Source organism: Amborella trichopoda, chromosome 10, assembly GCF_054954075.1.
Source record: "Amborella trichopoda isolate Santa Cruz 75 chromosome 10, AtrichopodaSantaCruz75HAP2 v2.0, whole genome shotgun sequence".
Lineage (NCBI taxonomy): Eukaryota > Viridiplantae > Streptophyta > Magnoliopsida > Amborellales > Amborellaceae > Amborella > Amborella trichopoda.
This window is the reverse complement of record NC_142345.1, coordinates 47,053-151,719: the sequence shown is the minus strand read 5'-3', so window position 1 is coordinate 151,719 and position 104,667 is coordinate 47,053. Positions and strand designations below refer to the sequence as shown.

The window sequence follows — 104,667 nt, the reverse complement described above, 5'->3', positions numbered from 1 at the left end:
TTTTAGATTTGTTTGGTTTAAAAAAAACAGGTTTCAATTAGCTTAATGGGTTAAAAGAATAAAATATACAATTTTTATGCGTCAAGATATCTTTTAAAACTTCGGGTCTATTGTGAAATGAAATTTAAAAATAAAGGGTATGGAAATATTTTTCTTAAAATTAATTGTTCATAAAAAAATTAAATAATAATAATATATATATATATACATACATACAACAGTAATGAGATTATGAGACTCTCCCACATCCAAGTGAGTAGGACATCAAAGGATCATCATTAAATTTTGACACAGATCTTTAAAAAAGTTATGACATGAGTGTGGGATTTTGGTGAATGGGTTTATTGATAGCTTTTCTAAAGATTTGTGTCAAAATTTAATGGTGATCTTTTGAGGTCTTACTCACATGGGTATGAGAGGGTTTCATAGTATCATTATATATATATATATATATATATATATATATATATATATATATATATATATATATATATATATATATAGGAAAAATTTATATAGAGCCGAGGTTCTAAACAATCGAATTTAAGCTTATTTCAAAAATTTAATAAAAAGAGGTTGTTTGATGCCCAAATATCCTCAAATTGATCATCTCGACAACAAGATGCATAGACATGAGAAATAAATATATTTGAAGCTATGAAAATAGTGAATTTTGTAATGTATTTTTTGGGCAGTCAATTTTCAAGATTTTCAAGTTTTTTTAGATATGTCGATCTTCACTATTTTTGAAGCATTAAACTTTATAAATAAAGATCAAAATATATTTTAAGGCTATCACCAAGAATTCATGCAATGAAATCACATTTCTCGAAACTATTTGAAGGTAAGCTCTAATTTGATTGTTTAGAGCTTAGGTTTTATACAAATCACGCTCATATATATATATATATATATATATATATATATATATATATATATATATATATATATATATATATATATATATATAAAAGGTATCAGCCTATCCTGTAGAAGAAAAGTGTACCTCAAAACTCTAAAAGTGGTGTCGAACATCTGATATTGAAATATCCATCTAATGATGAACTTATTTTAAAGGTGAGGCTATAGGAAGCGGAGGGAGACAAGAAAGAAAGGTTAGAATCAGCTCTTTCGTACCTCAAAATTAAAACGTGGTTTGTAGTGGAAAAAAAAAATAAAAACTAAACAAAAGAATTTTTGATGTTGAAATGTGATAAGATTGGTCAACTCGGCTTCGAGATATATGGATATGGAAACAAAAAATGATTTTAAATCCTAAAAACAGTACATCTTGAAACACACCATCTAGACCGTTTATTTTCTAAGTGTTTATCTTGACCTTGTAATTTATACTATTTTGGAGCTTTAATTTCATAGGGATGAAAATAGATTTAAAAACCCAAAGTTAAGGGTTGCGAGCACTTGACGCCTCCATCGTGTGCAATGCGTGGGGTTCCTGTCGTAGACACCTAAGAAGGCTCTTGACCTTTACGATTCTAGAAGTGGGGGAGCTCAATGGGTCGAGTCCAGTGTTCGCAAAATCGAATCGGAATGGTTAATCTGGACAGGGGGTTGAGAGTGGTTTGAACCGAAACCAGACTAATCGGGGCGGTTAACTGGATTAATCGGTCTAAGAAAAACTTAGATTAAGTGTACAATAGCTTATTACATATATTTATTTTACAATCAAAACAACATATATTTATTTTACAATAAAAATAGTATTGACACTATGAGACCTTCCCATACTCATGTGAGTAGGACCACAAATGATCAATATTAAATTTTGACACAGATATCTAAAAAAATTATCACAAGGGTGTGAGACTTGGGTGAATAGGTTTATTGATACCAAACACAACCCGCTGGATCCATTTTTTGGACCCATATCCAAACCTGGGTCAGGTTGCCACTTGTACCTTTAGATTATTGAAGGTCTCATCGGAATTTTCATTAGAATATCTATCCTCGGTGAAGTACCCAGCCTCCTTGACTATGTCGTTGGTGATGGCCCGAAGGCCTTTTGAAGGTTTGTCTTTGCTTCGAGAATTCCCACAAGCTTCTTTGGGAAGAAGAAGAAGAAGAGGAAGCCACGAGAGTTGAGAAAGGCTGCTTAAAGGCCATTCTACGGATGCCCGTCCTGGAATGAAGTTGCCCAATCAAGGAGTCAATTGGGATTAACATTGCATAACCCGTCCTCAACACGATGCTAAACTGCGTAATCCCGTCCTCTGCATGATGTTAACACGTCTATCGCTACATGACGTTATACTGCTTAGAGGGCTCCAAGTTGCATGACCTTAAACTGCGGACCAAGTCACTTTTCAAAATCTCCCACTCTTCAAAATTCTCCTTTTTGAATTCTTAATTTTAAATTTCAAATTCTTAATTTCCAATTTCTTAATTGACACAGGAAGGAAATGTGAGAAATTAAATCCACCATTTTCATAAACCTTAAGCAAGTAAAATCCATAATAATGGAGAAAGACCATAGTCTCTCTTCTTTTATAAGCCTATTAAACTATAAAATTAACTTGAGATCTAAGCAAACATTAAAGACTCTAAAATACCCCTAAACAATATTTAAATTCTAAAAATATTCTTGTGAAAAATAACATATAAACAATGCTTGTAAATAGTGGTATGAACAGTAGGCATGGATAATAACATAAATAGTACCCATGAGCAATAAATAAAAAATAAAAAATATTAAAAAATATAATCCATAGAAAACTGAAAAACCCTAAAAATAAATCCTAAAACTAAAATTAAAATATACATCTCTCAAGCACCACTATCCTTAAACTAAATTTTTTGGAAATCATGTAAGAGATTCCAAACTCAATTTTTTGGCCTTTAGAGGCTTTCTCAACATTTATTCTTATTCCATTACTCTTTGAATTCAGGGCCACAATTTACAAATTCTAAGTCGACCATACTTCCACGGCTCTACTCTGATTTCAATGCCCTAAATCTCCAAGTGTCCCACCTCTTTGATATCCTTAAGGTCTTCATCATTTTCTTCATCAAAGATCGGTTCACCGATAGGTTTTTCTTTATTATAGATAGGATATCCTGCAGTTTTTCTTGATCATGAAGATCTTATTCTTCATCTGAGCATGTGTTAAAGAATGGAGATTATTTCAATCTAAAACTAGCTGATTTTAGATACAACTTGCATCAAAATCAATAATATCATCCTTCATATAAAAACCTTAGTGATGTCCCCCATATAGATCTTAATGAAACTCAAGCTTATGTTCATACAATTTATTCAATGTTCAAATATTAAAAGAATGTGATTCTTAACGTGTTTTTTCCCTTTCTATGGAATGCCAATAATTTGTCATGTACGCTTCTTGTTATTCATAGTTCTCTCACATAGGGTCCTTAAGGTTTTGCAATGGTATCATGGAAGACTCTCTTGTGTGTATTTGTACCTCCGTTGAATATGTTATGCTTGAATATGAGTTTATAACACTTGTCATAGCATAGACCTATGATGCATAAATGTAAATATAGTGGGCAAAGATACTGGATGCATAGATTGACTCAGCTTTTGAAAAAATTTAAAGACACAAATGTGGGTATGGGTGTCCTATCTGGCGTGTTGAAACCATAGGACATGCTACGATATGGGCATGATAAACATAATCAATTTAGTATGCTAAAACATATACAGATCAAACTTAGAAAAGGATTTGTTGTAGCCTTACATTCGAAGTTTAGAATAAATAAACTTACGTTCAAAGTTTAAGATATTGAATGTTAAAAAATAAAAATAACATAAAAATTGACATTGGGGTTTATGGGCTGGGGATTTAGGTAGGACCTAAGAAGACATTAGATAAGCTTTAGAAAAAGAAAAAAAAAGAACATATAAAAGAACATTCTAAGAATACGCCTAAACAATAACACACAAACATTACCTGTGAAAAGTAACATGAACAATATATGTGAACTAAAAAAATAAAACATTAAAAACCCTAAAATCTCTGGAAAACTTAGAAACCCGACAATAAATCATCAAACTAAAATTAGGATATACATATATTGAAACTAAATAAAAATAAAAATTAATATAAGTTGTGTGCAAAAAGGACATGTGGGGAATTAAATGCACCATCTTCCTGAACCTTAAATAAAGAATTGACAATAATGGAGAAAAAACATGGTTGTAAATCAAGCCAAGAGAAGAATAACTTTTTTCTTCATAAAATAAAATTCATTCCAAATAACATTAGTCTTCTAAAATGTGTCATCCTACTTTTTATAAGCCTATGAAACCCTAAATTAATGTGATATCAAGTAAACATTTAAGGCTCTAAAATCCCTATAAATAATACTAAAAGCCTGTGAATAGTGACACATGAATAATACCCATGAACAATACCAATGAATCGTACCCATGAACAATAATAAATAAATAAATAAATAAATAAATAAATAAATAAATAAATAAATAAATAAATAAATAAACCTAGAATTGCTAGAAAACTTAAAAACCCTAAAAATTAATCTTAAAACTAAAATTAAAATATACATCTTTTAAAATTAAATAAAAATTTAAAATAAGAATAATTTTGTCCTCCATCATTCTTCTCTGATTGGAGAAAACACGTCATCTAGTTTTAAAGCGCGTTAAGTTCCATTTAATACCAAAACCACCTTTTTCAACCTTCTTTTTCTTTATTGGCTCAAAGATTATTCGTGGTAAGAAGAAATCCTTTAAGGAAAGGATCTTCATATATGTATTGAGGAATCAATGTAAATTTATCAAGTACGAGTATACTTGAACTGTCATTGAAAATCATGCAAGACACTCCAAGCTCAATTTTTTAGTTCTTAGAAGTGTTTTAGACATTTATTTCATTACTCTTGAAATTCAGGGCTACAATTTGCAGATTCTGAGTCACCCATGCTTCCACTGCACTACTTTGATTTCCAATGCCCTAAATCTTCTAAATGTTCCACATCTTTGATACCCTTAAGATCTTCATCATTTTCTTCATCAAAGATCCGTTCACCTACAAATTTGTTTTTCTTTATTATAAATAGGATATCCTGTAAGATTTTGTTTTTCATCTAAGTGTTCATCAAAGATTGGAGGTGAATACCAATTTGCAACTTGGTGATTTTGGATACAACATGCATCAAAATCAATATTATCATCATTCAAATAAAAAACCCTAGAGTGATGTTCTCCACATAGAGATCTTCTATCACTTTTCTCCTCGCTTGACTCTTCACATAGAGCACGAAGGTGAAAAGGTATTCAAGTTCTTCAAAATTATGCTCCCCTTGATGCCATCACACATCAAATCCATCTATTTAATTTGACACATGATCATTTCGCTCCCACTATGAGTCAGATCTGGTTAGTGCCCTTATCCACAAAAACCCTCACGATTTGGATATGTTCTTATAAATTCTTCTTTGTTTAGGGCACGTTATTGCTCGCCCCGCTTGTGCAACGATAGCTTTGAAACCTCTCCATCATTTTGTTGATTTTCTTGCACAATTGGATTAGATCGGCATCTCTACTGCTAAGACCTCCATGACCAGCCATCATAATCTCTAATTGTCATCAAACCATGCTCTAATACCACTTGATGTAGGAAAGAAATGTGGGAAAATAAATCCACCATTTTTTTGAACCTTAAACAAGTAAACTCAACGATAATGGAGGAAGAACATGATTGTAAACTAAGACAAGAGAAGAATAACTCTCTTCTTTCATAAAAAAAAATTCATTCCAAATAACATAAGCCTCTCAAAATGTGCCATCCAACCTTTTATAAGTCTCTGAAATCCTAAAACTAACTTGAGATCCAACTATATACTTAGGACACTAAAGTACCCCTAACCATACTAAAAGTCCAGAAAGATGAACAACACCCATGAAGAGTAATATGAACAATACTGTGAACATTAAATAAAAATATTAGAAAACCATGGAATCCCTAGAAACTTAAAAATATTAAAAATACACCCCAAAACTAAAATATATATCTCTTGAATTTAAACAAAAATTTAAAATTAAAATAAATTTGTTTTGCATCATTAATACTACCTGTTAATGTTAGCTTCCTAATTCTCACTTCTTAATTTTCAAACTTCAAATGTAGGTATAATCCTAATTTTGTTGTTTAAAAATTTCACAATGATTCAAATCACATCCGAGACATTAGAAATAAAGGCTAAATAAAATTTATTTTATTTTTTATATTTTATTTTATAGGGATTTTAAAGGAAGGAAGTGTCTGGACGTGTTTATTTGTTTATTTTCTATGTTGGGGTTAATTTTGCGGGATATCTATGTGGAGGTTGCAAAGGGATTTTATTTCATGTCTAAGGCAAATTTAAGGGGTTTTGGTTACTTCAGGATTGGTGTAGGTGGCTATCATAGTTTTTAGGATTTCATTGTTGTCTATTGGTGAGGAATTGTTAGCTGAGTTAGAGAATAATGGGTAGAGAGGTGAGTATGTGAGATCCATAAAAGTATGGGATTTTGTTCCTTTGAAAGTAAGAAATTTGGGTTTAGAATGTTGTGGGAAGATATTCATGGGAGTTTGAGAGAGAAATCTTAGAAATGTTGATGTAGGGAGAGAGAAAATAGGAGATAGGTGCATGTGATTTAGAGAGGAGGGGGGATATTTCCATAAAATTTTACAATGTGCATTGAAAGAGATATATCTTTTAGTTTTTTAATTTTAATTTTAATTTTTTAATTTATATTTCTTTGTTTGTATTAAAAAGAAGTGGGACATCCTACTGAGGGGAGACTTGGATTTTTTTTTTGTAGACAATTTTTTTATGAAAGAAGAAATGAATTTCTTCTTCCCCTTGGCTTGATTTACAACCACTTATTCCTCAATTTTTGCTAAGGTATTGCTTATTTTAAGATCACAAGAAGGTCAGATTTAATTTTCCAGATTCCTTTAGCATCATATAATTTTAAAAACTTTAATTTATTTGGTTCAAAATATACTACTGTGCCAATGTTTATTTTTATTTTTCTTTCATGTATTTGAAAGTTTCTCTTCTTCCACTTCGGTACATAATCGGCAGGTGCAGCTGGTGGTCCATAGAGGAGTCAATTTCATCAAGAAACTAACTTGTAGATTGGACCATAATTTGACAAGAACTACTCATTATCTTGAGATACTCTTGAAAGTTTAAGGTGAAATTAGGGCGGATCTTGTAGATAGTCCGTGATGGATTTCGTTGTATACATGCCTATATATGGCACCCTCCTTATATTTTAGAAGGAAAATGACCTTCGAATGGTCTTTATTGATCTAGAGAAAACTTATGGTGGAGTACCTCTAGATTTAATTTGGTGGGTATTGGAAAAGAAAATAATCTTCAGATATTATATCAACTTAGAGAGAGATATATATAGAGGAGCGCTTACTAGTATGAGAAAAATTAATGGAGAGATGAGTGTGTTTTCAGTAAGAATAAGTCTACATCAGGGGTGATTGTTGAAACCATACCTCTTTTTCTTAGTTACAAACTAGGCACCTACAAGTTGAGATACCGTTGTTTATGTTGTTCACGAACGATATAGTTTTGATTGATGAGGCCTGAAGCAATGTCAACACAAAATTGGAGGGATGCTCGAGAATCTAAATGTTTTAAAATTGGTTGGACTAAGAATATATGGAATATAAGTTTAGTAACAATGGGAGTACAGATGAGGATGTAGTTAAGGTTGACAAGCAAGAAACACAAAAAAGAGTACACTTTGAATAATACAAGAAAATGGAGAGATTGCGGAAGATGTTGTGCATAGAATTAGAGCTGGGTGAGAAAGTAGAGATGTGCAACATGAGTTTTATGTGATTGCCTCATATTAATGAAGCAGAAGGGAAAGTTCTATATGATAGATGTGAGACTAGCTTTGCTATATAACGTAATACATTAAAAAAAACATAAGTGTGGCCCCAATAACGTCACTTGTTAGGATGTGCGAGTTGATTCAAGTGGAAGTCTAACAAAGGGCAAGGGGTAGGCCCAAAAAGACATGGTTGGAAGTAGTGAGAAAATATATAGGGATTTATAATCTTATTGAGGGTATGATCTATGATAGACCATAATGACATACTATGATTCGTGGAGCAGACCCCAAATAGTTGGAAAAAGGCTCTGATGATGATGATGTTATTGGTGACGATGATGAATGACACCTCTAAATTTTGCCAAGAGATATATTTTGCTGTCAGATACCATAAGATGGCTTCAAAATCTATTTCATCCCTAGAAATGAAATTTGAATAGCTAAAAATGGTAAAGATCGAGTATATGTATAAACACCTGGAAATCTTGAAAATAGATTGTCCACGTAACTTGTTACAAGATGCATTATTTTTAGGACTTGAAATTCTTTTTTTGTCTATACTCATACATCTCAAAGTCAAAATGATCAATTGAAAGGTTTTCCAACATCTTATTAGGCTCTTCTAAGGATTTTTGAGGCGTGTCTTACTTCAATAGTATGAGGTTGACACTTTATATAAAATTTTTGTTAATTAATGCGTGAAAAAAATTTTATATGACGTGATAATCTTGTACTATAGAAGTAATGTACACATAAAAAATCTACTTGAAAAGGTTGTTTTGACATTGAAAGTCTATAGTCTTGACCTCGAGATATATCAATATGAAAGAAAAAGAATTTCAAATACTAAAAGTAATGCATCTTGTAACACATTATATAGACTATCTATTTTCAAAATTTTAAGGTATTTAGAGATCAGCTAGATCTACACCATTTTTGGAGTTTTAAATTTCATAATTAGGAGTAAAAATAGATGTTTAGGCCATTGTAATGGTTTTCGATACCAAAACATGTTTTAGCAAAATGGAGAAGTGCGCCTTAGTTTGATTTTTTAAGATTGACAACTTATACGAACCACACTATTAATACAGAAAACAATACATAGCCAATGAATAATGAAATAGAACCCGGCAAAGTTAACATGAGCAGCATATCCAACCAAATACATTCCTACTATTTTTAAACCGTTAATTCTCATCCCATTCATTCATTATACTTACTTTTTATGAGCAGAATTGAATGGCCGTGACCCCACACGTTCTAATTTCTTTTGGCCTCTTCAAAATATAAGAGATTCTCTATTATCATCTGTAGGATATGTTCTGGGGGTTAGTTGTTGCATCCCTTTAATTGGGAGATGCACCCATAGTGGCCAATTGACCAGTGCAGTGTACTTGGTTAGTAAGTGTTGCTTGCTAGCTTTAGTTAAATGCAGTGAACTTAATAATAAGGGTTGGTTGCATGCTTCAGTTAAAGATAACCACAAACCTTCCAAATAAAGCTGCTTCAAACCTATCCAAAATCTTCTTTGGACATTTTTCCCTGATTTTTGCCGTCTCTCTCTCTTTCGCTCCTCCATGAAGTAGAATGGCCAGAGAACCTGCTATTTTTAACCCATTTATGGGCAAAAATTTGGAAGCAGGAAAGCTCACAGTACATTGCTACTTTCTCTCATGGAGTCACTTAATTTTCATGCCTTATATGCTTCTAGTTTTTATATAGTATACAAGCTAGAGAGAGAGAGAGATGGGTGGTTTTAGGGTTAGGGTTAGGGCCAGTAAACAAGCAAGGTGCAGTTACTAATGAAAGTGGTGCAAACACGTAGCGCCGTACAACTAAGGCACGGATAAAAATGGCACCATGGTCAGTCAACTCATATGACAGTCGGAGTAGTGGTCAACGTGGTTTTAGGGTTAGGGTTTATGGGATAGATAAATAAAGAAAAAGGCACTCACACCACGCTATGGTGGTCAGCGTGGTTTTAGGGTTAGTGTTTATGGGATAGATAAATAAAGAAGAAGGCACTCACACCACACTACAGTGGTCAACGCGGTTTTAGGATTAGGGTTTATGTGATAGATAAACAAAGAAAAAGAAACTCACACCAGAGTCGTCAACGTGTTTTGAGGATTAGGGTTTATGGTCCGATAAAAAGAAGAAGAAGACACACACCACGTACGTGGTTTTAGGGTTAGGGTTTATGGTTTAGATAAAAAAAAGAGAAAGACGCGTCCAATTTAATAAAAATATTTTTCTTTCTCCTCTTAGCTTGTTTCAGAAGGAGAGGTTTAGGGTTTAGCATTAGAAATGCACAGAGGAGAAACTGTTAAGCAACAAAAATAAGTCATTTTTTCTCTCTCTTAACTTGGGTGACATTTTGGCAGAGATCTTTGGCTTTCCAAACAAATTCTTGCAATTTTAATTAATTAAAGATAATGACATTGGGCACAAGAGGGTAGACAGAGAAAGAGAGAATTTGGTGATAGAGAGAGAGAATGAGGGGCTTAAGGATGATTCGTATATTCGGGGCACTGCTTCCATTTGGCACAAGAGAGATAAAGTAAGTTTGTGGAGAGAGAAAGAGAAATGAAGGAGAGAGAGTGATGGAGGAGAGAAAGAGAAATGAAGGGGAGAGACAGTGATGGAAGAGAGAGAAAGTGAAATGAAGGAGAGAGGGTGATGGAAGGGAAATGAAGGAGAGAGAGAGTGATGGAAGGGAAATGAAGGAGAGAGAAAGATGGAGGAGAGAAAGAGAAGCGAAGGAAAAGACAGTGATGGAAGAAAGAGAAAGTGAAATGAAGGAGAGAGAGTGATGAAGGGAAATGAAGGAGAGAGAAAGTGATGGAAGGGAGGGAAAGGGAAATGAAGGCGAGAGAAAGGGAAATGAAGGAGAGAGAGTGATGGAAGAGAGAGAAAGTGACATGAAGGAGAGCGAGAGTGATGGAAGAGAGAGGCATAGTGTAGAGCAAAAGAGATAAAGAGAAATGAAGGAGAGAGAAAGTGAGGGAAGAGAGAGAAAGGCAAGCGGGTGACCCAAATTTAAGAGGAGCGTGGTAGAGAGTGGGGCCACCTTCCGCCCATTTAGGAAGAGATAAACTGTGGGCTCCAAGGAGGGCAGTTTAGTCCACATTAAAAATGAGGCCCTATAAAACCCCTGCTTTCTTCCATGTTTTTCAACAACCCTCACTCCCTTTCTGGATTTGAAGATATCTCTCCACCCATAACGGTCTCTCTCTCTGGTTTTGAATCAACCGTTAGATCTCTCTCTGCATGTGGATATACGGCGGTTTTATCTCTTCCTCCTCTCTCTCTCTCTACATCTAGAGAGAGAGAGGGGGGGTAATCTCTCTCTACATGTAGATACTGGTCGCTAATCTATTTTCATGCATATAGATACGAGTCTCTGTAACTGTCTGCCTCGAAAAACAGAAAAATCTTATAGCTTTCTTTATCCATTGAAGTTGTTAGATTTTGTATTCATTTTCATGAGCCTTTTGTGATAAAAAAATAAAATAAATCTATTGTACTTTGTATCATATATATACATCTGAGCCTTTTCTTCTCCCAAAGGAGATCTCTTCAAGCAATTGCATTTTGAGTTCATACAGATAGTTCGAAATATTTTACTCACATGTGACTTTTTCTTTGAGAAAAAAAAAGAAAGAAAGAAGAAGGAAGCTTTTAATCTCATTTTGAGGCCATATTGTTATTGTGGAAATCATTTACTTCAAGCTTTCATAGAAAGCACACTTTCTTCTTAATATCTAGATCTTAGTTTCTTCTTTTTCAATATTTAGCTTTTTAGCGTTTTCTTCTCCTGTTTCAGTCTTCAAAAATTACTTTTCTAGCCATTTTTCCAGCATTTTCTCACTTTATTTATGTGAAAGCTCAAATACACTAACTTCTCACATGGTGTAAATACATATTAAACAAACCGCTTGTATGTTTATCCTCTTCTTTAAAGAGAAAGGAAAATAACGTTTCAATAGATGATCTATTCATCATCTTCTTTGATTACTCAAGAAATCCATTTTTTTTTTTATTATTATTGAAAGTTTGTATATTATGAAGTAGATATTGAATCTTGTGACCCGCAGACTTTATCATTCATCATTTTCTCTCTCTCTCTCTCTCTCTTTCTTTATTTCCATTTTTATTTTTTTATTTTTTTCTAGTTTTGTTTAGGATGGGTTTTTCATTTAGGAGGCCTAAATATCTCAGATTGGTTCATCTTCTTTATTTGAGAAATATTATTGTTCAGAAGGTGTAAATTAATTTAAATCAACTTACTTGATTCTATGTCTTTTGTTTGACACTTTTATGTATTATTGCTGATTAACATTTATATAAAAATATAAAAAATACTGAAACTGATTGTAATCTATGTAACACAGATGCCACTCATTAGAGCAAATGGCAGCTTTCCCCATCTGTACGTACCAGTGCGAAGACTTCCAATTGGCATTCGATTCAGCCCAACAGATGAAGAATTGATCACTCACTATTTAGCCAGAAAACATTCAGGACAGCCGCTCCCAACGAATTTGATATTAGAAGATGATCTCTACAGCCTTGATCCTTGGGAACTGCCAGGTATGAATCTTTCAGTAGTACTTGATTATCAACATGGTGTCATAGAGACTTATTTTTTATCTTTATTTTCTGTTTGTACTTGTAATGCAAGAGGAGGTGTGTATATAGCTAGCCTGTAGCCCTAATGTGGAGTGGATGCCTTCCTTTCTTTCTATTCTTTTTTCCCCAATGGCTTGGGAAAATATATTTGAAATATTGTTCGTTGTAATACAGCAAGTACGGATGAATTCATGTATCTGTGTGTACAATCACATGCTATAGGGTCACATACATGTTTGAGAATCATCTGCGTAAACATGCAAAACACACACATGCAATAAGCACTTTGAGCTATGAGTTTTTCTTTCTGTTAGTTAAGAAAAACTTCAAAGCCCAGCAATAACTAAAGCAATCCCAATTACACTGCACAAGGAGAAAATCCCAAATGAGAATTCATACCCTGAATATTAATGGGTTGAATGAAATTCATATTGGGAACTTCATTGAAATATTCAACATAGTTGCAAGGGAAAATTACAAAAATCCCCACAAATAGACACTTTTTAGACAACCTACCCCAACGAAATTTTTTAGTAACATTTACCCCAAATTGATCCTAGCATATAACCCCAAGTTCAAAAATTCAAATTTTTTTTGATGAAAATGCCCAAAGTGCTGGATCGTCCTCATTTTGTGCTGGACCATATGCCCAAAGTGTCGATCTGCTCCTATTTTGTGTCAGACTGCATGTTTTTCAAAAGCCCAATGTGTCGGACCGACCCCATTTTGTGCCGGACCACATGCCCAAAGTGCCAGACCGCCCCCATTTTGAGAAAATTGGCGAGAACGACAAGGTCAGCATAGCCCATGTTATTTTCCTGTTAGTGGCATTTCTGTTTATGTATATAAAATAGGATAGAAGTGGCAAAGCAAGCTTGAGTGTGGGAACCCGAATGGTTGCACTTGAACAATCTGGATACCTAGTAGTAAGATGTCTAGCCACACACATCTAGACGTGGAAGCTGTTCTTAGTTATTGTAACAATTGAGAGAGAAACCAATAATGGCAAGTGCATTTCTGTTAAGAAAAATCGGCAAGTCGTCACTGGTTAGGACCATGATGATTCCCATAAACCTAATTGTGTGCATTAGTATGGCTCTGCTAATAGCAAGGTCGAGAATTTCATGATTTTCTTCGTGATAGCCAATTGTGTAAAGCCCAACCAAGTAAGTTTTTGGTAGTTGTGTAAATTTATCAGAGAAACCCAAATTATAGAAAGATGGAATGATTAAAAAAAACGTTACCCTAAAACATAAAAAATACAAACATGCGCCAAAAGACAAGAAATTGCAGGATCCCAGGGGCCAAAATGTGATAAACCTAATAAAATCCGGGAAAAAATAATGATGTTTTGAGTTTTGACAGCCACATGAGGCCACCCTCCATGTATGGAAGATCAGAAGAAGTGAAATCCCCCCCAAATTGGAAATCACCGAAAAAATTGGCCAACGATCCGTGACCTGATATCCTTAATCCTCAAAATCTAAGGTCTTGATTGACTCTTTTGTTAATAATGGACAGAGATGGTACGTTCCAATCATGTAAGAAAGTGTAATTCTTACAAGTTATTCCTCATGTGTTACAAGCATTTATTTACTGACAGAATTAAGGTGTTCTATTTTTGGTGAATATACAAAATTTTACTGAAATGCTTGTGTGGAAGTACAAATTGAACTTCATGATGTCCATGAAGGACTAACTTCTAGAAAGAAAACGTGAACATAGGATGAATCTCGAGATCAGCCCCATCCAAGAAGCATACTTTCCAATGGTAACGTCTGTACAATCTCATATTTAGCTAGAGATTCAGAGAGAACATGAACAAGACAACGATGAGTTAGTTTCCCTTACAGAAGATTTGTGAGGCAGAAATAGTAATCCCAATTAAAAACTATCAATCAGATTCAATCCAGGCCCAGCAATGGGCAAGATACATGAGACTCATCGATGATACAGTCGACGAGCTCCATTGAATCCCAAATTCATGTACAACCTTCAACAGTGGCAAGTAACAAAGCCTGCAATTCTACCCCAAGCTCTAACCTATCAAAAAGTTGCTAGCTCATTATTCTCACAATGGAATGTCATGTGCCTTTATTTGTTCTCGTTCCATTAATGAGAAAACTTCATAGGACTCGACTGGTATGCATAACTTTAAATCTTGTTAATTGTAGTTTATGTTGTACCAGTTAGGAACATGTATTAGTTCTTTCTTGAGAACTAATGGGTGTGTCTTATTGAGCTCCCATAGGCCCCAATCATTTTAATGTTGTATTTAGCTAAATAAATTTGACCTGATCCCAAAAAAGAATCTAGATTTGTTCATTGGAAACAGTCTTACCCATGAAACCCCTCTTCTTCAGTGAATCATGGTATCTATCTTCTGGATCATGAAATCTCTTTCTGATCTCATTGACGCCTATTGAGCAGTGCGTCATCTAACCTAGTAGAATTTGCATCACACAAGCGCCGGTTACATGTGAATGTCTTACTCTTGATGTCGCCCTAGTTTTGTTCATATTTGGCATAAATTTTGAAAAACTAAAAAAAAATAGAAAAAAATGAAAGATTCTGGTAGTTCACAGAATTGTAAGCTTACATAGCCAACCTACTCAGCTCACATCATGAATAGTGTTGGGATGCTGGTGGAAAAATAAACTTCACTGAAGTGGTGGGAGGTTCATTCTCCACATATATACCAAGAATAATCATTACCTCCTTGCTTCTAGATCTCCCTATTACCATATTGAGAATAGTGACCAGTTATGTTGCTCGAAAACCTGAAAGTCCAATTTGGTTTCTCGGATTTCATTTGCACGAAACAGGAGAATATGGGGAAAATAAAGACATTAAGAAGGCTATAGTGGAGGAACAAGCTTGCAATCTCCTAGAAGGGTCCTCTACCCAACTTTTGGTGACTTCAAGAGTCCTCTATCTAGGCCTATTTATTTATATAAAAATTACATCAAAGATGGACTTGTCAAGTTCAATTGATTTCAGTGCTCTACTTCACTCTACCTGTCTCTAGTGCTCATGAAATCCTGAGGCTTGTCTAGTCTAGTTATGGAACTTTTCCATGTATTTGAAAAGAAGAACTATAGGTTGGGTAGGCCAAATCCAAAAAGGACTATATGTGCGGTGATCAAAGAAAAAGTCTTTGTTGCCAAGTGGGGCAACTACAGTGACACAAATACCGTTTCTTAATGACAACTGATCACTTGGTGGTATACGGTTTAATTCCTTGCTTTCATGAACTAGGGAGGATCAAAATCTATTTTCTTACCAGCAAGTGGAAATTTCCTTTGTCAATGAAACTGGAGTGGAAACTCCCAGGGTCTAGTTTCTTAACAGCAAGCATACGGAAATTCCCATGGTCAACTTTAACTTGGTTAACTTCAGTAGAGATGGTATTTGGATGGATTGATATAAAGGCCTCTACCTACCATTTCTTGTTTGTAAACTATCTTGTTTGGAAGGATGCATATATGGGAATCTCTCTCTCAAAGCATATATGGAAATTTGAAAAATAGATGTGGGCTGCAACTGTGATCTTTGTCAGTCATAATGGCCACTTGAAAATATTGAAGAACTTCTCTTTCCACATCGCTTCATAGATTAGGCCACAAACACCATACAAACCTGATACTGAATTTGCATGTGCCTTCGACTGTAGGTAAGGAATTTTAGGATGGAAACCCTCTTGAGTCTGGACTCAATTAAATTCTTGTTGAACTAGCATAAAGCACAAAAGCCAATCTAGTGGTGATTAGTGAAATATGACTAGAGAGGAACAATTGTAGTGGCCCTATCTACATTGTTTGGTGAAATGATAAACTAGAAGATCTTTGTAAAGCTTGTTTTTTCTCATCTTTTACCCACAAGAATCACACTGGCAACATGAAGTAGATGGATTTTTATGCCATGTTACCCAGAGAAAGGTTTATGATTATGTGTATCGCATGGTTTAGGGTTCAATAATATATCATTGGTGGCTCCCCTTCCCTTTGGGATCTCTAAGCATGAGGTATAACCAGGGTAAGGAAAGGTAATTGACGGCCATGGCAACTAGATCACTGATTTGTTTCTCCATATTGATACTACTATGACACATAAATGTCTTTGAGGAAATGATCACTGTACTTAGAGCTAACGTACATTATGCAGCATATTTTGTGAATTTGTCTAACAAATGAAATGGGATTAATTTAACAGAAAATAGATTTCAAAATGAACATAGCTGCCCCTCTCTCTCAACACAATGGAATGGATGCCATTGTCTGGCATTTATCCAATCATTGTTTAATATGGAATCATGCAACAGTGTTGAAAAATGTATTACATGAGTACTTTGGTTCGGAATTTGGCCTCCCTAGGAATATCCCATCATCCCAATGGTTATATTAATTGATGCTTAAAACATTGTGAGGTGCAACATTTCTTTGCCCTATTCCACCTAGCATAGTAATTCTTAGAATCTTACCTCTCTACTAATTTTTATCAAGATTTTGGAAATGATTGAAATACCGTTTCCAATGGAGAAGACCGGTGGTTATTACATATATTGTCCCAAATTAACTGCTGATATTTGAAAATAACAGCCATTTTGACCATAAGAACCTTTCCTCAACTATTTGGAGTCGGCTATCAGGATTCATGAAAAGTTTCGGTAAAATTTTACTACTATCCACCTCCTTTACCTAGGCTTGGGACAAGTTAAGGGAAAGTTTAAGGTCCGCACCCTTCTTAGACCATGTGTAAATGTGTAAATGTACTTATTAAATTGCACATTTGAACATTACATACTATATATATATATATATATATATATATATATATATATATATATATATATATTGTGCTAATGTACTTATGAAATTGAATTCGATCAACATGCCTCTTAAAGAACTTGGACAATCTTGTTCTTAGAATGTGTGTGCACACCATGCATGTCTGTCTCTCTACTTAGGAGTTGTACACATGCATGCATGCATATATGTCTTTTGATGGGGTGATGGGGATAGACTAGTTAAAATTAGAAGTTTTGGTTTGATGAATAGGGTAAAAGTTATTGTTGGGGATCAATACCCAATTTAAAACATCAAAACTCAACCCTTTGAATGTGTGTGCACACCATGCATGTCTGTCTCTCTACTTTGGAGTTGTACGCATGCATGCATGTATTATGTCTTTTGATGGGGTGATGGGGATAGACTAGTTAAAATTAGATGTTTTGGTTTGATGTATAGGGTAAATGTTATTGTTGGGGACGAATACCCAATTTAAAACATCAAAACTTAAACATTTTTATTATACAACTTCAGTTTTGGCATTAAATTTCAAAATTATCTTTTGATAACATATAATTAATTCAGTTTTTATAAATCCTCCAAAAGGAAAAATTACAATACAATAATTAAACAAAAGAAAAGCAAATTTTGTTTTCAATTTTAATTTCTTAACATGGTTTCCTTATTTGCCAATAATCCTTTTGTTTTTTTTCGTTGACAGATGTAAACCCGAGTTTATACAAAGAAAATGAATGGTATTTTTTTGCAATTACAAGAAGGTTGCCAAATGAGTGTTTAACAGCAACAGGGCACTGGACCTACATATCACAGGAGAAAGAGATCTTTGATAGAAGGGGTACATATCTTGGTTCGAGATTCACAATGTTATTCGTCGTGGACAATGCGATAAGGGAGAGATTCACTGAGTGGCGGTTAGATGAATATCATTTACCATATGAGACCAAAGAGGTGGGAGAGGACGTGACGCAAACTTTGCCACCCCCTATGGTGAGAATGATCTCTCTCTCTCTCTCTGTCGTTCTCTCCCTATCATCTCTGTGAACTTCTAATGTTATCTATGAACTTTAATTAGTCTCTCTTTCTCTCTCACCTGCTGTTGGTGGATTAGTTGGTGGTCTGTAGGATTTACAAAGATGAGGATGCTTGCACTCATTCAGATAACGAATCAGAAGTACCCTTAGCAGATTCAGATGGAGAGGATTCAGATCCAGGCACAGACTCTGAGGTTGATGATTAGGCTGCATAGCAGTTGTGGTTTCAATAAATGATTAGAAAGAAACTTTTTTAGTTCGTTACCGTTGTCTAATATGAAGCACATGTGCTTCATATTGCCGCACAAACATTTTTAATCTCATCTCTCTCCTCTCCTGGTATGAATGTCGGTTTTATATCAGCCAGCAGTACAATAAGTAACTGTTACGATACTTCAATTTGATCTTGGTGATGCTTTTGCTCACATGATGCTTTTGAATTGGTTATCATATTTAGATTTGTTGCACTATTAGAGGAATTTGATTTCTTTTAGAGCGTGGGGCTAGCATTGTCCCACAATACCAAAATGTACATGTGTTCCTTGGGGCAAATAATCATGTTTTGGGTTTTTTTTTTTTTTGGGTAATTCAGTGAGGTATACAGGCCCCTACCCCATTTTTAAATGGTTACGTTTTCGAAGCTGTCAGTGGGATGAGCAGGATGTGATATAGGGCGTGCTACTACAAAGATCCCAGCCCCTTTGACATTGAGAAATTTCTTGGCAAGAAATAGTTTCTTTTCAAAACTGATCCCTAAAGACGAATAAAAATGATTTAGGAGCTTTGGGGTTAGGCAAATCCCCCTAAAATTTATTGTCTAAGCATACAAAGAGATCTTTTACCCTAATTTTATCGTGGATAGTTTGATTTGTTATACTGGCTTCCATTTAAATTGAATTATTGCAAAATTTAGAGAGCACATTCTATGGAAATCTTCCTCATATGAACAACATGATGAGGACGGTCTCTCTCATATATCAACCAGTTTTAAAATTGATGGATTTGGTTAACTTGCTCAGTCTGGTGTAGCTCTGATAAGGATAATGGATGGTTGATATCAACTTTCCCATTTTAAAGATTCAGAAATTATTAATATGAAATGGATAAAATGAGGATATGTGTTTATAATGAGTAGGATAAATTGCAGAAAGGTTTGCCTCTCCTTCGGCAATAGATCTTCTAAATATGCAAATTTCCTCAGGATATTGTTATTGAGCAGACACCTTTATTGTGCATTTGCAGTGAACAAGTTGTTTATTTATTTATCTAATAAACCGCTAATTTTAACCAATTAAGAACACTAATATTTCAATACTTAAAGTATCCTAACATTTCATGAAATGTTTGGGGAAATATGTAATAGAATTGAACAGTTGGATAGGTCATTTTGATCAGCATATAATTTCTATCCATGGATACATAGGAGTCATGAAGGTTGGGATCGATATCTCATACTTCACTTTAGAAGAGGAGAATTGGAGATCATGGTTTTTGTAATTGGGCATGCTCAAAATGGAGGGCATGGAAGTAGTAGGGCACGCTTGAACTCTTCTATCTTGCAATTGGTATCAAAATTTGAAGTTAGGGTTTCGAGTTTAATAGATTAAGAAAAACACAGTTCTTGCAATCAGTCTGAAATACAAATTTCATAAACCCTTAATAGCCACAAATTTGCATTAAATGAAATGCATGACAATTTTTTCATTTTAATTGGAGCTTTGTTTGATTTTTTTTTTTTTAAATCAAACAAAGTATTTTCTTCTAAACAAATATTTTTCTATTAAACAAAAATTTATAAGGAATTCTGGAAAAACTTATTGTTGAACCATTGGATCTAGCCAATTTGGTCACCAACCAAGTCTGGTTTCAGAAAAGTGGTTTGTAAACTATGACACACATCAGAACCAAAACTACCGTAAAGCAAAAAGCACAGTCCAACCGGTTAAAGTTACTAAGAGCTTTCCTCTATGAAGAAAATGAGAGTTCGTATTATTCTTATTAAATAATAATGGGATATGGCCATGAACTTACATGATTTCACCAAAAGCACAAGTTAGAGAGAGATAGATAGCAAGTTAGAGAGAGAGAGATAGATAGATGGTGTTTTACATTTATGCTAATATCTCTCTATATATGTAGAATCATATGCTTCTGTTTATGACAATTAGCAGGAGCTATTAAGTAATTCTTATTATAAACAGAAATGGTGTGATCGTTATACATGGAATGCTTTTTTCCTCGTATCCTCCACGTAAAACATTATTATGTGAAGTTGTTTGTATTTTTAGTTTGAGGTTGAGAGCTCAAGAATGTAGTGAAGATGAAGAATAAGTAATCCATGATTGGGAAGAGAGAGCGAGTGTACCATATGCACTGCTTATGATTAATAATCTCAAATCCCCTTCTTATCCTCTCTCCCTCTCTCACCCTATCCTGTCCAAATGCATTTTCTTCCTTATTTAGCGTAGAAGTAGGGCAGCCAAATGTGTCGGGTGGCCCGGCACTAAAAAATGAGGGCCAGGGCCAGAAATTGAGGTTTGAAGGCCCAGTTCCAAGCACTTTTTTTTTTTTTTGCTCCTTTTGTTGTTGGCCCAACGACAAGCTAGGGTCGGGCTTACTATATGGCCTATTTGGCCCCCGGCTTGGGCTGACAATATGGGGACCAGGACCACGGCAAGCCCAGGCTTGGGCTGGCTATCTGGGGACCAGGACCACGGCAAGGCCAGCCCAGCCCAGCCCAGCCCAGCCCAACCCAACCCATTGCCAACCCTAATCATGGATAATAAAGGATAATGGCCCCACCTTTCCGAAAGTTAAGTTGTAAAAAAGAGTTTCCCTAAATTTAGAGATATGTACAAACCCTAAATTAGGTGCGGTGCCCTAAACACTAAACGACACCTACGCTAAACCCGAGTCAACAAATACAATACAAATTTCAAAAGCACCCTTTAGTATAGTAGAGTAGAGTGGGGGGGGGAGAACGAATGCAGCCCCCATTTGGCGTAAGAGAGATAAAGAAGAGAGAGAGAGAGATCTTAATTTAGAAAGGAGAGGAGCGTGGTAAGGTAGGGACCACCTTCTGCCCATTTGGGGGGAGAGAGAGAATATGGCAGTGGGCTCTTGGGGGGCATGAGAAGAAGGGGGTATTGTATTTTTCTTCATTAAAAAATGGGTGCCCATGTTATTCAACATCATCTCTCTATTTCTCCCCCAACGCACAACGCACGCTCTCTCCCTCTCTCTCTTCTCTTTCCTCTCCCACTCTGTTATCACTCACTCACTCACTCACTCTTTCTCTCCCTCTTCTCTCTCTCTCCCTCCCTTTTCTACCTCACTCCTCTCTCTTCTCTCCCAGTAGATACATGTACCTTTCCTTTTTAAAAATAGCAACATTCACATTTATCTCTTACTTCATTCTCGCGTCCAGGCCACACGTCTTAAAAATTTCTATATGCCTTTCATTTTTTTCACCAGCGTCATGAACCTTTCCTTCTCAAAGAAACCAGATTTCTTCTTCTGAACCTTTTGTTTTCTCCTTTCAATGTTGGGAGCTGCTCCTTCTTCTTCTTATTTTTGAATCTTCGAAACTTATTTTCGTGGCTTTTCATTGATAAAGAGCCATTGGGTTCTCTATAGTTTTGCTTCTCTTTATCAGCTGAAGCCTCAAATACTGTAACAGCCCTCTGAACCTATCTCTCCTTCACCATTTAGTCTCCTTTTATTACTTTCCTGTTTTTCCCTCAAATTCTTCATTTTCTTCATTTCAACATTTTAAAAATCCATTTCCATCTGTTATTTAGATAGATACAAAGCCAAGTAATCTAAACACTTATCATTATTTACCTTCCGCTGTATCTCTTCTTTCTTTTTTTCCTTTTTGGCCTGGGGCTTGGGGTTTGATTTTGTACATAAGACATACAGATCTCTCCATGCATTCTTCTTCTTTATTTAATAAAAGAGTCTAGCCTTCAAAATTGCTATCAATTGTTCTTGTACTAGATCTAGCAATTTTAGTTTCATAGTCATTGTTACTACTTATTCACCCAAAAAAAATAAAAAATAAATACATGACTGATCTTCTTCTGTTTGACATTTTTTATGCATTACTGGTGATGTTTATGTTTACAAAAAGTATCCAAAAGACTCAAGTTTTGCACCTATATGATTTAGATGGCATCAAATGGGACCGCAAATGGCGCAGGCATTCCCCGACCGCCTCCAGGCCCCCCCCAACCATTCATGCTGCATGTAAGATTTCCGATGGGTGTTCGATTTTGCCCTTCAGATGAAGAATTGATGTACTATCTTGCATGGAGACATTTGGGGGTGCCCCTTCCAACAAATTTCATACTAGAAGAAGATCTCTACCACCTTGATCCCTGGGAACTGCCAGGTATGAATCTTATAGTAGTATATTATCATGAATATGAAGACGGAATGCATCCATGGTTTTTAATTTTTTCTTTTACTTAGACATGCAAAAGAATTGTGTATTGTGCATTGAAATCAAATGTATATGTTGTTCTTTTCCTTTTTCAGATATGCCAGCCAGTTTCTGTAATGTAGAAGGCAGGTTGTTGCTTATTCTTTTGCTTTTGGTTGTTATGAAGGACATTTTCCAAAGCTGAGACATTTTTCTTCTACTCTGGTGAAAAAGATAAAGAGTCATTCTCTTCTTCCTGTATGGATAGAAGCATGTCTGGATGCATTTAGCAATCTTCCTATGTTTATGCTCCCTTGCAGATGTACAGATTATAGGCAGCTACTGTACACACATGCACTGTATGTAATAGGCTTTCAGCTCACACCCACTCCATTATTTTAATTTCTTGTTAGCTATCTTATGAGCCAAGAGGGTTCAATACCTCTCCATTTCATTTTTCCATTAGGGACCATTGATTCTACATATACTACACAACAAGATAGGCGATCATGCAATCCCTGAGCATGGATGGGGAACCAAAATGGGTAGAATTTAACCGGTAGGTGCAAAGGAAATAGAAGGCCTACAACACTCTTATATTGTTTAATATCTGGTAGATAGTCCACCCTACACTAAAATATTTGTTCATAGCTAGTGTTACCAGTAATGGGACATCATTGTTGGCAGGGCAGTTGTAGCAAGCACATTATTACAACACAAGTATGCATGCTTGTACCAAGCAACACAGGCAAGCAATTAGTTGGGCCAATGATCAGTCAAAACAACCCAATATATTATTGTGGCTTTTTAGAAATGAGATTAAGAAATTTTTTTTTTTTTTTTTGATGATTTACATGATGATATATGGCTATGATAAGCCCTAGCTACTATGTGGCCATTTCTAAGAAGGTTGATGACCTTAAAATTTCCCTTAACCCGTCCCAACCCCAGGTAAAGGAGGTGAGTTGTGCTAGGTAGGCAGCTAACATCAAATTTTGCCAAATTTTTTCATAAATCCTGAATCTATATTAATTGCTTATGCTAGGGCATTCCCCATAAGTGATGCACTGTATCGGATGGTCTCATTGAGAGTATTGCCCTTGATAGAGTGGAATGACAAACCAATATTCGTATAGCTAACCCCAAATGGTCAAGAAAAGACTCTGATAATGATAATAATTACACCAACTACGTTTTTGGTAGTTATATAAATTCACTAATCGAAACCCAATATATACAAAGGTAACATACATCGAGAGGCATCAAATGGAGGATATAAGTCCACAAAACTGATAAACCTAATCAAAATAGAAAGATGTTTCATTGGCCCATGTGAAGCAAAGCTTCATATCAGGAAAATTAGAAGATTTGGAATTCCCACAAGATTGGGGAACATTGCTAAATTCCGCAATCATTGGTAGCCTGATTTCCTTGTGTCATCAACTCTTCTAGCTCCAATAATGAGAACACTCCAATAGGATTCCACCAGTAGGCATTACCTTTGAATTGGTTCCTGACTTTGCTGCTTTGGATATACAAGTTAGGGACTTGTGGAGTGCTCGACCAACTGCTACTGGGCATCTTTTGGATCTCTATTGATATCATTTTGATTTTCTCTTAAGCTAAATAAATTTGAGCCAACACTTCATTCGTGGGTGTTTTTCAATAAAAAATAACAATAACAGGTTTTCTAGAATATGGAGTTATGCTAGAAATCTTATGTCGAAGAATCAATTATCACCTACATTGCATTGTAAATTACCCAAAAAAAAACAGAATGTGTCTTTGTTATTCCCCTGTGACGTGCCCTAAGCTACTTAGCTTGGTGATTTGTGAGAGCTTAAATGAGCCACAATCAAACTATATTCTCATGTTCTTTTCCAAAGAAGTCAACAGGGCATTCAAATGTCTAGGATGTCCATACAAGGGTCCTCTACCTAAACCTGCTTATATGTGTAGCAATTACATCGAAAATGAACTTGTTCAAAAACAAATTATGATTTGCATCACGACGATTTCATAAGCAGGTATGCTTCGTGATCAAAGAAGAGATACGTGTTGCCAAGTAGGTTATCTATAGCTATATAAAGACATTAGGTTGATTAATACAAAATATCAATTCAAGGTTTATGGTTTGATTTCCTTCCATTTATGAACACACCCAGGACAACACAGTAGTTCAAAAGTCATACTTTTCATGGAAAGTGAAAGATTCCATGATCTATAAATCTACATCTTCCTATGACACCACCCCATTAACACCTTCAAAAAAACTAACTCCTAAACTAATTGAAAAAACGGGTTAGGGCCTGTCTTCTACACTGAATTACCCAAAAAAAAAAAAAAAATCTATATCTTCCATGGCCTCTTCCTACGGTATTTACCTGTTCTGAAATATCTTACAAGTGTGGAAAATATTAAGATTGTTGTGGTATTCTAATGTAAGTAATGTCCATCCTAACAAACAGAAATGAATATCAAAAACTTCCATTTCATGCCCATTTAGTGGATTTTCCTACAAATTGTACCAAGTCTCAAATGGATTCCATTATGCCTCCTACTTTAGGGAAAGAATCTTAGAACATCTCTGACCTTCTAGAACTTATGTAGAGGTCTGAAAAACATTACTGGTGATTAATAAATTTTAGGCACTTCCAATTTAGATTTTCTAGTGAAAATGGCAATCCACAAGATCCTCGTTTACCTTGTCCAACCCATCACCAGCAAAGACCGATGGGCAACATCAAAGTGAAGGATTCTAGTATCCTACTTACACTGACTAGAAAAATTGAAAGGCCATCTATTTGGCAATGTTATGGTTCAAAACCTAATGTTCTTTGAGCTTGGTGTCTTTCCCTCCTACTGAGATTTTCAAGCTTGGCTTAACGAATCAATGCAAGTGAACGGAAGGTAGTTGGCTGTTTTGCTAACTGGATCACTGCATTTCTTTCTCCACATTGATAATATTATGACACAAAAATCTGATGCTAGAACTTGGAGCCATCATTCATTTCTTGGTAATCTAAACTTAAGAAGGGTCTAAAATTTGGTTTAAATTATCTCCATCTGTTTTGTGCACAGTTACAAGGAAATGAAAAAGAATATCATGGAGGGAACGGTCATCATGGTGAAAGCTATTCTAGATAGGAAACCTATATGTAGCACACAAAAATAGTTCATATAACTTTTTTCGTAAAAATGGATGGGAGCTAGTTAGTAGTAGGGAGGAAGAAAGCTTTCTTTATACACTCAAAGAAATTAACTCAATTTCTTCACTCTTAAAGTACAAGTAAACAAACAATACATGGATATGTAGACCATTTAGGATCTTTCTAAACTCTTTCTACATCTTTCTAGTATAGTTTTCCCTCTCTTAACATACATTCTATTTGCTTGGACGAAGTTATAGGAAAACTCTAGACTCCACCCATTTCAAATTCAAATTTGCACGCATTGCATGTGTAAGTCTCCTCTTTCTCGTTCTTGGAATTGTCACTTTGGAACTCTACAAAAACATTTTAGTATATTATTCCTAAATTGCCCTTCACATAAGTTTCCTAAAATGTCCCTTATATTTGTATATAATACCCAAAATACCTTTAACCAAATTTAAAGCTTATTTCTAACACCCATGCTTAAGCTTGATTTTCCAACATGGTCACCCCTAGGATAACTTTCAAATTTTGAAACATTTTACATTTGAGGGGTTTCGTAAAAATATCGACAACTTGATCTTGTGTTTTTGTGTAAACAAGTTCAACTTTCTTCTTTTTCACTTGGTCCCAAATGAAATGAAACCGAGTATATATATGCTTCTTCTCTCATGAAATATCGGGTTCTTTGCCTATGCGATTGCCGACTTGTTATCTATATAGTTTTTGGTGGGAGTCTCTTGAGGTTTTAGAAGTTCTTTAAGAAGATTTCGAAGCCACAATGGATGACAAGTACTAGATGAAGCAGCTCTAAACTTGGCCTCACAAGTTGATAGTAGCACGTTCGGTTGCTTCTTGATGACCATGTGAATGCCGTACTCCCCATGCACAAGTCTTTTTTCTATTGTCCAAGTCTCTGACCCAATCACTATCAACAAAACCTACAAGATAAAAAATATTAGAACATGAATAAAAGAAACCATGATCAAATTGCCCTTGACATACCAGAGAATCCTTTTTGCCACTTTTAAGTGAGTGGTATTTGGAGTGTCCATGTACTAGCTAACCAAACCAACTCCATAGAGATTATTTTGTCTTGTACATGTTAGGCATTATAGGCTTCCTACTAGACTTTGGACAAAAGTAGGATCAACCCTTTCTCTATCATCTCTTTTCCTCAAATTTAGACCACATTCTACCAGTGTATTTATCAGATTACAATCCTCCAATTTAAATTTCTTGATAATTTCTTTTGCATAAGATTTTTATGACACAAAAATTTCATTATCCATTTGTTTAACTTTGATGCCAAGAAAAATAAGACATGAATCAAATGTCAAACCTCTTTAATTATGGATTCTTTGAATTCTTTAAACATGCCCGGATAGTTTCCCGTATAGATCAAGTCATCAACATAACAACAAACAAGCAAAATATCTCCATTTTTATTTTTCTTTACGTACAAGGCATGTTCTTATGGGCACCTAGAAAACCAATTTTCAAGAAAATATTTATCAATGCTACTATTCCAAGCATTAGGTACTTGCTTTAAACCGTACATAGTCTTCTTCAATTTGTTAACTTCAGTTTCTTGTCCTTTTCACAAACCAATTGGTTGTTCAACATACCCATCTCTTTCAAGAACACCATACAAGAGTGCTGATTTTACATCCATTTAAAAAATGTTCCATTTATTTTGGACTGTGAGAGAAATAATTAATCTAATAGTTTCCAAATGGGCAACGGGGGCAAATACCTCGTCATAGTTGATTCCGCTTCTTTGCTTGTACTCTTTATCAACTAACCTTGCTTTATATATTTCAATATCCCCATTAGCATTTGTCTTTATCCTGTAGATCCAGTTCACAACAATGGCTTGTTTGGGAATATTGAAAATTCCCATGTGTCATACCTCTCAATTTCTTCGACCTCTTCATCCATAGCATTTTTCCACACTTTACTTTTACCTGCTTTCATAAAAACAAATAGGATCAAAATTTGCATAAAGAAAAGTAATGTGAGGTTTTCATTCTCAACATCAAGCCTATGAGTAACCAAATAAATTTCTTGAAGGTTTTTTATTTAAATAGGTCTATGAGATGAACTACTCATTAAAGAAGTAGATTGACTACTAGAAGATGAATCATGAATAGAACTCAAAGAAACTTCTTAATGCTCAACTTCTCCCTTATCTACTACTTCATTAAGCTCAATAGTTTTATTTTCTTGATTATTTTTTCAATCCCACTCTCCATTTTTATCAAATGTCATATCTCTACTCAAGAATACATTTTTGGTTATGGGATTGTACAATTTGTAACCCTTTATATTTTCTCCTTAGCCTACGAATATACACTTTTCTCCTTTATTATCAAGCTTTTCCTTTCTTTTGGAATTTCAACAAAAGCCACACACCTGAAGATTCTTAGATGCTACATTTGGCTTGTAAGAGCTCCAAGCTTCTCTGCGTCAAACCTTTTATGGGACACCTAGTCAATGCGCCATCGACATACACTATAAGCTTCATGGCAAGCCATTTATCATTTTTTCCATTGACAACAATTTCAAGCCACCAAAATTAATATGCCCAATATGAAAATGCCATAACCATGAACCATCACTTAAAATAGATTTGAGACATTTCACATTTTCACTTTTGGTATTCATTGAAAATTTTCTATTCTTAGTCATAATCATTTTGACAATCAAATTGTCTCTTTCGTCCCGTAAGTAAAAGCTACCATTTTTCAAAAAAATATTCTAGCCTCTTTCTAAAAATTCCCCACACTCAAAATGTTATTTTTCATATTCGACACATAATATACATTGAAAATAAATCGATGACTAGAATTTTTCATTTGAATCAAAATTTTACCTTTGCCTTTTGTGTGTCTCAGTGATAGATCTCCAAATGTTACATGCCCATGACTTAATTCATTCAACTCCACAGATAACTCCTTTTCTAGCACACATGTGGTTGATTGCACCGGTGTCAAGATACCAAGTATCTATTTGATTCTCATTAGTATCATTGTAAGGTAATAACAAAGTTGGTTTCTCATCATTTTTCTTTCAATAAAATTATCTTTTTCAAATACATCATTTTGAGAATGGTATCTACACTCGAAACTATAATGGCCATATTTTTTACAATTATAACATTGAATAGTAGATTTTCCATTATGTGAATGATTATATGGCCGTGAAAAATTACCTCTTTCTTGTCCTCTTTGAACTTGCGGGTTATGGTCTCTCACACCTCCATTATTAAAGTTGCCTATTGCACATCCTCTCCTTCCATTCCCACGAGCTCTTTGGTTTCTTTCTCCATGAGATTCTTCATTTTATTTTATTGTAAGATTTATTTGTAGTACATGCTCCAAAGAGTTTTTGATTCTTTTTTTGCAATTTTTGTTCATGTGCTTGCAAGGAACCTAGGAGTTGATCTATAATTATAGCCTCTAATCTTTTGACTCTTCAATGGCTACAACAATGTGCTGATACTTACGTTCAAGTGATCATAGTATTTTCTCCATAGCTCTAACAACATCTATATTTTCTTTATTTTTTCTCAATTGGTTTAGAAAAACCAAGCCCCTAGAGAAGTATTCCGAAATATTTTCAAATTCATTCATATGTAATGCCTCAAACTCAACCTTAAGAGTTTTAAGGTTCAAATTTTTACCTTTTCAACTCCCTTAAAAATAGTTTTGAAGAATCTCCCATACTTTCTTTTTGAATTTGAAGCGGAAGAAACTTTTTCAAAAGTGCTTCCATTTATTCCTTGCTAAAAAAGAAAGAAATCTTTCTTGTCCAACCTTCTCGACTCCTTTAGCACACTTCTCGGACTTTGATCCAAGGCGGCTTCTTCTTGAGGGGTGGTCGGTTCCACATTCCCTTTCAACAACACCCCAAGTGTCTTAAGACCTCAATAATGCCTTCATTTAGATACTCCAATTCTCATAGTTGTCTTTGGTGAAAATGGGTATTCATGGTTGGATCAAGGGGGCCATTCTTAAGTACTTTGGCTCTAATACCACTTGTTAGAAGTAGGGAGGAAGAAAGCTTTGTTTATGTACTTAAAGAAAACCAAATTAACACAATTTCTTGACTCTTAAAGTATAAATATAAAGTACAAGGATATATAAACCTTTTAGGACCTTTCTAGACTCTTTTTAAACTTTTCTAGTGAATTTTTCTCTCTCTTAACATCCATTCTATTTGCTTGGATGAATTTACAAGAAAACTCTGAACTTCACACATTCCAAATTCAAATTTGCACATTTCAAATTCAAATTTGCATGCATTGCATGCTTAGGACTCCTCTCTCTCAAATCTTAGAATTGTCACTTTGGAGCTCTACAAAAAGCTCAACAGTGTCTATGGGCCTGTTAGCATTCCATGATATTTTGTTTGGACTGTGATGTTCTCATTGTTGGGTTTATGTGGCATTAAAGGCCTTATGAGAGACTGCATAAAATATATTTAATAAATGAAACATAAACTCAGTGGGAGTATAGTCCTTTTGTGGATCATACTAGGCAAATGTTATTTGCTGATACTCGGACTAAGCTCAACGAGCTAAGTCAGTCGACGTTTGGAAAAACCCAAAATACCTGGGCATAGGGATCTACCGAGAAGGGTTTAGTGGGTTATTCCTTGATGAGGTTGGAGTATGCCCACATGAGAGCCAAGGGACTGTGTGGCCCTTGTGTGTGATGAATAATCTTTAGAGACAGGGCTAAAACCTCATCGTTATATCATCACACGACATATACATAGATAGCCATTTTGAGATTCGCCAATGAGAGTGAAGTGTGTACATGTATGAGAGATTACCTTTATGCACCATTGAGTCATGGTTGCATCATGGTCTGGATGACCATAATTTTTGTTTCTAGGGGAGAACCTGAAATCCATAAACTGGGATTGCATCTCCTAATCTATTGATTGACTTTGGTGGACCAATCATGAACCCCTGCAATGGACTAGCAGTTCCCATGACCCACAGTCCACTGCAGGAGTCCCACGTATCCATCTTCAATTATCCATGTATTGATAATTTCCTAGATCTAACGGATCAGATTCCCTTCAAAATTAATTAATTTTATGCTATATGATTTTTAGAATGTTTATTTGAACTTTTGTGAATCTTATGATATTTTGTTTTTGTCATTTGGATTTATAAATTAAGAGAATTAAATTTTCAATGTTTTAAATAAAATATAAGATTTAAAAAATTCTAAATATGAAATAAAATATTTTTTAAAATTTTATGGGACCTCTATAAATATGGGGCCCAAAATTTAAATACATGTGGATTAGGTGGGCCCACACAGGTGGCACGTCCTACCCATTCACGTGTTCTTCTTGGGAAGAATGTTTATCTCTTGTTGTTGGCTTATCTTTTGGGTATAGCCATGAAAATGTTGAATATTTGAGATATTTACAAAATCTTTTAATCAAGATTGGTTGATCCAATAATTAAGGATTTGATATATTGAAATATAAGCTTTCCTTATTTGATGGGAATATATTTAAGAAAGGGATGATAAGGCTCTAGCTCATCTCTTTGAATCTTGATGGTGGATCAAAGAAATGGATGACTCAAATTTCTCACCCCACAAGTCACTTTAGATCGACGGTTGAGATTTGACCTTACGGATTGAGACAAAATCTATAAAAAGAGGTCTGCCCTTTTAACAAATTACGTATGTATTTTCTCTCCCTACCCCAAAATTTAGCTCTCTTTAGAAAGAATACCAAAGGGAGGCACACCCCAATTTTATATCTCTCTCTCCAAGTTGTATTGGGTGTCTTTTCTCATTGGGAAATTCTCTTTAGGTGGCACGCCTAAGCCTAGGTGGTGTTTTTATGGGTGGCAAAGGGTGAACCCCTTGCTAGTAGATCTCTCCAGCTCTCTTGATATGCATCTCTCATCCCTCTAAAATCAAGCTAAGAGGCTTGATCAAGATTAAGCCATTAAGTGGATTTTTGCCATAGTAGAGAAATCAACATACCGATCACAGATCGCGAGCACCATTGGACGGAAGAGATTCGGCGTGGGTTGTACTAAGCCCGGTTGAGGTAATCTCCAACAATTTTACCTTTTTAAATTTTTATTTACTTTTTGATTTTCTTTTCCCATAAGCAATAAAAGTCTAGTTTTGTTTGTTGAATAAAAGAATTGTATTTGAAGAACCAATTTTTTTTTTTTAAGAGTTGTTTAATGTAATTGGACATTGTAAATGATCTTGCCGGTGTAGGAATAAAGAATTTTTTTTAAGATATACACAATGTGCTTTATCATAAAGTCCTTTCACTCATTTTCGGTGATTGTGGGCTCTTTGCTATTGTTTCTCTTCTCACTTTGATGCCATGCTTGTTCCTATCCCAATTTTTGATGAACTTTCACACATTTACCTTAGAAATAGATAACACAATGGCCTAAATCTTATTGTTTATTCAATAATAAAATATAATGAGCTCGTCGGGTTTCCTATTCTACTTTAAGATCACCCCAGCATTCCTATCTCAGTAGGAGATGGAACACCTTAGCCATCCCTTCCATTACATATTTGTTACTTTCAATTGTTTGGAACTGTTTCCTTCTTTATCTGACCATACAATTCCTGGTGTGATTTTTATAGAGCCAAGGCTCTAAAGAATCAAAGTAAAGAGCACCTTCAAGAGAAATGCGGTTTCAATACTAGAAATCTTTGTGATAGCCTTAAAATATATTTTCATCTTTAATTTTATAAAATTTAGAGGTTCAATAATAGGGGTAGATTGAGAAGATCTATAAAAATTTGAAAATCTTGAAAATTGGTGGTCAAAAAATACGTTACAAGATGCACTATTTTCAAAATTTGGAATCTAGTTTTTTTCTCATGTCCATGCATTTTAATGTCGAGATGATCAATTTGAGGATATTTGGGCATCAAAACAACATCTTCTAGTGAAATTTTTGAGGTGGGCACTCTGATTTGATTGTTTAGAGAGCCTCGGCTCTATATAAACTTTTTCCATTAATAAAACCTTACTCTATTTTTTTAATTGTTCAGAAAAGCATTTTCCTTCTTTTCTTATCTTGTTTTTCTTACACCTAGATCTGGATCCAATGGTATATAAAGAGGACGAATGGTATTTTTTTGCCACAACCACGAGGCTTCCTAATGAATGTTTGACAACAACCGGGCACTGGAGGGACATATCACAAGCAAAAGAGATATTTGATAGGAGAGACAGATATCTTGGCTCCAGGTTCACACTTACACTCATTTTGGACAATCCGAGACAGGATACCGAGTGGTATCTAGACGAGTTTCACCTGTCATCTGAGATACCTCAAAGAAATGGCACCTTTATCCACAGTAACCAAGACACAACTCAAAGTTTGCCTTCTTCTCCACTGGTGAAATATTTAAGATCTTTCTCTCTCTGAACTTTACAATTATTATCAACTTCCAATTGTTCAATATCTTGTGTTTCTCTCTCATGATCATTTTTGGTTGATCAGTTGGTGCTTTGCAAGATTTACAAGGAGGAAGATTATTGTGATTCTCAATCAGGGACGCCCTTAGAAACTGAGAATTTAGGCTCAGTGTTTGATGCCTGAACTGGATGCCCTGTGGTTTTACATTGAGGTTTAAAGAAGACTTATGCAGTTCAACAACAGTGTGTGATGTGGAGCACATCTGCTTCATATTATTGGCCTAGAAACAATTTTACTCTCTCTCTGCCCCCTAGTATGAATTCTGGTTTTCTAGAAACCAGCAGCACAATTATAAACAAGTAAATAAATACAGTCTCTAGGTCGAAAGTGCAATAATACTTCAATAAGAACTTGGGATGGTTTTATTTATAAAACATATTTAGCGTGATCTTCCTGATCAGGATTTTTTTTCGTTGTACTCTGGATAAATTTCAGGAGAAAAATTAGAAAGAGAAAAACATCTAGAATCCCATGTTATTGGGAATTTTGATAGCAATAGAAAGATAATTTTTTTGGAATTTATTGGGAATTTTGAGAGCGTTGAGGTGTAGTTGGGGATTATGGGATGGAGGCAGGGGTAATTTGAAAATTTTAAATTTTCTTCCTCTACGGCTAGGGTTTCTCTCGTTAGGTTTAAGCTTAATTTTTCCCGACATTAGAAAACTATGTTGGGAATTTGGGAAGCATGGATATGGTAATTTTATTGAAAAATAGGAAAGAACAATGATAGGGGTGAAGATGAAACAATAGTTTTCAAAAATATTTGACTATTTCAAAAAGAAGAATATAGATACAACAAAATAATATGGCTTGAGGGACTACCTATCTAAGCACTTCTTTTTTCTTCACCCATCTTTTTACATCTCATCCCTATTTAAAGGGCTTTTTGCAGCCCTTATGGCGGTTAGGAAAAATCTAGAGAGGGAGAGAGGTGGTGGTCTAGAGAGAGAGACCACCGACTTATTGGGTCTAGAGAGAGGGAGAGAAGCGGTTAAGGGAGAAACCTCTAGAGGGAGAGAGAAGATGGAGATAGAGCGGTGATTAGAGAGGCTTTTCTATAGAGAGGGAGAGTTTTCTAGAGAGAGAAAAAGAGGGACAAAGTAATAGTTCAACATCCTCTCTTAATTTGTCTCTCTCATTTCTTCTCCGAGTTTCATGAATTTATTTGTTGAAAATGACTTTGTAAATATGTCTGCAAGCTGGTCATTCGCTCTGATGAACTTGAGCTCGATCTCCCTTTTCTCGACTAAGTCTCTAATGAAGTAGTGGCGAAGCTCTATATGCTTTGTCCTGCTATGAAATACTGGATTCTTCGTCATAGCAATAGCTGACATGTTATCACAATAAATTATCGTTGGATCATTTTGCTCATGATGTAAATCATATAGAATTCTTCTCAATCAGACTGCTTCGCACGAAGTGCTAGTGGCTGAAATGTATTCCACTTCTGCAGATGATAGGATAACTGCTTTTTGCTTCCTTGAAGATCAAGATATAACTTTAGATCCCAAGCAGAATACATATCCTGAAGTGCTTTTTCGATCATCTAACGATGCAGCCCAATCACTATCTGTGTAGCCAATCAGACTGTCGTCTTTCTCTGTAGTATACTTGAGACTAAAGCTCTTAGTTCCTTGAACATATCTTAATATTCTCTTAGCTACTACAAAATGCATGCGTGGTTTTCTCATGAATCTGGAGACAATACTGACTTGGTGAACGATATCTGATCTTGTGTTTGTAAGATATATGAGTGAGCTAACAAGACTTCTATAAAATGATGCATCTGCTTCTTATGCTCCATCATTTTGTTACAATTTTTCATTTGGAGCCATGGGAGCAGCCACCGATTTGCATTTCATCATACCAAACTTTTTCAAAAGGCCTTCTATAAATCTTTCTTAAGAAATAATAATTTATCCATTTGATTGCTTTACTTGAATCCCAAGAAAATATATCATAAGGCCCAAGTCTGTCATTTCAAATTATTTCATCATACTTTTCTTAAATTCTTCCATCATCTTTTGGTTAGTACTAGTATAAATCAAATCATCAACATAAAGACAGACTATTAGAAAATCATGAATACCCTTGTTTTTTACGTAGAGTGACAGTTCATTGGGACTTCTCTTAAATCCTCTTTGGCAAAAGTACTTGTCTATTTAATCCATACAAAGCCTTTTTAAGTCGATATACTTTATTTTCTTTTCTTTTTATCACATATCTTTGAGGTTGTTCAACGTATACTTCTTCTTCAAGTTCTCCATTTAAAAATGTTGATTTTATATCCAACTGAAATAGTAGCAACCTTATTTGTGCACCTAATGCCAAGACAGTTCTAATAGTTTCCATTCGTGCAACTAGGGCAAAAGTTTCAGTATAATCAATACTTGGTAGTTGAGCATAGCCTTTTTCCACCAGTCGAGCCTTGTATTTTTTGAATTGAGCTATCTTCATTAAATGTTGTCTTGTAGACCCATTTTAATCCTATGACTTCTTTGTTTCGGTTAGTCCATTAGCTCCCATGTTTGATTTTTCTCTATTACCGCTATTTCTTCATCCATGGCTTTTATCCATTCTTCTTTTCTTATGGCATCTTCAAATTTTTGTGGCTCACTAGCAAATAGAGCAAATATCGTATGATTCATAAATTTCTGTTAGTGAACATACCTTTCTTGGTTGTGTTTCAGAGTCTGATGAGTCTCGACTTGGTGCGCCTGGAGACGCTGTTCTTGGGCGTGATTTAGAGCTTGCACTTTCTTGTGGAGTATTTTCTTCTTCTTTTAATATTTTGCTATTGGTTCTTGGCCAGATTTTTTCTTCCCAATTTCATTCACTTTTCTCATCAAATACAACATCTCTAGAAATTAGCAATTTATTTGTTTTTGGATTTAACAAGGCGATATGCTTTTGAAACTTCACTATATCCAATAAAGATATATTTTTCGCCTTTTTCATCAAATTTTTCTATATTTTGGGAGGTTCTTTTTCCATAAGCAATACAGCCAAATACCTTGAAATAACGTACATTTGGTTTTCTTTATATCAAGCCTCAAAAGGTGTTTTATTTTGAAGAGATTTAGTAGAAGACCTATTAAGCATATAGACAGCAGTATAAACAGCTTCAGCCCAAAATTTATTGGGAAGATGCTTACCCTTTAACATACTTCGGGCCATTTCAACAATTGTTCTATTTCTTCTTTCTACTACTCCATTTTGTTGTGGAGAATATGCTGCTGTCAACTCTCTTCTAATTCCATGGTTTTGCAAAAATTCCAAAATTCTGTTGGTGTGAATTCTCCTCCTCTGTCTGTCCTCAAAGCTTTTAATAGAAAACCACTTTATTTTTCTACATCAATTTTAAACCAAGTAAAAACTGAAAATGCTTCTGATTTTTGGGCCAAAAAATATACCCATATCATCCTGCTGTAGTCATCTACAATTAAGAGAAAATACCTTTTTTTATTAAAGGTTTCTGTTTAAGTTAGTTCACAAATATCATCATGAACCAATTCGAATGGAGCTCTAGCTCTCTAAGATGATTATGAAAATGGTAATCTGTGTAATTTTCCATAAGTACAACTTTCACATATTTTTTTTCTTTATTTATTAGTGGTAATCCGATTACCATATACTTTTCTGGCTCATCAATCTTAAACTTTGAAAATTTAAATGCTCAAATCTTAGATGTCATAGGTAGGATTTATCAATATTTTCAGAACTCAGGGCATAATTTTCACATGTTGGCATGACCATAGGAAATACCTTATTTAGGGTCATTTTAACTTTGGCTATGGTCTGTCTAATTTTCTTATCAAAGATTATACATTCATCTCTATTAAAAGTGATTGAATACCCATTTTTCATCAATTGCCGAACACTTAAAAGATTTTGTGTTAAACCAGGAACATAAAGAACATCATGGATGAATTTAGGGCAATGTCCTTTAGGTTTTACATCAATTATTCCTTTTCCTTCAACATTTTGGAGTTTTCCATCTCCTAACTTGACTTGTGAAGTGACTTTTGCCTTTATTTCAAAAAAAATGCTCTTATTTCCTGTCATATGATTGCTACATCCACTATTTAGGTGCCAAACATCTTGTGAATTTCGTTGGGCAGTCATACATGAATAGAACATATGACTGTATTATTATCTTCAGAAAAATTTACTTCATTTTTATGAATTTGATTTTTCTTTTGAAACCAGCAATCCCTTTGAGAGTGATTTGGGATTCTACATTTGTTACATTTATATTGGTAATTCTTTGATTCACGCCCTGATTTTTTATAAATAATATAATATGATTCAGATCTATTTTTCTGATCTGAATTTCTCTGGATGTTTATATTTCTGCCTCTTCTTCTTTCTAGATCTCTTGAAAAATTTTGTCTTCCATGAGCTCTTTGATAATTTTGGAATGTCCCCCTATCTCTAATTTCTTCAAATTTTTTTTTTTCAGAAATTGTAACCTTTAACTAAAAAGCTTGTTCCATATTTCTGATTTGAAAATCTATTTATCCTTGGTTTTTGTGTTTCCAAAGACTTACTTAATTCTTGTAAAGATAATTTAGATAAATATTTTGATTCTTCTATAGCAGCCACAACATGGTCAAATTTTGCAGGTAGGCTTCTTAAAAATTTTTGAACAATTCTTTTATCAAAAATATCGTCCCCATAACATCTGATCTGATTTATTATTCCTGTAACTCTAATGAAGAAATTATGAATTGTTTCACTATCTTTCATCATCGAATTATCAAAATCTCTCCATACATTTTGGAGTTTGATAGAAATTATTTTTTTAGATCCTTGAAATTCATTTTTCAAAATCTCCCGTGCTTCTTTTGATTTTGAAACTATTTTTATTTGACGAAAGATAGCTTTAGTTACCACTTGTTTGATGAAGACTAGGGCTTTTGCATCTCTTATCTTATTTTCCTCGTACTCGCTCTATTTTACCTACGACCATGATTCCAATGCTGCTACTTTTTACGGCATTGAGTAGCCTTCATCCACAATGTCCCACAAATATTGTGAGATAAAAAGAGTCTTCATTTGGAGACTCCATGACTCATAGTCTTCTCCATCTAAAATAGGAATTAAGCTTTGGGTGTAATTCATATACGAAGTGGAGGTCATAAAGAATAGGTTATTTTTAGAAAAACACAGGGATATGGCTCTGATACCAAATGTTGGGAATTTGGGAAGCATGGATATGGTAATTTAATTAGAAAATAGGAAAGAACGATGATAGAGGTGAAAAAAAATAATATTTTTCAAAAATATTTCACTATTTCAAAAAGAAAAACATGGACAATACAACAACATAATATGGCTAGGGGGACTACCTATCTAAACACTTCTTTTTTCTTTACCCACCCCTTTACATCTCATCCCTATTTATGGGGCTTTTTGTTAGGAAAAATCTAGAGAGGGAGAGAGGCGGTTGAGGGAGAAACCTCTAGAGAGAAAGAGAAGATGGAGCCTCTAGAGAGAAAGGGAAGATGGAGATAGAGCGGTAAATAGAGAGAGATTTTTCTAGAGAGAGGGAGAGAGTTTTCTAGAGAGAGAGGGTCAAATTAATAGTTCAACAAAGCTAAAAAGATAGGTGATCCGGATCGAGCACCCCAAAAATTAGTTTGGATTGGTAAATCAACGATCCGGATTGCCATTTCACTATACGGAATAATAAGTGAACTGGCAAAAATAAATATAAAAACATAGTGAACCAACCAAAAACCGGTCCAAATCGGTGACCCTGTGGTTCAGATGGCCGTTTTACTGTGCTGAAGTCTTTAACTAAATGCTAAAACCACATCTGAAGGAAGCATGCTCATGTTATTCTATTAAAACCATCAATAAAACCAATTTTAAGTATTTGCTATGATTTGGCAATGGAGTTGGTGTGTCACCATAAACGTCTACAGCAATTCAATTGGAGTTTTAGCCCTCTTCCATCGTGAAAAGTAGTGTGATGATGCTTCTCATACAAACAAGTTTAAAAAACTTGATTAAATGTAGGCCATTTGCTATTCGTCTCTGATGCAAAAGCCTATTCTTTAAAGTGTATTTGTCCATGTCTATGATGCCAAAACAGAGTATCGTAAGGCATGTTTGGAATTGGATTGAAAGGAAATATCTTGTTATTCTTACTAGGAATAGCCTTTAAATATAAAGTAATAGCTTTTTTTTTTTCTTAACAAATTTGTTGGTAAACCAGAAACACGTAACACATCTTTAATCAAACCAATTTACCTCAATAATCTCTTTGCCTTGAGCAAGAGCAATGCTGTCAGGGGTATTTTTGTATTAAAGCACCCCTAACACCGATTTCGTCAAATATAGAGCACGAAACTGGACCACATAAGGCAAACCACACCAATCAACAGACCTAAAGCCTATCGGCGGGTTCATCTTACCCCAAAACCCTTAAACAGGTGGGGCATATGGTGAATAACATATATGCTGGAAAACATTTTAAAAAATTTAAGGAATGTTGTAGAAAGGGCCAGAGCCTAACTTTAGAGGACCCTCATTTGGGGTGATGGATGACCTCATAAATAAAAGTCGTGAGCCTTGGGATCCGTTGCAATCATAGGGATGACAATGGGATGGGCAGCTTGGTGCGGCCCAATCAGCATGACCCTAAAAAACTAGGGCTTGTGGCTCAAGGGTCACCCAGGCTAGAGCCATGTTTTTTTTTTCTTTCTTCTTTTTATTTATTTATTTATTTGTTTTTTTTTTTTTTTTTTTTGAGTTTGGTCAGCTCAGCCAAACCCTGCCCTAATAGGGCCTTGGTCAGGCATGTGCCAATGCCTATTTTGCCTAGTCAGGGTGGGATGGGGCTCGACCTGAGCCTGTATGGACTAGGGTCAAGTTTGGCCGGACCAAACGGGACTCATTGCTATCCTTAGTGGCCCAAATAGCACAATTAGATGGCTAATAAGGGTCATGATTTAAAGCATAAGAAGACAGGTGCAAAGGCGCACCTAAATGAGCTAAAATCTAATCTGACATACCCTAAAGATATCCCCAATGACCTGGGATTCGGATATGTTGTTGCTTGTTGCAAGAGCTTTCTATCAAGGTGTATATTTTGGGAAGTTTTTGATAGCCCCAATAAAAAAACTTAATAAATAAATAAAATTAATAAATAACTTATTCGGATATGTTATTAAATCACACAAGAGATTTGAAGTTCCATACCAAATCCTATAGACTAAGCCATCGGATGACATGCAACATTGTGAGTTATCTTTGGTGAATCTTATTTACCTTCTATCTCATTTTTTCTATCATTTTCTCTCGTTTTTCTAGAGGGGTTAACCTCCTTTTATAGAGAGTACATTTATTTTATAACTCTCACATTCATGTTCTATAGGAATTGAGATCCAAATGTAACTCCTGCATTTATTTCCTTAAGTACAACTAATTAGGATTAACAAGTTATCACCAAACTGTTAATCCTATATAATGAGCTAAACCTATCATTAGTCCACTAATGCCTCACATAATAGAATATCATCCAAGCATTCCCATAATTTGATAAAATATATTTAAAAATTAAATAATTTTGTATATCTAAAATATAGAAAAACAATTCTTACAAAGAATCCAAATACATCACTGGGTTTTCTCTCTAGTAACACTCGGTTTTCCCTCTAGTGCAACATCCTATAAAAACTTCCAAAAATAGATCATAATATATGGCATTGCCTCGTGTCAACCACATGGAATTTCGCATATATTATACAATATAGATTTTATACCATTATTAAAAAAAAAAATTCCGCATTGAATCATGGTGAAACTCCATAGAGAAGTAGAAGTGTTTATAAACTTTTGTTGTTTGTAGGCTGGATGACCTCCACTTGAGTTTTTGGTTTCTCCCTATCTGGGAGGAATTTTGTGATGAGACTTGAACATGGGGACTCACTCGATTCTCTTTCCGTCCATATAGAATATGCCATGATCCCCTAAAACATTAATGGCGATTTGGAGGTCCAAATGTTGCTAACTTTTATGATGCAGCTGAAACCATGGATTCCCACTCACAAGAACACCCTATATCCTTCAGTTTTTGGAGTTTTTGTATGCGGTTTGAGGTAACATACCGCTAGAGTGATTTCTCACGATTCTGTGGAGAACGAAATAAGCAAAAACCAGTGAAAAGGCTGCAAAATAAGCAAGAAACGTATATGGAGACATTACTTTTGCTGATTTTTTATTACACTTTCACAAACAATCCATGACTCTCTCAAGTCTTACAATTTGGTTTTGACACATAAATTTTGCAAGTTTTTTTATGAAATGGTGAAAATACTTATGTGAAAGTATTTTCACGTGAGAAACTTCCTTGTGATTAAGCATGAGAGTTTTTTTTACATCAATTGCATGCCAATTAGTATGAAACAATGAGCTATCACTAATTGGTGTGAGAACAATTTCCACACTTAATCATATGATGAAATTTTTTTTATGTAGAAATATTATCGCAAGTATTTTCACATACATAAAATGTGTCCTCAGGGTTCATTGTGGAAAGAGGGACAATGACACACTCCCTTCCAAGGCTCATATTCCTTGGAGGATGGTGGGGAAGCTCATATTCCCTCTTTTGGAGAGAGATCATGTCTCATCATCCTTCTTGACCTCAATTTATCCACCGAATTGTCTTGTCTAGGGGCTTCCCCAAGTAACATGCAAAGGTGTATGGTCTAAGAGGGCTCGCTCAACTGAGCCCCAGAGGATTCAACCACAAATATTATACATGTCCTGATATTACAACTATAGTAATTGAAGATTTTGATTGTCTTATTCGGTGTTAGAAAACACACGGATCCGGATTAAGATTCAATGGGAACTAGTCTGTTTCCTGGCTGAAAACAGGGATCGACTGCAACTGTTAGAGAACTTGGCGATCCGGCTGATCACCTAGTTCCTACATTTTTTATTTTTGTTATTTTCTTATTTTTTAGGGGCCAATTCTCTCGGCTAAATTGCCAATAGAGATTGGCAATTCGTCAATTTGGACTTGTCTCCCAGATGGTCGGTTCATCCTACTGATCTGGTTTGTTAAAAACTGGTCTTATTTATGTGTATTTGTTTGCTTTTCATCATTTTATGGGTCATATATAATAAACACACCCACAAGAGGGAACGAAACATTCTAGCGACTCCACCGGAGACAAGGGGAGTTAGAGATTTAACTTTCCTCTTTCTTCACATCTCAAAACATGGCTCGTGAGACTTCTCCCACATCCTCTTCCTTGGGATCAGAGGGTTGCACCAAATTTCATCTGCTTCGAAGCCCAACCTGGACTGGTCCTTTAGCTACTATGGTCAACAGCTGAAACCCTATCCTTCAACTCCAAGCCCTCTGTAAAATAATACTTTGCATCAGCATAATGTGATTCGGCGGTTAAAAAAAAGTCTCCTATCAGGATATATGGTGTATTGACTACCCTCTCGACAACACTTAAAAGCATTGATGTAGGGTACATGGCACCACACCATTGTCATGGAGCCAAGGCCACCCTAAAAGGAAGTCTTAGGTTGTGAAAGCTTGAATGACATGGAATCACAAATAGGTGTTCAAATCCCACTTGAATGATGAGACTCGAGGGCTTGAGATGTCGACAGCAAGTCCAATGCAGGTGAGTCCCCTCATGGGCATCATATCGGGAGTAAAACCACCAAATAGCAAGATCATGGGTGCAACTATCCTGATACAAACCATGTCAAAATATGGAACTTCTACCAGGTGACTGCTATGCATGCAATTAGCAAGCATTTCCATATCCTCGACTTGGGCCTCATAATCTTCAGGGTGAGTGAGGGTAAATGACATCATAGACATGCTGACAACCCCATGAGATGTCCATGTATTTGCCTGTAGCTCCTCATGAGATGTCCATGTATTTGCCTGTAGCTTTGCGTTCTAGAGGAAGCCTTGCCAACCCTTAATGAATTTTCAAAGGGTTTTCCTAATATAGCAAAAGGTGATTTTTCAGAATAACTATAATTGAAAATACTCAAAACTTTCAAACGAATATTGTTTTAAATCACGCGATACCATAGAGATTGAAGATAAAGCCTTACAGAATCTTGAAGAAAACCAACTGAAATATAGATAAATTTTTTAAAATCAAAGGGTTTCTTAAAGAAAATAGAAGTCAATACTTTTCGCTCCAAATCTTTTGAACAAAATTCTTTATCAGAGAAATTACAAATCTATTAGAGGAATCCAATGTCGATTTTTGACACATTCCATGGAATTTGGTTGAGAAAAAAAAACAAAAAAAAAAATCTAATAAATGACACGTTGGGATTTTTAAGCTATAAATAAAGATGAACTTTGATCTCTCAATCTCATCAAAAAATGATTTTGATGCAAAAAAGTTGAAAAAAGATTCAATGTGGGGGAGAATGTACGATGAAAAAGTACCCAAAATGAGGAGTCTTCTTCAAGCTTGTCAAACATAAAAAATAAAAAACTTTATTGAATTACCCATTGGAGTATTTCACACCGACCCAAGTCTTTTGATTTAATTTCAAAATATTCATAAAAACACATGCGACATTTTGATGAACTTCCCGAGAAAAAAGAGAGAATCTCAAGACAACAACAGATTTTGGAGGGCCTTGGATCACTTTTCCAATTCCTAGCCAACGCCAGCAGTTCCAAGTCAGGCTTCGAAACGCCACTAAAGACACCACCAATCCTTTTTTTATCATTTCTTAATATTAACTTTGAAGTAATGGAACACTCAAGAACAACTGCGACCTTGAAAATATTTGTGGGGCTCAATGGCTTTGCTTATAATGTATTAATTTCACATAAGACAAACGGTGTAATTCATGTTGGTACAAGTAACGAACCTATCAAAATAATGGACGTGAGGCGGGCCTTTTTCTTGTTACAATGAAACAGTATATTGGAACTGTCGGTATATTAATCCGTAATGTACATGATCCGGTGGCATGACATTGATCAATCTGCTTCTTCTTCTTCGACTGTGAAATCAGGCTCCGAGGGTTTTTGCGGTACTTTGACCAAATCCCCTACCCTTCCCTTGCTCTTCATTGTCCTTAGCCTGTGCACCCCACGAAGAGCATTGGCCGCGAAGCGTGAGGCATAGATCGTGGCTCCCAGGCTTGATGAAGGCGAGGAGCCTCCAAGCCCAACACCACCACCACTTGAGCCATCATCCTCGCCCTCACCCTCCTCTTCTTTGCGTCGAATCTCGGCGAGCTTCCTCTTGGAGTAGCGGCGCCATGCAGCCTGGACGAAGCAGGCTGCCCATGTGCGCCACTGTTGCGAGTAGAAGCGGAAGGTGTGCTGCACCTGTCTGCTGTGCAGCCGCCTGAACTGGCTCGCTACAAACTTCAGCTCTTCAGCAATGAGGGCAAAGGCCTCTACCTCAGTCAGGGCCCTCACTGTCCTTGTGGATGATGGCAAGTTGGCTCCTGACCGTGGGTCCAATGCCCATGTCAATAGCTCCTCACCGCAAAAGTCTCCCTCCTTGAGGAGACTCCGGTTGAAGAACCCAGTCCTCCCTCCATCAGTGGTAATGCTCTCCAGGCGGCCACGTATAATGAAGAGCATCTCATCCACAGGGTCCCCTTCCCTCACAATATACGTGCTCTCTGTGTACAGGCTTGGCTTCAATCGTTCACATATCGCATCTAGCAGACGCTCATCCATGTTATCAAACAGTGGAACCTGGACACCAACCAACCATAGGCCCTTAGTGCTTAATCAAGGGAAAGTGCATGAAGAAATCATGAATAGAAGATGAAAAGTAATAAGGAAGGGGAAAGAATAGGGAGAAGCATAGATTACTTACTCTCCTGACCAAAGCCAAACAGAGGTGGCGCTTGATGTCCCTCCTGAGATCCTTGGGAAGGCTCTGAACCAAGCTCTCCTCATCTACTCCTCTAGTCTCCAACCACCTGTAGTGGTCATAACGCCTGACCCGCTCCCTAAGATCCTGAGGAAGCATACGATGATGCATCCACTGCTCAGAGTCCCGCCGTTTCACCCTCATCTCTTCCAGTCTAATTGTGAGTGACTGCAAATAGGTCTGAGAAGCAAAAGAGAACTCCTTTGAGTTGCGTTTAAGACCTACTGCATCTCAGAATAGTTCTAACAGAAAAAGAAAACCCAAAAAAAGAAAACAATGAAGACTCTGTTTTTATACTTTTTCTTGACTAATAAAGGTGAAAGTACAACAAAGTCATAGCAGCATCGTTAACTAAATGAAGGGTAGACTCTTTCAGTTTCCAAATATGGGTCCTTGTTCTAAATATGGATTCTTTGCCACTGCCTATTTTTGCATGATGTCAGCATAAATATGGTACATGTGATTTGGATTTGGAGAATAAAATCTTGCAAGAGTGTGATGATAGACCTATATTTATGGTTGCTAGTTTTATATGTAACAAGTTGGGTTTTCCTCATTTCTTGGAACTAAAATCCATGGCAAGAACAATCAGTAATGTGCAACAATGCTAATGGAATTTGGTGTTCTGATGCTACTGCATGGAAGAAGTCGTAATTTTTGATAATGAAGGGTCCACATAATTCACTGTAATTTGCCTCATACAAAGAGGTAATGCGAAAATTTGGACCAAATCAATCATTTTTCTTTGTCGGGTGGTTCAGCAGCCCATATGGCCAAAGGACTGAATCCTATTAAATGAATAAATTAAACTCCTATGGCGCTCACTTCAAGTCAGATGACATAGACTTACTGATTCGAAAGAAATGATGGTAAAACTAAAAGAATAAACTAAAATTGTTAAAAAGAAAAATGGTACCATTGATTGTTGAGATTAAAGTCATCCACACCCACCAATAAAAAAACAAGCATCACCCTGTGGCAATATGTAACAATTCTATTATGCATTGTATAAGAAAAAGGGGTATCCTGTTACTTATGGAGACTAGGTTCATGTGTGTAATGTGTGTGTATATCTTCATTTGTTTGGTGTATTATTTCTGTATGGTCATGATACTAGACGTAGGACCTGCTTGTCCTAATGTGAATTTTTTTTTTAAAGTGCTGACATTTGTATTAAGTGAGAAGATCAGAAGAAGTACAAAAAACAGAAAGTATGGCAGCCCTTAGGTGGTCCTAATGTGATTGTGCTGTCATATATATATCATCAGAGCGACCTTTCGCTGGATATATTTCATTCTCTGGGTTATTGCTTTCTTTTGCTCATCTCAAACTTCCTGCCAGTAAACCTTAATCCTAAATTTCAGTTTATTTTTGGGTGGCCAGTTTGGGCTCTTCCAAATTTTATTTTATCTGTTGTTTCGAATGCCTATACACTATCGAGACGTTCTTCTACAAAATATACTTCGTAGAAGTATCTTGATTGTAATAAGACAGCCTCCTCTCCACGATGTCCTGCTACATCATATACGAGGGAAATAACAGGTTACATCTGCTGATTACCTGCATGTTACCAATAAGGAGGGCAAAGAGTATGAGCCCGAGAATGGCAAGAGCTATGGAAAAGATAACCTCCCCAGGGTAAGTGCTTGTCTGGAGACCTTGTCCCAATGTACTGCAAAATAACCAACTGAATCAGATAGGAAAATAATAAAGATAGATATGTTCCTAAAAGTGTTAGGAACTACAGTATGCATATGTACAAACAGATCACACGCAATCAACAGAACAAATATACATCAAAAAGTCAATTTGGCCTAAAACGAATTGACAACATTTACATAAAACCAACACTGGACCAAATGCACCCATTAGAACCTCTCAACCACCCCAGAGGAAATGGCACTGCAAAAGCAATTAGAACCAATAGAGCATGCACACCAGCCATTGTCGATAGAACAATCAAGCCAATAAACAAAACAAAATCAGAATACTGGCTTAAGTTTTAGAAGATACTGTGCGTTAACATATAAAGATCACCTATAAAAAACATACATATATATCAAAAAGTCAATTTGGCCATCAAAGAATTTGCAAAATTCTCATAAAACCTACTACTGGAAGAAATTCCCCTTTAGAATCTCTCAACCACCCAATCGCATTGTAACAGCAATTAGAACCACCAGAGCATGCACACTAGTCAATGTTTATAGAACAATTAATCCATAAAACAAAATACAACCACAATACTGCCATAAAACAAAATAAAACCAGAATACTTAAAAAAGAAGGCTTTTGATTCTGCCTTTTGATTTTTATTTTTTTCTTTCTTTTTCCTAGTGCATCCGCCTGTGGTTTGCCTAGCGCTTTGTACTTCTATTCCTATAATTTAAGGTTAACTCTCTCAAACACAAATGCTGCACAGTACACTGTGGGCTGACAAAAACATTCTCCGACTCTGAGAGACACTTTCACGACCAACTTGGAGGCTTCATAGAGGATCCTAATGACATCCTAGGAAGTCCCACACAAGCTGTGAACTACGACTGCTCACAGGAATAGAGGCAGTCTCAAACCCGATTACCGAAGCAAGGTCGCATGATCCCATTCAATGAGCAATTACGACCCTTGATTATCCTTACCTGAAATTCTTACCTAAGAGACATTTTACACCATAAGCATCTGCAGCAATTCTCAGCCCTCAAGCTTGTAAAACACATGAACACGCCTATAGCCCATCAACTTTCCTCCCGCCCCCAAAAAAAACGGAAAGGAAAAAAACTAAACTGGCAAAAGAAAAATGAAATACAAAACAGCTCTATGACCTCCAACAAAATAAGGAAACTCACGTTAATAATACAGCACTGACTTCCCCCCAAAAAAAAAAATGTTAGTAATACAGAGCTAGGATATTCCTGGTTTAATTTGTTAAGCGTCCGCAGCAATTCACAGCCCTTGAGCTTGCAAAACAAATGAAAAACACTAAGCTTCCCACATCCCAAGCCCCTCCAAAAAAAAACCAAAAAAATAAAAGATACTGGAGAGTCCTTTGACCTCCATCAAAATATGTTAAAGACAGAAATTCAGGTTTGTAATGTGGAGCTGAGATAAGTTTCTTGGTTTTATTTCTCACTTGAATAATTTCCATTTTATCTGTTTTTTCCATTTCTATTTATTTCATGAATATGCCTTGTTGACTGAGAGATGTATTTCAAGCATCTGCTTTGTTTGGACAATATTCGACTCTAAGTCCCACACAAGCACATGTCGTTTGTGCAATATACTAGCACATGTCGTTTGTGCAATATACTCCACCTCTGTCTACCCTATGTAACACAGCACAATAGAAAAAAAGAACGGCCTGCCTATATTAAACATATGAAATGTGACCATTTAATCAATTGAAGATCCTGCTAAACAATGATCAACTATCATGATTACAGATTGCGAACCTCAAATTTTGCAAACCCCACCACAAGCAGTAACAATATTTTGACAAGAACTTCTTTGATGCAACAATTCCTGAAGAAAGTGCTTGTTTATAAATGCCAAAATCAAAATTGTCACTATCAGCAGAGCATTGACCATCCAGAACTCCCTTGCTGATGCTGGACCATCTTTGAAAACCTTCCAAATTCTGATTGCCACAATATAAGTAACTCTTGTTACAGCTGTCACTTGTAGAGCAAGCAAAACGCCAGCATGCATCTTCACGTTCAACAGCAAGCAAGTACCAGAAAGCCCCAACCATCTGCAAAGGTGTGGGGACCATCTAATCAGAATTTTTCTTATTTAATTACAAATGTTCTCAATAAAACCGGTAACTTTTTGGGTATCACATTCATATATAAAAGTTAAAATCCAATGCACACAGTGACAATAACAAATAATAGTGAATGTACTATTGGCAGAATGACCAATTTTATATCATCCATGACAATTCAAACAAATCAAAACATTGCATATTGGTTTTATATAAGTTTGTTTTAGGGAAATCAACTAGAAAATCCTTTTTTATTTTAGAAATTAAAAAATAATCCTATATATTTTATATTTTACAACTAAGTCCCATTTATAGTGAATGTTGTATTTTTATTTTGATCTTTTATGTATGTATCTGATTAAGCTTAAATTTTGGGCATCCATACTTCTCACTAAAACACATTGATGGGAGATTAAATCTACCTTTTTCCCGAGTCTCAAATAAGTAAAATCAGGAATAATGGAGAAAAAAAAATGGCTATAAATCGAGCCAAGAGAATAAGAACTTTTTTTTTTCATAAAATAAAATGCATTCCAAATAATATAAGCATCCCAAAATTTGACATTCAACCTTTGATAAGCCTATGAAACCCTAAAATTAACTTGCGACCTAACTACATATTATAAACTCTAATATACCCCTAAACAATACTAAAATTTCAGAAATACTCCTGTGAATCATAATCCATGAAAACTACCTATAAATAATAACCAGTGAATAGTAAATAAAAATATAAAAAAAACAACCTAGAACCCCTAGAAACTTAAAAAACCCTAAAAATAAACCCTACAACTAAAACTAAAACTAAAACTAAAATATAAATCCTTTGAAATTAAACAAACACTAAAAATTAGAATAATTTTGCCTTGCATCATTCTCTCATAGTTGGAGAAAACTCTACCTCAAGTTTTGAAGTGTGCTAAGATGAATTCAACATCAAAACCACCTTCTTCAAACTTCTTCTTTGTTGACTCTATTATTATTCGTGGTAAAAAAATTTTCCTCAAGAAACAGATCTTGATATATATGCATCGAGGAATTGATGCAGATTTATCAAATTCGGCTATTCTTGGACTCCCAATGAAATTTATGTAGGAAGCTTTCGTCTTAATGTTCTGGCCTTTAGAGGTTTTCTCGACATTTATTTCATTACACTCTGAAACAAGGGCCACAATTTGCGATTTATGAGTCGACCACACTTCTGCAACAATATTTTGATTCCAATGCCCTAAATCTCTCCAACACTCCACCTCTTCAACATACTTGAGATCATCTTTTTTTTCGTTTAAGATCGGTCTAACCACGAAATATTGATCATCATAGATTGAATCTCTTACAAGATCTTGTTCTTCATCTGTATAAGTATCGAAGATTGGTAACGGATCCCAATCTACAACCTGCGTCAAAATCAAGAATGGCACCCTTCAAATCGAAAACCCTAGAGTGATGGTCCCCACATCTAGGTCTTCCATCAGTTTCCTCTTCACTCGACTCTACATGCAGAGTGCGACAGTGAAAATGATGTGCTCGAGATCCTCTTGAGCTGAAAGATCACCGTCTTGCTCATTATTGAGGCTTGCAAACTGTTGCGTCAGTTGCTGAACTTGTCTTTCGAGTCCATCAATTCTCTCTTCTCTAGGATTACGAAGCGGGATTAAGAAACCTTCCCTCCCACTACCGAAATTGGCAGGATCTAGGCTGCTTTGGCAAAACTTTGACCAAAATCAGCAAACCATAAATCCAGCTGCAACTTCCCTGCTTTGCTTTTCAAGAAAACCCAAGCTCTACTACCACATGATGCAAGAAGAAAAGGTAGGATATTAAATATACCTTTTTCCCGAACCTCAAACAAGTAAAATCAACAATAATGGAGAAACAAATAACATGGTTGTAAATCAAGCCTAGAATTTTATTCTTTCATAAAATAAAATACATTCCAAATACCCTAGGCATCCAAAATTTGAAATCCAACATTTTATAAGCCTATGAAACCCTAAAATTAACTTGAAACCCCAGTACACATTCAAGACTCTAAAATACCCTTAAACCATACAAAAACTCCAGAAATAACCCTGGAGCAGTAACCCCAGAATAGTACCTCTGAATAGTAACCAGTGAATAGTAAATTAAAATATAAAAAAAAAATTCATAGAATCTCTAAAAACTCAAAAAAACCTAAAACTAAAATTATAATATACATCAAAAAATAAAAAAATTAGAATAATTTGTCCTGCATCACACACTTGTAAAAATATTAAGAAATTAAATTAATTTAAACAAAAATGATAAAATATCCCTACAAATTCCAAATTTTGGGGTATTTTTAACATTTGTTTATTTTAAATATTTTTTGCATATTTTTTACAAATGCAATATGGTGAAAAGTAGCAAATCCCCAAATTGGAGCTCAATCCGATGAATGGAAAAAGAAAATAAACTAGAAGTGCAATACATAGTCTAAAAAAGTTGGACTTTAAGTGTAAAATATAAAATAAAAAGGACTATTTTTTAAGTTTGATAATAAAATAGCATCTTTCATAAATTTCCCTTTATTTTTTAATAATTACCTTTATGGTACCTTTATTGAAATCTAAATTATCAATCCAGACAAGTCAAAAAATGATTTCAGCTCACCTTCATAAACGTGGCAAATATCAAGTGATCATAATTGTCCTTAAAGAAAACTAGAGAAATATTGAAGCTTAAGAGGTCCTCTATTCCTCTTCCTTTGCTTCCAATCACTCAAATTCGCCATGCATTTTTATCAACTCAACAGAAAAATTTATCTAAGTCTTATAAATCCCAAGGGATCTATCCTTGCTGTTGCCCCCATTTTCTTATAATTAACTTTTTTTTATGGAACTATATATCAAATTATGCTCATTAAGACATTCAAACTGAAAAAGGGACCTGCCCTGTTTAATCTCGAACAACCGTACCAACCCTTTCGAGGCCTGGTTTGCCAATCAAGCCCCAATCAAAGTGTAAGGTAGTGTAACCTCAAACTTAAAATGAATAAGCTCCTGAGCTCCAAATCATGGAACTCTGACAAGACAATAACGCATTGGATCCCCACATCCTTGATCCTCACATAATATCTCGCATGGTGCATCCTTCAATAGGAGAAAGTGGTTCCATTATATGCTCCTTCACAACCCGCAACAGGGTGGCCAAAAGGCATAACTTCAACCACAGAGAACACTTTCAGTACACTAAGAAACTCCGGACCTTTCAAGCATATTGTCAAAGCAGGAAATGATCCATAGTTTCTTTGAAATCGAATCAAAGATAGAAGACGTTAGGAAACTAGAACCCTTGTCGTGCAGATGGTCACCCTATGAACACTTCTCACCAGCGTTTCGGAAATCGATTCACTAGTTTTGGAAATCGATTCGAGTTACATGGACAAGTCTGAGTGGACTCGCCCGAGTCAAGCCCATATCAGTTAATTTGGATAAATAAGAATAAATTGGAAAAAATCAGAATATTTGAGAATAATATAAAAGATGAAATTTTTCTCAAAAATTAAAAAGATTATTGTTGGAACTGAAAAGTATAGGGTATGGAAAAATATTGTTTCCTTCTCAAAAAACCACAAACTTTCAAGCCAAAAATATTAATTTACAGCCATTAATCAAATAAATCATTATGGGGTTATTGAAGAGGGTTGAATCACAATCAAATGGAATTAATTTTCAAATATGGGAGAAATCAACAGAATGACAGATAGATTAGGGTTTGCTCTGAAAAACTGTTTTTTCTTTGTTTCAATAAAACCAAGAGTTTTCAGGGCAGATCTCTCAATCTCTGGCCTTTTATCCAACAAATAAGTATCGGGATCTTGTAAAGGGCTGAATCAAGAACAAATCACACCAGGTATCAATGGATTTGAATGAAAAAAGAGAGAGAAATCCATGTTTAGATGGATTGGTTCAAAATACAGCTCTTTTTCAGCAAAGATCGTCAAATAAATCAGCTAATAATAAGTTTTGACCTATAAATTGATAGAAGAGAGATTGATTTGAGAAAAGGGAATAATATGAGCTTATATGTGAAAACTTTATCAATATTTCCCCAAATTTTTATTAAAATTACTGACAGTCACCTAACTCGGCGTTAATTCGCCTCGCCCATAGAGGGCAAGACCAAGTCTTGAAACACTGCTTCTCACTATATCAAATCGCCATATCTCACACAGTTCACTGTAGGACTCTGGTGATTCCAAGTTACGCTCTTATCATGGCCAGCCAACCTCATTCTTCTCAATCATCTATAGGACTTCAGTTATAGAGTTCTCATTGTGTTTGTGTAGACAATGCTGACAAGTGGATTGTACATTTCTATATTATTCAAATTGCTTTAAAATAAAATAAAATGACCTTTGTGTGTGCGTGTGTGCATCAAGCCGCTCCTAGGCACTCCCACGGTAGGGAACTTCAGCCATGGGTTGATCCAATACTCCTGCTCCCAATCGAGCTTCTGCACTTGCTCTCACTCCCAACAACTATAAGTTAAATATCTATGCTACGTTGAACGCGGGCTCATTGTCCTTCGAAGCGATTCGAAAACAGAACCGATTTAGGAATCGGAAGCTCGGAATTGCCACCAGCTGGAAGAATCTTGTTTTCGGAACCCACGTCCGCATGAAAGATCGCGGGGGACGAGATTCCTATTTTAGGAATCGAGATTCAACCAAAATAGAATCGAGATCCCTAAATAGATAGAATCAAGATTCTTAGCTTTTTAGAATAGAGTTTCCGACCAAGTTGGAATCGACCAATGTGAAATCGAGATTCCTTCAATTTTAGAATCAAAAGGGAACTACGAGGGAAACAAAACATGTCTCAATGCCATTCATTGAACGACATGCCATAAATGCATGTTTGAATTTCTATATTACATTATTTCTAACATCTTGGAGTTGCAAACTCTCCATTGGATCAATACAATACACATACTTAAGAATTAAGTCGAGAACATGGACAACCACTATGATTTCTATTGGTCATTTCATGCCAAACAAGATGATTACACCTTGTAGCATGAGGTTGTGAGTCTAGCTCGAGTAGTTTGATGCCATGAAAACTTCTAAACATCACTTCTCAAAAAAAAGTAAAAAGAAAAAATAAAGTGAGGGAAGTGGAAGAATTCCAGCAAAATATGGAAACCAATTTCAACAAGCGTAGAATCAAGATTCATCAACTGCGGTATCGAGAATCAGGAAAAATTTGGAAACGAGTATCTATAATTGTTGGAGTCAAGATACCTATATAAGGAATCGAGATTCCAAACTTCTCAAAAACGGTTTCCATGCAGATTCCTAGTCAGAATCGCCCAATCACGGTTCCAAATCTGAATCTCAATCTACAGTAAGAGATTCAGGTAACTATGCTTGAGCCGTGTGCTTTTATGGGGGTATTTTTGGTGCATGGATATGTTTCTTTGGGTTTTAAGTTAGAGTTTGAGGCATTATACATGGTTATGTGTTTTTTGGCTCGGAGACGGAGGTTTCTCATGAGAGCTGTATAGTGCTTTTCGGGGCTACTATGGTAAAGTTATTGTTTGTCTTCATCCGTGGACTTAGTCGCATCAAATGACCACACACGTATATGTTTGGGGTTCTATTCAATTTTTCGTTCTTCATGCTTTGTATGACTATTCATGAATGTTTTTCTCATTTTCTTACACATTGTTAAACTCATGTGCTAGGGTTAGGATTATGATTGTTGGAAATGCATGTGATTCTAAATCATTTCAAGAATCGAAATTATAGAATTGTGGGTGGCCAAATGAGTATTGTATTGGAATGAGAAGAAAATAAAAAAGAGGAATCTTGATTTTTGGCTTCCAAGAATAAGATCCGTCACGATTCCTTCATGAAAATGCGGAATCACGATTTCAAACCAAAATCACAACATAGGGTGAATGATTCCAATAACTATAGTTAGGATTTTCAAAACAATTGGTATCAAAGCCTAATTAGGGGGCTTTGTAATGATTGTGAAGGCTTCTATTTTTTTTAAGGTGTTAACAGCTTTGCAATGATTGTGTAGGCTTCATGCACGAGGTTCGAAGTAAAGAAGTTTGATGGCAGCAACAATTTTGGGATTTGGTGGTCCAACATGGCCTGCAAAAGCTCTAAAGGGGAAGCAAGGTTCCGAAACTCGCCTCGGCAAGGGACTCGGCCCTTGGCCGAGGCAATTACTCGACCGTCTCCAAAGGACTTGGCCAAGTCCTTACACATCGACCTTTTGGCCCTAGATAAATTAGAAATAGAAAACGAAATATTTTTTTTTAAATAATAAAAAAAAAGGTTTTAAAATTAGATGAACTAAGACAATTTATATGGAATGCAAGGTTAGTAATAATAGTAATACAGACGAGGAAGTAGTTAAGATTGACGGCTGCACTTCCGATAACTTGCGTCAATAATCCAAGAAAATTGAGAGATTGAGGAAGATATCGCACATAGAATTAGAGCTGAGTGGGCGAAGTGGAAAGGTGCAACTGGAATTTTATGTGAGCGCCGCATACCAATGAAGTTGAAGGACAAGTTCTATAGGACAGCTGTGAGACCAGTTTTGCTCTATAGGGTTTGAATGTTGGGCAGACAAAAAATAATATACCCATAGAATAAGTGTAGCAGAGATGCGGATGTTGAAATGGATGAGTGGCAAGATAAGAAAGGACAAAATTCGAAATGAATCCAATCGGGAGAATTTAGGTGTGGTACCAATAGGCAATAAGATTAGAGAGAGTAGACTTAGGTGGGCTGGCCAAGTGTGGCAACGACCAAGTACAACATCTATTTAACTGTAAGGACTTAAAAAGGTAAAAGGTAGGCCTAAAAGGATGTAGTTCAAAGTAGTTCAAAGAGATATGAGGACTTATGGCCTCACTGAGGGTATGGCCTTTAATAGAGCAGAATGGCAGACCAGGATTCGTGTAGCCGACCCCAATTAATAGGGAAAAAAGTCTATGACGATGACGATGATTAATAAAAAACAAGGCGGCAAAGTAAAATATACCCAAAAACAACTTCAAAAAGATAAAATGAGCTTTAAAATAGAGAAAAAATAGATTTAAAAAAGATGATATACAATTTGGGGGATTAAAGAAAATAAAAAAATGAAAATATAAAAATAGTGATTATGGCACAAAACACTTACCAATCTTTGCCAAAAATACCAAAATCATATAAAAAATATAAAACATTTCTACAATTTTTACGACTACTAGATTTAAAGAACATTTATATGCCCCAAGTTGTATACACATCTCGATGCTAGTCCCGAAACACTGAGGGGAAGATGAAGCAGCTAAATTCTATGTCAGCTAGATTTAAAAGAAGATATATTTCCCCCAAGTTATATACACATCTTGAGGCTAGTCCCGAAACGTGGAGGGGAAAATGAAGAAGCTAAATTCTATGTCAGTTGATGATTGGAATACCTAGATCTAAGGGACATTACCACTATTCGCTTGTGGCTTTCGAATGAGGTGTTGAACAATGTCATCAATGAGGACTTGAAAGAAGAGCTCTAGACAAAGCTTTAAAATCTTTACATAACAAAATCTATCACAAATGGATTTACTTGAAGCTTTAATTCTATACATTGCAAATGAAGGTATGAGTATTTTAGAGTATCTAAATCAACTCAATAAAATTAAATGTCAATTATCAGGCATTGATTGTTAAGATGGAAGGCGAGGATAAGGTTTTCATTTTGCTAACTTCAGTCCCCTAGACTTTTAAACATCTTCCCACAAAATTACTCTGAAAGGATACCATAGATATGAAGGATGTTCCTGCAACTCTTCTCTATCATTATTTGAGGACGAGACAAAGTAATGCTCAGGAACATGCATAAGATTTGATGGTTAAAGGAATGACAATGGAGAGAAAAGAAATGGTTCTGAAAACCAGAGCAAATATAGAATACAATAAGGTCTATTATGAACAATGTTTGACGCTTTTGTCCTAAAAAGAAAGGGCATGTGGAGGACTGTCCAAAGTTAAAAGATAGGAGACTATAGTCTTGCTCATAGCAAATACAGTTGATAAAGACTCAAGCATTGGAATAACAATTATTCAATCAGTCTCAATGAAATCTGAATACTTGAAACTTAAAATATTCATGGAATCTTGAAAAACACGCTGGGAAGAAGTTGACAGTCGTTGAAGGTCTTAAAGACTAATAATAGGCAAGAATTCATTTCAGGGGAATTTGAGAACTTTTGCAAAGGCAGAGGGCTCTTTCATCAGTACACCACTCCAAGGATGCCAAAACAGAATGGAGGTACAAAGAGAATGAACATGAAACTTCAAGAAGGCTGGTGGTATGTTGAGTAATATTAGCTTATTAAAATACTTTTGGGCAGAAGCATCCAATATTGCATGCTAACAGATCACCCTCTCCCGATTTGGGGTGCAAGACATCACAACAGATATGGAGTGGTAAACCTGCTGATTATTATTTTTTCGAAATTTATTGTTACCCTACATCTTAAGGATGATAAATTAAATCCTGGAACAAAATGGTGTATTTTACTGCGTTATACAATGGGAGTCAAAAGGTAATAGATTGTGCAAAGCCAGTTGAAAGATTGGACTTTTGGAGGAGCAATGGTGGCCCAAACTTTGGATTTGATTGCTGTTGGGTTAGCCGGAAGAGTAGGAGGTAGGATTAATCCTTTGTAGAATGAGGCTACCTAAAAGATGCCAGATGGAGCTAGCATCCAGATGATAGCATCACTTCCTTGCGGCGATAGGAAGTGACAGTGAAGAGAGATAGAGAGACTGAAAATGGGTAAATTCCTCATCAGTAAGATTCCTTCGGAAGGAAGGGTTCCATACTCTCTGTCCCCCTGTTAAGACCATCCCCTCTGCAACTGAGGAATCTTTGTTTAGAGCCAAAGTGTAGAGGGTAGGGAACACCTCTTTCAAAGGGGAGGGTCCTAGCCACAAGTCGGATCACAATCTCACTCTAGAGCCCTCTCTAGGATGATATCTTATAAACTTTATGAACTGGGAAAGGGCCGCGACAAAAGATCTTCAGGCCCTTGAAGCATTGTGCCATTGACTTCTAGAAGGCAGCCAGGCATTTTCTGGGATGTTATACTTTTCCGTAGAACTTGAGCCCAAGGGGAGTTCGGCTGGGTGGCTAGATGCCACCACCATTTCCCAAGGAGTGCCTGGTTATGTTTACGAAGGATACGAATACCAAGTCCTCCTAGCTGTTTGCATAGGCAATGTTGTCCCATGCTAAAAGATGGAACTTTGTCTTATCCGCCTGGCCCGACCATAGGAAATTATGCATGATCTGGTTAAGTCGATTGGCAACCTAGGCTGACATGTGAAAAAGAGACATGAGGTAAATCGGGGAGTTGGCAATGGTAGCACTGATCAAAGTCTTTCTACCTGCCATAGAGAGAAATCTACCCTTCCACCCTGCCAAACGCCTATCTACCGTGTCTAGGACATGGGACCATTGCCTTTTCTTGGGTTTACCCAATCCCAAAAGAAGGCCTAGATAAGAGGTCGGTAAATCTTGCACTTTACAGCCCCACCTTGGAATGAAGGATCTGACCTGTGCTGAAGTAAGGGCAACACCCAATACTTTTGATTTATCGAAATTAACTTTGAACCCTATCGCTGTTTGGAAGCACCTAAGGAAGAGTTTGAAGGTTTCAACTTCATTGCAAGAGGCATCAAAAACACCTGCATACTGCAGATGAGACACCGTTGGTCCATGTGAACTACTCCTGAAGCCCGACAGCTAGCCAGTCTCATATAGCCGAGAGATAGAGCGACTGAAGACTTCCGCTGAGATAGCAAAGAGGAAGGGGGGCCCTAAAAGAAGGGAAAAACCTTCAGGGGTTCCGTTGATAGGAATAGAGAAATGTGGATGTGAATAGCAACCCCTCATCCACATTCCATTTATTACAGAAACCCATTCAAGCCATCGTCTCTTCAAGAATTGAGCAATCCACATGGTCATATGCCTTTTCCCAATCAATTTTGAAAATAAGGCCAGGTTTCTTAGATAGGTGCCTCGAGTGGATACACTAATTAGCTACTAGGGCCCCATCAAGAATTTGTCTGTCTTTGAGAAAGGAAAATTGTGTTGAAGAAATAACAGAGGGAATGCTTGTTGGAGCCTGGACGCAAGGACTTTAGCCTGAATCTTGTACGAGATATTCAGGAGACTAATGGGGCGGAAATCTTTGATTTCCTCAGCGCCTTCTTTCTTGGGAACCAGAGCTATGAAGGTTGCGTTTAAGGCTTTGTGCAGAGTATCCCTGTGGAATAATTCCTCGAAAAATTTTAAGAATTCAAGACAAAAGGTGTCCCAAAACTCCTTGAAGGGAGCAATCGGGAATCCGTCGAGACCCAGTGCCTTGTCTTTGACTAGAGCATTGAGAGCCAATAAAACTTCTTCCTCCATGAACTGTTGCTCGAGCCAGGCAGCTTGTTCGCCTGTGAGGGTAAGGAAGTCAAGGGACGACATTCTCGGTCTTAGGCCAGAGGGGGTAGAGTATAGAGTCTAGAAGTACTCTAAAATTGCCTGCTCTATCTCAGCAGGTTGAGTGAGGTATCTGCTATTAACCTTAATCATTGAGATCGAATTGTCTCTCCTGCGACAATTTGCAATGCAATGAAAAAAGGCAGTATTCTAATCACCTGCTTTCAACCAAGTGATTCTAGATCTCTGGAACCAGTAGATCTCTTCTTTATTGAGGGTTAAATGGTACTCAAGTTTAGACTTAGATCGTAGGTCTATATCAAAGGGAGTGGCCTAGTTTCCTCGAGCCGATCAATCTCTTGGTTGGAATACAAGAAGGAGGATTTGAGTTGGGAAAAGTTGCCAGGGATGGATCGACTCCACATTTTGATTGAGGTTCTAAGTATTTGGAGTTTGGTCTAGAGGATATACTCTGCTCTACCCGAGACTTGAGAGCAAGGGAGTTCCACAAGGTATAAAGGAGGGTAGGAAAGTCCTTTTCAAGGAGCCTTTGGAGTTCAAATCTGAAGGGCCTGCGACCTCTCAGGATGGCGGCTGTGTCAAGCAAAATGGGACAATGGTCCGAGGTTTGGAAGGGCTAAAGACCGAAGCTTAACATGGCCATTACAAAAAATTGTGAAAGAAGTCATTTGGCTTTGAGGAATTTTAAGTGACTTGGGCTTATAGCAAGATGGAACTCATTTATTATGGTAATCAAAGTGCAATGCAGTTTAAAAAATAGGTTTATCATGCAAGGGTGAAGCATATTGATGCTTGATAATACTTCATTTCTATGATAATATTTGATTGTCATAACTCTCTATTGAAGATTGGCACCAAGAAGAATGCAGCAGATATGCTGACAAACCTGGTTTAACTACAAAAGCTCAAGGGTTGCTTGGACTTGGTTAATGTTGCTTGGTTGATCAATGCATTCTATAGTATGAATCTTGGTGAAGATGGTTGATGAGCATATCCTTTTCGGTGGCTTGATTGAATTCAAGCCAAGGTGGAGATTTGTTGTATACAACTATGTCTTGAATTCTACGGTGTAACCTAATATATATCGTATACTGCACCTAGGTCTTCATTCCCTAGCCTAAAGCTTATGAGGGTATTTTTTGGCAAATGAATATGTTTCTTTGGGGCTAAGCTAGGGTTTGAGGCATCATATAAGGTTCTTATGTGTTCTTTGCTCAAAAAGAAAAATTTCTCAAGAGAGAGATGTCTTCCGCCTTTTAGAGTTGCTATATTGAAACCATTGATTGTCATCACCCATGTACACCATCACATCCATGACAAGCAACATAAATGTTCGTGTTCTTCTGTTTCATGTTTAGTTCTCATGCTCTAAGTGATTGACTGTTCATGATTTTCTCTCTCTTCCTCATCTCACATTGTCATCTAACCTGCATGCCGCTTTAGGTTTTTCACAAAACAGCCAGTTCATTCATAAGGTGATGGTAGTCAATATCTTTACATGCTTATCCTAGGGAAGGGGAAGTGAAAACACTTATCTATAGTATTCCAATTTTATTGGATTTCTCCAACAAGGGATAGTAAAAATACATTTATCTGCGGTTATTCCCAAGGTGCTTGTTCTAGAGTAATTTCATGGAATTGGAGTACTGGTAGGACATTATAACAATGTTGTGGCAATTGCAGTGTCAAATGTTCAACATACATCACTTGATGGCCCTCAGGTCATGGGGCTACACTGGAGAGCCATGAAGGTGAAATCATCTCCTTTTAAGGATAACTAGGACACACCACCTCTACTAAGGTAGAGTCAATGGCAATTTTGGAGGACCTAAAGTGAGTGCTTCTGGTCCCTTCTAGTCTCGATTCCCTCACTGTGGAAGGGGACTCTAGGAATGTTATCTCATAGGCTCGCTAGATCTCTCAGACTCCACGGAGACAAGCGCATGTTTTTTTACCATATTTACATGCTTTGCAAGAACAATCAGGTCATCTTCTACCAAGTGCTGAGAGGAGCCAACCACATTGCCGATAGGCTGGCCAAGGAGTGTTTTGCTACAGGTTCCTCAACTCTCATCTCTTTCCCATGATGCTTCTGTCCATCTCCCCCGCCTTATTTTAAAGTCTACCTTGCTATCCCTCTCCATTACTCCATTCCCCTCTACTCCGCTCTTATATCTCTCCATGTCTCCTTTTCTCGACTGTTTCAGTAGTTGTCGGGCTATCTCTTATAGGCTACTAGCTTTACAGGTGGTCCTTCACCTGTTTTTGTACTTGAGCTCCCAGCATGTGCATAGCCATTTTTGTATGTTGGAGGTCACATTTTTTGTTCAAGAACATGGGATGTGGGTTGTTTCGACCTTGGATTATTTGGGGCTCTCTCTCTTTCTCTCTCTCTCTCTCTCTCTCTCTCTCTGTGCTGCCCGTGCCACTTGAGCACCCAGTCTGTGGGCTGCCCACCTGGTGGGCCTTTTTGTGATTTTTGTCTATATATATTGCTAAAGAATAACTTGTTGTGAGTATGGGGGTATTTCTTCCATTTTTACATACTTTAGAATACTCATTTCCATTGAGGGTATTTGTCATTTGTAAACACTAAACAATCATTATAAATAAAGATATTAGCGGGACATAGGGGCTGAATCTCACGTCACTCTCCCCTCTCTTCTCTCTTTATTTTCTGCCTTTTTTTCCTTTTTGTTTCTAATTTTGACATTTTTTACTGTTCTTGGTAGTACCGTTCACAACACTGTTCACAGTATCGTTCACGAGTACTGTTCCTATGTATAAAGTCAACTTGTCTAAAAAAATAACAGCAGCATATGCTGCAACTTCAATAAAGAACAAAAGAAAAGATAATAGAGATAAAATAGAAAAACAGAAATCACAAAGCAAAATGAATTCAAATTATTCATTCCCTAGATGATACTTACATGACTTGCCAGCATGTACCACAATAAATAGTATGCAGCACCAGCCCAGGCAGTTTCAGCAAATACACCAGCCGTCCTTTTCACCTCCGAAGTCAATGGTGAAATTCGGATAAACCTAAAGATGTATTGTACCATGACGACATAACGTAAACCATTTTTTGTGGTCAATACATCTGAACCTTCGGATCCTGAAAGGAATTTCCATACCAAAACCTGCACAAGATAGAGAGGACATAGTAAGTTCTCAAGGCACTGCAATGTACACTCTGTCAACTAAACACTAACAGAAAGGCAGCATAAAGCATAATCGTTAGGTATAATCTAGTTTTTCTTCTTATTAAGCTATTCCTGTCCAAATGATTATAGATGAAAATTTGGAAGTTTTATTTAATACAACAGAACATAGTGAGAGAACAATCTGAGTTGTCATGGGAAGTTATTTCAATAGCCCTTTGAAGCCCATAGACTAAAGTGGAAGACCTTTTGGGGAGCTCGCGTCTAACGAATATATGCATGTTGTGAAAGGTATCCTGGGCAACACAAATTTTACGAATGTGATAAGGAAGTTGGATGGAGATATACTTCATTGTTACAAATTGCCTCTTCAAATTGGATATGCTACTGGGCCAAAAGCAAATGCTACAATAGTAGCAGGGGATCCTGATCAAGGACTTCACTACACCCGTGGTAATGGGGATAACTCCCTCAGAATCATTTAACTTTTACGAGGGGATTATCCAGAACCATGGAAGGTGTATTCACAAAGATAAAGAAAGTTTCATCCAGTCCTTGTATAAATAATGCTTACTCATTCCTAGGAAGCCGAAGGCTGATAGGTTTAGCAAACATGGGTAGATCATAGCCCATAGACTGAAGATTTTGTTTCCTTCTGATTATTCAGCACAGCCTAGAAACCAATTTCCACACTGATCACTTATCACAGTGGGAAAACATACCAGATGTTTGAGGCCGGCAATCGGAATGCCATCGTAGGCTTGTCAGCGCACAAGAAATATTGCAGCCAGTCACCACTTGGTTAAAAAGAAAACAAGCAAATACAATGATACAAGGGCAACAATTTATACTTTAGTTTTCTATGAAAATTGGTCATATATTTCCTACATACCAGAGAAAACAACCAGTTTTTCTCTGGTATATAGGATCCTGGAATGCTTATTTATTTTTCTTGTAATGTTGTTCCTTCAGTTTATAAAAAGACAAGACACAATGTTTTTGCATTCTAGTCCAAAAAGGAATGTCATTGGTCTCTGGTAATGACATCAATTTTTCTGACCAATACAAGTGCTTTTTTTTTTCATGGTTTTGACACCAAAGCCAAATCTTGAACAGTTTTGGCAGAGTAAAACATTTCTTCCATACATAAATCAATTTGTGGATATCAGATACAAAACCTTCACAAATTATCTCTTTTAAGATCACTCCACTACTGAAGCACAAACTAAACGTTAACACATGGTCTTTATGCATGACACTGCAAAGAGGTAGCATCGCATGTTCTGTGCAAAACTTATAAGCCATGATATTCAAACACTTCTTTACTCTTTAACGGATAATGGGTGAATAGGCATTAACCTGAAATCAGCAAAAAATGGCACAAATTCAAACAATGTGATTCTAAGCATAGCAATAAGCATCTTGGCTGCTTCTAAAAGTAGAACTTTTATTCACATTCTGAAAAGAAATGCAATTAAAAATCTGAAATATGTTAGCATTCTGGATTGGCATGCATATGTCAACAGTCAGAACTACAACAGCAATTGGGCAGCACATCTCATGATACTTTCTAAAGTATATCAGCAATTGAGTTGTAATTGACATTCTAGATTCCGTCTGGTTCACATCTAAAAGAAAATGTAATCATAGATCTTCATCATAACCAAACAAGCAGGGAAACAAAGAATTATGACAAAAAATAGTTATATGAGGAGATAAGCTCCAAAGCAATACAGATGATATAAGAGAAGGAAAAAAGAAAATGCTGAAAAGTAACTAAAGTAATCTCAGGTTCTCAACAGGTGCATCCAAGGTATGGGTACTTTTTAACCCAACGAAACAAAGTGACACTTAAAGCAAAGCAGATTTAACTTCTGCCAAGACCAATAATGTAAACCATGCAACAAAGAACTAAATAGACGTGTAAGTTCTAACACTAAATTATAAAAGCAAAACTTTTTTTTTTGGGTAAAAGCAAAACATGGTCAGAGATATATTTAAATAGCCTTTGACCAAGAGCACTGGAATACGTATGGTCCACAAATAACTAAATTAATAACTAAACTAAAATCAATTCGTCTCCAAACAGAGAGAATCAAGATGTTACCATTCAACCGAAAGTACCACTGAAACACAAAAACACAAATCTGAAAATTAACTTCACCTTCTAACCAAGAGCAACAAAGGTACACACAAAAATAGGATATCTACAAGCAAATTTTGTAATCAAAATGGAAAACAATAAATCGAAGGCCAAACCTTGTACCTGTGGAACAGGAACCACCGATAGAAGATCCACTGCAAAGTACTTTTTCAAGTACCGCTCTGCTATCTGACCAGGATCTATCACAAGTTCTCCTCTACCAAAGACCCGGGATGATGGAGCAATGAATGCTGTACGGAATTGTAGACACATGCGAATTACATAGAAAGCATCAAGAAGTGAGCGTAAAGTGGTACACGTAATGGCTAACTTCTTATCTATGCCGAGGCAATTTGATACACTATCGAACACAGGAAGATAAAAAAACAAAGGATCCACAGATACGGCAAGGATGCATGATATCACAAAAAGCCTATTCCATAACTGAAGGAATTTATCTTGAGGATCAAATATCTTCTTTTCTGACACCTTAAGATCCTCTGCAAATGCTACCCTCGAAACTCCAAATCGAAGTGATCGACCAATTGATTTCAATCCTTCAGATCCTTTTCTCATTCCTCTTTTAAAAGAGGTTGATGGACCATGAGATGACTTTCTTAAGCCTTCGATGCCAAACCCACATCTGCTCATTCCATCCCTCTCAGAATCTAGGGATGCTCTGGGGCCTAAATCATCCAGTCTGCAATGCCAACATCAAATAAGACCAAACTGAAAGGAATGTTCATAATCATGAAAAGAAAAATTAATGAAAACCACATATACTTTTAGCATAAATCAAGAGAAATAAGCTCCCTCCACGTTCACTCAAACATGTGCTCAAAGAGAACTGTCTTTGTTGTTTCTTTTTGCTCATGGACAGGGGAAGAAGAGGGTAGATAATATAAATGCCGTAATGAGGATTTTCAAGGAATTTTTATAGATTTCAAAAAAAATGCAATATGTTAAGTCACATGCACACAGACAGATATACATACATACGCACACTCCCACATACACACACATGTTTAGATGGAAGGAAATAGGAAAGAAGAAAACATGAAAAAAGAATAACCGATAAGATTAACAAGAGCAAAGAGCCATCACACCCAAGAGAGAGAAGTATTGAATCTATGAACCGTAAGTTTTCATTTTCCTAATTGTGTTCCAAAATCATACAAATCAAAATCCTAAAATGGACAAACAGAGAGGAAACCTCAACTAGCATTCATGTCTTTTTAAGAAAACAATTAGAATTAACTAAAATAGATTTATTAATGGAACATAGTGTCATAATTTATCATGTCATTATCCACAATTCCACATACATATCCACAATTCCCCACTATAAGGATTCCAGTCCCCAGCTTAAAGACCAAGATAACAACCAAGTTGATGATTTTCTTTATTTATAGCCAACTAGCAATGCAACTATACTTTTGATACAGTTACATTGGTTGTTGGCTATGAATAAAAAGATCCCTAATTTAAAGAGTATATATAGGCCTAGACTATTTATACTCTTTAAGATTGGGATCAAGATCCCCAAAAGTTTGGGATTCGAGATACCTAAACATTTGTGTGGATCTCGATCACCAGGATATGGATCGTGCGGATGACATTCTCAACCTTTGGGATCTTCTAGCTTTCATGATACCCCACTCCCATTCCTAATCCAACTCCTGATCCCAAAAACTCAGGCAGACACAGGACAAGGGCTTACATCTATAACTCCAAACCTACTTTAACACACCATTCTAGGCCAACCAAATACGTCCCTCATATCTTGTGAGGTTTTTTGAAAATAGCGTAAATCGTAATATTATATTGTCACCATCTTTAGAAAAAAAATCTCCACAAGCTCCTTGAAAGCATCTGCAGGGCTTCATAGTTAATTACTACATGTCCTACCCAAAAAAATCACATTTCAAAAAAGCCTAAGGCCTCGCTCACTAGTTCCATTAAGTCCACAAATCCAATTTAATCAGAAAATTCCTTTTTTTCTTAATTGATAAGAAAACATGTACCATACAATCTCATCTCCAACTAAGCTCCTGTTTTTGCCAAGTAAAGAAAAATTAAATTTCAAAGACTCACTCAAGAAAATTGACAACATTAAGATAATCCTAACTTGATGAGCTTCAATACTATTTTATATTCCACCAATCTCAATCTAAATTCTTAACTCTCACACTCCCACACCTGTCAACTCCTCCCTAACTAGCGTCTGCGAAACAAGATGTGCCTTGATATCCCAACCCCCAAACACAAAAGTAAAACAAGTGGGCAACACCTTCAAAGAAAATAAAACTACTCCAACCACTCCAAGAGGGGTTGCCATTTGGAGATCCAGAAAACACACAATATATCAAATCCGTAAATGACAAGAAGGTACTCTATTACCTCTCCGATCTTTTCATATATTATGCAAAACCTAGGTAGCTGGAACACCCAATTCCATAGATGACAAACCATGGAAGCCTTATTTCTGACAATTCCAACTGCTGCCCAAACCAACCACACACAAGATCATGTAAAACCCAACTACATGTGAAATGAGCTCATTAAAGTGACACTCTTAACTTCCAGATCTACACTTCCATCCAAATCCGCCTTGATATGGAGAACATCTAAAACCCAAGTAAGACTTGACAGCAAAATAATCTTCCACTAGATCTCCCCCAACAGATTACACATTATAAACCCTTTCTTTGAAGCCTATGAAAAACAGGCCTCCCTAGTTCCCCTAGTTTACGAAAGATCAAGCCTCATAACCACACGAAAAATATTAAAAACATAATATATTATATCTACAGACCAATGTCTTATATTGCTCGTGTACGTCCCCATTCCCCAACATCCTAGAAGGCATGTTACCACCATTTAACCCCTGAACCACACTGCATTGGTATCCTTCCAATGGCACCTTGTCACTTACCCAAAGTTCTAGTAGAATACTTGTATATCAACGTCTAATACACAACCTCCATCTTTGCTCAGTCTGCAAGCCTCTTCTCATGAGAGTAAATGGATGTAGCCCCCTCTTCTCCTCCAATACAAAGTAATTCCCATCAGAACCTATCCATCTTATCCATCATCAACCTTGCATATCTTTGCTCTCCCTCCTCCCTCTCTCTAACCAGCAAGATACCCCTCCCTTTCTCTATAAAACCCACCCTCTCTACCTCTCTCCCTCACCCTCTCTCTAAATTTTCTACTACGTATGGCTCTCCCACTCCCCTCTCTCTCACACTAGCAAGATTCCCTTCTCTTTCCCTCTATATAACCTAGACTCTCTACTTCTCTCCCTCACCCTCTCTCTACACTTTCTACTGCATTCGGCTCTCCCACTCTCCTTCTCTCTCACACCAACAAGAAGCCCTTCCCTTTCCCTCTCTATAAAACCACTCTCACTCTCAACCTCATTCCCTGTGTTTTGTTTTTTTTTTATCTCAAGTATGTGTTGCATCTATGCTCTGTGCCAGAGACCATCTGGGCCGTTCAATACGCGTACCCATTTACCATACCAATGGCCTCATCTGACATTCACGACCTCATTTCGAATTTAAATTTTCATTTTACAAATCCAAATAACTTGAAATTTTAAGTGTTCATTCTTCTCATCAAGGCACACCTAATAAAAATATTAAAAAATAATTCATAAAATACAAATTGACCAAAATACCCTTGAAAAGTTTTGGGAGTATTTTGGTCAATTTATTTTTTGCATTTTTTTTTTTATATTTTTATTAGATTCTCCTATTTTTACATAATAGAAGCTCAAAATTTCAAGTGATTTGGATTTGTAAAAAAAAAATGAAATTCAAATATGAAATGAGGTCGTGACCATTGAATTGGGCCCAGATTCAATTTGGGCCGTTGGCTGAGCTTGTTATGTAATCAGCCTGCTGTGATAGTTATATATAAGCTCATGAACTAATGGATTGCTTACTAGGAAGAACACGAGATTTACATGTACCATTAGAACCAAGATGTCAGAAATGAAGTCTCAAGTAACAAACAAAACGAAAACTTGCTTTTTTGAAAGCCCCAAAAATATATCAACAAGTCAATAAGACAAATTTTCTAGTTAACAAGATGGCCAAAAAGAAAAACAAATATTCAACATCAGAAATCTACTCCAAGATTCAAAAATAAAATAAACTCACATTTGATAAGATAAGTTAAAAGATAAGAAAGAAGTACCTTACAAACTTTTCTCTTTGTCCACCAATCAATTGCGATTTGTAACCACAATCAAACATTTTGCCTATAACAATGTGCTACACCAATACTCATACACAAAGATACACGTTTTTTTATAAGCGGTCCAATCATAGCAAGAAAAGCCCAATATGTCGGAGGCCACAAAGATCCCTGCAGAGATACCATTGAGCTATAAAATATTTAGTGGTCACAAATACAAGAAAACCAGTGAAAAGTAACAAACCTTGAGCCACCTCACATATATCTTAGAAGTTTATAACTCCCATGCAAATGCCTAAGAGACATAGAGTCTAAAAAGTCCAACTAATCGCCACAGAAGAAAATTGACGACCGACAATCTAAGCGAAGGGTTATCACTTGAAGTGAAAAAACCTTACACCTTCATCATTTTGAAAGAAAATGCTTGACTATGTTCACTTGATACACAAATTTTTTTGGAGCATTTGTGCATCTTTGATGAGTGTGATTGCTAAATAATTTTAAAAATAAATAAATGGCAAGCTAATTGATTGCCATTAGGGAGGTATTCTACACAAAGGGAGTTATGCAGGGAAATAAAGAAATAAGGCAAAAACAGTTCAATAAAATGTCAAAACATACCAAATTTGAATAGATCTAGCTTTCCTTGTACAAAAAAGTGACCCCAAAACCCTAGAAAGTGCTTGTTGTTACTATTCACAGCCTGCTTTTATTGTTCACACCCCCAACAGTTGTTAGAAACCCAAGACCCCAGCCTCTTTCATTACATTATAATTAAAAAAGATCAAACTACCCCCGCTTAAGGTAAATCATCATAAAAAAACCCCATATGTCCCTTCACTTACAAGAAAATTCATAATGATACTTCTACCCCTAATAAAACAAGTACTTCCCCAAGTATTCTAACAACTTTTCTAAACATCTCCTAAAGTCCTTAAAATTATAAAAAAATCCTAAAATCCCTAAAAAAACTTAAAAACACTATAAAAAATTCAAAAAATACATCCTTAAAATTTAATATGAAAATTTCATAAAAAAGAGGCATCTTGTCTTACATTAGGGATGTCCATAAATCGTTTAGGCATTCCCTAACTAAGACCAAAGGTTCAGAAGTTCAGTCTTACAATGTCTCCACATCTAGTTTATAGATTAGATCATTAGACCCAATTCATAAACTAAAATCTAATGTTTTACACCTCATGCACAACAAACAAGGCACCATCTAGAATCAACTTTCTTTTCTTTTCCTTTTTTTTCGGTGATTCTACTTCAAATGAAACCATTTGGACAATTAAAAATGATTCAAGGAATTACTTAATCCTTCCCAGTCGGACTTTGGCCGTTGCTTTTTACAAACATAGCACAACATTGAGAGCTTAAATGAAGTCTCAAATATTTTAGGGATAAGCGATATGGTTGTTTAATTCCTCAGAGGTAAGCATCAACTTGACTTCAAAGGAGATACCAAAATGCCGAAAAGAGAGCCATGGAGAAGACATTTAAGATCCCAAGCCCATCCCCACTCACACAAAGTATAACAGACCTGACCTCATTCTCTACAAGACCTCAAAAGCCAGATAAAATTATTCAATAAAAACCCCAACTCCATGCACTCCAGCGAAGAGGGAACTCATCTTCAATGGTATCCAGACATTTGCAAAAGGTCAAAATTGGCAGGTAATTCTCATCTTAATACACGATTCCATTTCCCACTGTCACAGTATCAACATGTTTTTCCTTAAACAAGTACTAGCCATTTTAGAAATCAATCTCTTATTCCCTAGTTCTGGCAATTCCTTTTGAAGGTACTTGACAATTTATGAAAAACCATGTCTAATGAAAAATCTAATGTATTTGCATTCTTGCAAAGAATGCAAAAGAGATGGTGAACCACGTCATGTTACCTGGCATATGAACTATAGCCTTACATGGGACATGCCTTAGGCTAACTCCTAAAGGATGACAAGAAGGAAAATTAATTTGCTAGATGGAACAAGTAACAGGTAATTGATCATTATAATGATGGACCTGTTAGCCAACAGTTCTTAAAGGAACATGGAAGGAAACAAACAACGGGGATTTTTCCATTGTCACATACAAATTTTGTAACAAATGAGAGGTCCTGGAATAAGAATGGATGTCTTAGTTAGGTTAAAAACCTATGTCAGTTTAGGAGCAATGTTATATACAATCATTAATTAGTTCTAAAGCATGAAACACTTTCTAAAACAATTAAGAACCTTACTCCATTTTCATTGCTACTGATGTTGTTGTTATAGTACTGATGACTCCTCCCCCTATCAAGCATGCCTCAGTTCGTATGCTCATCTGAGCAGCTTGATGCACATAGTTTCCACTTTACAATATTATATATATATATATATATATATATATATATATATGGATGAGGTTTTTATAAGCCCTAGGCTATATGAGAACAAAATAAAGCCTCACCTCAAATGCTAGTCGGGAAAGCACTTTCAGCAAAGAAAATATTCATGATGGCTCTTAAATTAATTTCAACACCAACAATAAAATTTTAAACAAAAAAAATGGTACAGATCTTGCGAATCTGTGAACACTTATGTTTAAAGCGAAACGAAAGGTCTAGATCATTTGAAAATAAAAATTGCACTATAGCATGGGAGTCGTCGAAGACTGAAGGTTCACCTCAATGTTGTTGGAATCAATCAATCTTTTGACAATAAGAGAGAGCAAAGTTTGCAAAGAAACTCTCGACGTCTTTGAACCCCAGTTCAAATTATTTTGCAATAGAGCTAACCTGTATCACATTTCAAATATAGTTATAATCCAGAATGATAAGCATTAAGTGCTCAATTTTTTGAAACGAAGAACACTAATAAGTAGTCACTCATGCAAGAAACAATAAATAATAAATGTGAATTTTTTGTGTTTATATGAAAACAGGATACCTTTATTTATAAATATTAAATGTGTGTAATGTAATAAAGGGAAAAATGATATTTTTTTTCTTTTCTTTTTTCTTTTTGAGGTGTTGGGAAACATGATTCGCCACATGAGACATTTTTAAAATTTAAAATAACTAATAGAACTACAAAAATGTAATGGTGAACAATCCATTCAAGCACAAATGAAAACAACTGGTATCACTCATTCCAACTCCTCTAGCATGGCTAACTCAAAATATGGACTCGGCCAACATCACATTCTAATAAGATCTGAGTAACGCACTAGCACTGAATACTAGCAAACTATAAAATTAAGCTGTACTTTACACTACCAAACATACAGGAATCAATCAAGTGCAAAGTTAACTTTGATATAGGTCTGTATCAAAGTTTGAATGACAATGACATAATTTAGGCCTATTACATAATACAGCTCTTTATAAACTTTGATATATCCATTGTAGACATAATTTAGGTCTATTACATAATACAGCTCTTTATAAACTCAGTCACTTTGACATATTCCTTGTTCTACAATGACAGTGTGACAAAACATAATAAAGCCCCTTGTAAAATTTGATCAGTTTCCTCGATTTTCAATGAATTACTTGGTGTGTCACAATATGTAATACAGTTTTTATAGAAGTCAAATTAGTTTCCTCAATCTACAATGAAATACTTGGTTTGTAACGAAACATACCACACTTGCTTGTAAAACTCTCCTCAATTTATGATGAAGTACTTGGTCTCTCATAAAAAGGTCAGTAAGCAATACCTCAAAAGGAAATGCATTTGTTAGAAGCCATTTCATATTTGAAATTACACAAAAAAATAAGCATAAGAACTCAGAGCAAATTGGATATTATAGAAAATAAAAGTAAACAGTAGTACATATCATTGTGCATATAGTATAGTATAGAAACTAGTACTGTAGTGTACTATATTGTATTGTAGTATATAGTAGTATAATATGTGTGTGTGTGTGTGAGCCACACACACACTATAGTATCATAAAATATGTCTGCGTGCACACACATTGTAGTACTTTACTATATACTAGTTGTACTATCATATAGTACATAATGCTATACATATAAAACTGTTTTTTTCTATGGTTAACACCCGATCAATCGAGTATGGTCCTTGCAACTTGGGATCATGATCCCTAACATTGGGGCCAAAGATCCAAATTTTAAAATTTAGCATCCCTTGAAAACCCCTCTCTTGGGGAGCCAGAACAAGATTATGGAGCGGAATCGCCATCCTAATTGGGGAATTAGTTAGGGAAAGTTGCATGGGTCATAAATATCAAGTATCTCCTTGGCAAACTTAGGAATCGAAGCGAATTGTGGAAAGCATGGGAAAACAATAGAGTTGGATAGAACTGAGCATGTTGTCAATTATGAAATTGTAGTGTGATCCATCTATATTGTCTACAACTTATAGACATAGGATACACCTTTTAATCTTCAAGTGAGACAATATTGTTTCACTAGTCCTAATAACCAAGACAACCTAGTGGCAACTTGCATCAAATACTTCCTAAGTTTGCTTGATTGGTGGGAAATATTTTCTTATGTTATTCAGAGACTCCTCCTTATGCCGACTTTTTAATCAATAATTCCTACTTAAGCAAATTATGGACTCATCATCATCATAGCCTTTTCCCAACTATTTGAGGTCGGCTACACCAATCCTTGTCCGCCAATCTGCTCTATCAAGGGTCATACCCTCAATGTGGCCATAAGTCCCCATAAGGAAATTATTGACCACATTAGGAAATTATGGACTACAATTCTTATAATATTTAATGCTATATGGACCCAAGGAAGAAATCCTTCTTCATTTTATTTTAATATGAGGTGGTTCAAGAGTCCAAAATTAAGGGATTCAGTCGAATAGTTAGTTAGATTCATGCAGCTAAAATGTTACAAGGAATATGATATAACCGTAACAAGTCAAACCCCCACATTGTAAGTTGTATTATTCAGCTCATTCCGTGAACAACATTAACCAAAGCATGATTCAACCAGGCAATTAACCATGACACTTGTGAGCCTAATCATTATCCTAGCAAGGTCATTACTACAAAGGCTATAACACAATCAACAATTAAGAAAACCATGTACTCCTGCATTCTTAATTTTTAAGTCCAGTATCAAGCTGTATTGGGGTCGCGCAGAGCCTCGAACCTAGCTCTGGTTCACCCCAACCTTCTTTTTGGTGGCTTGGCCCTCATCTTCACCCTACCTTCCTCTCTTTCTTTCTATCCGTTTAACCTTGACTCCCACTCTCCCGAGGGCTCCAAGCCTATCCCAACTCTGAAGATGGATAACGACTTCTTCCCAGTTGGTATTGTCACTGCCCTTTCGCTAGACCCCTCCCCTCCTGATGCAGCCTCAGCCATTGACATCCTGGCCCCCCACCTTTCCTTTACCCCTCACCTTGTTTGGCCCCCAGATTCCCCTTACTCCCTATCCTCTTACACCTCCATCCGGACTTATCAATTCCTGACTTACGTTCCTACCATCTACTTCCTACCAATTTTTCTTGCCCATTTCTCGGCTTAACCCACTAATCCTCTTGCTCAAGATCTGGAGATCACCCCGGTAGTTAACCCTCCTCCCTCCCCCGTTCCGTTTTGTACCCCCGGCCAACCCCTCCTTCCTTCGCCTCCCGTCTCTGAACCTGTGCTGGCCTTCTCTCCTCCCGTTGCACTAGCCCTAGCTCCCCTCCTCTCCTAACCCTACCCTCTGACCTTTACCCAACGGAACAGAGCCTTGCCTCATCCGAAGAAACTCTCGATGAACCATGGCCTCTAGGTGCCAAGGACGTAGAAGAAAGTCCAGATGTCAGGTCTAATCCGGATGATGATAGGATGAGAACTATGTATAGGATTATAGGTTTTGAGCACAATGGACCTGAAGGACCAGCTCGCAAGTTCATCACCGCTGGTGCAGAGAGCAAACTGCAGGTAAGAATCAAAGGTCAAAGAGAGCTTTGCAACCTTTTCTCTTCCTTTCCTTTCCTAGAGAAATTAATGATTTCAGCCCCTCCCCATCCATTCTTGGTCGTCCGAGGAGGTCCCCTAGACTATCCTCCTCCCCAACTTTCACCGGTCTCAAATGAGGCTGCTCATTTGGAATATTAGAGGCCTTGGTGAGGACTTTAAGAAAGACGCAGTCAAAGCCTTTACCCTGAAACACTCCCCAACTATCTTGGCCATTCTTGAAACCAAACAACCTGAACCTGACCTTAAGATTGTTCGTCGGGTCTGGGGCAGGAGACCTTGCCAGTGAGTCTCGTTGTCGTCTGATGGAGCCTTAGGAGGTATATGGGTGATCTGGAACCAATCAGACCTTTCCCTCCTCTCTCATTTCGTAGGGGAATTTTCTATTACCCTCCTACTTTCTAATATTTCAGATGGAACTCCCTGGAAATTTCAGACTGTTTATGGCCCCAATTCCAACAACTTCAGACAAAAATTGTGGACTGAGTTGGATCACATAGCCTCCCTTCCACATCCCATTTGGTGTGTGGGGGGAGATTGTAATGTGGTCCGCTGGTCCCACGAGAGGAACTCCTCGTCTTCTATCACCCAATAAATGAGGAATTTTTCAGATTTTATTAACTGTAATCAGCTGATTGATAGCCCTCTCCCAGGCCGCAATTACACTTGGTCCAACCACAGTTCTAACGCCACCCTCTCTAAACTTGATAGGTTATTGATTTCTGCAAACTGGGAGGAATTTTTCCCTAGATCGCAATCGCCCAACCCAAACCTACTTCGGACCACTGTCACATCGTTCTCGATACGAAAGCTATTATAAGGGGCCCTCGACCCTTTCGATTCGATTTGCACTAGCTTCTTGAGAAGGACCTCCCAACCCTTGTTAAATCCTTGTGGACTTCCTTTAATTCTCAGGTCTCGGGGAGAGCAGGATTTATCCCTCAAAGAAAAATTCAGCTTCTCAAAGGAGCAAAACCATCCCTGAGAATTTCGTGCAAAAAAAGTCCTCATTACTGGAAAACATCAAGAACCTTGACGAAATTGAAGAGACCAGTCCCTTAGACGTCTCAGGACTAGATCTTTGGTCTAAGACTAAGATGGAGTACCTCGCCACCTTGAAAAAAGAAGAAATCTTTTGGTTTCAGAGATCCAGAGTTTCGTGGCTGAAAGCAAGGGATCATAACACTGGCTTTTTTCATCGGATAGCAAATTGTCGATGCAGAGACAACGCTATATAGATAATAAAAGTCAGCAATTTTTACATTACCCAAGCTGGTGATATTCAACAAGCCATCCTTCACTTCTTTTAGAACTTATACTCAGCTCCCTCGGAACCCAAACCAAGATTCTTGACCTTAGACTTCCTTTCTCTCAATGAAGACCAAGCAGCATGGCTAGAGCGACCTTTTGCTGAATCTGAGATTCTTAAAGCGGTCAAAGTTCTAGCAAACGACAAGGTCCCTGAGCCTGATGGCTTCCCAATTGCATCCTTCAAGGAGTATTGGGACATAGTCAGCAATGTTTTAAAATGCGGCCGCATATGCGGCCGCATCATGCGGGATGCACTCGCATCCGCATCCCGTTCAGTCGCATATGCGCTTTTGACAGATGCGGCCGCATCATGCGGGATGCGCTCGCATCCGCATCCTGTTCAGTCGCATATGCGCTTTTGACAGATACAGCCGCATCATGGCCGCATCTCGCCCGCTTCACGGGCGCCTCCATTCAGCCGGTTATTTTCTAAACCCATCTCTTCACTACAAGCACCCATCCATTGAATCAGATCGTGTAATAAATGGTGGGTTCTTAGATGTGCTGAAGAGGTTGGTGCCAAACAAAGATATCCAGGATGAGATCTAGAGCCATGAATTGATTAAGTTCAAGTTAGCATTTGGAAACTTTGGGAGAGATATTGCCGCTCGAAATAAGGACACTACAGATCCAGGTAAAGGCCAAAAGCCCAAAAATAATCTTACTTGTCTCTTACTTTATGTATAGTTCCATTATTTATTTTATGCCCTTAATTTTTAACTATATTCTAAATTATAAAATATTATACAGCTGCATGGTGGGCATTAAGTGGAAGCGAGACCAAATCTACAACGTCTTGCTATTTGAGTGTTGAATCTCACATGTAGCTCGTCTGGTTGTGAGCACAATTGGAGTGAATTTGAGCAAGTAAGTCCTTTACTCCTTATTCCTTAATCCTTATTTCTTGAATTTCAATTTTCGAATCTAAAATCTAATTTATCTAATTTCAAATTTCTACCACAACTCCATACAAAAAAAAGAAATAGGTTGGAGTAGAAAAAGTTGAATGATTTGGTTTATGTGCAGTATAACGAACAGCTTAGGGAGAGGTATGAAAATCGCACGAAGCTCAACCCTATTCAATTATATGAAGCTGATGGTGATTCCATAAGAGAGTGAACCGTGGATCCAAGACAAGAGCGTGTGTTTGAGGGTGAGGATCTTACATGGCTTGATGTCGAGCTAGTAACAGGGGTTAATGAAGAAGATCGACCTAACACTAGAGCACAAAGGAGTCGAGGAGCTGCTGGGTCTAATCACACTCGCAAATTAGCTTCAGAGGTCGAGGAGGAAGCTGACTCAGAAGAGACCGATGAAGAAAAATACATGGAGGCCGTCGAGGATGATATTGATGATGCGCATGACGACTCTCAAGATGACTGTCTAATTGATATTTGACAAAAAGAAGTTCAAATTTCAAAATTGACTCTCAAAATGGATGATTGTATTAAGTTATTAACTATTACCTCTTCTTGAGCTTGACTTTTGGTTTGTATTTTGTAATATCACTATTTTGTGCTTATGGTTGTACTTATGGTTGTTGATGGTTGTGCTTATGGTGCAAATTTATGCTTATGGTTGTTGATTGTTGAATGCTTTATGAAGCTGGTTTCAAGTTTCTAGTTTCCATCAAGGGATAGTGGATAACTAGATACAGAATCTCTGACAGGTAATAGTTTTGAAGTTAATCATTAAACTAAAATACCTACTATCACATATATCACCTTCATATTTTTTTCTATGCATTAACTTATTTTTTTAGAATTTTTTTACATTTATTGACTACATCATCGCGATGCACCCGCATCCGGGCTGCATCGCCGCATCGGCCCCCCACCGCATCAGGGCCGCATCCCACACTTTAAAACACTGATAGTCAGCCAGGACTACGTCAAATTCTTCGAGGAATTCTTCCATAGGGGCATTTTATATAAAGCCATGAATGCCACTTTCCTAGCCATGGTGCCCAAAAAAGGAGTTAAGGATATTACAGATTTTCGGCCTATCAGTCTCCTCAACTCCTCTTACAAGATCTTGGCTAAGGTTTTAGCGTCTAGACTGGGAGAAAGCATATGACCATGTGGTTTGGTCAATTTTGGATGCTATTATGGCCATAATGGGTTTTGGGGAGAGATGGAGGAATTGAAGAAGGGGCTGTTACTCGAACCCTCACTTTTCCACCTCATTAATGGAACCCCTGTAGGCTACTTCCCCTCATCTAGGGATCTTAGGCAAGGAGATCCCCTTTCTCCCTTCCTCTTTGATATAGCGGCTAAAGTTTTCAGCAGATCCATTGCTCAGGTCTACCAAGCTGGCCTTATCACAGGTTTTAATCTAGTAGACAGGGGCCCACTATCACTCACTTACAGTACGCGGACGACACTTTAGTCTTCTTGGATGCTACTTTTAGTGAAGTAAAAAATCTAAAGATTTTCTTTAGCTGTTTCCAATCTGATACTAGGTTCAAGATTAACACGAAAAAATCCTGCATGTTGGGGGTAGCTTTATTACTTGGCCAGATTGGGGATCTCATTTCAGACTGGGAATGTAAATTCCAAAATCTGCCTACAACCTACCTGGGCCTTCCCTAGGGTGTTAGTAAACCAAGAAAGCCGCTTTGGTCCCCTGTGCTAGACAAGGTCGATTGTAGATTGACTGGGTGGAAGGGTAGATACCTTTCCTTTGCATGAAGAACCACCTTGATAAAAGCCACCCTAGCAAACAACCCAATCTACCTCATGTCCTTTTACCAAATGCCTGCTCAGGTGGCGAGTCGCCTGAACCAACTCATGAGGAATTTCCTCTGGTCTGGGCAGGAAGACAAGAAGAGATACCACCTGGTGGCTTGGAACAAGGTTTGCAAACCAAAAGAGCAGGGAGGTCTTGGGATAAAGGTATTGCACAAGCACAATGCAACGTTATTTGGGAAGTGGTGGTGGTGGCGCTTAGCCACTCAGCCAAACGCCCTTTGGGCGCAGGTCTTAAAACACAAATACAAGACCGCGTCTGAAAATTGGCTCCTTGATAGAGTGCTAGCCCATAATACCTCAAGGGCATGGAAGTCATTCTTGACTGTCCTATCCTCTTTCAAGAGATACATTAGGTTCCACTCGAGAGAAGGGACAAGAGTTAATTTTGGCTTGATCCATGGCTAGGGACTTTCCCCCTCCGTGAGGCCTTCCCAACTCTCTTATCTCTTGCACAAAACCAAAAGTCTTATGTGGCACAAGAGTTTAGCACCTTGAGAGGTCGCAAAGTTTGGAATCATTCCTTTAGAAGGAGCCTTAACGAGGTCGAAACGGCTGATTTCCAACGACTTCTCAACTCCCTGCACCCTCACTTCTTCTCTGCACAAGGAAATGATGAAATCATTTGGTCCACTATTGCTCCACCCAAAGTTCAGGCCTTCAACTGGCTCGCCTTCTCAAAAAAAGCCCCCACAGTTGACCAACTACAAAGAAGAGGAGTGCCCATTCCGAATAGGTGCGTCTTGTGTGAATGCGAGGAGGGAACTAATTCCCATTTGTTCCTGCTTTGTGCCTTCTCTTCAGACTTATGGGGCAAGGTTTTACAATTTTTTGGCTTACAATGGGTTACCCCTCCCTCGGTAACAGCCCTCCATTCCTCCAATTTTGAATCAAGCTGGCCAAAGGCTGCTAGAATCTTGTGGAAAGCAACCTTAGCTGCTACCATTTGGCTACTTTGGCTGGAAAGAAACTCCAAAATTTTTCGAGGGACAATTCCGACCATTTTTCAAAAGGTTACCACCCTGGTGACCTTTTGGGCATCCAACTTGAAGTTCTTTGCTGGTATTCCTGGATCCTTCTTCCTTTCCCATTGGGGAAGTATCCTTCATCACCAACCACCAGGGGCAGCTAAGCCAAGTCTCTGGTTACCACCGAGCCAAGGTAGCATCAAACTAAATTTTGACGGGTGCTCCTTGGGGAACCCCGGCTCAGTAGGGGCTGGTGGAGTTTTCAAAGACTTTGAAGGCAGTATCCTCCTCACCTTCTCCTATTACCTCGGCTTCAGGGACTTTAACTATGCGGATGCCTCAGCCCTCCTCATTGCCCTCAAAAAATTCAACTCCACCTGGGGCTCAAGCTTGATAGTGGAGGGTGACTCCAAGAATGTCATCTCTCGGGCCAGTAGGACTTGTGATCCTCCTAATTACTTGATACAAGTGTTTGACAAAGTTCAACAACTTTGCAGGGCTATGGACGTCTCATGGCAGCATACCTGGCGGACGTCCAACAACTTCGCGGACCGGCTGGAGAAGGAGGGTGCTAGAAGACGGGGCAAGGCAGCCCACACTGGTTCCACATCCTTTTTTGCTTTGGACCAATGAAGCCCTTGTTATTTTTTGGGCCATTTTAGTTTTCCTAGTCATTGTACTCGAGAGGGGGGGCATTTTTATAAGCCCTTTCCTCGTCTCTTTTTGTAGATCATTTTTAGGAGGGGAATCCTTTTACTGTACAGGGGTTTTCGTTCTTCTTTAACCGGGGGTCCCGTCTAGTGGGTTCGCCCGGTGTTACTATACTTGTACTTCCCTTTCTCAGCAATACAAATGTTAACATTATAAAAAAAAAAGCTGCATTGGGAAATGAACATAAATATTCCATTTAGAATATGGTAGAAAGGAAAAGAACAAGAGCCTGGAATATCGGTATATCCAAGTACAGGGAGCAATAAAAATTTTAACAAGGGAATTAGTTATCAAAAGAGAACAATGAAATTTAAGGGAACTAGTTCCATAAGAAGTTTCAAAGAGTTAGACTTCGATAAGTCGCCTAGTATAATAGTTTGGCACCAAACAATTTATTATCTAATTCACTAAACCCAAGTGATGTACTAATGTGTTTTTCGAGGTGGGAAACTGGGTTTGTTTCTGAAGAACATAAACAATGAGATATACCCAAAAAAAGGAGCGAAAAGGATTAAAAAAGAAAAACAAAAGCCTTTGATTAACCTTGCCTAAGAAAGGCACCAATTTCTCGTTCTCCGAAGGAAATAAAAAATTTAAATCACAAAACTAATTTGATGGTTTTCATCAATTCTCGTTCGAGGAAGAAAAAAAGGACAAAGCATGTATCAGACAAATCCCCTAAGCCAAAAGAGGATACTCATATTGAACAAAAAAAAAAAAAAAAATCAGATCCAAGCAAAATATATTTTTTCCCTTTTTCACTATGCCAAACAAAATCACACAAAAAAAAAAAAAAAAAAGAAAAATAAAAATAGAAAAGAAAAAGAGAAAACCTGAACCAAGAGATAGAAGAGTACAGATGATGGTCCTGATCAAAAAAGCCGTCAAGAAACATAGATCTGAAAAGAAATTAAAATAACAAAAATCAATCCAAAACATAAAAAGACTAACCAAAATATTGCAGCCAAAACCCTAAATCACACCAGTGAATGAAGAGAAACGAAAGAGATCTTCAAATACAACAATCCGTCAGAGAAAATAACAACAAGGAAAAGAGAGCCACTTAGTTCCCAAACCCCTAATGAATTACAAACCTAAAACGCAGAGGTGAGAGAGAGAGAAGGAGAGCACCTTGTGAAAGTCTTCGTTTTATTTTGAGGCGATATCATAAAACTCCTCCGAATTTATTGAAGGGGTCAAATTGTCCCCTACTAACAACGTTTGTCGTTGCCTTTTCATTTGAGATTTATGTCCTATAAAAAAAAATTAAAAAATATCTAAATTGCCCTCATTCTATTAGTCAGCAGCATTAGTTTGACTCCCACGTCCGAATATGTCTACTGCTGCAACGTGGCAGGCTAGGTGGACAGGGCTACTCCTTGTCCTAGCCCTATCCCAAGCCCTTATAGGCTTTCTTTGGCCCTACCCTGTGTAAAGATTGGGTCGAGCTCAATAAATTTTTTATTTAAAAATAAAGAAATAAAAGTCCGAACTGGGGCAATCTTGTACTGGCCCCGGCCCAAGACAACCTTGCCAGTGGCCGAACCCTAGGGCTACATTTTGTAGCTTCAGTATTCCGAATACCAAACCAAGGCTATGTGGGTGTTTTTAAAGTATGCCTTAATAAAGATAATTTAACCCCGTTAATAATTTTATAAGGTTTTTTATCCGTTCTAATGATATTTCTCCTTATTTTTAAGAGCATGTTTAATAATTTAATTTTAGCTTTTCTTATACAGCTCAAATTTTACGTGTTCATATTTCTCTTAGTTAGGCATATTATGGTTATTTTTGTCGTTTTATTTATTTATGAGTATTAGATTTATATTTATATTTTTGTGAAAAGTACGGGTACCCAAACTTTGAGTTCGATCCCATGTATAAAATAAATAAATAAATGTGCTCTTAAGAAAAATGAAACGTAAAAATAAAATATAAAATATTAGGATACGTTCCAAAATTTTGAAAAATACATCTACATCAATTCCTTTAATTTTAAATAAAAAAAGTATACAAATAAATTACTTGTGTCTAGTAAACTATTTTACTTTTGATGCAAGTGCTCGCGGCCATCCATTTTTTGCAAACATAAAGCCGGTGTGGTGCTAGGTAGGTGAGGGTAAAACGGTCTTTACCTTAAACCACAGCATCTCTACAAGAACTGATGCAAGGCGAAATTACAGTACACTTTTTGCTGAATTCATTTTAGCCCGGTTCATTTTTTACGACATCCATCTTTGCACTTACTGGATGCTGAATCATGAATAAGTTTTCCTTTGTTGAATGGTGAACATTGAGGATGTGAGCCTTTAGAGTGGTGGCAAGGGTCTGTCTTAAAATTAAAATATTTATGTATTTAGCTATATTTAAACATTTCTCATATATTGGGATTCAAAAAATATTATTGGATCAAGACCCGAATCTGAATAGTATTTGAGTCCAAAATTTGAACCCGATGTAAGTTTATCCACGCTTGAAAAATCAGAAAATCAAGTCCCAACTCGACAAGCGTCCGAATCGGATTTCCCCCCAATCGAACTCAGTTTGGCTACAAAGAGAAAAAAACAAAAAAAATCATTAGAACAGCACTTCAAGTTGTGCACCTGTTGTTTGAATAATCACCGCTCTGTTATGATCGAACTCATTCAATTCTTTGAGTAATCAATGAAACAATTACTAAACCCTCTCCTTCTCAAAAGCTCTCCGTCGGAGTGAGAGAGGGGCGTCAAGATTGTAAAAGTGCAGCAGGCGCAGGGGATCTGTGTGCTCTCTCCTCTCTCACTCCATCCTTAAACCTAAATTCTCTGGCCTTTTCTACCTCGACTCTGCCATTAAAACTCGATTAAAGCTTCAAAGATCGGGCAAAGAATCCCTAAACACAGCTTCAAAGATCGGGCAAAGAATCCCTAAACACACCATTTTTCAGAGCCTTTTTTTCCCTCCGTAAAATGTGCTAGGTCAGCCATTGTTGAGGGTTAAAAAATGGGTGAGTAGGCCATTCTTTAACTCTTATACATGTTTGCCTAGACTGTGATTTCTTTGCATCTGTGTTTCCTCTGAGAATTCTGGCGTTTATTTATTTTCCATTTTTTCCCCTACCAGTAAAACTGTATTAAAAGCTATCAAGATCGCATTAACATGGTTTTTGTGGAATTACTATTACCAATTATTTCAAGTCCCGGTTATCTTTTCATGAACATGTAAAAGTTTACATGATAGTTTTATTTCTTTTTTTTTTCCTCTTTGGTGATTTCTTAATCTTGCTTTTAAAGAGATGAGCTTGTTTTTTGTATTTTTCTTGAATATTTTTCTTTTTTATTGCTATTGTGTTCTGTCTCTGCAAATTCAGTGTCCTGACTGTGAACGCCTGTGAAAATGGAAGATTTTCATGGTCTTTTTCTTGTTTGGTTTTTTAAAGTCTCTTCGTTTTTTATTTTATCCTGCTTCCATGGACTTTAGCTATTTCCTCGTGCTTGAATTATTTATCCAGAATGGGGAATTGACCTCCGTTTTTCAGATATTCCATACATTTGTTTTTCTGATATTTTGTCGGAGGGTTTTTTTTAAAAAATTTTGATATTTTAAGAAATTATCATTTGGCTCAGCTCGGCTCAGCTCTGCTCAGATCAGCTCGGCTCCCATCTGCTCGGCTCCCGCTCCCCTAAATTTCTCTCAGATTGAGCTGAGTCAAGCCAGTACAACCTGAGCCGAGCCGTTCAATGTCAGCTCAAGCCGTTAAAAGCCGAGCAGAGCCGAGCCGAGCTAAGGGTAGTCTATGCAAGCCGAGCCGAGCCGAACTCATAAAAGGGAGAGAGAAAAATCCAGAAAAAAAACATTATTTCTAAAACATCAAAAAAAAAAAAATGCCCCTAAAAATTAACTTGATCGCACCTTTGATATGTTTCAAAGACGCATCTATAATGTCCAGCCTACGCAAGATTGAGTTGGCGACTAAGAATTTGCAATTCATCGGCTTGAAATTTGGTCAGTAGTGTGTCGATAATGAGGAAGAATGCATTGGATAATGCTTTTAAGGCTAATGACCACAATATGGGAGTTCGTAAGTCAGCTTGCAGCTTGAAGGGCACTTGTCTAATGGTAAGGTGCAGTGTTCAAACTCCTCTGTTTTTTGTCCACACTCCCTTTCTTCTTCTCATTCGGTTATTCCCCTCTTTCTCTCTCTCTCTCTCTCGCTCTCAGATCAAATGTCTCTACCTAGTTCAGATTAGTATGAAGCAGAGAGACTAATTTCAAGCAAAATTTTGTTGTGGAATGAGTTAAAAAGATGAAGGTCACAACCGACTGAATTTTGTTATGATCCATCATTTCAAGAGGATGAGTTACTTGATCCCACAAGGGCCCAAATTTTGTTCTCAGTTCTAAATCTGCATGATAATTTGAAGCTTACAGTATTGGTTTTAATCAGATCCATTTCCATGGTATGGGCAACTCTCCTACTCCGCCTCCACCTCAACCACAATCGCGCTCCCTTTCTTCTCTTTCTCCGGGCCATGAGAACTACTCCGCTTCCCTCAAAACCAGATCATGAAGTTACCATTCATGGCTCCAAAGATGACTACTTTGCCGTTGTACACCATATCTCCAACATAGTCAGGAGGGACTACTTCCTGGAGCGAACCCTGCAAAAGCTAAACCTAACCCTAACTCCTGAGCTCGTTTACAGAGTCCTTCGCTCCTGCAACAAAAATGGCATCGAGTCCTTTCGTTTCTTTAACTGGGCTCGAACCCATGCTTCATATCACCCCACAACTATTGAATTCGAAGAGCTCATAAAAACCCTAGGTCAAACCAAAAATTGGGAAACCATGTGGAAAGTTGCAGACCATATGAAAATTCTGGGGTTTCCTTTGTCTCCAGAGACATTCTCGGCTGTTATGGATTCTTATGGTAAAGCTGGGCTTTTAGATAGGGCAGTCGAGGTCTTCAATCGAATGAAACATTTTGATTGTCCTCAAACTACTGGGGTGTACAACTCATTGCTCTCTGCTCTTTGCATGGTCAAGAATTTTCAGGGGGCTTATGCCCTAATTCGACGAATGATCAGAAAGGGAGGGCATCCTGATAAGCAGACTTATGCTATCCTGGTTAATGGCTGGTGTTCTAGTGGAAAACTCGGAGAAGCTCGAGAGTTTTTAGAGGAGATGAGCAAAAAGGGCTTCAATCCCCCTGTTCGAGGTCGAGACCTTCTTATCGATGGGTTACTGAATGCTGGTTATCTTGAATCTGCAAAAGAATTGGTTAAAAAAATGACAAAGGAGGGGTTTTTACCTGACATTTCAACCTTCAATTCTCTGTTGGAAGCTCTCTGCAACTCTGGAGAAACTGAGTTTTGTATTGAGCTACTTAGGGTTGTTACTGAACTGAGTCTTGTTCTTGATATTGGCACTTACAAAATTTTGATCCCTGCTGTTTCGAAATCGGGCCAGATCGATGAGGCTTTCCGGCTATTGCATGCCTCCATTGAGGATGGGCACAAACCATTTCCTAGCCTTTATGCACCATTGCTCAAGGTTCTGTGTAAAAGGGGCCAATTTGGTGATGCATTTAGTCTTTTTGCTGATATGAAAGCAGAGGGCCACGCACCAAATAGGCCTGTGTATACAATGTTGATGAGAATGTGCTGTAGAGGTGGGCGGTGCGTGGATGCTGCGAATTATTTGGTGGAGATGGTGGAGCGTGGATTGGCACCGAGATCAGAGAGTTTCGACATGGTCATTGATGGTTTGAAGAATGCCGGTAAGCACGATCTGGCTAAGAGGATTGATCACATGGAGATTTCACTTAGGGGAAGGTGATTAATGGAGAGTTTTTGCCATTGGAGATTTTTATCAAGAAAAGAGTGTGGTCAGTGGAGATTTTGCCATCCCATTTTCTATCTTGAAGTGAGCAATTGACTTCATTGCTCACTAAGTTTCAGAGCGACTCATTGGTAAGATCCTTGCTCACTGTTTCTTTTTTAATGGTTTCCATTCACTTCTTTGCTTTGAAAAACCCTTTTTTTTTTAGATCTCAGTTGCAGAGGGACTCATTGGTAGGATCCATTGTTTGATTGTTGTTTCTTTTCTCGTCTCATTTTAATAGTGAGTATTTTTTTGGGTATTTGCATTTGTATTTGCTTGACAACAATGTTTCTTGTGAAACCTTAAGTATGCATGTAAGTTTGCAGAGAACTGGAGCTCTAGAAAATGACTTAGCTCTTAATATTACATTTCGGTGAATAAATTTCATAACTTGCGCCATTACACCATAGCACCTTCCCCTCAACCCAGACAACAGCCCCCCAAACACCCCATGGGGGTGCCACAAACAACCCTAAAAAAATAGTGCTTATAGCATGCTCCCCCTGGAGCATATTGTACATTAACTCCCTCCGGCAAAAGAGCCACTTGGGAGGATTTTTTTCTGAACTTTTGGGATCCTCCTAAACATTTAGATGATTAATTTCATAACGAAAAAAAATTGCATTTTGAGTTCATCAACACTTAGATCTTGACCTCTAAAAATTGGACGGTATTTTTCAATCTTGGGACATTATTTCTTTCAACAATATAATATGCGATTTGATTTTTTTTTGAGGTTTGTCTTTAGGTTCAAGAGGCTCATCATCAATCACCATCATCATCAACAGAGCCTTATCCCAGCTATTTGGGGTCTGTTGTCTCTAGGTTCAAGACGCTACTTCCCAAAAATTTGTGGTCCTAAAAAGTGCCCCTAGCTTCTGTTTTACCTGAGGGAGCAACAGAGCAATATTCTCCTGCAGGAGCAGCAGATCGTTTTAGAAAGAAAATACTATACCACCATAGCTAGGAAAACCAGCTGAAACTTTTACAATTGTATGAAGTATGATTGTAGAACCAAATCGTCTAGGCAAAGCCAAATTTCAGGGTCATGTGCTCCCATGTTCCTCTCTATACTTGATACAATTGTGGAGATTGAAGTATTTTTGCTATAGGTTATTTTCGAAAAGACTCTTATCTAGTGATGACAATGGCCTTGATGCGACTCCTGTTGATGGCAGGGAAGGATATGTTCGATATGGCAAAAACATCTTTTGGCTGTTGGTCCCCCCCCCCTCCCACCTCGCCCCCAAAAATTAAAAAATAAAAAAAATAAAAAAGAAAAATCCTTTCTATTAAGAATTCTCTATGGCTTAATTTTTGAATTTTTTTTTTCTTTTTTTTCTGCTGTTAGAATAGTAACTGAAGCTGGCTATTATAATAATAACGCCTTTTGTTCTTTGAACATTTCTAGTAGGCCACCAAATCTTCCTAGTTTTACAAACTATGGAATATTAAAAGAAATACTCTGTAGAATAATCTAAACGTGAAAATTACTAAACAGCTTGAATCTTCTTATTGCTTCCTTTGTTCTGCAGAGTTATCTCTTCTAGCAGGCTCAAAGCTAGAATTTAACTAGCTGTGCCTCCTCCTCTTTTGATGAACCCCTATTGAATCTAGCAAAACGAATTCTCTTGAAAACAGTTTCAATTCTAGTCAATTTAAATAGGATATCATCGGCCTTTGTAATGTGTGCTTGATAAAGCAAGACACTACCCACTTATTGTAAGGTCAATTCGGAGAACTAATATTTTTAATCTTCCGCCCTCTATCACACCCGAATGGGGAACTGAGCTGCTTATGAGCTAGTTTATTTTGACATGCCCTATGTTCAATTCAACCTTCTCGGCCGCTTGACTGATATCTGTCCTATTGATCACCCATTGTTACCTTCAATTTGAAAGCTTCTATTTCCTCCTTATTCCCTATGCTCATAACTGTGCCCTATTCCTTAAGCTCATAACTCATAAGCCTTTTGCTACTACTTCACTGGAATGCTCGAAAGATATTCCTTCTATAGCATTTCCAACCTGTTTAAAATATTCCACAATTGGGGAATAAAAATGATTAGAAGATTTAGTGGACATGGGGTCCTAATCCTATAATTGCTCTCTCAGAGATCCCACTGTCAACATACTGCCTTGCTTGGTACCTGGTTGCTATATACTGATATGAAAAGGAAAGGAGACAATTGATTACTCCAATTTCACTTTTGCTTCTGAAGAAACTTGAATTGGGGCTTTTATTCAAGACTCAGAACGGCATTATGACCCTGACAGGGGGATGGCTGGGGGACTAGAAAATTCATCGACATCCTCGGCCAGCACCACCTTATAGTACTATCTATCAGATCTTATAATACCACCTATCAGGTTAAGGTGGTTAAACTTCCTGATGGCTTGTGATGCTTCCGGCCTCCCATTTCGCTGTAAGTCAGGGATGATTTTTATTTTGCAATTTCTACTAGTGAAAACTTACTATGCACTGATGCTACTTGGAAAACTTCCTGTGCACTTCAGATCTGTGCCTGCCATACAATTATTACAATGTATACATCTGGGACACTATCAACCATTTTCTAGATCGGCAGTGGAGATGAACCATGGTTCTAGTGACTGACATTCATGCCGGAGCTGCGGAGCAATAGTTCATCTTGCACGCATGTTCTGAGAACTTACTGGATGCTTCAAATCTGTATTGTATACCATACACAGGATGTTTGTGGTGTATCTGATAATGAATTATGTGAATTTCATACTTGATATTTCTCTCTTATTTGGCTGGTCATACATCTTATGCATGTTTCTGTAGGTTTAATAAGATATAGTCGATTTCATTAAAATATGTTATTTGGTTAATCAAGATCTAATTGAACTTTTTCGACTCCTCAGATGGGAGGACATTGCTTGCTAGTCTTTTCTTGAGTATGTGCCTGGAGTATTGTTGCATGGCCATGAGTGTGAGCTCATCCCTGAAAACTGAGGTGGCCAAATCAGGGCAGGAAGTGTATATTTTCCAGGTAAAGCTCTGTTGTCGTAAAAGTAGTGGCTATGTAGGGTTCCGAGGGTGTGAATTTAATTTTTTTCCCTTTGTCTTTTATTACCAACGAGGTAATTCTACCTACAATGATAAATTATACAGGGGAAACAGAAAATAAAACCTAAATACAACTTGTGGATCTAATTCTTACTGCCTTAAAGAAAATAAAACTTTATTCATAAACTGACACACTATATTAAGACTATAGAATACACGAACAATGCTCTAATGAGGAGATCGATCAGGAAAGCGATTAGGATTCCCGTGAACGCTATTCTGCATTGCTGTTGGTGTTGAAATAAGCTTGCAACCAAGCGTCTTGAGTACGATCAAGAAGATCCTGGATATATTAGTTTGTGATGGAAATACCACCTAGAAAATAAGATACCTCCATGCCAAGAAAGTAGTGAAGGGGTCCCAAATCTTCCGTTGGGAAATAAACCATTCTAAAGGATCTGAATAATCACCTGTCACAATAATATCATCGACATATAGGAGAAGAAGAATAGTACCTTGAGGAGAGCAACAAATAAATAGAGATGATTCAACTATACTGCGAGAAAAACCCAACGATAACAAGGAATATTAAAAAATTTGGCTGCCTGGTCGCCTAGGCTGCCAAGGCACATTGAGGCACCTTGGCCGAGGGAGGAAAAAGGTCCTTGGCCATGGGTAATTTAGGGAGTTTCCCATCCTAAAAGGTGGGAAAAGGTTTTTGGGGAGCATTCTTGTTCCCCAAGACCTCTCTTGTGTAATTTAGTGAGAGGAAGTCTCTAAGAAAAACTAAGGACTGGTGACTTTTTTAGGGATCAAGAAAATTTCAACTTTATACTTCGTGATACTTTTTGGAGCTGGTTTGGGCGGATATAGGTTTCTTTTTTAAAAGGTTAGTCCATTACAATATTGAATTAGGGTTTGTTCATTTTTTTTTGTATAATGTGTTATGACTCGAATCACTTGATATTCTTTTACTATTTTTTTATTTGTGATATTTTTACATATTTGTAATTGAGAACTTGAAATATTTTGTGAATATTCCTCGATTTGGACTTTGGGCCTATATCGAATTCATTTTGAAATGCTTAATGAAATATGTTTTTGTTTTGTCCTTCTTTTTTTATTTTTTTACATGCTTGAAGATAGAATATTTTGTGAATATATACAGGTTTTGACTTATATTTTTTGAATGGTTTGAAACTTCAAATTGAATTTGATATTTTTTAAATATTTAGACCAAATCTTATGGATATTATGCCATGTGATATTATGTGAATATTTCTTTTAGATTGATAACATATTATGTGATTCTTGTTAGATTGAAAAACCAAATATCACCCTACCCCCCCGATCCTGAGGTTTTACCACGTGAAAGGGGTCAAACAGGTTTAGAGACCCACTTAAAAAAGAATGGATAGAGATAAGATAACACAATAGTTGGCTAGATGGTTATACCAAGCAGGCATTTCTTTCAAGGCTGCTAAGTTGAATAGCTTTCAAACTATGTTTGAAGTAATGGGTCAATTTGGGCCAGGGTTTAGGGCACTAACTGCTTATAAGCTTGCTTAGAACAGAACTTGAGCTCATAGTTACCGGGATCTTCTGAGGAGGACGTTGCTCCAGCTCTAGAAGCTTGATCCCACGCTCCGAGACACAAAATCTCGATTCCAAGCAATTCCTTCATATATAGAATCTCGATCCTGGAAATAGGGAACTCGATCCCTTGTTAATGGGATCCATATCACTAAGCCAAAATCATGGTTCCATTAATACGCAGAACCGTGGTTCGACCAACTTGGAATCGAGTATCCTCTACTTTGGGAGCAAGTTTCACAAGCACATTTTTGGTCCATATATAGTGGAGTCTGGGTCTCCAATTTTTTGTGACCTACATATTTTTTAAATGCCATGATTTCCTACATAATTTACAGTTCACAACTTTATACACCTTGTAAATCGTGAATTGTATCTAGTTTCAAAGAAAGGCAATAATATAGGGCAAGGAGATAGAAGGAAAAAGTTGAAAGGCGATACTAAAGTTAGCCGCGTTTTGTATCTATTGAGGAATGAGGTCGTGATCAATATGCTTAACTCCCTTAGGGCTAGTTCATTTAGTCCTGTCCACCCCCACAGGACTTCTATCGCTTTAGTGTTGGTCGACCAAATAAAGCCACTCATTGGGCTGCCTTATTGATGATAGAATAATATGTATGCTTGGAATTGTGAGGCCTCTCTCGTGCATATGTCATTGAGCCCTTTGCAATCTTTGACAAAGGAGAGGTATAGGGAATTGTATATGGCAATGTCTTTCCTTTTTTCTGGTTTGGTCAAGGAGAGCTTAGCTATAGCAACATCTCCTTTTCAGAAACAATCTATTGGAACATTCTTATATGTAATCATCGATCGATATTCAAGTAGGAGTCGTCTGATTCAACCGATTGGTGCCAAAATGTGGATGTGTGCGTTCGTAGGCAGACCAATGTAGGTAGGTGCGCATTTTTGTAGTGGACCCACATTAGTAAATTTTTAGAGTGATTCTTACATAAGTAATTGTTTTATATCACTCTTCATTCCCATTGCTAACATATAAAAAATTTGTTTTTATCAGGGTGTGACAAACGTTTTGTTAACAGCTCAAAGCAAAAATCAAGATGAAAAAGATGTGCATCATACAATCTGTCAATGGTGCATTATCACCTAAATGCAAAAATCTTGCATACCAATCTCTCCTTGACTGAAGTTGAAAGGGGTTGCACAACACGATAAACTATCATTTTACGGTAACGACCTACCAATGATGACAAAATGTCAAAGAGAATTTCAAAGACATGATTATTGTTTACATTAACACTTGGGTTTCTGAATTTGGAGAAAGTTAAAACATATTGTTCAATGGATTTACTCCCAATGCAATACAGTGGATAAGTGAACTTCAGGATCCTCAATGCTAATCACAGCAGGACATGATCCTATTTAGTAAGCAAATCTTGATAATGCTACGTATAAAATTGAATCAGTAGGGAAAATAACAATCCCCATGGAAAGCAATCCCCAGTCTTGAGAATCTTACGGGAACATAGTATTGCTTTTGCCAGTAAAATTCCCTTCACTCAAGCATATCTTTCTAATTTCTTAGATTTCAGATTAAGAAAAGTGTGGGGCTTAGAATATTGTTATACTTTGGCAACAAGGTTCCTTGGCTTCTTTTATACAATTTCTTTGTGCTTATATGTGAAACCAATGTTGTGATATTTTTTTTAAAGGCTACCTGTTTGGATTTCCTAATGCACCGTATTCCACTACTGGTTACTTGAGACCAATAATGGATGTTAAATTTTTTTATGTAGTTTATACTGGCCGCCATCCTAGCATACATACTCTTGAGGAGAATGTCTCCAACAGATGAATAAATAAATATAAGGGAGCATCCTAATGCTCTTCTCTCAATAGGAAGCAGTGCTACACTCTAGGGAATTTCAAGGAGATTGTAGATTGCGACAAAGTATAAAGTCAGAAGGCTCAATAGTTTGTGGGAAAATGTGCAAGATGGTGCCTTTTTAGTTCGACTTATTTGCATCAGTTTATTTTATTTAATGAATCTATTCGAACTACTCTAAAAGGAAAACTAATGCTTATGTTTTTCACATTCAATACTATTTTGCATTTGGATATGGTAGTCTGTTTAATTAATTCGTGTGAGTAAATTTTGGCCTTACTGGTATCAAATGTACAGCACGATGTGTTGGTGCTCTTGATTATATTGTGTAACGGACGTTTGTGGATTTTGTAGTCGATAGTTTTTATGGTGTAATAAAGGCGAACAAAGATATTTCTCGGTACGCTTGTTAAATTTGAGGAGAGCGAGGATGGGGGAACCACAATTTGGGTTTGGGTTGCTTTGGTTTCATTCTATCTTCAAATTTTGAAAATCTTCTGAACATGGAATTGATTGGGTTGTTTATTTGATGGAGTTAGTCATCTTCTGTTGTATGAGATGTCATTGATGAAGTGTTCTTGACATGGGTTATTGGGCTAAACTTATTGATTCCCTGCATGAGTTATAAGTAAGTTATTTTTCATTATTGTTTATGTACAGATTTCTCGATAAACGTGTGACAGCTTTGAGTTCATTCTATTGACTATTTGCTTTGGTATTTGTTCCCTTTTAAAATTGTGTATGTTTGAATTACTTGTTACAGTGCTGCTTGTTTAGTGGCACAATATCACCTCCAGAATCTGACGAGGGTTCAGTAAATGGCAAATGCCCTTCTCTTCAATGGTATATGTTCATTGAAATTTTAATTGTATTCTCTGATTTCTTTCTCATTTGGATAGCCACAAGAATTTGCTGATTGAATGATATAACCAACATGTACCCCTTATTAAATAATGCTGCTTAAAAAATGGTGGCTTAATGGCAATATTTGGAAATGGGCAGGGTATTGGATAGCCTTCTATATTGTTATTTACCCTGGTAGTGGACCATGGGTAGTCGAAAGCATAATAATGAATCCATTGGTACAGCTTCCAAGTTGTGGTTACTCGTATGCTTTGTAGAGTATTAGTACATTTAAGTGCGGTGAGAATCTACTAAATGTGTGCTGTAGAATCTGGTGCTCACCTTTTTTGCGTTGTTCTTTTGTTTCAAGTATTTGGAATTGATGCCTTCAACTGTTGGGATTGAAGATTGCCATGCCTCATAATGTTTTACCTGTAGTTACTCAACTTGGCTTGCTCTATTTGCCTATGATTGGGAATGTGATTTGGAAAATCTTAGGTGGAGTTGTATTGTGGGAAGTTTGGAAGGAGTGAAGTCATCAGACTTTTGATGGTCATGTTTTGTCCCTGGACAGAATTCTTAGCAATATTAAGTACATTTTGTGGTGCTGGTTATCGAGTAACAAAGAAGGACGGGGTGTTACGAAAGTGGATGTTTTGCTCAACTTGTCTTTAGCCTTTTCGATATGGGAACGGTGAAATGTCGCCTTAAAGGTAAGATGGTTGCCTCCAATGCAAGGTTGTTTTAAGGTGTTCTTTTAGTAATCCCGATCAAGCGGGTTTTGGGGGGATTGTGAAAGATTTAAATAACAAGGTATTTTGGTAAAAAAATATATAAAATTAATCAAACTTCTATATGCATAAATCCCATACTGAGTTCCTAGCAAACTAAATATTTAGTATCATTGAATCTCTTTCTTGCTCTTTATAAGGATATTATGGGTTGGAAGGAAAAAAAAAAAAGATTTTTCTTTGGGTTACTTTTCTTCCAATTCTACCTATTATTTTGATATATACGATTGTTTTAATTATCTTTTACTTGTAAATTTTCGTACATTTTTTTTGAAGGAAACTCATTGGTGAAACTTTTGATAGAATTCTTTTGTTAAATCAAGATTCTTAATTTACTTCCATTGTTAATAGGGATTTGTCTACAAAGTGACCATTTATCTATTATATATGAAGATCATAATCATTTTCACCTATTAGATATCAAATTGGATGGCTTCGGGTGAATCATGAGTCCAATAAATTTTTTTTTTGAACTTTGTGTCTATCGAATAACACTCTTACAATCACCCATTTTGAGAATTAAGGGACAATAATGATTGTTACCTTCATGTACAAAAAGATAAAGGGTGCGGTTTCTATAAAATTGCAATATTAAACAATCCAATTACGGTGTACCTTCAAATTTCATCATAACATGTAATTTTGGTGTAAAACATTCTTAGGATTATTTGAAAATCTATTTTTATGTCTAATTATAAAATTTTAAACTCAAAAAATAATTAAAATAAAGTAGTTCTATAAATATGTGAAAATCTTGAAAATGGACGATCTAGATAATGTGTTGCAAGATGCACTATTTTTGGGACTGAAAATCGTTTTCATTTTTCATATCCATACATCTCGATGTCGAGATGATCAATTAGAGGGTTTTTCAACATTAAAAAACTTTTTTCGATGGATTTTTGAGGTCCATATGTAATTTTACATGTTAAGGTTACAACCTTATATAAACTTTTTCCAAAGATAAAGGATCTTTGTGTAGACAATCGCTTGTTAGTGTGCTTATCTTTAAACTAAAATTTATTAATATTAAGTTAATAAATAAATAAAATTATAGGGAAGAAGTTTTTTTGAAAAAATAAAATATAGATTTATATCGGTACTATTAAAGAAATGCGATGTTTTCATTTTGTAATATTTAAATATTTTTTATTTTTCACGACTTTTGTATTAATAATTTTTTTGTAATTTTATCGATTTTCTCATTTTGCGGCTTTTAGGCCAGCTACTTAGTGAGCTCGGCTTGGCTCTTATCCGCGCTAATTAACGTGACTCGGCTAAAATCAACTTGGCTGGGCTTAGATAGGCTAAAATCGGCTCAGCTCATATCGGCTCAACTCAGTGAAATTTTATTCACTTGAATTTTTAAGTTTAGCTATTGTAGCCGAATCGAGCTGAGCTGAGCCGTAATAGGAAGAGTCGAGCTGATGTACAACGAGCCGAACTTATGTGAGAAATATCCACAAGGCTTCCAAGTTCCAACAACGTTACAATGGAGCACATCCCGCTCATTCGAGTTTGATGGCAGATTACCTTTCTCGCCTGTGCGTTCATGAATGAAACTCATTCCATGGTAATCCTCTACTCTACCTCAAACCTTCATTTTCTTTCAAAAGTCTCTCACTACCTTTATCTTAGCCCATTCCATTATCACCCAAGGCCCATTTGCCATCCTTCACTCGTTGCCCCAACCCACGGTTTTGGGTTTTCTCTGGTACTAGTCTAGCAAAATGCAATGCACGCTTCAAATTCTAGTCCGCAAATGGAGGTCTCCTTGCCTTCCCTGTGAAATGAAGATGAACTGCATTTTAAATTGAATGGTACTTTGCATGATTCAATATTTTAATTCACTAACCAAGGTATTGCTGGACCAAACCATGTGAGTTATGAACATTTGTTGCCATTGGATGTGTAGGATTATGTGCATGCTCATGAGTTTGCCAGACATTAATATTGTGTTAGAAGGCTTATCATCTTGAACAAAGGGGTTTAAAGTGAAAATAGTCACTCCTTTGGAAGAAGATGAAGCATAAAACTAGGTGATGAATGAATCTTTTTTCAGTAATGCAGAGGAAATATTTCATTTTATTAGCCCTTCTCTTTTCTACTTTTTTTTTTTTTTTCTCTAATCCTCTCTCTTCTACTTCTCTTATCTTCCCTTCTTTTCTCTTCTCTCTTCTCTTCATTTCTTCTCTTCCATCTTTTGTCTTCTCTCTTAACCCCTCTTTTTTTCTCTCTCTTCTTCTCTCTTATCTCTCCACTCTTCCTCCTTTCTTTCTTTCTTTCTTCTCTCTTATCTCTCCTCTCTCTCTCTCTCTTATCCTCTTTTTTCATTCCCTCTTCTTCTATCTCTCTTCTCTTTCTCTATTCTGTCTTATCTCTTCTTTTCTTTCTTTCTTCTTCCTTTTTCTTCTCTTTTCTGCTAATCTCTCTCTTTTTTTTTTCATTATTTCTTCTTCCTCTCTCATTTGATCAAGGGAAGCCGTCGTGTCAGTTTGAGTTACCGTGCCCGTCTTGCTGTCATGTCAGACTAGCCATCATGCCAGGCTGGTTGGTGTTGGTTCTGTCGTCGAGTAATTAAGCCGCCATGCTAGTCTGAGTTACCGTGCCTGTCTTGCTACCACGCAAAATCAATCACTGTATTGGTCTAGCTACTGTGTCAGTTTAGCTACTTGGTCAAATTTCTCTTTCTTCTATTCTACTTCTTCCTTCTCATTTTGTCACCCCAATCTCTATCCTCTTATTCTTTCCTTCTTCTTTTGAATGCGCACGTTCGTGTGCATTTGCTCAAAGACAAGATGGGATCCCTTGGCCCACTTGTCTTGTAAAATGAACCATGTATGTGTGATCGTATAAACAAGAAAGTACATGTCAAGGGAGACGATTTCGAACTAGGTGTAGGACTGGAGGACTTTCCATCATGATCTAAGAGAGCGCCCACGCGAGTCAGCTCCAGTGAGTCACAGATTCAGATGAGGTGTGTACTGCCTCACATCAAATTTATCTCTCATCGGTTGGTGTACCTACCCTCTTAGATCTCATAAGTATAGATGGAACCTTTATTCTTCCTTGTTCCTTATCCAAATCAGATCTCATAAGGGTGATATCCATAAATTTTGGAGTAGTATTTGTTAAATATCTAAGATTGACAACATGTTTATGAATTTTCAGGGGCTGTGCTTTTTAAAATTCACAAGCCTCTGCCATTTATTAGTCTTTTTTTTAATAGAGATACTAGACTATAAGGAATGTTTCTCCATGGAGAAAAAAGGACTGCGAACTATGGCTTCATAGAGCTATGAGCTATCCTAGGATGCGTCCAGTTCCAAGTTAGCTAACTCTTCTACCTCTGTATTTATCTTTTGAAAAGTGTATTTAACAAATTATTGAGAACTGGTCTTAGTTCTGCTAGTTCTTTAAATCTACTAATGGCTTTCCAAATTTTCTAGATCATAGTGGCAATATCGAACTTTATAAAATTGATGGCTCATCTGCAGTTACTCCAATATTACCACTGTTTTTGTTGAGTTTTGTGTGTGTGGGTGTGTGTACGTGGAGAGAGAGAAAGAGTGAGAGGGGTTCTTGGTAAGGGGAATTGTTGAGAGAAAAGGGCGGATATATGATGTATATACTATCTTACCGCTGCCCAAGACGTCTTGCATTTTGGATGGTATATACTATGAGGGGTGAGGTTTCTATAAGGTTTCAACCTTAAACAATCCAATTAAGGTGCACCTCCAAATTTTATCATAACATGTAATTTTATTATAATTTTTTTTAGCAGCATCTTAAAAGCTATTTTCATATCTAATTAGAAAATTTTAAACTTCAAAAATGGTTAAAATCAAGGAGATCTATAAACATATGAAGATTTCAGTGAAGAGAATGAAACAAGCAATATTTCTCCACTTATTATGACAAAGTAAACAATATCTTGAACAAAAGAACTAATAGTAAGCGGCTTAATTTCAACTTAAGCTTGATGTTGGTGAAAATGTGATCACAAAGAAGCTCTAAATAGGAGAAAGCGCATCTATTCATTTAGTTGTATCTTTGGATTCCACCCCTTTTTTCCTATTTGTTATTGATTTTCCCTACCTGTAACCTTGCCCCAAACTGGTACTGGCATGAATGATCATACACATAAAATTCTGATGTCAATGACTCATATTTCCAATTACTATTGAAATTTTAACAGCCTAGGGTCTACCCACGTGCTAAAACACGCACCGCTATGTTTTATACACCAATGAAATAAAAAATAAAATATAAAATTAATCAAATTTCTTTATTCCTAAAAAAAATAACAAAATATTTAAGCGCTTTTGAATCTCACACTGAATTCCTAGCTACTTAAAGTATTATTGAATCTCTTTCTTGCTCTTTATAAAGAATTATGAGTTTAAAGAAAAATAAATAAATTTTTCTTTGGTTTACTCTTCTATTCTACTTATTATTTTGAGACATGCGATGTTTTAACTACTTTTTTTGGGGAATATATTGCTTGTGCCTTTTTGTACACTTTTTTTTGAGGGAACTGAATGATGAAACTTTTGATGGGATTTTTTGTTAAATCAAGATTCTTAATTTACTCCTATTGATAATGTATTTATTTTTAAACCAAATTGAAATAATATTAAAATCAATAATAAATAAAGTTATAGGGAGGAGTTTTACATTTAAAAAAATTAGAGATTTTTAGAAAAAACCATGTTTTAAATGGAGACTCCCTATAAATAAAGTTATAGGGAGGAATTTCATATCAAATCAAGTTCGCATATACAGAGTGTTCAGGTGAAATAATACTCCAGAAAAAATCATGCATCGCTTTTTCAGTTGCAAAGAATCACATCCGCCTTGGCAAACGATGAATACAAGTAAAATGCGATCATACAGAATGAATACAGTTACTTTTTGGATGGAAACGTAACAACACTCTAAGATTTCAGATGAGAAATCAAACAGCTGGGGTGTGTCATTCCTCCATTTGAAGTGTGTTAGAAAATTTTAACAGCCTACATGTCAGTTTTCAGATTCATTGAAAAATTGGGTTCTATTGCTTTTCCATTTGGAAAGTGACTTTGTCCGTTATAGCTATGTAATCAATCATGTTGTATATGACTTTCTTTTATCGCTTGCTGTATGATTTCTTGAGCAGAATAAGTTGTCTAAACCACACACAATCTGGCACGAGTGACAGCCAAGAAGTTCAAAAGAAACACAGACAAATAAACAAATTGGAGTACAAACGTTAGATTTTCCATAACCATCAGGGACAATCTCAAAAAATTCTTTATTAAAAACAAAATCCTTTTAAGTTAAACAAATAGCTAGTAGGCAACTAGGCATATAGTAAGAAAAAACAACAAACCAAAAGTAACTGCCATGTAATCATATGTGCAAACCGTAGATACCGAGATCTCCTAACTTGGTGGTGATCCCACGCTCCCGCAGTTGGATCTCGGGTGGATCTCGCTCCAATATGGAAGGAACACAATCCCAATCCCTTAGGGATCACTTGATATACATCACACTCATTAGAAACAAGTCTTAAATGCATAGCCGCTAAAAAAGTACGTAATGCTGCAAAATCATGTTCCATACATTTTTCAAAAGAAAATACACGCTTTTACCTGATGGGTCTATTTATCACATGATCTTGAAAAGTTGGGATCTAGCTCCCCAACATGTTGGAATCAAGATCCCTAAAATTCAAGGTGTACGCCCAAAGACCTTGACCATATGGAGATTATAGCTTGTCTTCTTGATCTGGCTCCCGATCCCGCTCCCCTTCCTAATCAGGCTCTGATCCCAAGGCCACATGCACAATATCTTTTTAAAATAATTTATTAACAATAATAAAATAGTAATATGGAGTCTTAACTATGGCATCTTTTAAGTTATATTGCTGCTCTTGCTGGTCCCCAATATTTTATTCTTAATTTACAGACTCAGCTGAGTCCAAGTTTCTGGACTTGGGCATGTTAACTAAGCCCTGTCTTTGTTTTAAACCATCCATATTAAATCAAAGTCGAAGTTTACAGAAGTTGCATCTACTCTGTACATCTCATTGCATAATGTAAACAAGGAGAGCTTATGTGGCATTTGATAAGTTGTTGGGAAGAGAACACTAATAAACTCCATGAGGGATCCGAATATGTATTTGTAGCTAATAGTACATATTTTCTTTCATGATACTCAAGGTTCATTGCTGAGGTAAAAAATTGTAGAAGCCATATATGACCTTAAGGGCAGCACCTCACCATCAACAAGCATCAAGAAATGCAAAATGGCTGGTGTGGTAATACGCAACTAAGTATCTAAAGTGGCATGAATCACTAAATCATATGTGGAAGGATACAATGGATGTATAAAAAAATTCCCATGAAAATAGTATTAGGCGGAGCCAAGGTATGGGTGGGCTGCATCAGCAACAGGGCCAGGTGGCAGGGCCCGGGGACAGGAAAAGGAAGCTCAGTACGAGGCAAGGGTTGGGGAGGGATCCTAAGAGAGAGGTGTACAGAAGGGAGAATCCTATCCCCGTAGATCGGGCAGCCCAGAATTGTTGGATGAGTGGTACACAACAGTAGTCCACCCCTCAGGATCATGAACCACAATAGGGTGGACAAGATTATGGTGATTTGGAGCCTGATTCACCAAACAATGGTCCCTAATGGTGGACAGATGAACTCGCGGTTCAACTGATTGAGGCTGCATAGAGAGCTTGCAGTTGAGGTTCCGAACCTTAATGGAAATAGACCTCAGAATATAATCTAATGAGCTTGACTGAACAAGGAAGGAGGCTGAGCCAAGAGGAAGGACCCAAGAATAGAATAGAAATGGGGCGTGGCCAAGCGGTAAGCCAACGGGCTTTGGTCCCGCTATTCGAAGGTTCGAATTCTTGCGTCCCAGACATTATGAACATAGTGTCCCAAAGTATGGAAACCCAGGAACAAGCTGGCCCAACTTAAATGAGATTTTATAGCTTCTTAGAGGCTCAGTAAACTCCCGCATGTATCCATATTGCCTTATACATGGTCTGTTGACATGCATGGATGGGAATATAGTTACTTGAATCGCCTATGAGGGTAGAGATTCTGTTTCAGAATCTTGATTGGGTGTTTCCCTGAGTGAAAGTTGATTCTAAAAGAAATGAATCAAGTTTCTATTTTTTGCGGAACGCGATTCCACCTAGTTTAGGAATCTCAATTCCTGGATTGCCGGAATTAAGATTCCATATCGAGGACTTTATAATTCTTAGCTATACAAGAATCCGATTCTTCTTGTGAGAAACATTGATTCCAAATTTTTTGAAATTGCGAATCCATATTGTTTGGAATCATCGTGATTCCTTGCTACACAACAATGCGATTCTACTTATAATAAATGTTGATTTAAAGAATAGGAACTTCAATTCTTGAACTAAATAATATAACATGAAAGTAATGCGAGAATAGGAACTTCAAATCTTCAACTAAATAATATAACATGAAAGTAATGTGAGAATAGGAACTTCAAGTGTTCAACTAAATAATATATAACATGAAAGTAATGTGAGCATAGAGAGAGCAGAAACCCTCCGATGTGTGCTCAATCATGAGTGAACGTGACATGTATGAAAGCGTGAGAGAATGTGAAGTTGTTGCACACGACAATAAAATCAAAATTTAAAATATGGGTAATATGTTAAATTTTTTATTTTCTTATTTACTAATTTCCATCCTTCATTTCATGGTACTTTTTAAAAACTCTTACCAAGAATAAATAATAATAAAAAAATATGTTACTTCAAATTTAATAATATTTGGTAAATCGTGTGCGTACTAAACTACTAATGTAATAATGTTTAATATATGATCAACACCATCATTTCTTCAAGTTGAATAAGAGGATAAAAGTGCTTTTCTTTAAGTAGAATAAGAAGATAATAAGGATATGAGCGAAGTGCCATGTGTAGTGTTTTAGGTTAAATTAATCATTAAATATCAAAGAAATTGACTAAAAATTGAATAACTCAATTTTCACAAGTCAAAAGACTCGAAACTATATTTAACAAAGAATAATTACTATGTCATGTACTTATTTTATAATTCAAAGAAAGGAGATGAAGGGAGCTCGCCCTTGTTCTCACTCCTTGTATGCTGTAGACTAGCTCCAGACCTTGTAGGCATAATAGGGTTATCGGTAGACCGAGTCCATTGTATGGGTTTGTCCACAAAGATATCATAAAGGTTGACATTAGTACTTGGAGTCTTGGACTGAGTATATATAGACCAAAATTCGATCTTGTAATAATGGGTAAATTTATATATTTTTTGAATACTTCTCTCATATACCGAAGGGAATTGGTTCGCAATTCTAGTAAGGGGAGAATCTTGATTGCAATATGGGCAGAATCACGATTCCGAAATGGTGAGAACGTTGATTCCAAGTTGATGGGGACAACGATTCTAGAATTTTAGGAATCACGATTCTTTATTTTTTAAGAATTGCGATTCCATATTTTTAGGAATCAATATTCCAATCTAATCGAATCACGATTCCAGCAACCACCGAAACAAGTGGGGTCATGTGTGATTCCATATAGGTATGAAACGAGATTCCAACATGAAGGCACATCGATTCTTTAAAATAGGAAACACAATTCCAAATTTTTTGAATCGTGATTCCGAAATATGGAAATCATTTTTCTCAAATCTGAATCGTAGAGACAACTATTCTTAGATTTCGAAACTTTTGATACATGCGATTCTGATTCCAAAAAAGATTCGAAAACACAGACGTTTCCAACAACTATAGATGAGAATAATCTGGAGATCGTTCCAAAACCTAGACTAGGAACAAAATCATTAGGCTCCAAGGTTTGAGGAGCAATTTGGCTTTCCTAAAGAAGAGATTCTCAATAGCAAGCTCTATCTCACAACTCTTTAGAGGGAAAGGAGAAAATATGAGTACCATTGGAGAGAGGATGTCAAGTAATAAGCTCAGATTTCCAAATGGACTAGGCCCATTTGAGGATGTTCTTACATTCACATCTGGGAGGTTTGAACTCAGCTATAAAGGAACTTTTAAGGTGATATAGTCTCGCCTGAAAGAAACTACCTTGGAAGTGAATATGTCCTAGACATCTAGCTCCCATGAGAAAGAGAGAGTAGCAAGCATGGATAACGTTGAACTTTGAATTGCAGGGTTTGATTGGGAATCATAGGTAGCCTTTATTGAACAAAAAGATTTGTTCGAGTTAAGAGGAAGGGGCTGAACTTACGGTAGTTCTAAGATCAGAGAAGAGAATTGAGGTTACAGGGCGCCGTTAGATTGAGGCTTAATTAGGTATATGTATGTGTAAAGGTGGAGGAGGTATAGAAGTAGCTTGAAGGCTTACTTAATTGGGCAGTGATAAGTTTGGTAGGTGGTTGGGTGCGCCCATAATAATGGTGTTGAAGAGGGAGAGAAAGGTGGAGGCACATGAACGACCTCCCCCCCCCCCCCCCCCCATCCAAAAAAAAACCCAAAAAAAAAAAAAAAAAGACGCCTAAAGGCAACTAGAGGAAGAAAGGTGAAAGGCTCCAACAATGGGCAAGAGGTGAACAACTTACCTTGGAGGATGACGCAGATATCCAACCAGATGGAGCTTAAAGGAAAATTCCATGGGCTAATCTGCTCCAGTTCTTCATTCCCTTATGGCATGCATTTCAACATGATGATGAAGTTCTCTTTTTTCATAAGGCCATATATTGCTTAAACCATTTTTCACTTGAACAATGAACCTTGAGTATCCCAAATGGAAAGGTGCACTTGTGGTTGCAAATACATATTGAGATCCACCCTAGACATTCTTAATGTTCTCTTCCCAATAACATCAGTTCAATGTTAGTCTTCCTGTTTACATTTAGGTAATGAGATATATAAAGTAGCGAAAATTTCATTGAACTCCCACTTTGATTTGGTAAGAATGGTTCAAAACAAAGACTACGGT

At 36.7% G+C, this 104,667-nt stretch overlaps 4 protein-coding genes across 34 annotated transcripts; 3 read left to right on the top strand and 1 right to left on the bottom strand.

Moving 5' to 3' along the window:
• Nucleotides 1-10,911: 10,911 nt before the first annotated feature.
• LOC18426077 (NAC transcription factor 56) lies at nucleotides 10,912-18,739 on the top strand. Of its 4 annotated transcripts, none has more exons than XM_088850217.1 (4): nucleotides 10,912-11,199; nucleotides 12,238-12,436; nucleotides 17,984-18,270; nucleotides 18,392-18,739. In XM_088850217.1, exons 2-4 carry the CDS (start codon nucleotides 12,238-12,240, stop codon nucleotides 18,518-18,520), a joined length of 615 nt encoding a protein of 204 aa, XP_088706343.1. In that variant the 5' UTR covers nucleotides 10,912-11,199; the 3' UTR covers nucleotides 18,521-18,739. The 4 variants fall into 4 exon arrangements, with proteins under 4 accessions (XP_088706343.1, XP_006830665.2, XP_088706344.1 ...); XM_006830602.4 differs by having other exon boundaries at nucleotides 11,027-11,069; XM_088850218.1 differs by having other exon boundaries at nucleotides 11,120-11,182.
• Nucleotides 18,740-21,722: 2,983 nt separating this feature from the next.
• LOC148779979 (NAC transcription factor 25-like) lies at nucleotides 21,723-33,772 on the top strand. Its single transcript, XM_088850215.1, has 3 exons — nucleotides 21,723-22,707; nucleotides 32,999-33,303; nucleotides 33,409-33,772. Exons 1-3 carry the CDS (start codon nucleotides 22,485-22,487, stop codon nucleotides 33,505-33,507), a joined length of 627 nt encoding a protein of 208 aa, XP_088706341.1. The 5' UTR covers nucleotides 21,723-22,484; the 3' UTR covers nucleotides 33,508-33,772.
• Nucleotides 33,773-44,183: 10,411 nt separating this feature from the next.
• LOC18426073 (putative cyclic nucleotide-gated ion channel 5) lies at nucleotides 44,184-81,946 on the bottom strand. Of its 19 annotated transcripts, none has more exons than XM_088850203.1 (11): nucleotides 81,822-81,946; nucleotides 81,585-81,626; nucleotides 72,681-72,755; nucleotides 71,721-71,832; nucleotides 69,051-69,221; nucleotides 64,971-65,547; nucleotides 62,471-62,683; nucleotides 48,743-49,041; nucleotides 46,854-46,965; nucleotides 45,237-45,473; nucleotides 44,184-45,112 (listed from the first exon to the last, which is right to left on the bottom strand). In XM_088850203.1, exons 5-11 carry the CDS (start codon nucleotides 69,107-69,109, stop codon nucleotides 44,381-44,383), a joined length of 2,229 nt encoding a protein of 742 aa, XP_088706329.1. In that variant the 5' UTR covers nucleotides 69,110-69,221; nucleotides 71,721-71,832; nucleotides 72,681-72,755; nucleotides 81,585-81,626; nucleotides 81,822-81,946; the 3' UTR covers nucleotides 44,184-44,380. The 19 variants fall into 19 exon arrangements, with proteins under 19 accessions (XP_088706329.1, XP_088706326.1, XP_088706327.1 ...); XM_088850200.1 differs by having other exon boundaries at nucleotides 81,561-81,626; nucleotides 81,859-81,946; XM_088850201.1 differs by having other exon boundaries at nucleotides 81,859-81,946.
• Nucleotides 81,947-83,306: 1,360 nt separating this feature from the next.
• Nucleotides 83,307-94,745, top strand: LOC18426072 (Pentatricopeptide repeat (PPR) superfamily protein). 10 transcript variants are annotated; one of them, XM_088850194.1, is made up of 4 exons: nucleotides 83,307-84,825; nucleotides 84,928-86,677; nucleotides 89,477-89,604; nucleotides 92,969-93,458. In XM_088850194.1, the coding sequence occupies exon 2, from the start codon at nucleotides 85,164-85,166 to the stop codon at nucleotides 86,541-86,543; it is 1,380 nt and encodes a 459-aa protein (XP_088706320.1). In that variant the 5' UTR covers nucleotides 83,307-84,825; nucleotides 84,928-85,163; the 3' UTR covers nucleotides 86,544-86,677; nucleotides 89,477-89,604; nucleotides 92,969-93,458. The 10 variants fall into 10 exon arrangements, with proteins under 10 accessions (XP_088706320.1, XP_088706323.1, XP_088706321.1 ...); XM_088850197.1 differs by lacking the exon at nucleotides 92,969-93,458 and adding an exon at nucleotides 94,475-94,745 and having other exon boundaries at nucleotides 83,391-84,825; XM_088850195.1 differs by having other exon boundaries at nucleotides 83,452-84,830.
• The last annotated feature ends 9,922 nt before the right edge of the window (nucleotides 94,746-104,667 follow it).

Excerpts from the sequence above, each read along its gene's own strand:
- LOC18426073 (XM_088850204.1), bottom strand. The coding sequence starts at position 69,109 with ATGTTTGATTGTGGTTACAAATCGCAATTGATTGGTGGACAAAGAGAA. Across the intron at positions 62,684-64,970 it reads CGGTGGTTCCTGTTCCACAG|GTTTTGGTATGGAAATTCCT; the intron begins GTACAAGGTTTG and ends TATCTTGTGCAG. Across the intron at positions 45,474-46,853 it reads TCCTTATTGGTAACATGCAG|ACCTATTTGCAGTCACTCAC; the intron begins GTAATCAGCAGA and ends TTTGCTTCTCAG.
- LOC18426077 (XM_088850216.1), top strand. The coding sequence starts at position 12,030 with ATGGGTTTTTCATTTAGGAGGCCTAAATATCTCAGATTGGTTCATCTT. Across the intron at positions 12,108-12,237 it reads GAAATATTATTGTTCAGAAG|ATGCCACTCATTAGAGCAAA; the intron begins GTGTAAATTAAT and ends TATGTAACACAG. Across the intron at positions 18,271-18,391 it reads AAACTTTGCCACCCCCTATG|TTGGTGGTCTGTAGGATTTA; the intron begins GTGAGAATGATC and ends TTGGTGGATTAG.
- LOC148779979 (XM_088850215.1), top strand. The coding sequence starts at position 22,485 with ATGGCATCAAATGGGACCGCAAATGGCGCAGGCATTCCCCGACCGCCT. Across the intron at positions 22,708-32,998 it reads TGATCCCTGGGAACTGCCAG|ATCTGGATCCAATGGTATAT; the intron begins GTATGAATCTTA and ends TCTTACACCTAG. Across the intron at positions 33,304-33,408 it reads GTTTGCCTTCTTCTCCACTG|TTGGTGCTTTGCAAGATTTA; the intron begins GTGAAATATTTA and ends TTGGTTGATCAG.
- LOC18426072 (XM_088850197.1), top strand. The coding sequence starts at position 85,164 with ATGGTATGGGCAACTCTCCTACTCCGCCTCCACCTCAACCACAATCGC.